The sequence below is a fragment of the Trichoplusia ni genome, chromosome 2 (genome assembly GCF_003590095.1).
Source record: "Trichoplusia ni isolate ovarian cell line Hi5 chromosome 2, tn1, whole genome shotgun sequence".
In the NCBI taxonomy this organism is placed as follows: domain Eukaryota; kingdom Metazoa; phylum Arthropoda; class Insecta; order Lepidoptera; family Noctuidae; genus Trichoplusia; species Trichoplusia ni.
The window spans coordinates 4,220,956-4,342,851 of NC_039479.1; the positions used below are offsets into that span (position 1 = coordinate 4,220,956).

Sequence of the window (121,896 nt, forward strand, 5' to 3'; positions counted from 1 at the left end):
ATCGGAGACTCAATAATCGCAGTTTCTAAGTCACTTAACGTGAACAAGTCGTTTGCGGCTACTTACAGTTTCAAACCGTTTGGCATTGCGAACAATCTCAATGTTCTACTGAGCGAAATGACGTGAATCTTCGATTTGGACTATTAACAATACTATTGTTCCAAATGTATGTAAGCCTCGCTTAGCTTTCCCATTCCTCGCTCATCTCTCTCCGTAGTATCACCCCAATCTTTCGATATAAGCAATATCAGACCGTTTACGCTCCCCTGTCGACGGAAAAACTCTTATTGTACAATAAAAATGTTATGAGGTAACTCTATTCAATGAACTCGTCTGTTATTGAAATCGGCAACGTCTCGCTTAAAGTAGCCTTTCTTATGGAGCGGGAATAATAAACAGCGGTTTTGTCTGTATCGTATCCTTTGTTGGTCTGATAGCTTTTTTGCTAAATCAGTCACAATGCGGTCGGGAAGGTTGCGTTTTTCGTCTACATTAACGGAGAAAACAAAACACGGTGGCTTTGAATTGAACAAATGTTATGTCCGAGTATTTTACCTTTTAAAGACGCCTTTTAAAGGCGTTTGATATTGTACCATATAAATGTAACTTGCAACACTTTTCTTAATACTTTTCGTTTTTCATCCCCTTTTCATTTACCATGGCATATTCATGTCAGTGCCCATTGAAAACGTTTCAATATATTATGAGTACTTGCGTTCTACGTTCGATGATACCGGAACAGCAATAAGCTAAAACCCAAAACCATTGAACATTGTATCGGCAGTATCGGTGCAATTCCCGAAAGGGGATACGAGTATGCGAACCTCTATTTTCCCGTCTACGAAGTCAATATGTCGTCGGGGATGAGTTATTTTTCCATAATTCTGCGACGGCGCGCGGCCCCGAGAATTCCCAAATAAATAATAAATACGTCAACCCATATAAGCAGACATGTGCCACACAGAGCTATGCTTCAGTTTGTTTTTGAGTTTAATATTAAAGTGAAATGAAAGTTTCGCGTTTAATTTAGAGGATTTAAATTCAATGTTTTGGTAGCGTTATTTTGAAGTCGTATTATGCAGTCAGTCGTAGTAGACCCATAAATATACAATGCTATGACATGTAATTCACAATACCCAATGGGATCGCGTTTAATAAATAATGGACGATATACAGAAACATACGTTATAATTGTCAACATTTCATAATTCAACCTACAACACAAGAATCAATATAAAACGAAAAATAATATTACTATTCCAATGGTTTATCAAATAGCTTTTAACTTTACAATTTAATGAAGAAAATAAAACAGTTCAGAATAGTTCTCAAGTGTTTATGGTATGGTATCAGGTCTAATCTTGCTGTACTCTGTGCAAACGCTGTATATTGGAGCTCGCGGATGGCACACCGCAGAATAACTTCCTACAAACTAGTTGCACCCTCCTCCAGTTCGGAACGTCCTACGGGAACTAAGCTCCGCTCAAAAACTTTTACATTTTAAGACATTATTTAGTTTCCGTGCCCCAAGAGACATTGTTGGTAAAATATTAAATTTACTAAACTTCGCCATATTAATATTAAAGTGGTCGTGCGTTGACTTTTGCTGGATTCAATTGAAACTTCTTTCCTTCCTAATTGGTTTTTGTATTTTTCATAACTTTTTGAGTTTCTAATGTGGTATGGATGTAAGGTATAAAAGCGATTGGATCGGAAAAGGACATTATTTTATAGAAAACTTAAACAAATACCTTCAGTCCTTCACCTTAGGTTTTTTTTTTAATTTAATGCGCCTTAGGTGTGATGATTAATAAAGCTCTTATGCTAAAAATCCTCAGCATTTTACTGTCTTATTACAAAATCAGTTGCTTCATTAACCAAAGTTTTCAACACAGAAATATCAAGCAAGTCATATCTTCACAAATTAATCAAGCTACAAATTCATAATCCTATGACAAAGGTGTATTCCATCGATGTGTATTGTATAGCCGCGTGCCGATGGTTCGACATTCACGTGGTATGGCAAAGCCCCATTGTGCCGGTAAGCTGGGAGATCCGGGCTACGCCTGGACTAGATCCGGGCTAATGGCCGCTGCCCTTTGTGATTCCGTTTTCATTTCTATTGCTGCATCTCGCATATGCTGCGCTAAATAATCGTACTAGCTGAGCGGCGTACGCTTCCCAGTGTTTTGGTTAGGTATTATTTAGGCAAGTTTGAATTGTAATATCGATACCGAAGTATATATTTGCATAGATGCTTAAGAAGATGCAATAATCCAACATAGATTAGTAAAAAAAACTTACCGATTCCCAAGTATTCTGCAATTCTTTTCAGCTGAACAATTTTATCCATCATCATAATTCACGAGATCAATATATCACCAATTCACAATAAGAATTTATACTCAAAACTCATCACAGTAATGACAGTTCCCTGCAGGGATTTCTAAAAATAAAGATAACATTAACTCGGACGTGTGAGTATAAATACGTGAACTAATGACCTGACATCTGACCTATATAGCACAAAGAACAATTTCTCTCCGTCGACTCTAACCGGCAATGTACAAATTACGGCATCCCATTTGGGTGTAATTCGGGTTTTGTCCGTCTACCCTCTATAGCCTACGCTACAATTTACGCCGGACGCGGCCAGTCGTGAACGAGCTGTCGACACGGCGGCACGTGTGTTTTAGTGCAGTCTGCTTTTTATTTGACATTATGAGCCTAGTTGCCGTTTAAACAGATAGTTGGGGACGTATGCTGCATGCAGATGTGGGCTGTAGAAATTGGGGTTATTTGAGTATGGCTTGTTTTGCCAAAATGAATAATTTTGAGCAGATTTTCGGCAATTTCCCAACATTATTTTAAAAGCTCAAAACTCAGTTAGCTGCATAGACATATTTTTAAATTATATGCAGAATTAGACAATTAAATGTTTCAGAATAGAAACATTGTTTTTATCCATTTTAAATTCCCCCAAAAAATTACAAAAAATCCAGCAGTCATAATTGCGTAACATTTTAATAATAAAAGTATCAACATTAAACAATACAAATGAGGGAAGCTTCTTAGAGGGAGATTTCATTTTTATGAAGAGACGTCGGTTATCTGACGAGCGCTGAGGCGAGCGAATTAAAGATTGTCAACAGATTTATTACTCGCTCCAGTGAACTCGGCCCTTCCGTGGGGGATATTACTTACCTATATTTTCTTCGTATTACTCTAGACTGGATTATTATGTTTGACGATAGCGCCAATTAGGAATCGTGGGTTAACTAGGTGGAGTGTTAGTTAATTAAAGTATGTTGGTTATCGCGATGTGTTTTTATTTTGTATTGAGGTCATGCAGTCATTTTAGGAAGGAAAATGTTACTTGATAGCACAAAACCTTCTAATTCTGTAGCTGCAAAATGTTGTGCCTTTGACCAAATCTAAGTAAACTATTCTTTTATAATGTTAAAAATAATAAGGACCTTTAATACCTGTAAGGTAACCTTTTTCGAATATTAACAAATGAACCTACTCTCATATCAGTTCAAATCAATAGCATACGCTTAAAAATTAACACAGGGGAGTAAGTCAACTAGATACAGTATGTTTGTCGGTCGTGTGCGCCACTAATAGGGTATTATGAACTTCGGCTAAGAACTCAAGGGCTGTAGGGTGCTCGGGGAGAGGGGGCGAGCGGGGAGCAGGCGGGGGTAGGGGGGGCGAGGTATTTGAGGTATCTCCGCAGTAGGCAACGGGGGCGAGATTACAGATGGCAAGATAAGCCTCGAATTAGATACAACGAATTTTGTATGATGTTGTAAAGGTATTAACCGGCGAACGTATCTTTGCTTTGAGAATAAAATATTAGGTTTATTTTACAAAAACCTTTTAAGCGGGCATTATAGTATTAATGCAGCTGTTTTCGATTTTACTGTAGTTAAATATATTGATCTAATTAATTACGGTGATGTTCGCTTGCCGATGTTGGAGTAACTGATGTTGGCGGAATGTGAACCGCCTCGGGGGATGAATGAGCCTCAAAATGGAAAAATGTTTCGTACATTTGTTATAAGGACTCCCATTAAGGTATAATAATATTGGTGTTTTATTAATATTTTATTACATGTTTGTTAATAATTGAATATTCTTACAAGGAGGCCCAAAATTGGGAAAACTGAGAGTATTTTTTACTGTAGTGAGATTATTTCGTTAATATACTCATGATAGATAGAACATGGAAATACAGGAACCGTTGAAATCGGGAAAGACAATGAATAAAGTTTAGGTGAATCCTTAAATACCGTTTTGTAAATCGGAGACAAATTCTTACGCAAACATCTAAAGCAAACCAGACCAAAAAAGGCAAGATTACAAAGAGCTTTCTCTCGAAATACGCAGTCACAATAAGTCACTTAACATTTAATTAGGCAGGCTAAAAGTGCGCCGCGCCGCGCAAACAACTGAATTATAAAAGTCAGGAGGATCCTGTACGTAGGTACGGCGGAACATTTCTTAGTTGCGAGGCTTAGGGCGGCGCCTTGCCCGGGGCGCCTGCAACGAAACAAAAACCTCCCGCAGTCTTCTTAAATCTCAATTAAGGTTAAAACCGTGTCTCGGGCCTTACGTACACTGAATTAAATTAATGGCTTCACATATTGCAGTGTGGCCGCTCCTCAATTAATTGCGTCTTTTTTCGGTCTTCTTTTGTTCAGGTTAAATGTTTTATTAGAGTTGTTTATTTACAGGTGCGGGCGGAATTGCTCTTTGTATTAATTATTGGGTTTCTTAAGTATTAAGGTTCGTTAGGTCAGACTTACATTCGTTAATGGTGATTTAATTTAAATTAGAATTTATTTTGCCAAATAAAGATTTACGCACAACTTTAATCACTAAACGGATAGATGTTACAGCTAAATGTCTCGTACGATATAAGCCCGGTAAAGACGAAACACATGTGATATTAGTGGAGGAGACTTAGTTAGCTAATGCCTTGTGTACAGGCACTAAACACCGCAAGCTTAGCAGGCATCGTCTAAATCAAGTTGGCAACTCACCGCCATTACATGAAAATGACTTTATAACGTAATATTGTGTAACAACAACGAAGCAAACTGAAACTATTTACCTAGTGAACAAGTTTCGCGTGCCGGCCGGATGCCTGGAGCGTGTTCCCAACATTAAAATTCGGGATAATCTGTATGCTGTACGTCGCATTTTCGTCAAATCTGGCGTTGTCATGACAACGGGGCCCTTGAAGAAACCCCAGTCGGAACGTAAGGCGAAATAATGACGCGACGAAATATGGCATGTGACTGTACGTGAGCACACTGTACAACGTGATATAAAAATATGTTTCAAGCATCACCCTTTGTGTTTGCTTTTGGAATCGGATCTTAGGGTTGTAAAGTTGGATCAGTGGGACCGGGATGAGTGTGATGGTTTATTTCTTGGATCTGTTCGTCCTGTTGTTTAGAGATGACAAAAGTTGGCGATTTGAGGTTCATTCAGGTTAAGGTTTATTCTTGAAGGACATGTCTTATTTAAAAATAAAAGAGACAAGTTTTTTTCGTGTTTTCGACAACAGAACGGCCCCAAAACGGTATCAAAAATTTTGTCTACACTTTCTCACATTTACATTCTCAAACTTAACAATAGTCAACAAAACCTCTTTATACTTTAACATTTCATAATATTCTGAGTTTCACAATAACATTACAGGCACAATATTAGGTATTTAATATGTCTAGAACACAATCCAACATACAACGTATTCTCCACACTGTTACTGTCCCTTTGATCTATCGCAATAAGGTCATTATGCCAAGTAAATTACATGAGATAATTACATACACATTCATATTCATATATTACGTTGTATTAAACTGTCTCATACATACATTTGAAATAGAATGCAAACTATTTGGTCATTTCGCATTCCTGATCAGATGTATGAATGTATAGGTAAAGCACTTGTACTATACTATTAATACATATATATAATATTATTATTTTTCAAAGTGGCTAGGTTAACATTTTGCTGCTTTTATTACTCTTGGGCTTGGGGTATTGAAAGTCAGTGTCATCACTAAAAGACATTGAACTGGAAGTAAAAGTTTAAATATATATAATCTTTTAAAAGAGTATTTTCAAAATTAACAAAGAATATTTACTGAATAATATTGAAATAATATGCTATAGATTGAATATATCATCACGTTTCACGTCTATTTTTAAAAACGAGAATTAACATTCCATATGTTCCTTACTGCTCTGAGAAGAAATACCAAAACAAACTCAGGGTTTGCAATCTCTTTTAAACTCCAGACAAGTATAAAAATGCGAGTATAATATACATACATACACTCATATTGATATAAAAAGAGCACGATAAAACTCTAATAACTAAATTCTTTACTTAATTAAACAACTATTCCTCAATTAAACCATCAATATCAAACGATGAGAACTAAAGTCATAAAGTACCGCCGGCACATTATCTGTCACCATAAGGAAGCGACAACTCTATATTTTTAACGGGCAAATAAATATTCGGCATTCGTTCACATTTTCATAACGAATGGGCGCATTTTAAAAGCCTTATTAAAGAGTGTCATACCTTGACGTACGACGCACGGTATCCCGATAATAACTTATTGATTTCCCAGTTTTTCGGGAAATTAATACACATTATTTCGATGATATTAATTGATAGCGTGTCTGGTTTAAGCAGAATATTCCCAGGTTTTAATAACTCCGGTATATGGTTCTGGCATTTCGGCATTACACCGTCCGTTCCGCGTTGCACCAAGCGCACAATTTTCAAGAAAATTAATTAACTCATCAGATTCATCTTCATTTATTTTCCCTGTTTAAAGTAAATACGTGACGTCAGAAAAATATCAGTTTTCCATTAACTCCGGAACGCATTCAACTCCAATAACTCGGTGCTTCGGTCGATATGCTATTTACTTTTTTAACTACTAATTGAATTCGGCCCGTACTTGTGCCGTCTCGTTCAAATTAATTAAACTCGTTTAACAATACGGCCTTATTCAGTTTTATAGATGATAAAAATGTCTTTCTGTAAATACTCCACATCGTCGACAATAATACTCCTTAAATGTTATTTGACAGAGTACATTAAAATATGTAGTGATTGTCCCGGCTTTATTAGAACGGTTTTATTACTCGTCTCTGTCGTACGTGCGAGAGGAAAGCCCTGCACAGATATTGTTGTTCGTGACAATAAATAAGACGTAAAATTTTATTTTACAGCGGTAAACGAAAGAAGCTAACGAAATTACATTCAATTACGGCAGTGTGCCCGCGGCATTCCACCGTCGCAATAAAGGCCGCAAAGTAACGTTCCTCGCGTAAATTTTTCGGACATAAAACTCTGTAAAAGTGAAGTTAGATAGATGTAGAGCGACAATAAATGTTTATAGAGGTTCAAGCGTGGCTAGGGTGCAGCGTCGCGTCGCTCGCACCGCGCGCCCCGGACTCACCGCCCGCACGGATCGCTTGTCGCGTCGCTCGCACTGTGAGCTTCGCTTGAGACCGCACCGCGACGTCCCCTCCCCACTCAATTAAGTTTACGCAGAAGAAAAATAAAAATTCGCCGTGGCAAAGGTTCCTCATTCACAGAGCAAACACGAATGAGACAAATTAAGTGAGCAAAATAACGTGCCCTTAAATTAGGTCACGCAACCAAAGTGAGACTTTGAGGGCCCTTGCATCTCGTTATAGAAATGAAGTATCACCGCCGCCGGCGCCGGCGTGTTTAATGTAATCAAATTTTTAATTTTTTAACTTTTTTCGTTTCTTTGATATTCCTGGAAAAGTTTTCTTTGTGCGTAATTTAGTTAAGCGCAGAAATGTGGCGCTTTTAGTTAGTTTTGAAATAAACTGAGTAATTTTCCTTTATGATTTTTTACTGTTTTCTGGTTGGCTGGATTTTTAATTCTCAGTTTTATCGTTGTTTGAAAAACGAAAACCGAGTATTCTATTATTACTGGAGGGTTTTATTTAGAACAGATAAGATTTCAGATGTTTTATTTGCTTAACTTTACATTATAACGTAGAAAAAAAAAACATAAAAATGTCGTGTTTGCTTTCAGCTACTTTAAAGAAATGTAGGTATGAAATATAAAAACGATTTGGAAGAAGTTTGATATATCATTTCATAACCAAAATGTTATTATCTATTTCGAAAAAAATCACTACCGCACTGTTACGTTGACGAGATAAAGGATAAAGGAAATTATCTGCATAATCAGATGAATGCTTGATGTGGTTGAACAAGAAATAAAATAAGCGCATCCTAATTCTTTTTTTCGATACATAAAATCGCAGAGTACTGCATTGCTGAGGCTATAAACACGTATAAAAATGGATTTGAAATAAAAAGTTGGTATCTCATTTAAATATATCACAAACCGATAATTATAAACCACGGTAATGTTTGAAGGCAGTCCAAAACTTTTATAATTACGTCACAACGCGGTAACATAAAATCCTCGTAGATTAATCCGTAGACACATAATTCACATTTATCTCGGTAGCCGAAATTACCCACTAACGTAACCAATTTTCTTACCTTTGACAAAATCACGGCGCCTCTTAGCTATTACGTAACATTACCCAAAGGGCGCACGCGGTGCGAATACAGCACTAAACATGTGTCGGCTCATTCATACGATTTCGAGTCATATAAATGAGTGATAGAGTTTATTTTACGATGTGCTCTTGTGCTGGGAAAAGACGAACGTCTGTCGATGTATAAGAGATTCTTGGAGGGTGACGGTAGGCCTATAATGGGTCCTTGCGAGTGTTCCGGGACCGCATGTGTTCGTGCCTGCGGTCCCCGGCTCGCGAAAACGAGAGAACAAATTACAAAATCTTCTGAAGAATTATTTAGGAAGTACCCCGGCTACGCTGGCTTGTTAATTTTGTTTGACGCCGCGACGCGTAGCTATAGGGCGATCGAATCTTTACAAGTGTTCATTTAATGTAGCAGGTATCGGACGAAAATTACCAGCTTTGTAAAGTTTTGCGAATTAACTTTCCTCGATCTTGTTTAGCTTCTGAAATCATTTTCGTGAGAAATAAATTTCGATTTATCTTACTGTTTATGTGGTTCTATTTCGTGTGTATAGGATTTTATTGAGGCACTTTCTATTTTTTTTTAATTAAAAGGAAATCTATCATTAGCACGACGTGTACGTGTAATGCTCAAGAAGCTACTGATTGTACTATGATATCACAGCTTGCCAATTTTTTGGTCTCTCACAAACAGCACCCTGTATCGAGCTCGTATTTAATTAACCCCCCTAGCTAAATGCTGCTCTTATTTCAGAATGTACCGCTACTAAATATTTCGTGAAACTCTTACATGCAGGTACGTTGTAATTGAGATGTTGAGTTATTAAGATTTTAATGAACATGTGCAAACCAAAAGGGGAAGAGAATTAAAAATATATAACAAATCCTGTTTCAACAATTTTTATGTATCCGAATATCTGATTCGTTTTGACGAATATTTTTCACAGAATTTTAAATGGTTTATCGGTTATCCAATATTAGCTCAGTTACAGTTTAGTTTTATTTTCAAAATAAGTATCGTAAAATAAACTCAACTCTTTCGTTCGGGATATTCAGCCGCATACTGAAAATTGTATTCCCATATAATATTGAAAGCGGAGGTTCAAACCCCAGCTTCTCACAGCGCAGCTACCCAAACATCGGCAAACTTTCCTCGTCAAACTTCCCCGCGATCATATTTTCGTATTTTTCTTAACTGGGACGCGAACCGTGAACGTTCAAATGTATTCCATAAATCAGGGTACACTTACGAAATTTCGAACAAGACTCCCAACAAAAATACTTACTTAAGACTTCGTGGAGAAAGTCGAACGATTAACAAATGTGTTCGTTGTTAACATTACGTCTTAAATTAATAAAGTTTTGGATTGGCGGATGTTCGTGTGATGTAACTGTGATGGGCAGACCGGATACTCAGCCTGTCCTAGTACAATATTGACACAAATCCCTTAACTTATAAAATCGTGCTTCCGTCCCCGATGTTGGCAATATGGGATTTCCGTCGTGATTTTCATGTGAGCTGGGGCTCCGGGCCCCGGGCGTCCGCGAGGGCGCAGTGTTTGCGCGGGGGACACCTGCCCACTCTGCCGCTGTTTGCTGATCGATATGAGCCCGCTTTGTGGATGACACACTGATAATATAAACACAAAATATCTTTTCGCACTTTTCACTGAAAAAAACTTATTTTTCGCGGAATGAAACCTTTTCTGTACACTAAGCCAAAATGTATACTAAGGTTAACTTACACGAACTGATAAAGATGTAAGGACCGTTTTCTAAAGTAACAAACACAAAACACGCTTAAGTACGTGTACGCTAAAGGAAGATTCCAATCGAATTTACATAAACAAGTACTCTCCAAGTTTTCCATTTCCCCTGCAGTTCAAAAAGTCCGGAACATTCATTTCAAGAGCTTGCATATTAGTAAACACTCATTGAGTTCACATTCGCCACACACGATTTCCCAATAAGTAGTATTTGCAGCAATAACCGACAAAACAAAGCATCCGGGGTTGCCCGCCTAATCCTCGATTTGGGGAGGGTCTGGAAAATGGAAAAATATTTGTCTGGCAACACTCGGCGAATGTACCGAGTGCCGATATCACGTAGCGTTTTATTTTACACGCCAAGACAACTACAGGTTGTCGACTTCACGTGTTCTCGTTTATTTTTCTACTCTGGCAACACGTTCGTAGTGCTTCAACGCGGTGAGTTCGGTTTAGCTCCTTCAAAGAATTTGGAGAGGTGAAATGAAATCTTTGATTTTTACGCCACGAGCAATTCCTTTGGAATTCTACAAGAGTTTGAATTTCATAAAAATATGAGCTTTATACCGAGTATGCGCTGAGCATGAAAATAATTTTGTAAAAAGAACTCTTTTTATGAAGTATGTTACTCAAATATTCCATACCATTTTACATTATCTACAAAACTATTTTCAAAATTATAATCGCACATTCTAAAATCAAACTTTGAAACCAACCAAACATTATCCTTTTAAAAGTAATTTAAAAACACATGCAGTCGCGAGAGGTATCTGCGAACACACTATTATAGACAAGTAAGCTCATAATATCATTTGAGTGCAACTCACTTAGCAACTTTTCAAATATCTGTTAAGCCCTCGCCCGCCCTTATGAGGACGACCGAACATGATCGTAATAATATTAGTGCATAACATCTTGGGGTTAAACCTTAACGTCGAATATTTAGAAAGCTTTTTGTGGAAGCTTGAGATAAAGGTAGTTGGGTTTTGTTACGATAGTTTTGTTTACTGTACCTTTGCATGTTTGCATGTTACGGGTAGTTTTTTAAATAATCTGAAAACCTCTGTTATCAAATTAATACCTTGGGTTTAAATATAAAGTTATTAATAGACTATTGAAGTTTATTTTCAAAATATTAACATTAGGAGGTGTGACTATTACCTACTTTTAAAACGATGTTTGGGCATTTAAAAACAGTAAAAAACGCATGAAACTGTACTACGTCGGCTTTACTTCCGCTGCCTGAATGCCTATAGCGTTATCTGTTGGTGATTCGCCTACCAATGGAATTTGAATAAAAAATTGGCGAAGCACGAATCCGACTAGCGATACTCAGAGTTCCGTATAATACTGAACAGTATTAAAAAAAAAATAGTAATAGCGGCAGTTGGAATACATCATCTATCATTTGGACTGTGTCACCTGGTCACAGAAGGGCGGATGGAAGGAAGAACAGCGGAGGGTTTCGACTTTACCCTTCTGGGTACAATATCCAAAGAAGAGACACTTTATCTATTACCACTTTGAGTTTTACTCATGGTTGCCCTAATATAAAAATATTTCCAAATAAAATGTTATATTCCCACATTTCTCAGTCACTGGTTCCCTGTTTCAAGTTTGTGTGTCCCCGCTGGCCGCAGCTCGACCGGCGGGCGGTTGCGGCAGACGTCCGTCTCGGCGGGTTAATGCCTCTTTTATGCCGTGTTCCCAGATTGCCTCCTACCCGCAATTTAAACTGGATCGCTTTACACTCTTCAGCAGAGCTTTAATAGAGCTGTTCGCTTTATACCCTAATGACCGCGTAAAAATGCTTGCCTTTCGTTCAGCCTTTATTGGCCGGTAAGTGATGTAGCTGTTTATTTGCTCCATTGTGTAAGAAATGAGGTTTCATATTTAAACGCTAAATTATGAGGAGGATAATAGATCACGTAGAGGAAAATTCACAAGTATTTTAGACATAGACTTACTTAACAAGTCTTGCTCTTTTACTAAAAAGTTTTACTGCATCTGTCAGAGATTTAGGAGCTTGCAAAACTCACCCCTTTTGTACTCAAGCTCCGAAACTTACACAATACAAAAGTTATACTATACACAAAATACACAAACTTTCCGACTTTGTTTGAGTGTTCAAAGTTAAAAAGCTCGGATTTATAGTGGTTCAATGGGAACTTATTGAAAAACAAAAGAATAAACAATACCGAAACGCAAAAGTTGGACTTGTTGCACTGAGGAGAAAACTAATAAATGTTTCCCGCGGCGAATATAAGAGCGAGCCGGTGGCAGAGCGTGACATTAAACTTGGGTATAAAGTGAGCGTGCAATATCGAGTTAGCGAGTTTCACAGACCAAACAAGACGGCATCGGACTTCCTGGCGTAAACTACTTAAATCTTGCCGCGTCTTGCCGCGCTGTCCGCTGCCGGCGAGAATAAACTTGGCTCGTCGTTTATGTACGACAGGGCTGCGGCATGTGGCGAATCACTTCACGCCACTATCATCTCTGTGTGGTCTGAATAATATCTAGAATAGCTTGTTGACACGCCTGGAAGCGGCTCTGTGCGCTGTGGTTGTGGGATTACAGAGCGATGTAGTTCGCGTACTTTCGACAGATAACGTACTGTGCGGAATGGAGGAGTGGAGTGGCTTTCTCGCTTGATTGACACTAGCTCAGTGGCTTTTAGTTGGGTCGGCAAACGTAGACATTACATGTGCTGAAGTGTTCCGGCTCACACATGTTAGTGGACCACTTTGAAACGTCATTTTCGGATGTGGATGGAGTATTTCGGGTGCACTTGATACTACGTGCGTTACCAGGGCTGGCTTGTTTGCGTAGGGTTGTTACCTGCGTTACTCTACACTTGCGTTATCATAGTTATGTTTTGAATCAACCTTTACATAAGATATGGCGAGCTTTAATTTAAAAGCTTGAGTTAATTAGCGCTGCAGGCAATTTAGTAAATTAAGGTTAAGTTGAAATTATAGAGCAGTCAAAGGACGTTTCCACAGTTACTTTTCCTCAAGCTCAAAATGAAGTGATCCCAGCGACCAAAATGCAAGCAAACGGCAATTACATTCGAATTGCTAAAAGGACCCACCTGTTGAGTTCGCCAGACGAGAGAATGTTCTCGAAAAAGATTTTATTGGTGGAAAATGTTGGCTTTCTACGACAGATGTTCTGCGGGATTTGCTTTCAACTCGGAAAACTTCTGTTTGAAAACGCTTTTCAACTTTTGAATACTGTTTAGTGTGGAGCTCTTTGGGTATTTTTTGTGAATGTTGAATTTATCACGAAACTGCTTTTATCTGTGTCTTTTATAAAGTGGAATTACGTTTAATATGCATGAGTTGTTGTACCTTTTGAACGGTGAATTCCTTTATTTACGAACGTGTATTCTCAAGCAATAAATTAGTTTTTAAGTTGTTTATTTTTTTTATAATTACAGACATGATCATTTGTTTACTATTAAACCTTTTTGTAAAGGTATATTTATATAACTCACAGCTACTTTCCATCACCGACAATATACTGAGCAAACAACCGCACAGCCGCACGCCCTAATAACAAACAATATCAAATTCATTAGCACATTATAATGAAGTTGGGAAAGTCGAAAAACCAGAAATACGGGCGAAATTGATAGGAGAAATTTCAACAAAAAGTAGCATGGCATAAGCTTTGTCGGGCAACGCCACACACGGACCAATTAACTAAAACACACACGCGTTTAACCTCAAATTCACTAATGAAAATTTCCATACTTGGTGGCAAGGGGCGCGCCTTACCTAGTGTATTGCTTTCGACCGACAGTAATTATCGTGCGGTTCCCGAGTACGACTAACTACTACGACGATTTAATGCATCTGATATTGAATTTACTTTTTGCTGGCAATTTTATTGCACGTTGTTTTGGAAATGGACAATAATTAAATTATTCGTTTGATTAAAATTATAAAACAAATAATGCTCATTTTAATTAGGTATTAATCTTTATACTGGCAGGCCGTATTATTATTTCGGGAGTTACTAAAAGGACCCCTTGACAAAATACCAAACGATTACAAGAGCGGTACAATAACTAAAATTAAACGAAGCCGCAAACAAATGTTGAGGGCCGGCGGATGCACGAGGCAATTTATGTCGCCATTCCCCACCGGCCAGGCTGTATCGATGTCGTTTGCATCTGAAATCTTTCGAGCCACGACTATATTAGAGAGGGGAATTGGCTGGGATCTTAATTTATCGAAGTTTTTATGGTTTAATTAACGGAATTCACTTAGGCGAGGGTAGAGCGAGCGCGGGCGGCGGGCGCGGGCCTGCGACGCGCCGTCGCCGCGGTTTGCGCTTTATTTTATACTAATAGATGTCCCTGGGCCGCGCTATAATTAGCGCCAGGACGCCATTGAAAGTTTTAATTGAAAAGCCTTTGTGCAGTTTTATAGTCCGTTAACAATTTTAGAGTGTATTTTCATGCAGTCGCCGGCGCGCCTTACGCTCCCGATGCTTAATCTTGACACCTCGCTTTGTTCAGCTTTAAACGCGACGCGCCTACTTTGTATTCATTATATTTTGACATATTTTACACAATACTACTTCTCGCTGTTTCTTCTTATACAGCAACTTTGCTTTTTGTGCTGTTTATTTACTGAGAATTATACCGGTTCCAATCCAATGATTAGGATGTTGTTCCGAAGATTTTGAGAAGTTTTAGAAATGTAATATGGCGCCAGTTAGAGCCGGTGAACGAAACCTATGAAACACAATGAAGTGCGGGCCGCACGCGGTGAAACTTTTCATTGTGTTATAACAACATTGTTCTTGAAATACGTACCAAATTAATTCACCCTTCCGAAATTTGGGATTCAAAACTGTAAATTTGTAGCCTCTTGCCCCAATTATTATAACATTTATTCTTTATGGGGTAAACAGATCCCTATTTATTAGGGTTCATTATTCGAATTAATTTGTTTGTGTTATGTTGCGGGCGCGGGCGGTAGATAGAGGTTGCCAAACCGCGCGTAAAGAGACTGTTTTGATATTTAAATGAGGGTAAAGGCTTGATTGTGGCCATTGAGTTGGACCGGCGGCGGTCGGGACGCGGCCGGCCCGCGCGGGCCTATCACGCACCCCGGAGCCCAGATCATACTCGGTCACCCACAAACCGACTTTACTACTTGCCGTGATCATTATTTAATAGTCGTGAATGATATTTAATAGGGGTCTGAACGGTCCCAGTTCAGACCCCAACACTAGCTTTCAGTAGCTATTACTAAACTTTACTTAAGTTAAGCCAAAAATAAAATCTGTTTTAATGAAGAGGTAATTATCGGCCGGTGGAGGTAACAATGGAATCGCTAATTTTCAATTAGGGTGCCGCAGAGTAGGCCCCAAATCGGCGGGTTCCGATTACAAAACTAATTACAAGTGTCGCTTACGTTACGCCTCGCTCAATGGACGGACTAATAAGAAGCTTATTTTCGACATTCGAAAAACAGCTTTAAGATTTATGCAGTAGGAACCTATTTCATTCAACAATCTTTTTTTGTAAGTTGTATTCTCCAAACTGACTGCCAAGTTTAAGTTTAAGGTATCAATGTCATTCGGATACATATATTATTAACGTCTCTTTTTGAAATATATTTCATCATCCAATCTTTCAAACGCACTTATAATATCAACAAGATTTCAGTCAACAATTCAGTTTCCATTTCACGGATCTTGCACCAATAAGAAGCAAAAGCACATCGGCATATTGTGTGGAAACAAATCTCCATTTGCGGGAACGAAATCACATATTCAAACAAACGTCAAGCATTCGACAAGCGGAAGAATGTATGAAAGGAAATCTTCCAAGAGTTTGCAGGCTCGGTTCACACTGAATACATCTCGGGGGACATAGCGACGACTATACTAAGTGGGTACGTTTCTAATAAATATTATTATTCAAAAATACATGTACTCGCACCTTAGAGGTAAGAAACCCCACGGCTGCTCCGAGGAGGCGCTCTCAACTCGACAACTTTTTAATAAAAGGAAGATTAGGAAATCGGCTCGTCGCCTACGTTTACAGTAGATGTGAAGAATGTCATATAAGGCGTAACGCGCTCGGATACATTTCACACCTCGCTTGACGCTTTCCCTAAATCTGTTGTCATTTCGGCGCGATCCCGTGGAAATAGGGGCAGGAATCCCTCGGATAGTCGCCAGATATTTGGAGCTATTTCTCACACGAATAACCCCCGCCCGCGCCCCCGCCCGGTGACGCCAACTTCTCTCTTTAAATATTTTAGTAAGTAAAAAGTGAAGTCATGTTGTCTTGTTAACGTACCTGATTTTTCTTCCGTGTTGAAAAAGTATATGTGACTTTTTCAATAAGTAATTCTTAATACGAAGTGTGATGAGTAAAAAGCTTTACGCGTTAATTTGGCGCACATTCCATTCTGAGTATATCGTAGCAGCTCTTTATTTTTATTCATCAGATTAATATTTTATTATCTTACTTTCGTGATTTTTTCCTGTTACGTTGAGAGCTCGTATCAAAATCTTGGCGTTATTTTCGTGAACAACAAGGGTTAGGGAATACGAGTCTCTAGCGAGTATTGTGTTTAGCTTTTATGAAGGTTTCTAACGTTTTTTTTGTGAAAACTATGAAACAGAGATTGAAATATAGTCGTTATTTTTAATTGCGGCAGGCATAATCAGTTGTCCTTCGGAAAATATTACAAATTAGAGTGGTACTGATATACGTCTAACGCCTATGTATGGTGATTCGGCATTGTGTTGAGTTGTTGACAGTGGGAGGGTAGGTACCGGTGAATGCGGACGGGCCGGCGACCGCGGCTATCGTTTACATCGCCTCTTCTATTAACAGACAGCTTAACTCGGCTCCGCGCCATTTGTGTTTTTCCGTGCAGACAAATCGGTAACAATAAAACGTGGCCCTCCTTCACAATGCCCGCACGCATGGCCTGCTTTTAATTTGCCGAACGTATATATCGGATGGTGCGCTCCACCGGGGATCGCTTAAAAACACTCCCCGGAAAATCCCGACAGTCGTATTCGAGCCCCGTTTAAGGCTCTTGTCTGTTTTTAATACGTCTATTTTTATTGCGCGTGTAAATTTCCTCATTCAACCTTTTTTATTTGTAATACAAACAAATCGGAGCGTCCGCAATTAGGGGCCGATCGATTACTCATCAAATCTCATCGGATTTTGAGATGATACGCCAAAGAGAGTAGAAAGTAATTAGAGGCGCGTACTCTCTCAGGCGTACGATGTTTTGTTGATAATTCAATAATCCGGCCCGAGGCGGATCTCTTTTCACGACGCCTCTTGTCATCCCTGCGACCCCCCCCCCCCAGCCCGGGCCCCGTACCGGTCTCACCCCGCACTCTAGTCGATTCCGATAGCATTCTTATGTAATCAGTTATCTTGTTTTTTCATTTCCTACACCATATTTAAGGCCGATAAAGAACTCGCAAAAAGTTATTTAAGTCCCGAGTATTACTCGATACAAATAAAGTTAAATTGGCAAAGTTGTTCAGCGAAAAGAGGGATCGGCGGCACAGGTGACATCTATTACAATCTTCAAAAAAATATTTTTTAGATATAAATTAGTTTGTGCGATCGTTAAATTACAGTGCCTACCTTAGCAGTGTATATCGTTGGGAATGAATATGTTTTCATGACGTAAATCGAGGTATAACTGAGCCAATTTGTTGTGTCCGTGTGTAAGTGAAAAATATGGTTGTTGGTTAGTTGCAGGCTGGTGAGGGGAGATGCGCGGGGTGCGGGGACGGGGCGGGGGTGCGTGTTTCCACCTTATATAGGGAAATGGAACAATTAATTAAATTAGCACTTAAATGTATGCTTGTGGCGAGCACGGGCGCGCCGCTGCACGGCCCGCGCCGACAACACCGTTATTAAAACTATACGTCTTTAAAATTGTGTTCAGGCTTAGATGTAATGTGTTTTATATTCTTCATCAATTACCATGTACTCAGTAACGTTGTAGCTGGGCAAAGGCGTATTACACGGAACTTATTACAATATTTAATGTCAATTAGACACTTCGGATGCCAGTGTTGACTGGTTTCCAAAAGTCAATGATTAAGAACTCACTGAAAAACTTAGCGGTTCGTGGAATACAAAATCGTGAAGTTCGTGGCTAATCCACTTACAGTATTCGATTCGCGACCGCACCCCCCATTTATCATACCGCCATCGACTGCTCCATTCATTAGCGGGGTCCATCACTCTCCAATTTACACCTTATACGGTTGACAATAAACTGATATTGCTTTAACAATGTACGAATTACAGAACACCACTTTACTAATGTGATAATGGAGGACTTCTACCAGTTTATGGTCTCCGTGTCGACACATTAGGCGATTACCGTTTTTCCCTTGAATTAATTAATGTGAGTTGACATTTTTATGTTTTAATGAATGAATTTAGGTTTTAGTTTAACAAGCGCTCTAGTTTTTTGCCCTCAAAAGTTTATAGTTAGATATAGTCTGAGTAATTAATGGTAACTGACCTATGTAGCTGTTACAAGCACTTTATTAACGCGGGAAAGCAATTGGTTTTTGTGTTGGTTTTTCATATTACTGTATTAAGCGAACGTGAACTTAATTTAATCTACTTCTTTTACAATTCACAGTGGAAGCTTCTAATTTTCTTGATAGCTAGAAACTGCTAACGCATTACAATAATCAACCTTGTAGCTTAGGCAAAAGGGTGCTAATTGTCAACTTTCCGAAATTCTTGGGCTTACTTGAACTGACAGCCATCATCAAAAAGTCTGACGGTCGTAGTAGTGCAAGTGAGACAGCGCTATACGGAGTCTAGTACTCTGTCCTGCTTCCGCATCTGTAGGCTTACTTGAAGAGGTCGCAGTAGGCCCTGTAGGTACACAGTACACATCTCGGGGACCTATTTTCCGGATCAATCATCCACTCGAGACGTTTCCGTTGTCTGCGGCCAGCTATTACTTTCGAACGTCGAATGCTATCGAGATATCGATGGGAACGTAATGTTACGTTTATTTACCTTTTTACTTTTTAAGAAAAGATTTGGGGAGTTGGAGTGATGGGCTTTTTAGCTTGGCGTTTTTTGAGTTAGTTATTGATTTATTTCTCACGTATATTTTCGTAATGGTTACGAAATATAGTTTGAATAGTAACACGAATTAAAATTTAGTTCAATATTTTGTTTGGTAACATTTTTAATGGGATGATTTCTTGGCGAAAAGCTTTGTCTTTTAATGATATTTCATATACTCAACAAAATGCACTAAACCCATACAATTATTAATTAAACTCTGTAAATACACATCTTCTAATATATAAAATTCCCGTGTCACGATGTTAGTTACCGTACTTCTCCAAAACGGCTTAACCGATTTTTACCAAATTTTATATGCGTATTTAGTAGGTCTGAGAATCGACTAACATCTATTTTTTATAACCCTAAATGTTAAGGGTGGCTCACACTAAAAAAAAAAAATTATTTTATTTTTTTATAATGTGGCACTAAAAAATACATACAGCTAGAAATAATTTATTAGGTAAAATAACGTTCGACGGGTCAGCTGGTATTAATATAACAAAGCATATGACTTATTCCGCAAAATATATCGACTATCGAAAAAACATTTCTCAGATATGAAGGAAGCGCTAAAAATATGTCAATAAGATTAAAGCTGGTCCGATTTTCGTAAAATCTAGGGAAGAGCTCTCATTCAATATAAATACCTACCTATCATTGGAATGAATATTAGATTTCACTATTGCGATAGCGACGACTATGGAGTCGCACGGATTTCAATTTAAAAATATATTTTTCGTTAATTTTTTATACCAGCATCTTATCTGATATTAACATCTAGTGCAGCGGAGTTAATATAAATATTTTGGATGCATAACATTCAATATTTAGTGTTGCAATCTGGTCAGGATTAGTTTATGTGTTACTAGGTACACGTTGTTTGAATTCATTCGTTTGGAAAATGATAGTAGAAACATGAAATATGATATTGTTAACAAATCAGGTAGATTGCACCACAATTAGAACAAAATAATAACAAAAATCATCAAGTATCAGCATCAAATAAAAAAAAACATGTAACAACGATAGTTTCCCAAAAAGTGTAGCCGTAACGCGACTCCACGGCTCTCGGGATATTCGTTTCAGTTGTTTAGGGGCGTCGAGTCTCCCCTATTGATTACCCAAAAAGCGGAAAATAAAATTGTGTACCTCCAGGCCTCGTAACACAATACTGCGGTCGATGAGCCCCTTGAATTTATCGCAAAAACATACTAAGCCTGCCCCTCGGAAACGACCACTTAAATGAATTAAATCTCACTTTTTGTTACACAATTTCATTCGCGATTTTACGACATTTTTTGTTTCATAATGAATTACATTTTTAATCTTTAGCCGGATTCTGTTAAGCCGAGTTGAAACACCGCGATGTCGAAAGTTGGAGCAATTTGTTTTGCCTACTACGGGAACTCGTTTAGTGAAACTTTTCGCTTTCTGAGTTGATAGTAATGGCATTGTATTGGCACAAGCTTGCTATTGCTATAAATGTATTAAGTGCAATAAGTCAGATTGTAACTGGTTTAACAGCAAATTAATTTTCTATGTAAAACTCAGATTTAGATACCAAAATTAACTACTACATTAAAATTTTAAAACGAATTCATTGTTAGGAATTCATATCTACTAGATAAAACTTTCAAATCAAGACGTATCATCATCGATATCAAAACGATATTGACGCACGATTTTCTAAATCTGTCAACTCATAACCTCACCTACAATTATATCTCACAATTTACAACGAACTTCGACAACCCGTGGTAGCTCCCGTACTACGCTCACGTGAAACTTCACCGTCGCTTCGCCGCAATCTTTATCAAATAAAGCAGTTTAGTAAACCGCTGCTGAACTCAGCCACCCTTTATTATCTATTTATGAACAAATTCAAATAGACCTCCCCGCGAGACTAACGTTCGTTTATTGTATACTCCTTACCTGGTTACTGCCTTTTTCATGATATTTTATGCACGATCTTGGTTTGATGTTGATTTAATTTTGCTTTTCCCAATGTGGGATGCTTTTAAATATGTTAGAAAGTGGGGTTATTAGGGAGCTTGTATGCTAAATTTTAGGAAGTACTAGGCTTTATGAGTCACATGTAGGTACACGTACAGTGTACACGTGTTCTGAAACAGACACGAGGCCGAAATCGATTTGTTATCTCTTCGCAGTGTCGCACCGACACACGCTTCTCGCATAAATATCAGCACGCCGTATATGTTTCCATGAAGCCATTAATATCGTGATAATAAAGTTAAAAAGCTGAACCGCAGCCAGATCGAGTTAACTCCAACCGGATTTTCATCAAGTTTTTATTCACCGCGTCCTGTTCAAACTCGATTATACGGAGAAGCTTCGCGCCGTCACAACTACACACTCATTATTTTTGATAAAAAATATATCCTCAAACTTACCTCGTACGGGGAAACCGTGAAGTAATATTTTGATGTTCATAATAATAGGAGCGACACAGGGGAGGGCTCGGATTTATTCGGATTTTATTACTTTTTTTACGGGTCCCGTAGTCGCTGCCTAACATCTCGTAACGTTACGACCCGCCATATTGTACCCGATATAGCACCTTTATTAGTGTTATTAGTATTTATAAGTTAAAAATGTGCTTTTATGTGGCCAGGAGAGGATTATAAAGCTTGATGGATTCTTAGGTTTTTGTGAAGGGGAGAATACTACGGACGTTGAACAGGGTGTGTACCAATTTGAATGAGATAGTATCTGACAAAAGGTCTTTAAAATATTTGTCTTTTGTAGTTCGCTAAAATCCAAACAGACCTGTTACTATAACTTGTAAGGTATGCATAAGATCGTCTACATTGCGGTACGTACTATCTATAATCCACATACTTAGCTATGTATTGTTCGATACGTTTAGTCACAATACCACATTCTCAGTACACTCGGCTAGAATGTAAATTAACCGAAAACATTTTCCAAGACACCCAACAATAATGTGAACAAAGTTCTCGCGTATCTCTCGTTCTTATTGTATTTTTATATCAAGAATTCAAGTGAAGCTCGTAACCCTTGCGTACCCTTCTCAATAAAACCTGACTATCGATGTTAGAAACCAAACGAGTGTAAACAAACGTCGATTTAATCTAAAACATTGTATCTGAGCGCCGAGGTGTGAGGAAATAAAAATAATAGCAGTCGTGTTCGCGCCCAATGGCCGGAACGAGCCGCGAGTGTTTGCATTTGATAAGACGCAATACTACCCCGCCCCGCGACGCCGCCCGCGCTGGGGTTACCGCCGCACGCCACTCAACACCCAATCATTCACACGGGTTTTGTTTTTATTTAAAATACTCTTTTCATTTCACTTCGCGATGAGATTTTCTGAACGTATTTTTCGAATGACCTTTTGATTTTCTGCTGTAAAAACATTTGCTTCAATATTCGTAGTCATTTCGACACCGACCATACGCCGAAATAAATGAAAATCTCCACTCACTCACATAGTCCCGGGCTAGTTCGTTTACACAAACAAATAAAATATGAGCCGACAAACCCGGGATTTTGTTCCGCCACCAAAGGGAGCTGATGCCGCGCACTACAAATATTAACCCGCGTTATTAATGCAGAACATCGCGACCGGCCAAAGGACAGCGCGCCACAAAAAGACCAAAACCGAAACACAATTTAAAAGAGAATTCTTAAAGAGCGAAGACGTTGCCCGGCAAAAAGATAATTTGGAGCGTCTGCCCCGGGCTCGCGTTTGTCTTTGCTATTGTGAACTTTTATTTCGCTCACTTTTATGAATTATTTTCAGTTGTTTTTATCACCGGCAAATTCAAATGGAAGCTTGGGGCGAGTTCTTTTAGTCCCAAGCGCGGTGTTTGGAATTCTGGGCTTAAACCACCCTTTTGTTTTAATATTATGTTCGGGCCGAGTACCGCGAATACCTCGGCGACACTTATTCAAATAATTTTGATACAAACAGCCGTCGGTGGAAAAATAAGCTCGCGCACATGAGGTATCGCATTCAAATGTGTCTGGATGTGTGGGAGGTGAAATACGATTGCAGGAATACTCTTACTCGTGACATTTCAAATTAGTGGAGTCTGTTTGGCGCGGCACATGTATGGCTTGTTAGCCTGCCTTGTCATGTTAATTCTGGGTGTGAGCTCGCGACTTAAATTGGCGAACACAAGGGTTATTAGTTAGTTCGGTATCATTGACACGAGCAATTAGTACGTGAACGCGAATACGCCAGTAATTGCATAATTATTCGGAAACCGTCTCGTGGCTTTGTGTGTATTGATTCCCGGAGCCTGTAATTTAGTAATACGATATTCGACTGCAGTTTGATACGGCTCCATGTTTGATAGATTGACACCGGCGTGAGTTATGTATACAGGGAGTAGGGAGGCAATTACACGATACGTGATACATATTCGTGTATATTCTGTGCAGTAAAACTAGTAATAGCAACATGAAACAAAAACGAATTGTTTAGCTACAATTTTAAAAACATCCGAGCTTAACTTTATCAAAGGGAGCGTCCGTAGCTAAGATGCACCCGCAGACAATCGCAAATAACAAATTTAAATGAAAGCAGCGTGAAAAATAAAAGAAACATCACGAAGCTTAAAAATTTACACGCATAGTGAACGTCCGCCCGCCTGTGAGGAATGCTCGTCTCGAGCAAAACAAGCGAATAACGCGGACAAACAGTACAGTTGACGAAACGAATGAAAAAGATTCTGAGCAGTCTCAAATCCAACAAACGCAAAAGAGATTACCCACGCTCCAACTGCTTTCAACTTGTATAAACAAAAAAAGCTCAATTTGCCCGCTTTAAAACAAGGCGCAATTGCCATAGACCGGCAAAGACGGTCGGGGAATATTAAAAACGCTTTTAAAAAACAACTGAATGTGAGTGCAAGTTATTTGAATTTATATTGTGACAAGTGACGGGAGAGGACGCCGGATTTGGTAAAGGGATTTGTTTGAATAAATTCTGCTAATAAGCCCTTGTTTATAATAAGTTTTTTTTTGGTTTGAGAACAGTTTCGTATGTCATATGTTTAAAAAGACATTTTTTTTAAATACTTTTTCAAAAACCATACTTCAATTAAATTTACATAAAGGTAATAAAAATAAAAAATTAGAAAAAAAAACTCCCGAACGCATATACTATCACAAGCCACTACTTTAAAATGGCTCGGCTTATTTTTATCTAACATGTCTTCTTAGACAATCGCACATAATTCATCTTTTATACAAAACAAACTAAATTGAAATCTCTCAATCCGAGACCTACGATGCCACGAACAGACAAACAGACACGTCAAACTTATAACACCCCTCTTTTTGCATCGAGATTTGAAATATACAAAGATTTAAACCTATAAAATAGCTCAAGACGATATAAGATTTTAAGTTAGCAAGCCAATATCGACAATGTGACATACCCGATACTACAGTAAAAGCAATCCGCCAATTTCATGCCCGAACAACAAACGCAGAACTATAGATCAGTAGCAAGTAATTACGCGCCCCCGTTTTGCACAACACTCATTTCCATAGCTAAGGCTAAGCGATCAAGTTACATCGCAATATAAAGCGGGCGCGTATTTTTGTGTTAACCCCCTCTGATTACACACAAATTGAAATAAATTGAATTTTAAACCTAACCGCCTTGAATCTGCGGAACAAGAGCGGCCTAGCTGTGGAAGGGTTATTTGTTAACTTCAGGGCTGTCATGTTTGGTTTCTTGTAAGATATAACAAATAAGCGTATAAAAACACTTAACATGTAATTGTTATAACTTGTGAATTTAAATTATAATTATATTCTTTTATACATACATTTTCAATAAATTTGTTTTAAATTTCTTGTAGATGACATATTATTTAGTAAAAAAAATATAAATATCGGATCAAAATCACAAATAAAAAGAAAAAAGGAAAAATTTGATGAAATTAAATGATTATGAATGAGCTAAGTTTGAGACAGCCCTGTTACATTTAAGTCAGTGTAATAGCGGCGATGATTTCTCAGCTCAAACGGTTTCATAACAACCGCGCTGTACCCTCGTCACTCAGCGCTAACTCTGTTTTCACTTATAAGCTTCGTTTTATCGCCAGCAGCCATCATTCAGATTTGAGAGCCTTTTACTTAAACACTGATTATTTGACTCGAATAATGTGATTCGTATTCACCTGGGACATGGTTTCCCACTTTGTTCTAAAACTTTTCTTAATTTTGGGTGTATTCTCCGTTGCTAACAAATAAGTTTTGTTACAAACAAACATCTAAGTTTAAAATCAATACCTGAATGTCACCAAAACCTTAGTTTCCAAATATGAACATATTACTCGATAGAAATATCAGGTACAGAGTGGTTAGCGATGGTGTAAATTAGCGGTATAGTTTGAGCGTTGGACAGCGATTCTATTGCATTACTGCGGGGAGCCAGCCTTTATTGCTCAATTTGACTTTATTTAACGCAATTCGCAGGCGGGAGGGAGCGCGGGTGTGGGCCACCCCACGTCTCGGCTGACGGCGAACAGATGAGGTCCCACTCCAATCCACTCGGCTCGCGGCAAGCCAGTAGGTGATCGCAATCTACAGACTAAGACGCCCGAACGCTTTCTAGTATATTTCTTTGCGGTGTCCTCGACGTGAATTCAATCGAGTGTTACGAAATGAGCAAATGTACTCCAATACACTGCGGAGACTGGGGCTGTCTGATAAGTAACAACCAGACTACATAAGTACTCTACGTAGCTTCTCTTTACCTCTGAGCAAGGCTACTTAGTCCAACTTTATGCTTCGTGTAAGTAATGTTCCCGACGCAGCATACTGCAACATTCATACATCGTCGGTATGAAGCCGCGTCTACATTTTGTGCACGTGCACACAAACTTGCGCTCAACTTCGCGACTATCCAAATTTAATTTAGCCGCCGCAGCCTCACAAGCTCGCCCGCGTTTATTTTGGTTAATTTGCGAACAAGTTTGTGCTCCAGAGTGATCTCCTTAACCATCATGTTTATTATCTAAGATATAGTATCGAGGCCTCAATCTGGGCGCGCGGAGGGTGTGGGGCTGTCCGTGGAGGGTGTCATTTTCACGCTGGCATATTGCTCGCCACCGAACCATAATTGAATAATAAAATTGTCGCGAATTTCGGCACTGAGTCCTTTGATTCGTTGCATTTGATGGGGACACCGCTCGTTTTATGTAAGATGGGTTTTGTGAGATCGCGATTCGTAAAATGTCGTATCGTGGTTACGATATGGGAGGCGTCATTATTAGTTAACCTTTTTTTCGGTATTCTTTGGGAAGTTTCGGTAGTAAAATCCGTTTTTATAAAAGTGTTTTTATTCTAGTTATCCCTTACTCATTATCGCGTGTAAGATATATGGCCCACGTTCCGCTCTCGCACCTGGCCTCCACATACGATATTCGCTGCACAGCCACATCACCCTGTATTCTGCACAGCGTCCTTACAAGACTACCTAATTTCCCCACACTGAATACTAAACAAAAATTTCCATTAACCATGCGGTGTTTACAGTGAAATTCTTTTTTCATCAAACGAGATTTATTCCCTCAAAAATATGTAAAGTTGGGTGTGCGAGACACCTCAGATAGCGGCCGATGGGGGCTGAAATTAAAATAATATCTCAGCATTCGAGTCACGCGAAACATTAAGTTCGCCCCGCAGTAAACCGCGCCCTTAAGAGCTTCATTCAGAATTAAAATTTGTCGCCTGATCTCTTCCCTGACGTTTGATGGATCACCGACTTGGCTATTTTGTTTAACTTCAGGACGTGGAGTTGCCACGTTTAGGCGTCAACGGTTCGCGCCGTCACTCAACACTGCCGTGTAAAATTACGGGAAAACAAATTAAAAGTTAATTCTAACACATCACTTGTCCGCCGTAATAAAATTAATTGTAAACTGAAAACTTCCTAATGTTTGTTACAACTCATCAAAATCATATTAGCTGTTTTGTTAATATATTCGTGTGTAATATTAAGTAATTAAACAAATTAATGTTTGTGCCTTACGCGTGCAACGTTGAAGTTAATGAATTTGTCTGTTCTGCTACGCAAACTCGTAGCATGCTACGACGTAGCAAATAAATCAAAGCCTTAAAGTTACATCAAAAGAAAATAAATGTCTAAATAATATTTGAACTTGGTTTAATAAACTAGTAATAGCTTTACAGTGGGTATACACGAACTACAGCGTAATATGATTGCTGAGTATTAACTGCGTCGTAAAAGCGCGCTGGTGGCGGTAAAATAATGAATATAAAATGCAGTAAACGAGTTAGAGGGCGTCGGACGGGGAAGACGTTTTTTAAAATCATTTGTAGTTAGTCGGTGTGGCCCACTTGGTATTCAAGATGGCGGCCCGAGGCGGCATTGCACATATTTTATATTTATTACCGCCAACAACGGCGCGATGTGTCGTGAAATTGCACCGTCTTCAATATGCACGCACGCACACGTCTTACTTAATACCGCTTACGAGCAGATAACATGATAATGATATTGAAAGCCGCCGTCTCCCAACTAACAATCCGCACATGTCTGCCACATATAGCCACAAGGATGTTACGCTCTCGATACGATAGTACGCCAATATGGATTATATTATTTACCATCAATAATTGTTTGTAAATATAATTAGGAGGAGATTCGCCGGTCACCGAGGCGACGTCTTAATGAATGCTGATGGAATCAATCATCCTATAATGAGATAATCAAACAATGACCCTCGATAATATCATGATACCGCCGGCGGTGTTGGCACAAGAAATTTGTCGGAACAATATCGCGGGAATCCCTCTGAGGGAACCACCAATTTTAGGGGAAATCGACGAAGATAATTATGTTTGAAGGTAGTTATTGAGTAGAGTCAACATGCGAGGAGGATTAGCCGCCCCGGACGCTGTCCGGGCTCCGTCCGGTCGCCGGCCGCGGTCCGGCCCGGATCAGTGACTCGCACGAGGGCACACACTTATGTTGAGATGAGCCTCGATCCTTAATTATCGATATGTCTTATCTTATTAGCTGACATTTCAGACACCGAAATAAACAAATGAGTAATAAGAAATATAAATAAAATAAATAAGTACACCATGAAACAACACTCAAATTAAAAAACTTATCGGGGACAAGAATTTGGATACAAATAGCATGACATTTAACCGTCGAAATTGTTGACATCCATGGTAACTTGTTCCGTAACTTTACAAATTAAACACTTTTAACAAACTCCTAATAAAATATGATTACGAGTAATCACATCAGCGATTCAGTTTCTTATTAAACGCGTTCTATGACTTCATTAATTAATAAGCAAAACATACGAATTACGGAATTGGGTTAAACATGAGTTCGGCACGCGTGGGACCGCCCTAATCACGCGGGTTTGCTAACATATAAATAATTTTCACGCGATATTACTAAGAGCGTGTAAGCCGATAGACGTCTGAGGCCGTAGCAGTGGCTTTAATTTTGTTGATAGGTAATTTGTGAGCTGTTCCCTGGGGTGTATTTCTTAGCGAATCAACACTAGTGTAATTAACGAATTCATTTAAAGTTATCGTTGGGATTATTTCGGCGTAACCCTCCATCGCGGTGCTCTTTGATGTGTGCCGGCGGTGCGGCGTGCGGCGGAATGGCGGAGAGGTGGCGTTTCGGCTTATCGGCGGCTCGGCCCGTCACCCGACTTGTTCGGAGCTTGTAGTCACATGTCACCGCATAATTTAAATCGAGTTAGTTTGATTAATGACTGAACAAAATTGTCTTGAGTTACAAGAAGAGACACTATTTATTTTAGGTTGTTATTTGTATTTATAATTGTATTATTTATTATTTCTGGTTTTTAAAACAATATTTTTTCTTCCACAGGTGGAGAGCTTCATAATCGAGTCGAAAGCAGAACCGAGACTTAAAAAGAAGAGAAAAAGAAGACTTAGAAAGAGAGACACTTGACAGCTTACCATAAATTCAACTTTGGCATAATTTTAGAGTCAAATATACATAACACGAAAATAGAATATCTAAACACAGTTATCAAAATATTCACTAAACAATTCGGTTAACTTTACTTGAGTCAAGTTATTGTCTGAACTGAAACTTTCATAATTATATCCTCTACAATAGTTTATCCAGTCTCAGCTGTTCGTCATTTATTTTGCAATAATACCATTTGCTTATTGAAATTTAATATTGTTATAAACGACGTTATAAGAAGAAACTCTTTGGGAAATTCATTTTCTTTTTCTTTTCTGGCAAATTTCTTTTTTTTATGAACATCTATTAAAAATCCGCCAAGAAGAGATATCCCACTGAGTGAAAATTAGAGATAAATCATTCATATAAATCAAAATTTAATATTACGTGACTTTAAGAGAAAATTATTTGAGAAATTAATGCAGAATTTTGCCTCTATTTTAGTTTCGTCGAAGAAGGGTATAATGTATAAAGGAGAGTCTTATAATATCTGGTGTGTTTCGGACGAGTAAATTAGATACTGAGCATCCAAAGGCTAAACGCTGGCGGTGCGTCTCTCGCTTCATTAGCATTTTAATTACCTGTCGGGCACCAGTGCTGCCACCTGAACCACTTTGCTAACTCATTTCTGTTTCACTATTAGATATGCATATTTTTTGCTGAACTTTGTGCGGCGGATTTATGAAAGATTGTAGTTAAAGAGTTTGAGATAAACAAAGCAGGATTTTGCTGAAGTTTTAATTTAATTTTTGATGTATTGTATTTATTGAAAAGAGCTTCCTTATGGTAGGAAGATTTTGAAAAAGAATTTGAATTGAAATACATTACAATTAGATAGAATGATAGAATATTGAACGCTAGTAATTGAAATAATTAAATATGATAGCGGTAAAAATATAATATAGATTACATTATACAGACTCAAAATATTCAAACTAGTTACTAACAAAAGTAATAAAATCAACCAAAGTTTTCCCTTCAAATCACAAAAAAATAACTTATAAAATTAATAAAACACCCACTTTACTTACTTAAATTAAAAAACCCAGCCAAATAAATTTTAAAGATAAATCAAGCCAACTTTCCATGTTAAACAAGTCAAATAAGGTTGCAAAACAAAGCCTTCATAAGACTGATTTATTAAAGAACGCTCGCTAATAGTTCCTGTTCCAAAGCTTCTTTGTTCCAAGCTAGGATTGGCAGTTCGATTATCCTTAGCTCGTGCAAAAAGGCATATAAAAACCGGTCAAGTGCGACTGGGACTTACAACACCGAGGGTTTCGTACCGTAACAAATTTTCAAGGAAATGGGCATAGATTAAATTTGTGATCATGCGTTGTGTAATGTATTTTTTTTTAATTGTTTTGCTGCATCTACAGAAATTGAAAAATTTCAACTTTACAGTTTTTCATGGTTCATGAGAGTAAATCTAACAGACGGACGGTGAGATAGACAGTCGGAAAGTCAATGAAGCTTTATTAATAGGTTGCCGTTTTTACCTTACGAGTGCGGGACCCTTAATATTAGTCTGTAATGTCCCAGACTACTTAAGTACGCCGCTGGGAGGGTGCTACGTTAAATGAAAACGTCTGAAATATGAGACGCTGTAGATAAAAATGGAGGCGTTATAGTAGAAATTAGTTTTGTTAATTAATATTCTTTGATGCTCTTTTCTTGAGACTAGTTAGGTGCGTTTGATTTCTGGAATTTCGGTGAATGATAAGGGCTTTGTATTGTAGGATAAGATAAGGTATTGATTTTATTTTGCTTCTGTTTTATCTGTTTCGTGTTATCTTGATATTGTTTTCTGTACTTCGGTTCTGTTTAGAATATTGATTGATTACTTTAGTATTTGCATTTTATCGATACCGATCAAATATTAATTCTGCAACAGTCATTCTTAGAAATTTCTATAGCCTTAATTATGTGATTAAAAAAAAACATTAAAAAGGTCCTTAGAGCTTATTTATAAAGAAATGTGAAGCCTCTCAAAAATCAGGTTCACAAATACCATGAAACACCAAGCTTCAATTTAAACATAGGATTGTCCCCGGCGTCGCCCGCCTTTACGTCCACTTTATTATTTTTAAGTCGTTTCAAGTATTCTCTCGTTCGGAACTTTCACCTTTTCCCCCACAACGAGCCAAAGTTAATTTCTTTTGGTGTATTTTAAAATTAATTTTGCTTTTGTGGCGACCGCACGCCCCGGGATGAATTGTAAGCGGCCAAATGTTAAAAGCTCTTGATAATAGACCAGAAAAATTGTAAACATTTTAATGCTTTTGAACGTTATGGGTGTGTTTGTGAGGGATATTAGGCTTTCTTGTCATGAATATCAGTTGTTTCAGCTGTTTTTAAACTTTTTGTATAATTTTTGTGATTGAAGAACAAATCTTGAAATAATTATGCCGTCAATTATGTTTGAATTTACACGTACATATATATACGATAAAAATACATAAATAAACCATACCATAAGTTCACGTTTAAAAAAAACGTGGATCGTATTTAAACCTAGCAAATTAATACCAAAAATTAAAAACAAAAGGATACAGTTGTTGGCAATGTGAACGTGCTGTTACTTGTCATAATATTTTAGTTCAGACAATAAAAGCGAATAAATGAACGACACTGTAATCGCCACACGGCGCGGCTGCCGTAAAATACAAAAGGATTGCGAACCTAGATTTGTAGACTGTCAAACAATAGTAAACTTTATGTCGAAGTGTTTAAACTTAAAATAGAATGACACGAAACAGGAAAAGATAGAGTAATTTGGAGACAAAATATTCTTTTAATTTCATACAGTTTTAATGTATTTTTACAAACGTTTATGTTTGTATTGCTATATATTTTGATTGCAGCGAGATGTTTGGGGTTGTAACAAGGGTGTAAAATTATGTTAATGGTATTATCTGGCCATTAATTGAATGTAGCATCTGAAACGGGGTTGTAACGTTTATGGGCCAGTTTGAGGTCTATTGCTGCTGAGTGTAATATGTAAATGGTTAAATATATTGAATTATAGAGTCAACGTTTTATGTTAACATGAAAAAAGTTCATTCTTGTTTGGAAACTTAATTACTTTAACTTACAGACAATGTATTTCTTTATGTATTAGTATAAATTTACTTTATAAAACTTAAATCTATTCAAAGTAACGAAAAAGAACCATTTAGACTTTTTCTAATTTGTCGAAAATGACAGTTTAAAGTAAAACTTGAAAATGTACGTATCTGAAAATCTTTATGAGACACTACATTAATATATTTTCTTACTGTCAACAGGTGGCAAGCAGGACTAATTGTCTTTCATATTTATGAGGCTGCACAACTTCCCGGTCTCGCCGTCTGCACTCAATTTATATAATTTTAGCTTACCGCCGCTTCTCGACGATTACACTTTAAATTTTTCACTGAAAGTAAAGCACAAGATAAATAAAACGGCTTTATTAATAAGCTTTAGGATAAAATAAAATTCATTTTATTTTTTAGAAATCGATTGGAATTCAATAAATTTATATTCTCTAAAAATAGAATTAGATATACTGATGGTCACTATACTAATCCTAGAGTATAGATTAATAGGCAATAGTTATATAAAAAAATATTTAATTGTCAAATATGAAACTACAGTTAACGATGTCATCGCATTGTATCTTAAATAACCTTAATCGTCTGAGCAGGTTACTCGGAGGCGGCGGACGGTACAAAGGGCGCGTGCAACATCAAAGCGTACCGCGCGGATCAAAGAGCCCGCCCTTAGATAACCGAGCCCAGATAAAACCTCTGTTATCGGGTAAGCGCCGTTTGATATCTGATTGTCGGATAAAGATGCTATGAAACAAACGTAGGTATGAAGTGTTAATATGTCTTAAGGTTTACATGAATTATCTTGATATGTTAATTATTGTTTAGTGATCGATGTACTTCAAGAATTTTACGGTACCTTAAAAGTTTTATGCCCATGAAGAATTACTGTAAACTTAAATTGTGAAAAAATGGGCTTGCTGGACTTGAAACGGAAATAGTCGAAAAAGGCAACTAACAAAATTTTGCAACTATAGAATATGTTTTTAAGCCCTGTCTACATTCTAATATTTTAATAATAAGAATATAAAAAACAGACAATTGGATATATCTTATTCTTAAATATTTTTGGCAAAATGGAATTGAATAGCCAGCTTGTTATAATTTACCTCCACCTAGAAATTCACGACACGTCCAACAAAACTGGATCGTTTCGATAAATCGGCGGATGTTCGCCAAACAACGGTAAATCTCTCTAAAACGCGGTGGTCTCGGCGTTTAATCTCGACAATCAGCTGTATGTCTGTTTCGTTCGGCAGTAAATCCAAATGTTCGCAGTCCGGGCCGGCCGGATTACCCGGCCGTGCGCTGTGCCGGATTACCGGCGACCCGTGCGCCGCGCCGCCGAGCGTGCGTGCCGACGCACCCCAACCCGCGATTAGTCCCACTGCCCTTCTTGTCTCGTCCCAGTCACAACCGGATCAGACACAGATAAGTATACAAATATTAATTGTGTCATTGTTTAGACATTTGACAGTCTGTTATTCTATTGTACTGCTAATATTTCAGCAAATTGTGTGACTCTTGTATGACCTTTATTTTAGTCATTGATTACATATTGTATTGGTTATACAATTCGTGTATTTGAACCCAAAAAGTTTGAATAGGTTTTTATTTATACATAACTTCAAACAATGAATTGTTTACCCGTAATATAACAGAACCTAATAATAACTTATTGTTTCGAGTTCAGAATTAAATCCACAGAAAACTTGTTCAAATCTGGACTCAAATACACATTTTGTATTAATATTGAAATTCGGTCTTTCTACATTATTGACTAAAATAAAATCATAGAACTGATTTCACAATAAACGTGACAGTCTCGTCGAAGGTTTGTGAAACAAACTTTTGACTTGATGAAGTCAATTCAAAGCATTATTTTGTTGAAGAAGAGAAAGGAGAGTCAACGTTGATACAGAAGTAAGACATAGGAACTAGACACACACGACTCCACTTATGTATCTACGATAAACAATTATGCACTATATTACTAAAATTATAAAAAACATCCTTAAGGTTTAGAACAAGCAAACGTTTAATTTTGCCAGACACTAAAGAAATTGATTCAAAGTTTTACATTTGCCTTTGCAGTTAAATTTCTTCTCCTTAAAAGGTATTAAATCGTAAAAAAAACTAATATATAATTGATTACGATATCAATAATCTGACTCTTTTATTTCCTTACAAACAAACTTATTGCAAGTTTAAGTATTGGAAGTATTTAAAGCAAGATTATGATTTTTCACTACATCTGGACTTAGGCCTAGCTATGTATGGCCCAGACCGCGTTCGAAAACTGTATGAATATAAATGCTCCTCGCATACGCTCAGAGCCAACATCGGACGAGCAACAATGCAAACAACACTTAATGCAAACAACCTGCAAGATACAAGTTAACAACTATGCATGTAGGAACATCGTGAGTACATAAGTCCAAGCTCGTGTGTCTGGTATCTTAAAGACCCCTTCCAATTGTGTACCCTAGAAATCCTTATAGTTATTTTTATTTTTGCTTTTGTCACAATTATTTTGAACGAGAACCTGGAGTAAGGGGATCTACGGAGCTGGTCGCAGAACAGACGAAGAGCCTTCTACTGTAACTTGAAGGTCACGCGTATTCTTGGGGAATTAACACACATTACGAGATGTTATTGCTTGAGAATACACGTAGCTGACAAGGAGTAAATCATCAGGGAAAGCTGGTATCGAGTGGAGAAGAAAAGAAGATACTGTTTATTTTCCTTGTGCAATCGTAGTTTAAATGTTGACCTCATGTAATACATATGTAGTGGTAATCATTGGTAGCTTGTTGCGCATACACCGATCAACTGCTAAATCGATGTCCCTATACCATGCCTCGTCAATCTAGCGGTCGACCTGTGGCCGCAAGGAGCCACGAATAATTACATTCAAGTTGTATTAGATGTTCTCTCGGAAATTGTAAGTAAAATACTGTAATTTGGTATGTGATGCTATCAGCCATGCCATTCATTTATTTTTAATTTGCTCATTTGAAGAAACGTGTTCACTTTATCAATGTTGAGAGAACAATGATCAAATGAACGTAAACTTTAATACTTGTTAATTTCTTGTCAATTTTAAAGGTATGGCAAATAGTATTGTTGCGAATGGTGATATTGTCTATGATTATGTATGAATTGAATTAATAGTTTTGCTAAAAATGTTATAGGATTTGCGAATCTTATTCTGTTTTACGCAATTCGTTTCTAAAATTTATTGAATCATGTCTTAAAATATGCGATTTCTTTGTACCTTAATAATCATGGCAATATTAACCGTTGTGGAAATCCTCATCATGTTACTAAGATTTTTGAAACGCCTGTTCGCAGTTGTGCCCTCTGCAGCCTGTTTTGATGAAGACTGGTGGCCGTCGGACGAGCGACCGACACGACGTGCATCGTGCGAGCGACGCGACAAACAACGTGCAGTCAACACACCGAGCAACGACATAATATGTCAATAGAATCGAAAAGACTTAATATCAAATTAGTAAAATTGTATCCTGTAATTTCAATATTTAAAATCTTGGTTTGTTTAATTGTTAAAGATTGGAATTGCATTATATTCCTTAATAATTTGAGGTATAAATAAACAAATATTGTTAATAGAAAATTCATTGTTTTATTAATTTGCGATAAACCTAAAATAGTTTTAGTGCGAGACCCATTTATCAGAGTAGACTGACAGGTGAAACAGTAAAGACCAACAACATACACAAATCATGAAAGAAATATATTTCTTGTTCATTGGAATACAAAAAATATAACACGTAGATAAATCACGATCATTTAATTTGTGTACCGAAGACCTTCATTGAAAACTACTTGAGCGAATCGCACTAGTCTTCACTTTAAAAGTTTTCATCACATTGTTTACATTTACACACCCTCACAGACAACAGCTAAGAATATTTAAAAATATAACCTAAAACTTGCCGAGAGAAGGAAGAAAATATCTGAATAAAACAAAAACTACGAAAGAAGGGACAAATTGTTACTTATGCCTTATACGTTGTTTAGGTTTCTCACGGAGTCTGCACGGTGACGTCAGCTCCCTGAGGAAATCAGAGTATTATTTTAAGTCCCATTCATAATCTCTTCGTACGATACTCATAAGATACAGGGGGACGAATTCTTAGCGAAAACTGTTTTGGAAGTTGTTATTATTTAGAGGGAAAAAGGTAATTATCATTCTTGAAAAACCAAGATAGATCAGATATTTCATATTGCTTTGGATAAAAAGACTTTTGTATTATATATTATAATAGCTAATTTTTATACACAATCATTATAGCTCATCATATACTTACAGCGAAGGTGATTAATACTCAAACCTTTATATACGGGAAGGGGCTTGTGCCCAGCAGTGGGATGTATACAGGCTGCTATTATATATACATACTTACAAAATCATCATCCTGATGAATTTACCGTAAATTACTGTAGAAGTGACTGTTATCTCCAAATCGCAGAACCAGCGGGCGAAGAATTAACTTAAATCTCAATGAATATTAAATAAGCAAAGACATCTACGTTTTATCGATACACGACATCCACGGGCAGAATCTGGCAAAATATGAACAGTTTAAATTTAAAAAATATACTTACCGGAATCGGGTTATACTTGATACATGTTTAGGATAACTGCTGTTATCGCCATATGCCTTAGGCGCAGATTCTAAAGATTACCAAGTACTGATGAATTCAGTCGGACTTTAAGCCCGTTTGTCTTTATCACCTATGCCTGGGGCGATGGATTAACTCCCGGTCGCACCGCACCCTACTACATTGCAGTTCGGTATTTGAAGTAAGTATTTTAACGTAAAACGTAACTATAATCTTGGTATATATAAATTACACATCACGTTGTTTGTCCGCAATGAACTCCTAAACTACTTGACCGATTTTAATAAAGTTTTCACAATGTGCATAGTTTGATTGAAATCTTTCAAGATGGGGTAGCTTGCTCATCGATTTATATTCAAATTATTTTTTCATTACAAATTATTTGATAATCAGGACGGATTTTAAAATGATGACAAATTAAGGATATAAGTTCCTACTAATATCTTCATAATACGCGGACAAAGTCGCAGGCTACAGCTAAATAAACAAAATAATTTAGCGATCCATTCCTCTTTAATTTTAAATTATACACCCATTTTTAATGCATCAATGACGTTGGACACTAACTTTGGCTTTTTTAAATGTTTATCTCTTAAAGTTCACACGTTTAATAAAAGAAGCTCTAAGATAAGTCTTTATATAAATATCACTGTGTCTCTGAACTATAAATAGTTAAAGAATTCGTTCCTTCAAATCAAATATAATGATGTATATCGGTACTTGTACTTGCACTGGTTTATTTGTCTTATAATGACTTTTGTCAAACTTTTTGGTAGTGTTTGAGTACTGTTCGGTAGAGACGCCTAGGATTAAGGAGTCAGGGATTACAAAAGTAATAAATCACATTATTTGAACAAAAATATTTAATTGCTATAAACTAAATCACTGAATAGAGTATGCCAACCTCCAACGCCAACCTCTAAGCATAATCAAAGTAACACGTTAATTCATAACACAAACTTCTAATACATCGATATTAGAACACCATAAATATTTACAGATTTGCTTTCGGTAATGGCAGAATACTTCTTACGCTACAATCACCTCGTATCATATGATAAATTAAGTTTTTTTTCTATAAAAAATAAGAACGTCGTGAACATATTTTTTGATCAATATATTTACTAAAGATTCATCCGTTGTTGTGACTTATTTCATCTTATTCGAAGATAAATTCTCTATAAGTTCATGAGACAGTATTATCTACTAGACATAGGTATTATATTAACAGTAATCTTTACAGCAACATTTTACTTGTTCACAAAAGCAGTTAAGATTAATCGGAACTAACACATAGATATTATTGTAAAACGACATCAGAATAATTTAATGGTTTAGTCTAATTCGTCAGCCTCAGGGGAAGCTCTGGGAGCCAGTCTGTCTGGAGCGTCCTCGGCGCTGGGCACGATGAGGCGCGGGTCGTCGTCGTTGAGACCGGCGGTCTTGCTTCGTCGGCGATCTAAAGTACAAATCTTGTCCTTTACGTCGGTGACGTTACCAGGCGGCTCGACGCTCGCGCCGCTCGGCTGGACTGCAGGAGCAGCCTCGCTGGTAACAGAGTTACCGTTGCCGACTTTAATCTTCTCAACCTTTTTTCTCTCGATCTCTTCTATCTTGATGCCGGCGTCGCCGCCGGGAGAGACAGAGTTCTCCTTGTCGTAGTCTCTCACTACGTCAGTAGGACGCGCAGCAAGAGAACTTTCTTGTGTATCTCCACCCGAGTTGGTGGAGTCTAGAGTATTATTGTCAGTAGGTGTAGCGACCGCCACGTCACCCGTATGAGTGGTGTTGGTCTGAGCAGTGGATACAGACGGCGAGGTCTGCGTGGTTGATTGAGCGGTATTTTGTACTGTCTGAGTGGTGGACTGAGTGGTTGGTGGTGATGCCTGTGTTCCTGTACCGGGCGCGTCGTGGTAAGCGGCGCCACTGGCCAGTGCGGCGATGCCCGCCAGTCCCATCACGCCAGCCATACCGCGGTGTGTACGCATAAGCAGCTGCTGCAGCTGTGCTTGTTGTAGTATCACTGGGAGCTCGTAGTGATGGAAGAAGTACAGCATGGAGTGCTGCAATAATAAATAAATATTAAAATTCATTCATAACAATTTAGCGAGTCAGGAGAAATTTGGTACTGGTACAAATGCACACGAGGGTGTGAGGGTGAGGTGTGAGTAGTTGGGGCGAGACAGGCGAGTGGCGCCGCGCGTTCTAAGTGTCAGCTAGATGTAGTGAGTGCAGATTATGAAGCACGTCCGTCGAACTGAGCAAAACTCCTTTAGACAAATAAATGAGCGACTCGTGACGGTGTCGTCACTCCTCCCCAGTCTTTATTTATTTATTTCTGGGTCAAAGTTCCCACCCCTCGCGTCGTCGGACGTAAGTTTTAATTAAGAAACTTGTGACCGCTCCTGACTCAACTTTTATTTGAAATTATATTTTCTGATCCCCTCATTCTCATTTTTCCAAGTGGCGGTGTAACGGGTTACCGGCGGAGACAAGTTGCGACACCTTCATGATTTATTATTCGCGCCTTGCGCCATGCTTGACAGATATAATTGAAATAATTTTACATCATTCATTTTGTTTCATCAAAATGGAGTTGTAATTGTAACAAATCTCTTATTATAAGGTGGTACGTCGATTGCCTTTTATATGCGACTATACATGAAAATAGCAACGGATTTGTAAGGGTATAAAATCGCTTTGTATTTAAACGGTCCACATTCGAGTTGAGTACGATAGGTCAGTGGAACACGGGATACATTATACTGGCTTAATTAACACGACCCGTTCGTGCTCCAATCTGTTCGCGGATCATCGCTACGGCAAATATAAAAAAGGATCAAACGTTTAAAAGGTATTTAATGGACAAGGATGACGCCCTTTTATGCGTCCATTAAAATCGGTCGCTTTGAGATTTACCGCCCACCCTGTTAGATAGATACGTGAATAAAAAACGAGGTCATTTTTATCAATTTTCAGATCGTTTGTAACAGATTACGCGGAAAAGTATAGATGTGCGTAAAGTTTTCTGGGGGCTCGCTTGTTTGGAAATTATCTGACAACGTTTGTAAAGCTTAACAACTTTATCTAATGAAAGTCTTTAAAAAGTTTGCTTATACAGGTACTGTACAATGGAACTCGGGGAAATATTATAAAAAAGATATATTTGAATAACTTGTAGGAATTTAAGTCGAAATTTAATATTTCGCGCTGTCGCGTCGGCTACAGCAGATTTGCAACTATTTAATAAACGTTCGAGTATGTAAATACTTCTCGCATGCTACTCTATAAGCCCTGTACGAATCTCGCGTCAAAGGCTTCGCCAATCGACGAAAATCCAAACAATTTAAAGCAAGCTCGACTTTTTTGTGAAGATAAATTTTTTAGCCGCAAAATTGTCATAAACACTTTACGGGCAGCACGTTGATTATGCCAAGACGGTAGAAAACTCTGAGGAAAATAAAGTTATTTTGATTTAAAATGCAAAGAAAAAACGGCGAAGGAAAGAGCGCGGTCCTTCTCGGACGAGACATTTTTTCTTAAATCCCTTTTCATTTAACAAATCCCGGGGCATGCGAACACCGTCTTTACAAATTATGATCGTGAAACATTTTATATTTAGTTGCTGTAAGTGAATAGATAAGGACAGGTCTGAAGGCACCGCACTTGCCCCAGAGGTATCGTACTATAATTATGTTCACCACAAAGTAAGCCGCTGAGAGTGTTTGACTTAAGTTTAACTATAATTTGCAAGAGATCTGGAAGATTACAACACTTTACAATGTTCCACGAAAGCGGGCCTTTTCTGTTGATTTAGGACTTGACAGAAATTAACTGAAGCACGCCTATTAAACCTTCAAAATAATAGGGGTCTCGAGTTAGTCTTTATACACCGCCTGACGGACTTTATTACTTTGACATTAAAAATTCAGAGACAATAGGAAGTTAAGTGATTATTAATGAAATGTTAAATCCTATCTGAGCCTGCTGTCAACAAGTTGTACCGATTGTTAAAATTAATGCGAGGAGGATCGCACGTCGGTGGCGGTATTATGCGCGGCGCGTCGCGCTGGCCCGACCTCATGAAATATGATTTTTAATAATAAGTTGACACGCTCGATGATTATAAGATAAGCCCCCACTTTGCATTCCGGAGGGGCTTCTTGTTTTTCGTCGCCCTCGTCGAGCTGTAATCCGGTAGAGCCTACTCTGTGCGCTGCGTGCCGCGTGCCGCCGCTGAGCTGGCTCGAGGCGAGCCGAATGTTATCAGTACATTGATTTATAATTGCGCTTTGCTCACATCGTTCGCGACCGTGTTTATCTCCGATTACGCATGTATGAGGAAGGTTAAAACATGTATGAATCAACAAAAGTAAAAAAAAAACACGATTGTATTTTGATGTAATTGCTAACGCTAAAGCTATAATTGTCAAACAGCCTCACAACATTCATAAGCTAGAAAATGGACTTATAATATGAACTGGAAAAATTACGTCATTTACTAGTCCACTTACATAAATAAATAGCAAGTAAGGTACATAACAGTTTATAAAGCATAGGTACAAACAACCTAAGGGCAAGACAGTGGTTACCATCGACCGCAAAGCTGATAGCTTGGTCACTATTAACTGACTACACAAACACAGGTGCGTCTCGTTCCAACACAGCACTACATGTACGTATGTATGTTTGTGCATGTGTGTATGTGTGTCTGTGTGTCTGTATGTGTGTGTGTGTGTGGGTGTGTCGAGGTCCGCTCGCCGTGTTATTAACTTCCGTGCAGCGTGCAGACCGGAAATCGACGCCGGAGTAGATCCGCCGAAGACACACTGTCGGAATAACCCTAGGTTACGTATTATCTATGCTTGTCAGTCAGTCCGTGTAGCTTGCGTAATGTTCCGTATTGATTCTATTGTAAAGCAATTGGCTATTACAGTTAACATTAGAGGTACAACAGGAAATGAGTTAAGGCCATTTTTAACCGAGTTCAGAAAAATTGTTGGAAAAATAATATTCAGCTTAAAAAAATATCGCATATTTTTTTTATCAATAGAACAAACCGTTAAATAATATGCAGAGTATTTTCGTCCCAAACAATATTATTTAAAACTTCATCCCAACTTTGTTCTTAGCTAAAAAGTTGAAGCGACATTTGTCAGTATTCAAAGGTCACTTTGGTCAATCAGAAGTGGCGTACGTCTATTCACAAATCACTTTAACGTAATGTGTCAGGGCGGGACGTGTCCCAGGGCGGGCGGAAAATATTACACGCACCGTCGTCATTTGAATCGCCTTGGGAAACATTTGACAAAAGTTTGACGTGAACAGCGACGGTTTTTTGAAACAAGTCTCGTAGATGTGGGACATTCAATTTGTGTTGTGGTGTAATGAAGTCGACTGTTATTATTTAATGTTGTTTAAATTACGTGTCTGATGTTCGATAAGAATGGGAGGACTTGAATAATATCGAAATAATTAGGGAATCATCATCAGGATAGTATTTTGCTAACTATGTTGGGATCGCCTCCCAGTCTTACTGGATGCAGATAAGTACCAGTGTTTTTCAATGCGCGACTGCCTATCTGATATTCTTTAACCAGTTACCTGAGCAACACGTAACTCTTCAGTAAGACTAGGTGGCAGTTTTCCAGCTTCTAACTTCTCGCTACGACTGTTAAAGATTAATAATTAACACCCGGGACCTACAATTCAACTTGCCGTCCGAAACACGAAGAAACTGTCACCCATCCACGGACCAATTGTTTCTGTCTTTTCTAATCTTTAAATACAATTAATAATTCTTATTATTTCACGTCAAAAAGTCTCCTGCCATGTATTCGTGACGTCAAGTGTATTCTCAAACACAATCACAATAACGTATGGGAGACATGATTTGTTGACAAATGCTCGCGACCCGACCCTTCAGAGCCAGCAAAGGAGGTCTCTCTCATAGTTTTTAAAATAATAAGTCAGGAGATCGCGTGCAGCTATGATAGAATACAATACAGGAGCATGTGTGCGTGATGTGTCTGTGTGGTCCCGAAGGCAATCCGACGACCCTGTGACCCGCGTATTGTAACCATGCTTATATTGTAATAACATATTATTTTTCTACAAGCCCGTCAGAACCTACATAAACATTAGTATACTCTCGTATTGATTTTTACATTTAACGAATTAACGCATCAGTTGTCAGGACGGAGTTTTTCAACAATATTAATAACAGAGTCGGGCGAGCTAATATCGCTTTAGACAAACAGTTTGTGTATAGAGCGTGGCGACGGCTCTGCGTGGCGAGTGCGTGGCGCCTGCGGGCTCTGACCGACATCAAAGTGCTCTCGACAAACACGCCAGCAGTTGGTAAATAGGCTAGTCGCACATTTTAATATCACATTTTGCTTAAACCTATTCTGTTTGGATGCTTAGATTGCTCAGTTCCGGTCTTGCGACATTGTTTTTCGTGTAATTAATAAATAATTGAAATATATTGTTGAAGAACAAGTTTGAATAACCACTGATTCGTTAATATTTTAGGCCATATTATATTTATCTAGTAATCATACGTACTGTATGACCTTAACCAGACGGACAGATATAGTGAAACAATCTTGCGGTCTTCAATCTTATTACGACTAAGAGTGGAAATTATGGTTATACTTAATGATCCTCAGTCATCACTCCTATGAGACTTCCGATCCATGAATAATTGGCGGGCAGATACATTACAAGATACGATACAGAAAAAAAAGCAAGCAAAAGTATTGTGAGAATGTTGGCCACTATGTCTAAATGCACAATGAAGTGAGTTAACGTAACTTTGTTAATCCTTGATGTAATTTTTGTGATTGCAGTGGGTCTGGTACTTGCCTGTATGAACAGCCATGAGGTGACGAGCGCCAGACTACTGTACTGTCCGTTGAAGCGGTAATGATACGCGTAGAACGAGAAGTGGTACAGGTAGAAGAATCTGAGGACAAAGAAATACATTTAGTGAAGTTAAGATTATGAAAAATAAAATCTTCTTACATCAAAATGTTAATAAGAATAGAACAATCTTTAAAACACAATATATTAAACAAAGAAAATAACTGTTTAGTATTATTTTTATGTGGTGTAGAGAGAGAGAGACGTCTTATTTCTTCGCCATCTATACGTTAGAGAAGCTCTATCTTTTTTAATTGTATTACCTAAAATTTGTTTACCTAAATTGTATTACCTGTATTATCCACAAAATGTTTCAAATACATCTGCAAACAAAGAGAGAGAGAAAACAGTTTTCTCATCCGTATTTTGTTTAATCAGAACAGTGCTCGGTGTTTACTTAATTCCCTTCTTACTTGATACGTTAAAACAAGAGATGTTGAATTGGATATCCATTACAGAGCCTGCGATGGCCCGGTAATATAAACAAGCGTGTAGTAGGAACTATCACATAAACTGTATTCTAGTGTTATCTCGTTACGGAAAATGGCGCATTGTCGCTATGGAACGAAGGATAGAAGTCCTACTCTGTATTAGATAGGATGGCAGTAGAGGTAAGAATGTAAAAAAAGTATGTTAGGAAACGGATCAGTTCACCTCAGATTTTACGCTACCAATATAACGGGGCAATTTTTGTGAGTTCCTATAGTATAAAAAGGTCACTCGCATTAAATTTAATCTTTACATGGTGGGATGTTTCATAAACTATCAAGTTATATGCACAAAGACACCGAGACTTAGAACTGGATTTCGAGAATCACACAAATGCATGTCCTACGCAGGGATATAACCGAAGATTTATACCACTCGGCTATCCGTGCGATCAAAATTAACGAAATCGATTTTGACAATTCCTTTTCCAATAGGAAGCTATATTAGTTGTGAGGCCATGCTATACGCCATATATTTATCCTAAACTAGTCAGCTAGTTACGTTATAATTCTACTCTTTTTTATTAAGGTGTTTCGATAGCAGGTCTGTCTTTATATTAATTTTAATTTCTAACCATGATGGTTTCCGGCTTTCTGTCAGCCTCTCGGTCCGTCTTTCACCAGACCATATCTCATGAACCTTTATAGCTAGCTATACAGTTGAAATTCTGGTAAATGATGTACACCTGCTACCGCTATAACGATAAAAACTAAACATCAACCTCTAAGTAAAGCAACGCTTGTTACGGTCATAAATTTTGGTAGGTGACCAATCTTGTTCGAAATTTTGTTTTTCTTCGTCCTACGGGGACCCTGAGTGTCGCGAGTCAGACTCGCACTCGTACAATATGTTTAATGTTAATGTGTAAAGGGTGTTGAATATATATTTCTCAAGAAGTGTGCCTTTTGTTTTCCTTTTACGTAGCACTGTCGGGAAAGCAACAAGTATACGTGAAGCAACGGCGTCGCAGTGGGCGGACATCATTAGGAGCTTATTGAAACACAAGACGCCATATTTGATTATAAGTTCCTACGTACGGCGCTAGTAGGAATTTTTATGGTGAGTTTTGTTTGAGAAATACTGTGTTTGTGATTTTAAATCTGGTTTTGTACAAATAAAAGTCCATTCAGTGACACGTAGTTGTCACTGCAATATTTGTAAGTTTGATAAATTATCATTACTTCTTGATAAAATGAAGACAGAAAATATGCATCTTTCTGCAAATATGCATCAAGGAGTCACGTAAATCTTCACTTTTCTAAAAGAAAAGAAAAAATATCGAACAAAAATGCCAAATCTTTATAAAATTGGAGGGTGAGCCATATTTAAAAAATGCAACACGACAAAGTGCTACACAATAGCTCACACAAGCGTCTCGAGACCGGAGCCAATCGTACACACTTGTGTATGGATACCATTAGATTCGTTATCTGCTTATTTCGGTGGATAAATTCCCAATGTTCGACAAGGGCGACAAACGGGCCCCGGAAAAGGGGAAATGTCACCTCGTTATCTCAAAAGGTTGCAATTTTATTTGAAATCGATATTCACTGAGTTATACATTATTCTTCTATTATGTTCCGAGTGTGGAAACCTTTTCGCTGCTTTGGAGTATACGATGCGTTTTGCAACGGGTTTGTAACAAACAGTATACAAACCTTATTGCTGTTGGCTTTTGTTGTGAAATGTATAGTTTCAATTTATTTGTAAAGTGGGAAAGGTTATTTTATATTGTGCATGTCTTTCAACATACTTCAACAAATGATATACAATGTTCAAACTCAAACTTAATCATAAATATTTTTTTATAAAAATATAAACTAAATTAGTGAGGTAAATAACTATCACTGACTTAAAAAAAAACAGTTACGTCATCAAATTAAAACGAGGTAACTTTTTAAACAAGTGCAAATGAATGTAAAGGTTTACGTATCTGAGCTGGCTGTAACGCAAAGGTACGATTACCATGTTAATAGGCGCACAAGGCCGCTAATTAGTTGCTTGAGGTAAATCCGAGCGCACGTGCCACCGTGGGGTGTAACGTGCTTTCCTTGTGGCTAACTTCGATACATTTTAAAGGAATCATACCGAATGTTCAAACTTTTTTGAAACATTTTTTAGTTTCTTGAAGAAAGAATTTTGTTATTATTTATTTATCCGCCTGGCGCAAATTATTATTATGATATAAGAAGAACTTTTCTACAACCGAAAGCTGTGTTTAAAATGACGGGGTTTTTTAAAATAGCTTGTAGATCTCATCATCTTTACTAGTAAAAATGAACTACGATTATGATTTGGCATTATTAAAAAAAACATAGTTTAATTAATGAAATAAATTGCTACACTTCTCTTCAACAACAGGAATATCAAACTAAAAAACCGAAAACCAAACGGTACCAATTTAAAATCAGATGTAAAAAAACACGAAGAGTAGAGACAGTAAAATTGGTTTTCAATAAAATGTTGTTTGAGAAAACATCTGGTTCACAGACAAAGAGCAACGCGTCGATTAAGTTCCTAAGTAACAATTTCACCGAAAGATCGTCCTCGGAATAATTTAAAGAGGGGCAGGGAAGTCCGGGCGTCCGGCTAAGCTCCGTAGGCGTCGGCGGCGCTTTGAGCGACATCAAACGACGCAAGATTACCAACGCATTAAACATACATGTTAGAAGAAACAAGCGGCGTTTTCTTAATGTTATTTCGTCCATAAATATTTTATCGCTTCTGTAATGGAAAATGTAAATTATGTCTTGGCTGTAAAACGTGTGACTTTTTGGATCGATTCGTTTTTAAGACTCGTCTCATTTAAATTAGGTGGAAATTATTTCTTATCATGTGCTTTTTCCATTAAATGTACAGGTATAGCCTACTTAACCACCAACACACCTATCCATTGCCAATAATTCGAAAATTAAGCACACAAATTCAGAGGAGTTTCGCATAACTGCTCATAAGTTCAAATTACTTGAAATAAGTCGTCACGCGGCGTCAACCGATAGCCTGTTAAAGTAGCAGGAGTCGAATACCCATTTACAATTTTCCTTATTACACGAAAATTATTCAGAAGCCGGATAGCAGTCGGGGCGAAACTGAATCTTGTTGAACTAACTCAGTGCGAAATCACTTTCGCCTCGGCCTTTGATCTCGACTGCGCCAAAGGAATGTTATTCAGTAAAAACATGCAAATTCGATAAGGTATAACACAATATTATGGAGAGCGGCTGTCGGCGCGACGCTCTCTTTACAATACTTGACGAGCATCGAGAAATGCTTTGAATATTATTTATCAGATCACGGAATCTTCGGGTCACGATTAATTTTCGGGTAATCCTCGCTTTAATATTGATACAATTTAATTATGTTGGGTTATCTGTCTACGATCTATTTGATTCTCAGAAACGTTCACAGTTCAAATTGATGTTTTATGAATAGAAAAGATCCTTAGGCTTAGGCAGGCCTCTTACTCTCTTACGCACTTACTTACTATGATCGTTAATATTCTTAGTTAAATTCGTTCGAAATATCAACTGCTGCCGCGTGACGAAGAATGTGTCGAAGCAAAATATTTTTGAAAGTTAAAATGCCCTTTTTGAATATTTCATCTTCGAGTTGAACATCTAATGGAGCTTTGAAAAATATGAAAGGATGCTCCCAATTAGGTTATACAGTGTTCCTTTTAACGAAAATTGCCTTATTTTAATCTTAAATCAATGTACTCTCGTGTATTATGATAATAATGTTCTTTTAGCGCCATTCAATTTGAAACGAGGTTCTTGGAAGTTTTTTATATTTTGTTTAGTCTATAAAGGAGGATGATGAGGTTGTTTCGTCAGTTGACGTATGTTGTAGTTCGTCAATATATAACAAAACGAACGAATGTGGAGGGCGCTAGGTCGGGGCGACCGGCGACCGCAGGAATCCGCAACCCCGGCCGGGCGCGGCACTAACGAAATGAAATTCCGCCGACATTCCGCGCGACGGCTGCGTTCGCGACTATGACCACTGCCTGCTGACAATACCAACAATCCAATAATTTCACTCGCTGCTGTCAGCAAAGGCCCAAGTTTATTAATATCAACGTGTGATCACCTACATACTTAACAAGTACACCACAACACATGCAACAAAACGTGTCGCTAATGCACGAAGCTCATTGAGCACGCCACTCAATCTAGTGTTCTAATAATTTACTAGAATATCATATGACAGTTGTAATTAACTTAATGAGAAACTATAATATTTAAACTGTGGACAAAAAGGAATGTCGCGTGTTATCCACTACAGCGCCCGCGCTATTAACACAATTAATTTGTGAAGTTTTTTGTCACTTTTTTATTTAATTAAATATTCCTGTTATATCGCTAGTAATAAATTGTGTATATGTCTTTCTAGCACAATCAAAGCACCGTACTAAACGGTAATAATAATATTTGTTTTATTTTCTAATAAAAAATAAAGCTGACGATCAAAAACAACGCGCTTCGAAATACCACAATGAAATTACGTTTATGTATTTTGAAGTCGCATAAAATTAAGTTATTATAAAAATGTATGTATATATGTTTATCAAGCTTGACGCGCGTCAGTAACACGTTTTACGTTGGACACGTAAAACGTGTTATCCCGGTACAAACCCGCTGACACGGGCTTGCGGCTGTTTACATCCTATAATGTTTGCATTGCATATTTTACGAAATTTTAACATGTATCGAGTCTAAAATACAGACTTTTGTTTGGCATCATGCTTCCGTGACTGTAGTCACAGTTAGGTAAATAAATTCATTTTTTTACCAGTGATGTGTGTTTTTTATTACTGTCTATTTATTTAGTTTTGGCATGAAAATATTTTATGTCAATACTAGCTTTTTGACAGAACACTTTTGTTAGTATTTATTCAGTTATTTACGAACTACATGTAATCCTGTACCAATATACCTATATGTTTTACATTTATGAAAGTCTTTTACACCACGCATTGCCTAGTAAATAATTAGTCCTCGACCTCAACCTAATGCTATGGCTAACAATAAAATACTTAAATAGGAAATATCAAAACATTAAACAAATTAACCAACCTAAATCAAATCCTAAACTCTCTCGTTCAAGTTTTAACCTAGGTATTCGTGTCGGCAATCAAAACCAAATTAGAGTGTCGATACAGTGAGCAGTTCTGATCGAGGAGCAAGTTGGTGTCGATGCTAATCGAGGGCAGAAGTTGCGATCGAGTCCGACGAATGCGGTTCAACACACAAACTTGGTCCCGACGACTCTTGCAAGTAACTTAAACGTGCCGATCTCAATATAGTTGGGGATAGACGGCTCTTTTCTTAGTCAGCAGTAGAGGTACTAGGGTATTTGAAGGGTATTCAAAGTCAGGTTTTTTCTAATGTTTTGAGTGTTACAATTCTAATTAAAGTCTATTTTACGGCATTCAAAGGTTCAACATCCAGGTCTGTAATACTTAACTAAAATGGAATTTGCGGTTAAACTTTGATACGAGATTGTGCTTTAGCCATACGATAAGAAGTCCAATCCCCGTTTTAATTTTATTTATTTAGAACTTAATTTTAGTTCGAATTTAAAGAAATCAGTGCGATACTGTTAAGTCATTATACAGTCATTTCTTTACATTTCACAATAGGCAAATAATTTCAAAATTTCAATTAAATTGTGCCTGTATGTAACCCAGTTAAAGGGTCAAAACGCACAATTCGTGACATGCCCAAACAGCTCAAGAGTTAACAAGGCAAGTAGAGGTATGAAAGCCCGTGGCGGGTCGCTCGATTTGTCAGAAGCCTACACCTTTACAAAGATGCCAACTTGGTCACAGGTATATAGGTAGGTAAGCAAGTAGGTAGAGTGGTACCCTTGCTATTTAGTCGAGTTTCGCAAGGACGAAGTTTGAGTCGCCAATTCAGAATTGCTAAGGTTTGCTAACTCCCAACGTTTTGTAAGACTTCTTGCGAGTTAAAAATATTGTAATGTAATTGTTTGTTGTAAAATTTCTCTTAACTTTTCAGAAGCATTGTAAAATAACTATACAAAAGAAAGGAAAAGGTAGAGTTGTTATAAAATTATAAGGTTTACGAAAGACGTAAAATTGAAGTGTTTATCATTGCAACAGTCCTAAAAGTATAGACTAAGATATAGTGATTCTCAATCACTGCCAGATAACCATTTGGCTTGAGATAACCAGTTATGCTCATAAATTTTAAGAAAGGAAGAAGAAATTGTATTTTTCGGTATACCGAACAACCGTAAAATAAACCTAGAAGACCTAGAAGAACCTGAAAATTAAACAAGTATTCAATAAAGGAATTTAGCTTAAGTGCTACGATTTTTGTAGAGTCATTTTAACTACGCTCTACGCAGACTTCGTAGCACCGCTACTTCGTAGAGGTTTCGTAGCGCTTGGTCACGTGCCTGGCGATCACGAAACGTTTTTACCGCATTTCCGTTTTTTGAAATGCTCACGTTGCAATCGGGACGCAAAATTTTAAAGAACCTTTTAAATCCTGAATAGTAAAATTACAAAATTTTATAAAAGCACTTTTGTACGGGGTGGAGAAAATGTTAAAGGTGAACAATTGGGAAAATCGATGAATGAAGATACGTCAATTTCGCAACTTGTTCCGCTCATGTTAGTTACTGTTGACGAAGACAGAGTGCATCAAAGTATATTAGGGTTACTCCGTCGCGCATGGTCGCGTCTCCGGCCTGTTAGTCCGCCGAGAGACGTGTGTCGGTGGTGTTATTAAATTCCCGTCGTTTTTTTCGTAATTTCGTTGTCGACACGGCCCGCGGGCCCTCATCGGAAATGGCATTATTTCCCGGGCCCAAGCAGCCCGGAGCGTCACTACGGACACCGGATACTCCCCGCTACCAGTACGCACGTCGGCCCCCAAAAACTCCACGTTTGAGAGAATTTCAGCTATTTCCTACGACATCCGTTTGCACATTACTTTGTCTTCCATGTTCGAGTTTTAAATAAACGGTGATGGAAACGAGTGATATATTCTTATGAATTTAAATTTAATTAATACTTTACATTAAAAGATCAAAGCCAACATTTTTTCTACAGAAAATTAGCTTAAAACAAAGGGGAAATCACACAGCACGACGAATAAATTGAACATAATACTCACATTGTACAAACGTTAAAACGAATTATTTATACGTACGTGTATGAAATAATTTAATCTTATTAGAAGCTTCATTAGTGTTCCCACATAAATCGTCGGGTCGTTAATGAAACCAAAAACAATCCTTGTTTGCTGCTCGTATTACAGAAGCTCGTATTGTTGAGCGTTCGTTTATACTGGCCGGTTATCATAATATTTTGTATTACCCTCGGTATTTCTGTTACACCAACATTCGATATTGCTAGGAATAAAAACAAATCGAAAGTAAATCTATATTAATCATGTAAACATACCACGTTTAGAATCGAATACCCGCATGTGGGTTGGTGGTAGCAATAACAATGGTGGCTCTTGGACTGGTTTCGATTTCACTATTTTCCCTAGAGATACACGAATATTCTTTTACTAATTTCGGCCATGGTAACAAAAATCTAAACAAGGTTCATTCTTAGAAACAACTTACTGAAAATTACAAAACGTTATACGAAGTCTGAAAACAGGATCCTTTTATAAGTCTCAAACAAAATTCTTACAAAGGAACAAAAAGCTGTGAGTTGTTTTAAAAGACCGTACCTATTCAGGCAGGTTGTTCCCACGTCCTGTATACTTGTCGCCAGGCGACCACGCGTATTGTATGGAAAGGAGGCGACACCTGCGGAGGCTTATGAACACTGATCTGCCATTGTATCACAACACAACATATAAGTTCTTCGGTCCGGTATTGTTCGACCCACTCTTACCTGTTTTAAATTTTGTAAGAACCTGCTTTGAAGTTGTTCAAGTAAAAAGGTTATTTTTGTTCGATATTTATGTTATTTTTCTAAATTTTCCTTGGCTGTAGATTTTGTAAGTGTATTAATACTGTACACGAAATATGTCTTAATGTTAATATTTTATAGTAATAAAAGTAAAGATGATTTATAATTATAATGCATATATTTTGACACTGAATCGAAAATCCAAAATATATTTCTCAATGTATAAAGGGAATGTATATTGGTTCAAAGCACAACTCCCAGCAAAATAAAATCGAGGGAAATATTCGTAACAATTTTAAATCCAAAAAATCGCAGCAATTCTGTTCTTACTTAGGTTTTTTCTACAAACTGCTGTGCAAATATACACATAGAAGTATTAAATCCCAAAAGCATCGTTTGAAAAAGCAATTTGTAAGCGCACGGCGGTTATGTTTTATTTTCAAGAATGTACTGAGTCTTCTTACGATGATGATGAAGCATTGCTTACGTTGTTCTATTCCACAACTATAGTGCTTCCGCCGCTCGAGCACCGCATTGTTATTTCTTAGTAAAGTGCTGAAATATTGCCGTGCCTCCGTTTGGAAACAGAACAATGGCGCCACGAAAATGATCTTTACCGCAACCACTTTAAGGAAACCGAGAAACTTTCGTTTAGGCTAAAGTTTTTGGCTGGATGGGTGCTGTTGCTATAAAATAAACCTTAAGTACTGTAGAATAGAAGTACATTTGTCGTGCTGGAGAGTTGAGCCGCAGGTGCTGGCAATCCCGCAACAACGGTTTGAATCACGCCTGTTGCACAGCGCCGCATACATCTTAGCTCACTCAGCGCGTCACACCTTGTTGCTCTTTTTATACACTTAGTACTTCATACAATGTTACTTTAAAAATATTACTTGGAGTGTGCTTATATTTCTTGGCCGCGACGCGAACAAAGGAATGTATCAATAGTGGTTATTTAGGGATTTTCTTAGTTTTACAAGGATATTATGTGTGGAAAACAATGGCGCTGTCGAGACTACATGTACGACAGTCCATTAAGTTCTCAGTGTCACATACTGGGGGACAATGGGCGTCGAAAGGCTTGACGCTCTGTTTTCTGGTAACCCGATACTAATTAACTGAACAAAGGATGAACAGACAATGGTAAGCTCGTGGTAAACACCTTGTTTTTCTCAAAAAAATCTTTTCTTTGTAGTGCCATTTGTGTAGGTGTTACTGGATAGTGACATATTTCTTTTAAAATGATGTCATACACATTTGATACATATAGGCGGTATTTTCATTTAAAAGTCAGTTTACAGATTCAGTCATCTTATGCTAAAATTGCATCCGAAACACAAAAATTTTGATTCGAAAATGAACAGTTTATTCTAGCGCACAGTGTACACTGTAGAAAGCGTTTATAAGAAGAGCAAACGGCGTGTAACCGAAGCGGCGCATGTATCTGAAAAGAGCTTTCAGAAGGATCTTAGGTGAAACACAGCATCTCAAAGTAACTGCACTCAATTCGATTTGGCTGCGTCTTGTTTAAACATCTCGACGGAAAGCACCAAACATATCAGTTACCGAGACTAGGCAGCGCACCTCCGCGTCGTCTTATTTGTGCTGCAAATAAGAGGGTGGAAGGGTAAAGTAAAAAATGGAGAAACGCGTCCCGAATAAACACAAGAGAAATAACGACATCAAACAATAATTGAAATCATAGGTCGGTCGCAGACGGGGAGCAGTCTTATGCCGCGGAGTGGCGTGCGTGCTGCCACACATACATAACTACGTCCTGAGTAGTTGCACGTGCCGACGTCTTAATATCATGTCTCTATATTATGACATAGTTATATATTCACAATTTTTAACTGACATTTAGTGGACTTATTTTCATTTGCGATCTATCTGTCCGTTATTTATAAAAGTACAGATGAAAAGATGATGCAAAAGTTTTTGTGACGAAACATGATGAATGTTTTCAAAAAATAACCTACATTTCGCCGCGCAGACACATCGTGGCTATTAATCTCACCAAATCGAATAAAAGGTTAATAGAGGCTCGCAGGGGAGAGGAGGAAAGATTGCCTCTGTCCTCAATAGGAGAGCCCTCTGCAGTCGCGATACCATTATTAGTGAGTTAACTCAATTTGCGGCATATTGTTTGAGAGGAGCTTAATAACAGAGGCGAGAGGACCAGGGGTATCGTCATGACTACCCTTGATCCGCCGGCCTTTGGCCCGGCGTGAGCCTGTGAGGAAAAGTTTGTTCCGATTCCGTCTCACACACGGTATAAGTTAAATTAATACTTTACACTTGGTATTTTAATAATAAACATTAATGAACTGACTAGTACTGGAAGTAAATTATCGTCTCACTTTCAAGGCATAACTGAAACATCTAATAGAAAATAATTACGCTATGAAATCTTTGCCTTATAATTGACACTACCTAAAATTACTTGAAAGTTCAGTTGAGAAATAATGTAATTACAAGCCAAATTAATAGCTGTTAAATAAAGTCAAATGTTAAATAAAGTGTTAAATGCCGCCGAGAAACGAAAATAATTTGTCCATTGAGGGTTATTTAACAGTTGTACCGTTGTTTATTTGCGATACGGCGCGGCGCTGCTACAAAAACTACCACAGTAAACCCGGTCACTAAATGAGAGGCACTTCACTACGAACTGAACTCTATAGCAGGATCGTAAAGTTGATAATTACAATTTTACACTTGGCAATTAAGAGCCAAAGTCGATGCTTGTCGTAGTAAATTATTAAAACGAGCTGTCGAACAAGCTAAATTAATCGAAAGTATTCAGTTTGAATTTGAAACGAAGCCTGTGGGGTACTAGATGTTTATTGGATAGTGAGCAACTTGCGTGAAATAGTGTGCACTCAAAGAACCTCACTTAAAACCTTTACCTATATTTTACTGCCAAGTTTCTAGAGTTGGATATGATCCCGTCGACAAAATATTATTAAAGAAGGGCGAAGCGTAAATTTTATAATAACAAATAAGATTCTGTCTACAAGACCTAATAAAATCTATTGCACTTAACTTGGACTGACATCACAAGAACGGATATGATGAACGAATTTATGACGTAAACGTAGTTGTGAATTATAATAACCGCGTCGGAATAATTCATCCGTAAAATTGATACCGAGATGGGATCCTTATTAAGACCAATAAACGCGATAAAAACCGTGTCGACAAGTCATTTAGGAAGCGTTCGAGTATATCGTTGAATAGCATTTGCGGAACAATATTTTATGCAGTGTTGGGCGCGGGAGGGTGGCGAGGGGCGCGTGGCGGGGACAGCGCAGCGGGGCGCCGGATGTCATGGAAAAATTGCTACTTCCGAGCCGGAGCCCGCACAAAAGGGCCCGTCTGCTATTTTATTATCAAGTGTAGTGACCTCCACGGTGCTCTGTTACAAGCAGTCTATCAAAAATTATGACAGTTCTTTTAGTGTAGCAGTACAAGTTGTATCTTAGCTGAACAATATTGTTTTCTGAAGATTTTTCAAGATTCTTTTCATTTGATCCTTACTGAAACTGTTGGCTTATTTGTCAGTTTTTTTTTTCTTCTTGCAGGAAGGTAGTTTACCAATGTGACAGTAATGTAATTCAAGACCACACAACATTAGCTAGATGCACTGAAACGGAGTCTCCCAAAACAGCGATTGTTTACTAGTTGATACGTATTCAATAGCAGACGGCTGTCAGTGTGCCAATTTCGCGGTATTCACAACAAATTACGTATTAAAGCGAGTGGAAGCGCAAACAAAAACGGTCGGTGTTCGTGACGTGAATTGAGCGCGTTGAACGTGCAACCAGAGGCGGACACAGTGTGTCGGCCCGCGTACACCGCGTACAGCGAGCACTACAACGTACAATTAAGACAATATTAATTTTGTATGCGTGAAGCGAACGCTGTTAATCATCATATTGTTTGGTGAAACTGTGGAGTTTAAAAATATTTTTAAAATAAACTATTCTGGTATCAGGCAAATTCACATTCTATAAAAAATCTGTAAATTTTCTTATTTGCCTATTTTAAAACATTGTTAGTCCTGAAAGCGCATACAAGTTACTCAAAACCAAAACCAAAACCATACATCTTTTTACGTCTATAACACAAAAACACACTCTACGCAAGATTGTTTAATTTTGTAAAATGACAAAAATAAAAGCATAATATTGTGTATTTATGTGAAAGCATTGTAACATAAAATAAACCACGCTAGTGTGATTACAATGGCTTGTCCTAAAGTGGTACACGTTTAATTTAATTACTCATGTGCCAGACACGGAACCGGCTCGCCTTAGAAACACGTGACAATGTTTAGGGCCTCGAATGTACGACAGACTGTAAATGGGACCTACGAGTATACTATTGTATTATCTTAATAATAGTGTGGGCAGTAATTTAATGACTAAAAGGCGGTGTACATACGATTGTAACATAATTTCAGATCTATCATTGAGTATAGCCAATTAAATAAGACGAAGATACTATATTCACTAACGATACACGATACAATAAATTTCAGGCAAACAGTAGGGAAAAAGCACCAAAAGCTATATTTATATAAAAAAAAAAATACGATGGACCATGAGCCTGGAGCCTATAAACAATCAACATCAATATTTATGGAAATACACTATCAATACGCCTTAGCAACATCTCAAATGACATATTGTTATAATTAAGACTCATTAGCTTCTCACTCGCAAGGGCTTTCTTTTCTCTTTCCACCCACATAAGACCTTAGCTATTTGTGGCCAGTTAGACGGAAAGGAGTCGATTTCTACATAATAAATAACACATAAGATATTGAAAAAACAACTAGTTGCCCGAAAAATAATTTTGTAATTTCATACATTGTTTGTCTTTCCTTTATTGTACAGTCTCATCATATTTCATGCTACACGTGTATGGGATAAAAAAACGAGGTCGATCATCTATTTTCGCAAAACATATTATTTGCTAATTAGCAACGAACAAATAGAGATAAGGTAAACAACTTGGAATAAAAATGAAACTCAATAAGATAAACAAGCTTAAGATTGTTTACGTCATTATTTTCTCGGAGGTAATTTAGAAATAATATCACCACACTAATCATGTACATGAAAACCCGATATGATCTGAACGGTTTAGCGTGAGATTATCTATTGTAACGTTGTATATTTTTCTTTGATCATTCATCATGAGTATACCTATAATAATACTATCTACATCAATATTGCACAAAATACATTTATCGCTTCTGAATTTGAACTTCATCATCAGTGTTTCACGAATTCCCTTCATTTCAGTAGTCTATAATTAGGGATGCAATTAATAGGCCTATTCATGTTACTACATCGCCTGTACATGAGTCTCGCTAAGTCGCAACTGTAAACTATACAAACGTTGACATACTTCGTATTAAATAGTCGGGTTTATTCTAGCAGACACAATTAGAGGATCCGTTGCAGGCTGGCTCGATATCGGCAAGAGATGTTGTTATCTAGAACACGAGCACTCTCGCGTAATCCCTTTAATTAGCAAAAGCGAGACGAAATGACACCATCCATAGAACGACGACTGTCTAGAACTGGGAATTTAAAAGGTAACAGATAATCTTTAACTTACGATAGAAAATACTTTTGTACTTTTTTATATTCTTTGTAGGCTACGCCCAATGGTGGAGCTAATAGATAAAATTGAGTGACTCAACAACAGCAGACAAGAGAATAGTCACTTGAGACTCATCTGTTAAACTTAACGTAAGTGGATACGAGATCGCGATGAATACCAATTTGCGTGTTAGACTTAAATGACGTTGGTGATGTGTATAAGGAAATAAAAGGCATTTGAACGAAATTAACGGAACGCATTCAAAGCAGACAACCGGTCTAGTCGGCGACAAAGCCGCGCAGACAGCCCGCAGCGCGCAGCGACTCGTCGTGAATGCCTAATTACGACGCTGAGTAAATAACTTTTCTATTTGCCTCGGGTCGGGTCGCGTTCGGTAAAACATTAATCATGATTGAGCTAAGTGGCTTAATACGGGAGGGATAATGGCGAGCAATGATCGCCGGCAGGGGGTGGCGCCGTACGGTCGCGCTGTAGGACGTCGTCGGTGCGTCACCCACGAGGCCGCCGCGGCACACACGTTACTTTGATGGACTCGCAGTATCGAATCATAAAGATGGGATACTGATAAGAAAACTTAATATTATAAACTTGGGTGCACTATTTTGATAACTTGCAACAAAGTTATATCTACTTGGTAACCAAAAGCGAAAACTATCGGGTCTTTAAGTACAGAAATAGAGCCGCGATGGCTCCTAAATGGAAAACACAAACATGAGGGTGGTACGCCGCGGGCGCCCCGCACTGTTATTGTTTGTACACCGAAACTAAAGCCAGCGCAGAGGAAGCCCTACACGGGAACAAACGAGAAACTTTAAAAGAAACCATCAAGATAAATGCAAAGCGAAATAGTGTGCCGCAGACGTTACCCTATTACACTGCATCTATTAATAACGCTTTGGAATATGTCCTCCACTATACATGTAAATTAGACTAAAAGAAATGAAGAGATGAAATTCGGTAAATTAACAATGAGCTTGAGCAAAAAAAAACAAACTTTAAGGACGTTACGATGTAAGGTCGGATTGATTGCAATATAATCAGGTACTGAGCGCGCAAACTGTAAAATAAAGAGGTGCAATATCGACACGGAGTCTCGAGAGTGGGTACCAGGGCGCACCGCAGGCGACGTCAGGGGGCGCGCCTCGCCCAGAGAGCTTTTCCTTGTCACCGGGCATAACACTAAACGATAATATTGCGATCGACTTCCGATCCTTAAACGGCAACAATTGTCGTATGTAACCTTAATGGAACCGCTGCTCCGGCATCCGAACCGCAGCCGTTTTATGCATATCGCCGTCTATCGAGATTTAACGCCGATAGGAAACCATTAGTGGACTAGAATGACGCAGAATAAAGATATGGACATTATGTTTTCTTTGTGGAAAGAAAATTCACATGTGTTCGCTTGCGTTGTGGAACCATCCACATGACATAGAGATAGTGCCACTAAGGTAATCCTTTATTATTCTAATTTATTATAATATTAAAGTACATAGCGCTTTTGCAAAGCGTGATATAACAAGCATAGATTGACGAAAAAGCAATATTTACGTATGTAAAGGCCGCGTATAAAGCATTGCAAGGATTCTTTCCAATTGCGTCCCGATAAGGATTCATCGGTTAGCGTGGCCGAGACGGCGACGTAACAATATCAAACATTTCTCACTTCCCTGCTCTCGGCTTCTTTTCGATACAAACGTTTAAAATGAACGACGCAAAATGTTATAAATTCAATTTAGATTTCTGTACAAACATTTACGGTATACGGCACTTTTAAAGTTATGATTTAAGTAAAATAGTTGTATAAAACCTTCAAATTAGGAATTTATGCAAAATGAGTTCGTATAAAATAGGTTACTTTCTTGTTATAGTCTTGACTACACATTCCTATTGGTCTAGTGGTTAATATCCCTGACTGCTATACCGGAGATTGATTCCCACCCAGGACAAATGTTTGCGTAATGAGGACGATCATCTGTTCTTTGTCTGGGTATAGTTGTGTATGTATTAAGAGATATAATAAGTATGTTTATAAGTTACTAGCTTTTCGCCCGCGGCTTCGCCCGCGTCGAGGTCAGTTATATCGCGTTTAAAAGAGAACTCTTCAAAAGTCCGGGATAAAACTATCCTATGTTCTTTCTCAAGGTCAACTCTATATCTGTACCAAATTTTATTAAAATCAGTTCAGTGGTTTAGACGTGAAAGCGTAACAGACAGACAGACAGACAGACCGACAGAGTTACTTTCACATTTATAATATTAGTAGGGATCTAGTACCTACTCATACGCAAGTGAAAGAGGTAAAATATAATATTATTAGAGTTCAACATTCATTAGTAGTACTTCAAATATCAATCAACTTATTTCAATGTATTATTAACAACCTCCTACAGTCGACCGAATTATTAAAAATCATTTTATATTTGTAAAAATTCGTCACCCTAGTCACTACACAAAGCTTGTAGTTCACAAAAATAATATTGCAAAGGCGTTAATGGCTAATTAGAGGAAAATTTCTACGCACGAGAGTTCACAAAATAATTGACTAGTAATACAATAACACAATACAACACACAACAAAATGGCTACAACAAAATTTAGTATAGTGTATATTTGGTATTTATTTTTTTGCCCCTTAACGATTTTCAGGATATCAGTCATCTTTTCTGCTTTAATTATGAAGTTTTAAGTATTAAGAATCACTGCTGCAATTCCATGGTATACAATAAAGAATATTTCAATCTAATCTAATGTACATAAAACACGTACTTACTGTTTAAGAAAAATATTAAGATAACACGGTGACACAACGACATTACGCCTCAATTCATTAATTAGCAGTAGAGGTTGAGTATTAATATCTCATAAAGGATGTGGAAGTTCGCCAGACGACTCCAGGTGCGATCATAGACAACAGATTAATTGGAAGTTTACGGAAACTATCGAGCACGGTTCATTGGTGCGATCATCCTGTCCATGACAACGCACCAATAATTATTGAAGCAATTATTTTCTCTTTTCTTGAAGACACTGCACCTGTATTTCTTGAGCGTTATTTTTGTATCATAATTGTATTGTTGCAAAGTATTGAATAATGGATATAATTTTTTTATATTTGTTTATTATTTTTATGGGAAATTAAATATTAAAAGCATATCTAACACTTGCTTAAATTGGAATTTTATTGCCATTTGCATTGTTATGATTTCGTACTGTTTTTCAAGAATCGAAATTACAGTGACCACCGCCATCTTTTCTACATAATTCTTTCAAAAAATCAGCAGAAATATCTGAAGAATAACATTGGGACCAAAAACATTTTTAAAACGAAAAGCATCACGAGTTTAATAGCACAAAAATCTTCGTAACTCAACAATAAACAGCATCCGAAAACGAAACCAAACAAAATTCGCTTTAGACGGTAGTGCGGGAGAGAGCGGGGGGCGGCGGGGCGGGGAGGGGAGGGGGCGCCGCGGTGTTGCCGGCTCACAATGCTGATTGAAAGCAAATAATGAAATCATAGGGAATGGAACCCCGGCCGCACCCGCAAATACTGTGAAAAATTGCACTAGCGCTCTCACAACAATGAATGCACAAAATACAATACGGAAACCTGGTCAAATACCGACGCCGTACGTATTGTATGGTGCGAAACCTCACCGATATTCGGTTGCTCTACATCAAATCTATATGCAGTATACAGGTTTCAGTCGGATAAAAATCTAGCCGGCCTATAGTGACGAGCATACCAGGACGCACTTTCATCATTAGTATATGAGTTGTACATTATATTATTAATCACCTAGTAACAAAACATAATAACAATATTCTTTTCTTTTGTTTTATTATTTTAAGTCTACTTGAGGGGGATTACATTTTTGAAATTACGAAAAACATTTCTGTGGGTTAATACCTCTTAACTATTCTCAGATATCATTAAAAAAGAACAATTTAATTTATTCCCAATATCTTTTATCAGAAAAAATGTATAACATTTTATTCTTTAATGACTCGCACGTGTAAGAGATTTACGTTAAAATATTTTCCAAATATTTTCAGACATAATCGAGGCAAATATACAATACTATCGGCGTTGGTCGAATTGCTTTACTGGAAACATTTTATACAATAGGCATTTTCGCAGGTAGAATATTTCCGTAACAACAGAATGTTTAACGGAATATTACCACATCATATGTTACGAATGCACAAAAGAATTTACCGAACCGAACGCTAATTGGCATAATCTGCGAATACATGTGTAACATTAATAATAATGTTGAATTTGGAATTCTAAATTCATATAATACTGGCTGGTTTTGCTGGTGTTTTCGTTCCTTAGTATTTTATTTTGGAATCCAATAATACCTCCAACCCTCCCATGTTAGAGGCCTGGTTCAAAGAAAGAAATGATCGCTTAAGGACTAGCCCTAATATTTACATCATAATTCAACAAAATGCTATAGTAAAAGGTGTGTTCTATCAATTTGGAAATACGCTAGACGTGGTAGTATTGGCAGACGATGGAGGCCATAAAGAAGGCGGTCAAACACTGGCGACAAACAGAGGAGCGTCTAGCCGCGCCCGCGATCAAACAACACTTGACCGATCATCCGACATCCTTGCCTCGAACATATTTTACCAAGCCCATGATGTATTGGCAGGTTCTATATTGATTGAATTGTTCCGATGGTTTATTTAATTGGAATATGGGCATAGGATGTTAGTGCTATTGGAGTTAGTTGGGCTCAATTTTCTGTTATTGGAATAAGGATCTTTTTTATTTCATTTCTGCTTTTGAACTATTTTATAATAAGGAGACATATAGATTTTTAACCAATACATTTTTTCTTCTGATTCTCACAAAAATCTAGAGGTCAATTATTGTAGTCCTTTTATAATCTTACTAGCTGTTGCCCGCTACTTCGTCCGCGTGGTTAGAAGATATAAGTTATAATTTATACCTGCCTTCTATCTATCTATCTGCCTTCTATCTATCTATCTGCCTTCTATCTATCTATCTGCCTTCTATCTATCTTGTAGGATTCAGTCAGCGTTTGCAATGTGAGCGCAAAAAATGTGTTTTTTACGACCTCACATTAGAAACCTCAAAAATTGTAGCCTATGTGTTATTCTGATGTATAAGCTATATTGTGGTAAAGTTTCATTCAAATCCATTCAGTAGTTTTTACGTGAAAGAGTAACAAACATCCATACATTCATACTTACAAACTTTCGCCTTTATAACAGTAGTAGGATTTCCAGAAATCCCAAAATAGGAGCCTATTTTCATCCTTTCAAGGTCAAACAAGCTTAAAAAACTTCTTATATCTATACAATAAGATAATCATAAAATAAAAACAATTGCAAATAACCCATCCCTAAAACACACCGAGTCAATATTGTGTTCATGTTTACGCGCGACTGTTAAGACCGTCAATAGCGTCGATTATGAAAATGACATGTCACTGCACCACGAGCTTAGACTAGCTCGTAATGATATACAAATGAAGGGAGACAGCCGCCGCACTCGATCAAAATAAAAAGCTCTAAAACACGCGCGTGCTTGTGAAAATGGACAGTTTGAAGTGTTGAGTATAATATGTTATAGTCATGTGCATTGATTGTTTATAGTTTAGACTAGCTGTACCTGGGACTACGTCCCGTGGTCCCTACGATGCGTGGAATTTCACGACTAAATATTTTCTTCTAAAATTCAAGTAGCCTTAGTTACTTCAGCCACCTGTCAATAATGAATAGATGAATGAAGGTTCTAAATGGTAAAAATAAACGATTTTTTCTTTCGGTTTTCTGTTTTCGTTTTACAATAACGTGACCAAGTCGTGAACAATTTGTGTTTCATCTACTGTTGGAAATCTAGTTACTAAAGCTTAATCAAAATGAATGGAGTCCGAGAAATTAAATAAAAACAACAGAATTCGTAGTTCAGCGTTTTTGACTAAGAAAGTAAATAATTCAATTTTTCATTGCTACATCCCAATCCACATTGTAAAACAACTCTTTTAACTTTCAGGCAAATTAAAGCAACATTCTTCAGCAAAAACAACTGCTATAATGACAACAGCAATTTGTCATTACAGAATGCAAAATCGTGAGTCGTTCAGTCATTGTACTTAACAAGTTTTGCCGCATCCCTCTAATAGTAAACTCCATTGCGTATTAACCATAATGAGATTTTAATTGAGGGTGTCGCTGTGATCTGTTGTCAGATACGGTTAACTTCATTACGATGGTCCGGAATTAAGTTACCTAATGTAATTGCGCCGTTAAACAATTTACTGGCACATATATTTTGACGCAACCTATGGGATAATACTAGGTACTCGCATTCCCTAATTAAAATTATCTGGAATTACAAATAAAAACATGGTAAAGACAGTTTGAAGCAGAAGATAAATAGGGCGGTGATGATTTTTAATTATATATTTTTGTCTTCTTTATTTGCTTTTTACCAATTACAAACCACGATTTTTGTATCTTTAATATCGTATTTTTCTGAAACTTCTTTAGTAAATTGTCGAAAAGCTGCATTTACATACGAGACGGTTTTGGTAACGTTTAAAGTCTATTTGTCTAGTTCCCACTTCATTTTCGACACTTAAAGACGATAATTAACTGAGACATCTGTGAATACGGTAATACTATTAGGGACCTAAAATTAAATGGAATATTTGAGACATATTTAGCCTTAATCATAGCCTAAGATATGTTAGTTAATATGTACTTCATGAATTAGGTGTACTTCATAGCACGTCCTGGTATACAAACCTCCTTATTTAAATAATTAACATGAATGTGTTCTATTTAAATTAGAACTAGATATATATAGTTACAGAAGTCACAAGATTGGAGATGAATGGTAGATGTAATTGAGTTATAATTAGATTACTATTCTCGTGTAACCGACGTGACACAGCATCATCTTCTACATGAAGGACATTTATAACAAGATGCTGTGTAATAAAAACATAAATGTGTTTCATAAAATCAATCAATAAAATACTAATGAAGATTGATAAAATTTCCTGTAAATCTCTAAGAAGGAGTGCCATGGACTGGATAAAAAAAATGTGTTTTACTGGAAGACATTAAACCATTCCAAGTTAGTTTCAAAACAATTTCTAGTTAAAAATAATCATATTATGGCCGCAAGTGGATAAATACGTTATATCCTATTTCAGTTAGTTTAGTAAAAAAGCACACGGTGACATAAATGTTTCATCCACATATTCGTAATAATTTTGAGGCAGCCACCAGTGTTCAAGTTGTCATCTATGTGGAGATGCAAATGAGAGAGCGGCGTCAAGCGTGGCGCCGCCCTGTGCGACGCTCATAGTACAAAGCTGGGCAAAAAGTTATTTAAACATATTTATCTTACTAATATTATAAGCGGCAAAGTTTGTAAGTATGGATCAATGTTTTTGTTGCTGTTGCATGCAAAAATCACTACAGATTTGGACAAAATTTTCTACACTGATAGTTTATATCCTAAATAACAAATGGTGTTAGCCTGATTTTATATTCCCTTGAGGATCATTTTCGATTTGTAGCGTGCGGAACCGGTGGCAACAGCTAGTAGTCATATAAATATTCACGATTTGTATTTCATATCAATGTTGACAAAAGCTTTTGTCAGTGATAAGTGAAATTTAAGGAATTTAAGGAACTTATATTAAAACGACAAATTGCTACAGTAATATACATAGATTGAACTCATGCAAACATTTGAGACTAAGGGCTTATGAAATTAACGAAAGTGTAGTAAATAGAATACACGTTTACTTCAAACCACTGTGCATCGCCCGCGGCGCCTCACTGACGGCCGCGACTAATCGCCGGCACGACATACGCCGATCGCACTCATTTGCGATTTAATTGCGGATTATTTTGATTTATGTACGTGTTAACAACTTAGAAAGTGTTGGTTGTAATCGTTTTGCAAGTATAAAAAACTTACGATTGCATATTCATGTTTGCTTTTCTTCGGTAAACGATCTCTTTTCGCTTTGATACAAAGCGTATAAACAGCGATTTAAGGTACTGTATCTTTTAACGTTTGGTTAGTATCAGCAGACGTCAAACAGTATTTTACGAAGGAGAAAATGTTATTTTATTAGACGTTAAATCGTAAAGAGATGTGACCAGGAAGTATTTCCGGCAGTTTACAAGGATCTATTAGGGATGGTTTGGAGTGTTTTCGGCATACGTTCGTTGTTCAGCGGAGCGTCATTAACGCTAGCTGCCAGCCGTCATCACGCATTCGGCGCACGGTCGGCTGGGCACGACCGACGACCCCGTGGCGACAACAGCCTAGTGTCAAAGTACCACGAAAACATTGACGATAAACCGCACTAAAGACGCAACAAGGGTGAGGACGTGTAATGGACTTGTGCGACCGTAAGAATTGGGTCGAATTGAAGAAAAACATACGTTTTGTACACAACTTACGACTCCTTATTGTTTTTACAACATAACATTCTACCTTATGTAGAAATGATGAATGAATTTCTTTATCTTTTAGCCGAAAAATGTCCAATATATGCAATAAAAACAGAAAACATGAAAAGAAAACAAAAATTATACTCAATAGCTCAAACAACTCCAAATAAAAATTATCGCAATTAAACATACATAAAAATTTAAATTGCCATATAAAAATGAGTACAATTTCCGAGTGAACATTTCCAATTAAGACAATTGTCGCATCCGAGTGTCCCGTGGCGTGTGGCGGACATAAAACTATAACAGCGGCAACGTAGCGGAACGTTAAACCGCAGCAAACTTGAGACAAGCAGGTTTACTGCCGCACCAGACACGCTGCGTTTATTGCGTGTTACTGACAATGACATTTATTTGGCACCTGCTCTCATATATGTGAGCACCAGTCTTTATTTCAGTTTTGGGTTACTGGAAACGTCTTATTTGAACATTCATGCGATGTTGGTTAGAGGCGTGAACCTCTTGAAGCACATTTTTAGGTTTTTCATGTCTGACTTAAAATACTTTTAAATTGTTAAAGCACTGTAAAGTATATATGACTTGTTAATGTTTATACTTATTCAAAATTTACGTGTTTTAGTAGTGAGAGATTACAATTCTCCGGACAGTCTATTATAATCAATCTTAGACTTGACTAGCTTACAACTTATCGTTACTGAATTACAATAATGCTACGAAATGTTTCTACTTTAGGAAATTTTCCGTTGTCCTTATAAAATTCCTTTTAGGCAAAATAAGGCGTAAGAAAAAAGAACTAACAAAAAGTTATACAATAGCATAGCTTCATATAATTCTCATCTACTTTAGTAAGCAGTTCCTTATTAAAATAACTACTTTGATCTCGAAACGGTAATCCCAAAATGACCTCATATTGCAGCGAACGCATCAAAGCTTTGACATTTCCAAGTATATTATTAACGTGTTATTTTTGTAGCCCTCATAATAAAGGCTATATTACGGCGTCGTTCGTATAAGAAAACTGACCTCGGCCGAGTGAATAAACCTCTAATCGAAGGCGCGGGGGCGCGCCACGGCTCGGGGCATAAATCAGACTCCCCTCGCGATAACGCTGGAGCCTTCAATTTGGCACATCCTTAAAATGACACACGAGAAGCACACCCCTAACGACACCCGCGTCAACTCTCACACCACGCTTATAAATAAAATCGCACACATATTACAGCATTATATGTCATTGGACCAGTCGTAACGAGCTATGCATTGCTGCTACTTCATGAGAAAATATAGGGTTCACACTTTTCATAAACAAAAAAAATACTCCGCTTTTAAGTAACTAGATCAGTAACGATGATTATATGATCCACTTATGTTTTATTTCAAGTATTCATGACTGCCATTTGACAAACGCATGATACTCAAACTTAATAATATAATTATAGACACGATTGCTATACTTTCCGGAAAATATTTGAAAAGAAACGTCACAAAACCAATAGCTTTTATGTATCGTTGGATGTACAAACAAAGGGTTATCGATTTCGACAAGGGCACGGGGCTGTTATAAATGGGAACAGGGGTGCACCCAATGTCAGAAGTCACATTCGTAATTGAATGCAAGAAGAGAAAAGATAGATGTAAATCTGTAGATCAGAAAGCAATACAAGCGTTTGCGTTTGTTTAGTGATATGAAAAGAAGCTTCTTTGAGCTCATGAAAATGTTGGAAGACATAGGTGTACAATTTCAGTAGGTATACATACATATATCTTATTTCGAATATGTTTTATTATGAAAAAGTGAACTGCCCCACCGCTATATTTCTAAATATAAAGTTAACAAATCAGGAAATAAAACATGCAAAAAAACAGCACCTCCGAGAATATCTTAAGGGCATTTCGTATTTTATTGGCACCGTATATTCGTCAATTTAAGAGTTGTCTCAGCATGGATGTAGAGAGGCTGTGTCGCAGTGAAAGCAATCAGGGCGGCGTCGTAGACAAACTGTCGGGGCGGGCCTTAATTGGCGGTCGCGGAGATTTATGCGGGGAGCCGCTCGTCACTCGGTCGCCGATTCTGCCCGGCCGCAGGGTCCCGAGTGAACCGCCGAACGGCGTAACATGACCGCGTCCGCAACCAAGCTGAGGGTTAGCCCTCCGCAAACACTGGCCACGCACTTATTAACACATTGCACTTAATTGACACGGAAACGTTTTGTAGACCGCAATTGTGACCCTAATTATGTAACATGGATGGCCGGGATAAGATTGTTTCATAACCAAATTTAACCAGATGCCGTAAATCCGATCCGAACCGATAATCATCAAAATGGTACCTTTCGATTTGTGTAAGAGTTTTTATTATATCATCAGTATTGGACCTAAAAAACAATTTTACAAAAATGAACAAAATCATAGTTCATTAACTATCTATTCATTGAAGAAGAATTCCAATATTAAGCAAAGCTTAAATCAGGAATACTTTCTAAAATTACTAACTGAAATGCAGAGTTTCGCAGCATGAAAACAATGCATGCACAAAAATATGCATGTTGGTAAAGTCTGGTCAGAAACGAATAGTTAATTAAAATTCCCCGTAGTTAATTAAATTACGCATTGTTATTAACATCCCTGTCAAACTTCTCTTGCTTCTGTTTTTTCGATATTGTGCCTGGATAAATTACATTCTGCCTCAGAAATGGTTGGTTTTTGTATTGTATTATGTAAAAGGGAATATTATTTACTGATACAATTATTGAATGTGTCTGTGGTTTCGTGTAAGATTCTTTTATATCCATTTTGTATTCATATGTCGATTCGATTAATTAAGTTCTTAGATTTTTTTGTATTAACTTGTATACACAACTTAGATCGTTTCATTACGTATTCTTTTACTTAAGTTCTGTGAGTAGCAACCCACTTTTATTGTCACATAATATAATATTCAACATTTTGTCAAGATAAGACGATCTTAAACGCCAATAAAGTAAGAGCTAAAAGCTTCTACGTATTTTATAAAACTTGCATTAACCAGATATCATTAAATAAACTCTTTCAACGTCGACTAAAGGCTCTGTCGCAGCTTGTAAGAGGAAGATTGCAATATTTTTTAATATTTTTATTACGTCACAGTTAATATAATGGAATAGACAGAGGCAAAGAGCACTTTCGAATATGAAGTTAGGCGAACACACGAGAAATTAAATTGACAAAGAACTTGTTTGAAACAAGCAGTATCGTATTTGCTTTATTTTAAAAAAGGTTACATTTTTAATTTTGCGCTTTAATATCTCTTTATTAACTAGTTTTTATTCTTATTTTCAATTTTAATTCTGTTTGATAGCCGTTTGTTCTTTTTATAAGAGAGCTTTTGCGCTGTTAAATACGTTCCAAGAAAAATAGTTTTTCAAATAGAGAAATTATTTTCAGTAAATGTTTCAAGCATTAAGAGTAGAAACTGGACATTATATGTCGGTGTCGTGTAACGGTACACGTATCGATAGTTTGGAGACAAGCGTGGCAGTTGGATGGAGCAAAAGGTTTCTCCAGACGACAGTCCGTTGTTTTTGCGGGGAGCGCGAGGTCGCGGGGCCGGGCTGGCCCTCTCGAAGGGGGAAGCGGTGCCGTTTTCAATTTGCTTTATTTGCGCTTGTTTTAATAGCGCTCACTCCTTATTGCCCGCGCGGACGGCCAGCCAAATTGCTTCGTGCCCGGACGCCTTTTGATTAAGGAGAAACACGCGCGACAGAAGTAGGCGTAAAAACAAAGTGCCCCGACAAATAATACTGTGGGTAGACAGATCACGCCCTACTACAAACCAATACTAATGATTTTTATCGAATTGAACGCACTTCTGACGAGCGACGTGATAAAGATGTTTCATCATCATCATCAGCCTATCGCAGTCCACTGTTGGACATAGGCCTCTCCAAGATGTTTATCAAGTCATATTCAAATAATGTGGTTTGGTCGAAAAAGGTGTTACTGTTGTAATTGTTTTTATGACTACCAAATACCAAATCATTGTTGTGGAATACTAAAATGTAAAAAACACGAATGGCAGGGGCTAAATAAATGGACAAAGAAATACAAGAAAAAAAAAGAAGGTACCTTTCATGAAAATGAGGTAGGCATTTCACAGCTTTAAAGATTCAACGTATATTTACAAAATCAAAATATTCTTTACAGCAGCATGAAAAACCGCTCGTTAAACATCAATCGTACGTTAAATAAATACTTAACCGCGAGACACTCGTCACTTTGCGAGCGATATGTCGATATTTACACAAACGTACCGAACGTCACATAAAATAATGAGCCGCGAACAAATATCGACAGAATATATAAACAAACAATTACAGTCGGCTCCATACCTTCCTGGATACATATATGTATGTATACACTATACGTGTATGTAAAATTATACATCGGTTTATATAATATTGAATGCACACATAAGGGCGCTTCTGCATACAAGATTTTTTTGTTGCTTTTTTATTCATAAAATATTTGTCGTTTATATTATCAACTAAAACGAGCTTTAATGAATGAAAGGACTTGTATAAGAGATCATAGATCACATCTTACAGTATAAATCATTTCTTTTTCATTTCATATGCCATTAAAGTCAGTTTAACTCCTCATTAATTTACAAACGAGATCAAAATATAACTATGTTTGATTAACGATTTGTACTCAATAATACTATCTACACTCAACGACAGTGGGATTCGAACGGTATAGAAATGTATGGTGTAAATGTGCCCTAAAAGCTCAGTGAATACAGTTGGTTGAATGTGACCGAGCGTGTCAATAGGTGAGGCCCGCAACAATGTGGAATGTCGACACTCAGCGGACGCGATAACAAGTGGATTAATTAAATTATCACGCCATCGTCCACGCGACTGTACTGTATACGAGTTTGTTACAATATTTTATTGTTTCGATTGAACTGAGTTTACAATTTCTGTTATTAATAAACGAAAAATGTTTTTTATGTATTATTTGTTGGTATAGAAAAACAAACAGATAGACGATTTCGAAACTGTTAGAAGAGGATGAAAAAAAACTATCACAGTATCTGTTCGAAAGCTTGGTAAGGTATACTCCTTTAGGCAAAACTTATGGAACAAAAATCTTAAGCTGTGGTACTAGACGTGGATACATACCTAATGGCTAAATTGACAACAAACTTTTGCTTTGGTCTTAAAATATAAGTTTTGCATGATCCAGGCTAAGGCTTGTCCTATTCCTGGATGTATTTTTGCGTGTGATTGTAATGTTTATTGAAACGCCAACAACACAATAATTAAATTACTTGGTACAGGAGTCGTTTAATAAAAAGAAAGTATTTTTTTTCAGAATCCGGGAGTTCATTATCAAACGTCCACTAACCTGAGCCAATGTCTTTTGGCGATGGCGGTATGACAGCAAATCGCGTCGTACTGGTCTGCTATCCACACAATGAGGATGATGTAGAAAGCTGTCGTCGTGTCATTGAAGAACTCAGACATGATCGCCTCCATACCTAGAAAGAAAGGGCTATGTTACAAAAGAATAAAAACTTGGCTGGTGGAACTACTTCAAAACATGGGAAGCATTAATTTTAGAAAACATTAAGGGATTTTGACAACAGTATCCTAATGATCGTTTCATAGAAATTACTCCACATATTAATAAATACAATGGTGAAACTTAAAGCAAAATAAATGGACGTCATATTGCTTTACTTAGAATGAATTCCAAGTGTCATCATGACAGTGTTTTCTTATAGTAGGTATTATCAAAATTTCCTCAATAACATCAAATCCAGAAAAAATATGCAAGTCCTCATTGCACTGTAGGTACTGTATCAACATTTCAGACATTAACAAAAATATGCTAGTCCTCAACGCTTTTCATAGTTTTCAACATACAACGTTTATTCAAAAGCAACCACGCTTTATCATCTAGTACAAGAACTCAGTTAATAAAGTCTCTTCTGAACCGCAGCGAGTAAACGCCGGTCGAGATGACTGCGACGTCGCGCCGCGTTAAATATCGCGGGTCATGTGTGATAGCGACACCGGAGACCGGCGCTCGAGTGTCGACGACTAATTAGGTGTCGACAATTACGCGCTAACGACCGAAATCCGAGCAGCAAGCCAGGAGCTTATTAAACGCCTGCATACAGCTACACCCCGAACGATTCATTCATGTGTCTTTGAGACGAAGACGTTATGTTGAGTTTATAAGCTGCTTTGCATACGAACTTCGAATGTGTTCGAATTTAGTGCGCTGTTTTAAGCGTTCTGAGCTGGTTAATGGGGAGTTGTGGTTGGGTTATGTACTTAGGTATAGCAAATTATCATATCTACATTTTTGAAAATAATAAACGAGAAAATGTTATGATTTCATTGAACTGACAAAAATAATAAGTACTATTGTCCTAAAAACATAATAAAGAATCGCAAATCCCATCATGAAAAACATCGAGTCCTCATTCAAATATCTAACGAGGCAGACACAATACGGTCGAAACAAGGGTACATAGGAAACTCGAATGTAGTGAGAATTATAACTCAATAGAGCGCCGACAACTGTCCGGCGCCGCGGCCTGGGCGTGCCTTATTTGCATTTTGATGAGCCTCGACACTGATACAATAAACACGCTGGGGTGCGATCGGAAGTCCGCCGGCAACCGCCCGACACTCGACCCGGCTCCGGCGACGTTTAGCCGTATCATTCATAACCATGTTCGGTCAATTAACTCGCGCTTTGAATTATATACGTGCCACGTCTGCGCTCCAAACTTATTGCGATATGGTTAATGAAATTTCATGTACCGTACTTTGTTCGAATTTCAGAAGCTTTGTCGGCGAGTGCACGCTGTGAGTGGTGACAGGCGCTGAAAGGCGCGCTTTGACAATAGATTGGTAAACGCATTTTACTACAAATTCTATGACAATGCACGCGACATTTTTGTCGGCTTTCCAGCTACTGACAGCGCTTTACTGGTAAAGATAGCGAGGACTGTTAAACATTTTATACAGTCACGATTGGGCCGTAATAAGTTTTGAAGCGCTCGCAAATTAAATATAAATTCCGACAACAGCTTACGTTAAAATGTATGCACGCAGTAAAGTAATTAAAACAATAAAAAATCATTAAGACAGCAAGTGGAGGTTGACTGATACTTATGAAAAGTCACCGGGAGTTACCTATTCAGCGGAGCATGCGACGTAATCCTGAGCGAGACGAGTAAACAAATTACTGGGGTCGGGTCGGACCTACCACGACGTGCCTTCGCCCGTCTGCTATTAATTTTAATTCCGGCGCTACGCGAAGATCGCCTGAGATGGGTGTGAGGCACGCGCGACAGACGGCACCTAGCGGAATCGCTGTAAAATGATCGAAAGATTGATCAAACATCACTGGATCTCAACGGCCAGTACCAATAAACAACGTTGTCGTAGGACGCCAGTGATATACAATCAAGGGTCTCTCAACAAACTAAAATAGTAAAGTCTTTATATTGAAGGGTTTAAATTTGGTTATATTAATTTAAAATGACGTGTAAATATTGTGAAGCAGGTAGGGACCGGTCATCGGTATCGGACAGGTATCGATACGTTTACGTAGGCTCGTGTCAGCGCCAGCCGCTGGACTGCAGGCGGTCGCGTCGCCCCCGTCAACGTACACGTGCACACAGCTTATTAGGATGTGAACGCTATCAATTACATCACTCGCGTGCATATATTTAGGGGTTTATCTTTTTAACAAATCGGAATATATTGAAATTTTATTACTAGTAACGGACATACTTGTGACATTAATCTAAATACTTAGTCCATAGATTGTTCTCTTATGATTGTAAAGTAACAAATTTTGGTATAACTTTCAAAGAACTAAGTTTAATCTTATAAAAGTTTTGAAATTCTAAAACTGAATGTAGTAAGGTGGATCTGCAATCCAGGAGCCAGTGTATACTGGCGGAGTCTGTCGGAATGCACACAAATTGTTACTTCTTAGTTCTTGGTGGGGTTTAATCAAGGGGGACACCCGCCGCGTCTGCCGTCCGCGCTTCCTTCACTTGCCGCAAATTGAGAATAATGGACCTAGCGTGCCGTTTTAGGGTTCTTTCAACTAAAAATCTGTTACATCTGATTGTTCTTTTCTTAGACTTTTGTTGGATTCGTCATTGATTGTTGGAATTTAGGTTTAAAAGACGTTTAAAAGGATTCAGACGTTTAAAAGTCGCAGATTAATTAATGAAATGAATTTACTGGCAAATAAGATTACGTTGAAACATCGTGAATATGTGTATGTAGGTGTCGCCTACCCGCGGTGCTTATGTTTCGGCTAAGCCGTGCACTGGAGATCCGTCTTTACGATCTCGTTAGTGCCGGTAATCGCGACGTTGCACGATCCGGATTACGTCTGTGCATTATTAGTGTTTTTATTGATTCACTCGGCTGCCGTCGTAAACTGAGATTATTATTCGCGACGTATCCCGCGCCCCGCGCCGCTCCCCGCTCCGCCCTCAGCCAAGTTGTTTTGTTACTTAATCGCGACGATAACAACATTTAACGACGGCTAGGTGACTGGCGAAATTCCGCTTCGATGTTTAGTGCTCATTCTATTTTCATTAACCATTTACCCACTTAATGATCCAGATCCTAAGGGAGTGATTCAATGACTTGGACCCATAAAATTAAACCTTAGCGTGACCTGTAAGGTGTAATTAATAGTTCTTACAAGGAATGCTTTATTACCCGCGGAACTCTTGAAAATCTTAAGTTTTTAGAACATTCGCCTTGTGAGCTAATATTTTAAAAGAATGCACGTATATTGTTTCATATTCTGTGTTAAATATATTGGCAAAATTAGTTTAAAATGAAATTTCGAGTTTACCCATATTTTCACCTACGGCCCTACTTTCGGCTACGGCCTCAGCAAACATATCAGCCGGGGTCAACATTAACAACCCACTTTAATCAAATTAACAGAGCAAACGCGGCCAACACTTTCAGTCGTTTTAATAAATTTAATAATGTATGTGCTGTTAATACTTCGCAAATGATGAACCAATAAGATTTATGAAACCAATTATGATAAATATATTAAAAAATAATATAAAACCTTAGTGTGCAAAACAGTTCAAGCTGTAAGTTTAACATAAATAATGAATCTAAAACCATATTAAAGTGAAGATAATTTGACGCAGTAAACTAGAACATGATATTTTTTAATTATTTGGTCATACACAGAACCAAGACCAAAGGAGTCGGTTACAAACATACAAGTGAAGTTAAAAATAAGTTGAAACGTGTGGATAATATGATATTTTTCTGGAGAAATTCTTTTTTTTATTGGTTTAATTATAGCAAATACCGATCATGAACTAAACCAAGTATTACAACAATAAGGCTTTTATGAATTAAACATGGGATATATTCTAAATCAACTTCCCTAAAATTTAAATTAATATTTGGTTTACACAAATAGTGTTACCGGATACAAAATCAAATTAAAAGCGAACATGCCGAATTTCCGAACAAATACGGAGCTAGAAATATTCAATCAATTTGTTTAATATCTAAAAGTTATTGAATATAAGTGAAGTAACTCGTATTAAAGGCATATTATACTGTAAAGGAGTTTCTGGATGATAAAACAATCGTAAATTTAAATCATCCTGCCTAAACAAACCAACAACTATTGAGATATAGAGTAACAACTATTATTAATATTATACAATTATTCAGCCCTCTTCCTCTCTCCTAAATTTTTTGCGTGCCCAACAGGGTCCATATTGAACTGCTATTTATTTTCTACCATCTCTGTAACATATGGAATGCAATAAATGATTGAGTATTGAGTATTGAACCCATTTCATAATTCCGTAGCCAATTTCAATTCATAGTTTATTTTTTTTAAATCATTGCAGTTTTATATTACTTTTATTAAGGTAGGTAGGTACTTTTATTAAAACTAGTTTTTTTTTTTAATTAAGAGAAAAGCCTTTTATTGGGCATACACTGTTGCCTGTTTCCCAAAATACAGTCTTTTGATTGAGTATTTCTTTGAAAATGAAATAATATTAAGGCCACGTGTCAGAAATCTGATCCTACGATAGTCTGAAAAAAATATTCGTCGATAGTTTCAGGTATTTTGTCTACCCCTTAAATACACTTATTACGGAGAATCCCAAGTTGTCATGGTTGTTAATCATAGAATTTGCTCGACAGTACGTCAAATATAGTTTAGTTTTGAGGAAATAAATAGAATGAATTTATTGTTTTGCCCAAGACAAAGAATAACAGAGAATAGCAGAAATTTTCCACTTCGTTGAGCTAGTTTTTTCGGATGTGTAATGTTCTACAGGTAAAAGACTTTCAAAACTGCTTTGTACATACACAGAAATCACCAACAACGTTACAGACTTTACATCCTCTTGATTGTATCGACGTCAAAAGAATTAATGTACCTCCTAAGAATCTTGTACAAAACGTCCTAAAATATATTTAAATCAATCTTTTGTCAGCACACATGATCTAGGTCCCAGTCTCGTTCAGAGGAGGACATTATTACACGGTAGAGTCGGCTCGCCGCACAGCTCCGCATGGCTCCGCCGGCGACTCATCGCCAATTTGTATCGAACGGGACGCATGCATGTTAATAAAGCCTATTGTAGTCCTGCGCCCGTACGAGATTAGTCCCCGACTGATGCAACAATCTAATATAGAGCTTTATAGACCTTTATCCCCTAACGTATTATTATAAGTTAACAATGGAAATATTTCACGAATAAAGATTTTACAGTGCTTCATGGAACTTGGATATTGGAGAGCGAATTACGCATTTTTTATATAAACTGTAGAGGACATGAAAAGGAACATGAATTGACAAAAAGGTGCTGCGATATACGGACAGAGAGACAAAAATTGCGGATTACTAAGCGTTCAGTTTTGTTTCTCATGGACAACAGATCTCTTATTTAAAACTTTGCCAGTTTTGTATTTTAGCTGTTTTTGCAAACATTAAGTAGTTTATAAGATAATGTACTAATTCTTTTTTTCAAAGAGTAACTTATAGTTTCTTCTTCTCCACTGGGAATGACATTTCGAACCGTGCCTGGATAACCACCTACTTTCGATAATAACTTTTTGTTTTGTCCAATTATCTTCTAATTTAATTTTGTAAAATTTTTGCGAAGAAATTATAAATGTTGCCTATATAAAATAAGGTATTTTACTAAGTAAGTGGGTATTATTAACGATTGTACCGGTCGAGAGAGAACCCCTGATGCTCGAGTGGAAGACTCGATCATTAGAGCCGTTGAAGAGGTTAATTTCGATAATCCGCTTTGGCACTCGCCTAAAATCTGCCGGCTCGCCCTACGCCCAACATTCACCAGATTATTATTATGCCTACACGTTATTCACTGTTTCGATGTGATGGCGAGGGATCTCTTAATGGTAACTAGAATTTAGGTTTGTTTGATATTCGGTTACGTAACTAGGTAATTAGTGATTAGTTTGGTTGAATTCATTGTGCTTCTGAAAATATTTATGTTTTTATTCTAGTGATTTTAAATACTTATCTATAAAGGAGGAGGCGTTTGCCCAGAAAAGGGAAATACAAAATGGCACTATCGAGTATGGTCTAACTAAAGTAACGTCGATATTCATTTGGCATGTATAAGTTACTTAACGTATTGCGAGTATTGCAAATACGCACGTAAAGTTCGTAAACCTTTTGTCCAAGCAATATGGTTTACATAATTAAATAAAATTGCACAATTTTAATCTTTAAAGTTAGCTCCTTTTTGCAGTATCAAAAATGAAAAAGAGCAGTGAAATGGATAAAAGTTGTTCGCATAATTAAACCCGTTAAAATATTATTTTTCACAATTAAAATGCGACCTTTAGACTGGTGTCTTATATCTGAAATTCTCTTCATTATCGTTACAAAATTAGGATCGCTTAAAATAATGAATTCCATTCCTTTGAATCAGAATAGAAAGTCATCATCATTCACAGCATTTTTTTTCCTATTGGACCTATTTTGATGTTTAACAATCTCCGCTAATATCGTCAATAAAAAAAAGCCAGCGTATTCAGAAACGTTATTATGAAAAGTACATGACATAAAAAAGCTGTTGTTAGATTATCTACATACGACCAATTCATCTCTCTATTACGGTTCGGAATATCCTGTTAATTGGCGTTAACATTTGGATGAAAGTAGATCAGTAAGTCGTGTGCATGAAGGCGCAGGTTTGCAGCCTTCATCGGACATGCCCCGCGGTCGAAACAACATTTGCCGACGGATCGAATTACCGCACCGCCCGCGTCAACGTAACGTAATTGATTCAGCGTCCGACGGGCGCCGCCACGCCTTTTTGTCTCACAGTCAGGAAAAAATGCAAAATCCGCAACTAATTCAATATCCTTACACTTTCCAACATTTTTCAGCAGTTGAGTGAAAATTTTTAAGTCTGTTGGTATTTTTAAAATGTTGTTAAAAACATGGTTAATTATTGGAGAGCCGTTTGGTTCACAGGTTCCGTGCTATGGCACTATTATCAAATGATGTATTCAACATCTGCTACTACTACATTAAAGCGAAGATGATCGTAGTGTTCTAAGTGGCGTAAATTATGTTTTATTTAAGCGCCGCAAAAAATATTTACGGTATATCATATCACATAACAATACAACATACAACATGGCATGCTCAAATTCAAATACACCAAGAACGTTAAAAAAATTGCAAAATTTAAAAAGCAAACGCACTCTCCATTTGCCTACGGAATCCTGAAAACAAGTAGCACCGTGTAGTTTAAAAGTAGATAAATTAATTAAATACTGTATGAGCGAGTGGGTCCCGTAATGTAACCCATTTATAGTCATGAGATTACTGGTGCAGTAATCTTATCTCATGTAGAGCAAGCGTAAACTTCTTGCAGAATTTTAGTTTTAGCTTTATTACTGTAGGAGAGGTTCTTAGATAAACTTATTTAAGTTTTAACGAAATTATTGAGTAAAACAGAGGATATTTTTTAAGGTTATCGCTTATTTAATCGCTACGTTTGATGGCAGAGCGCGTTACCAAACATCAAAAATAAAAGATCTCCAAAAAAAGACATTCACTGCTAACTTTTAAGTAGAAAATCGATATTTAATTTGCAATGTGGCAAATTGAGCTAAAATTAAACAGGAAATTTTCATGTTTCATTTTTGCTGTTGTCTAGTTTTTGTGATAGTCTCTGCGCTGAATTCAATAAATTCTTTTAATTTTCTTATACCAACATTTAAAAATCGCAATCTAACAAAACATACCGTGCAAACTGTATGAAAACAACAACCTAGCGAGTAACATTACCAAACACCCTTAGGACTCAATGGCTTGAAACCTTAAAAGTCTGAGAATATCGAAAAACATTTTCTCGGAAACTCGTATCAGTCACGGGGGCACATAACAGTAGTGATACACGTATTTCTCGGAAAATATTGGAAAGCGTCGGCGCTCGTCCATTCCTATGCGAGTGCAATCCGACATCGTGCAATTGAACACCATGCGAGTCGGAAACTGATATGCAACGAATGCAGGGTATCTATGGGAGACGGGTTCATGCACGACAATCGTAGAGAAAAGTTATGTTGTATATTGTAAGACGTTCCTTACTTATCTTTCGGTGTAGTCGAGTAAGTGAATCATGAGAGGTATTTTTTCGAGACTTGTTGTGGTGTTTATTCAGAAAGCTTTATAGATTGGTTACAAGTAATTTAGTAATCACACTTAACATTAAAAACTTTAATGTTATTTTGACAATTTAATTCAATTTTAACCACCGAAACATCATTATGTAAATATAATTATACAAAACAGAACAACCTTTAAAATATAATAATCTACGTAATCATAAATTAAATACTAAGCTATAATAACATTTACCATATAAGCAACATATTATTTTATACACACAAAGCCCCGCTAGGTATTAATTTAATACGTGGGTGCATCATATTCAACCTCTCTTTCAGAAAATACAAAACGAAACAGAATATTGCGCGCCACCGCAAGCATAATGCATATTGGATTTCATAAAGTAATCCAATGACAATACAACAATAGCAATAACGTGAAAGCTGATATATCGATGTCACAATAATAAAGTTCATATTAGTTTTATGAAAGAATCACAGTACGTAGTGTATGCATTGCGAAATGAAAAACGACTAGGCGAACTCACCTGGGAGTGGCGACCAAGCAATATTGCGGAATTCGATTTAAAACTACGTTAGGTATCAACACAGTCCTATGAAACTATGCGAATGAAAAACAAAACACTGACCATGTTTATTTCATACAAAGAGCAACAATGTAACAACTAATAACGGAGTTTGTTACTCTAGGAATAAATGTTAACTTGATATGCTGATTTGTTGATTGAGTGTGGGTTTTATATAAAACATTTCTCAACAGTGTTATAACTAGGGAAAAATTGTCCATCAATGTCCCTGTTAGGCAATATGAATTTAGGGCCGATACGTATCACGAGGCACGAATGCGACGCTGTACAATCAAAAGTTGCACGGTAAAGGTGGCCTCCCTATAGCTTCCGGTAGACGCCGGATGCTACCAATTTACACAAACTGACTTAATTCTTCAACAGAGGCACCAACTTACCTGCAGGCTTTGAACCGTAAGTGGGGCACTTCAGTGCAGCGCTGTTATTTCCCGGCCAATATTAAAGCCATCGCTAAAATACAGCGATGTAAAATACTGAAACAGAATTTCGCGTAAACTAATTGAAGTGCCATTTTGATTCGGTTTCTGCCGAACGTAATATTTTCGAAGGTATTATGTTTCAGGCTTATAATAGCAATGTTTTTAATCGAAAAGCTTTTGTGGATGATTTTTAATGCACTTTTTTTAATAATGCCTGGGAATTTTTAAATCATTTGATCCTATGGCGAAAGAATAAAAGGCTCGTACAATCAAACAACGGGCTTAAAACGAGTACATCTAAAATGTTACTTATATGACAATAGCAAATATCTGAAATCTTATTCTTATTAATTACAATAATCGTAATTGCTACATTTTGCTTAGGAACAGTAATATCAATAGTCCTCTGAAATAAAAATCAACATTACGAACTTTCTGAAAAGCAAATTTCAGCGGGCACAATTCGTTACTGATAATGAAATCGTTTTGGGCAGTGCAGGACGTACGGCCGGCGTGGCCGTGCAGTCGCATATGCGTCGATATCCGTGTTTTGTTTGACTTTTCCGCCGGGTCCGGGCCGGGCCGCGCCCGCCGGCCGATCACGAAACTAATTATACCTCGAGGCGAGCACGGCGTCGCGTCCGTTCTTCGCAAACTTCGAAATGAATCACTAAACTTATGTGTGGGCCGTTGTGCGGTGAAAGCGTCGCGATTTATAGCAAACACGATTTTCCACGAAATGAGGATCAACTATTTTTAATTAAAAGGCAAAGTTTAAAAATCCCTTGCTTCAAGTTCTGACTTTTTTCAATAAGATAGAACCTGGCTTAAATTCACCTGCAGCAATGCAAAAATGTGCAAAAGAATGTAATAATTCAAAACTCATCTTTCGTTTCAGACAATTAGGTCCACCGGAGCGTCAAAAGGCGGAAGTAAGTCTGTTGATTTTCGTTACCATTTTCTTGGCATTTTACAAGAGACGGCCCGTTGGCATCGTCTCATCTGTATACTTGCTCGGGGGAACGAATGTTCTATCTAATTAACTTTATCATAAAGCGTAGGTTATTGCCTTGTCGGCCGTCCGCCGGTTTAATCGAAAACTTGCTGCAGTATTACTTGGGATTTTTTATCCAAGAAATAAAGTTACGGCGATATTTGATAACAAGGAAAGTCATACTTACAGATATAAATTAAAACATAAAATAATTTTCAGGAATTTTTGATGTCCCCAAAACCGACCAAATGTACCCTTAGATATCCGCTATCATACTGAAGCACCTATTTCAAGTTAAGAAAAAGGATTAAAAAAAAAACATTTTCCCAAAAGATGTTGAACACCGATCCAATACATATCATCATAATGATCCAACATAAGCACGTATAACATGGAGTGCGGCAAAGTGGCAGTTTTCACGAGATTACGTCGGATTTCGTCGGGGTAATTCACTTGGCAGATTGGTGGCGAGTCCGGGCTCGTTCGGCTCACTTTACGTCCCGTGTCCTGTTACGAGCACTCGGAACGATACGATTGTTCCATCATCGATTTCTATACCGATACTACATGAGATGCGTGTGGCAACGCTAGTGATTTTGTAAGCAAAATGTACATGTTTGATGACTGAGTGCCGTGTCCATCGACATGAGCCTTTGAGAGCAAATGAATTTCTACGAAAATGGTAAATTGATCTCCTGACCTCCCCTTGACTCCTCATTATATAAATTTGCTTTTTATTTGGAGTTATTTCTTCTCTCCACTTTTACGAACAGCTAAATGCAAACTTTAAAATATTAGTCATTAACAGGAAAGTAAATATTCCATTTTACCGAGAATGCAAGTACATGTTTTACCTTTGTCTCCTTACAGTCGAGCAGTTTTCATTACGCAATAAGCAACACATGTCAAATGAACTGATTTTATTTAACGAGGCTCGTATCAAAGTGACGTCCGTTGCCAGTCGAATGAGTAATACGTGTTCGTAATTAAATTTTATTTTGACGTGCGATATGTTCTCTTTGTTAAAATTACAAAGAGTTGTTTGTCAGTTTTGTAATTAAACGAAAATACGAAGTGGAAATATTGTGTTTGTAGCGTTGGAGCGTGAAGGCGAGTGAAAAAATTCGGTTATTTCATTCCATCAGCGCAAGGAACATAGTGGAGGTACCGACAGAGTAATTCACTTAGTAAGATTAAGCCCGACGCTATCGGGGTTTACACCTCGGAACGTGAGTCCACTAAGCATTACCAACACTTTAATGTGTTGTGCGAAGCTTTGTTTTTTGTATACCTGTTTTGTGGTAATACTTGGGTTGCAATCAGCTCTCTACCGATAATTCAATTGCAACTAAGTTGATTTGTAACTTCAAAGCTAGACAAAAATAAAAACATGGTGACTACGTTTGGTATAAAGTATGCTACATGCATGCTACGGTGTTACGGCGTAGCAGAATTCATTACACTTTAGGTAATTTTATACCTACATTGATATATAAGAAATAAGTTTACCTTTTATGTTTTGTTGATATTTTAAAATAGCAATAAGTCTGAGATATTTATTATGTAGTTGTTTAATTAAATTATAATACAATCATATTTTTTATTTATCGTAAAACTATATCCAAGCATCTTACATAAAAACAAACGAAGAAACCGTTACATTAAGATACCAAAAACATTCTCACACTTAAAACAACAGTGATTATCAGGTCGAAGACAAAAACTATCCTCTTAAATTTTTCCTGAATGAAAACAAAGTTTTCTCAATTAAATGCTAAGGATAGAACTTACGGGCAAAGTTTCAGTTTTCATCTGAGATAAAACGAGCGTCTGGCCGCGATCATATCGAATGTGGATTAATAAACGAGAAAACCATTCGTACCAATTCCAAAGCTCATATTGAACTTATTATATTCGCAACTAGGTGTTCAATTTTCGATAGATTTCCTGCAAATCAAATATCGCACTAGTATCATTATCGGAATATCCACTGGGACTGTTGGATTTCAGGCTAATATAATGAACATGTCGTCGAAAATAAACCAATACGGAATGAGTCGACTGCCCAACTCCCTAATTTACGTGATGACCCGTTGGGTTCAATGACATGATTAGATGTGTACCTGTGGGTATATTTCATGTGGCAGATATCATTTCAAATTGCATCCTGTGTTAACCAGATTAGGTACGACAGTGCTTCACAAAATCAATAAACGTTTTTGCATTACGTCATCAAATTTCTAATAGCCTCTAATTTATTATGCACATACATACTCTCTCCTAAATTAATAACGTTTTTATTTCTACGGCTCAATTTTTTTTATCTTTACGTTTTCATCTAGTTGTGAATCGACGAAGTATTAGCAATGATTGCAAACAACTATTATCTGAAACTAACAACTAATGCAAAGAATAAGATTGTCGTGTCGCTAAGTCGCATTTACTCTCATAACAAGTAACCTTATTTAAAAGACAAACTTAGCATAAAATTCAAGAGCTCAAGTATTACACGCGCTAAATAACAACGACAACATCTTGCATCGAGAACCTATCAATTATACTAATTCGGTTCAGTGAACAGTGCTAGATATTTTACAGCCGGCAATGCAGATAATGTTGTATTACGTATGCAACGGGAATATGTAGGCGGAGATAACTAGGTGCTAAGAATTATCGCGCGGGTGAACATTTAATTTATTTGTACATGAACGATATGTTATGTAAGTAATGCATAAAGTCTATGTAAAAATGTGAATCTAAGACTGGAATTGTTGGTCTAGTGGTTAGCCACCGTGACTGCTATGTCGGAGGTCGTTGGTTCGAATCCCATCCAAGTAAATGAAAATGCGTGATGAGCACGATCTTGTTCTGTTTCTTGAAGTAATTTATCTATAACATATCAGTGGTCTAGTACTCATATTACAAAGGTTTTTTGAGAATAGATATCGCTGTGTAAAAGTTGTAGAATACTACACATTTTTTAATAAATATATCTGTAATCGGTCGTGAACCCATTTCCTTTACCAATTTTCTCTCTGTAAAAGGTTTAGGTACGCCAACCACAATATTTTCTCAGCAAAAATATTCCCAAGAACGAGAAATATCGAACAACAGAAATAAACAATAAATTCCATTATCGTGAACAAGTTGGAAACTTGATTGCACTAAGTCCATAAGGAAATAATAAAAGTATCAGTGGCACTCGTTGCTCGGGTCGAAGTATCGGCTCACGACGATAGAAGAATCAAACAAACGGGGCGAAACTTCTTAAAACTCCAACTGGCGAGTTGTTTCCACCAGACACTAACTCTTATTACAAACTTACGCCCACCTCGTCTCGCCGATAGACAACTTATAAGTAGCGAAAAGATATCGTATTACAAATTACTTAAGACGTGAAAACATTGTAGGGAAACGACGTCACGGAAACTTTTACGCGGATCCGGCTCTGCTTTTGATAGGTTTGTGTTGATCGTCACTAATTAGCTGAAAACTTACCATATTAATTACATTGCACAACGTATACTGAAAATTTTCTTTTATATAAAAGTGTATTATCTTTATTCAAAGCAATTTTTATCGACATTGTCGTCCCACGCAATAATCCACGGGGCATTTTAACGTAAGCAGGTTTAAATGTAATAAAAAAGCACTCCAGCTAATTTTCCAGTTCTGTTGAACAAACAAGCCGGACTGAACCCGCCATAAAGACAGTGCTCGCGGCCAAACGCGGCTCTGCCGGGAACAACGAGACAAATTATTGAGATAATCACATCGCCAGCAATTGCGGTAAGAAATAAAATTTCTCAGAACCGGTGTTTATTAGAGCAACAAGCCACTGTAAAAATATTAGCTGTCAAGAAATGAACAAAGTTTATTCTTCAATGTTACTTTGAATTGTATTTAAATATAAAATGTTTTTATTGATGAAGTTTTAATTGGCATTGTGGCTGTGGTCTGAAGAGAAACAATATTGCGAGAGGCTTTGTTTTGTAACGAGAAGTTCTAGGCAATCATGTCAGTCTGTCATTGATTAGTGGAGGGTGTCTCGATACAACCTGAAAATGCAACTATGGTCAAACTTATGGACAGATGCTTTGGTGTCAGATAGCCAGCAACGTATTAATCTAGGTACGTGGCGCTGACGTGAGCCTATTATTCTGGCAACGAAACGAGAGCTTCCCTTTGTGTGTTACGAAAGGAAGATCTCAAATCTAAATTTAGCCATAGGTTAGGTGTTTACATGTCCCTAAGGTGGTACCTACATATTTATCAATTTTTTAGGAAGAAAATTTCCTTTACGTGGGCCTGCAGTAGCAGCATACTCAGTTATCGGGCAGTCACAAAAAATCGAAAAGCTTCATAATAAAACTGCACTCTATACGATGTGATGACAGTAAATTGAATGAGTCGGGCGCGGCGTAGTATGTTTGCGGCGCTCATCAATCATACCCGTATGGATTTCATTTTAATGCGACGTCATCGGCGTCTCGTGTGGCCGCCCCGTCATGCCACCCGAGCTCACGTTTATTGTTTTACGCGACCGACACCCAAAGCCTGACTAAATATTTAGCCGTATAATTAGCTACGACATTACTAAACAAAGCGCAAAACAAAGTAGGTAACGGTGACATAAAGTACAGATAACAATTAATTAAAACGTCACAAACTTAAAAGCATTCGCATGCATTTCATTAGTATCTTCGTTGCACTAGACACGACTACGAGTGAGACGATGGGGAGGCAAACAAATTTCCGGCTATTGTATTTACGGATACGGCAAATTAAATCCCCATTTGTAGGAGCAGGACACCTAAGGGGGGGTAGTAATCCAATACCGTGGTCGCCTCCATTGTCGTCCGGCCTGCGCTAGTAACGGGCTTAAGAGCTTCGGCACGAATCGAAAATCTACGAACATTTTGCAAATTAATAACCGGTCTCAGCGATACTCGACGATATTTCATACACCAGGGAATTAAACGATGCGAAGCGTGCGATAGCTTACTTCATTTTCAAGTGAAGCAAAATTCATTTTGAGATCAGAATACTGACATACAAGTTTTCAATAACTATTATTTGGTTAGCAGAATGTTTATTTTTTAGGTCTATATTGGTGCACAACAAAATTCGAGAGGACTACCGGCCGGCCAAACAATCTGGAAATAAAACAACAATCAAATTCAGTGAGCTGCTCTGTACCGGGTAACCGTGCGGTGCAACGTACAAACAACGTTGATTCATGCTTCACGCCGATGCGCTGGGATTACGGCTTCGAAACAGATTATAATTCGTCACGCGCGTTCCATAAGCCTTATTATGCAATAAAGCCAAAACCATCGCCAGATCTCGAATAAAACCTGGAATTAAAGTGGTGTGCGGTCTATTGTTTTACATCCATTAAATCATAAAAACTAACATCACTTACATTCGGCTTCGGAATCGCATGTGGATTGAAAAACATTTGTTCATCAAATAGTTTTGACTAGGATCTAGCAACCAATACAATAACTAGATAGGATTGCAGAAGGAGGGTAGGCGCACTCCATTTGATTGGGCATTGTTTCGGACGGCCGGGTGTTAATACTATGTGCAGTGTATGCGATGCGAATCCAATTTTCGGACGCGCGACCTGAGCGGCGTCTATCCGCTGCTATCCATTAGTATTCAGCGTCCGCGTCGGTACGTGCTCGCGGAAAACGTGATGTGATGCGCGAGCAAACAAAACATGAGCACAACTGAAATAGGCCTGCCTACGTCGCCTCACCTTTGCTTTCACGGTATTGTTTTCAGCGGTCGACGAATATATTGACGAACTTCAAATATCCTTTTTTTAGGCGGTTTATTTTAGTGCAAGCGTTCATCGAGCAAGTCTATGAAGTACACAATCTGACCGGAGTATAATTGAAATGTCTACTCGCCCGGACAAAAGTGATGTAGATAATAGAACTTATTAAATATGCCGAACCTCTTGAATGCCGAGAACGGATTGAAAATAATCTTTTAGGTATTCATTTTTCAGAGTTCACGAGTGGCGACCTGGAGACGAGAGCGCACGATAGCATCGTCGGGGACAGATTGAAATTTAAAATGCGTAAGCTCCCCGAAATTACTACTAAAGGAAATTTTCAACAGATGCGAAAAGATAAAGATACCATATTCTTCAGAAGTTTCCTTGAATGAAGACTTATGATGTAATTTAAAGAGATTTGGTGTATTTATATTTAACCAGAAAATGTAGATTACGTGAATTTTATGAAAAATAATGTAGTAATAATAATATACGATGGTGTTCAGTAAGTACAATTTATTAAACACAATAAAATAATAAAAATAAAACTTGGGAATAGTGGCTTGTATATTTTTTAAATATGATTGAAAAATACTATATCAAACAGGACCAAATATTCAACGAAAATAAACTAGAATTCGATCTCGATACACGTTCGGTCACAATATGTTGTAGAATTTGAAAGTTGTCTGAATCCATACGACAGCGTCTCGTCGGACGATATTAATCAGACGATATGCAGCGCTGCATACGTGTTCAAATTCAAGATTAGAAATTCTATACAAACTTGTAACAATATAATTGTGTCTGACTTACTACTGATATTCGTTGGTAGTCAGAGTTTATTAACTTACATTTACACGGCGAAAATTATGTTTTTGAAAGCATTAATTACATTATGTACATTAAGGGTTTACTTTAAAAGTGTAGCCCGATTGACACGTTCCCCACAACATTCTTTATAATATTATACAGTGTGTGAATTATGTTATATTCTTCCAAAAATAGAATCGACAAATACCTATTGAGTGCAAGGTATTTTTTATATTTGTCTTTATAACAGTAAAGATATACAATTAAGAGCGACCTTTCACGAGCATTCTGTGAACATTTTATTTAACTACAAACTAGAAGAAAACAAAAGAGATTCCAACAATTCTATTGTAGCCCATAGATTTGTTTTATATTGTATTATCTTATTCGTAGAACTCATCAACTGAAATTATTTTTCCTTAGAAACAGCAATGCGATTCAAAAGGAAACTCGCTTATGCACAAACATTGTTTGAGAACTAAGTGGATGCGTATATGCGAGATATAATTTGAAAACTTCAACTTTAATACATTTTAAAATCGTATTACACTTGCCTTGTTTATGCATAATTTTGTTTGTAGTAATGTAAGTAGCGTAAAGACTATTTTAGTTTTCCTTTGTATGTTTCTACTAATTGTTCATACGACAACGCCTTTTTTCTTTATTTTAGTTTCCCGTTGGGATAGTTAACATTTGCTTTTGTAATATTAAATTACCGTAAGACAATTAAAATATGTATTATTAAAAGTGCTTATTTTATTTTAGTTTTAAGTTTGGATAGATAACATTTAATTTCGTTTTATTGCAGTGAGAAAGTGGAGACAATTTTAATATATATAATTAAAAGACTTTAATTTTAAAAAGAGATATTAAACAATTTAACTGGATTTAGACTATAAGTATAAAAACAAGCTTTTGAAATAGTTTTTTGCTTTGGTATGAAAATACTCGAAAATGCCATTAAACGAATCTGAAGTTGATGGTGGTTTTAACTGAGCTCCTATGGCCATCTTTCAGCTCCATCACCAGATCTCTGTCATATCATCCTTTGCATTGCCACACAATAAACATAAAGAACAATCGGAAACCGGAAGGTTTATCGAACTTGCAAGATTTGATTCCAGACAGACAAAGGGACAGGTAAAATGGTCCATATTATGATCTCATTAAAAGGTTTACCACCTAAGAATGTATGTGGAATTCAATAAAAGTATTCAGTATTAAAACTAAATAGCTAGCAAAAAGGTAGAATTACAACGGTTTCAACCGTTTTGGCTCAGACCCAACACAAGTGTGAGAGTTTAATCCGGCGAATAACTTGATATTAATAAGATTAAATTGCCCATTTTACTACGGCTCATTATTCGTTTCATAACCAGTTTACTTCAAAAGCCCGTGTACGTATAATGAGTACAAGATGGACTAAGATTTAATTTGTATTGGTTTTGATAAAGGAATTATACCATACTTATATCATTTATTATAATTATAAATGAATGTATAAATCTAAATATTTAGATATGAATATAGGTTTTTATAAAGATCGAGTTTTGAGCATGATCTAGAAATGCGGCGTTTGCTTTTCTAAGTTTTTAACCGTCTTTAAAAAATAGACGTCATACATACCGACAGTGGTATTCTTCAAAGCTATACTTGAAATTAGACACTTAATCTGGGCCCTCCAATGGGCACACCAATTACACTTACACCGAACATCGAAGACTCAATTAAACCGCCTCAAAAATGCAGAACTAAGACGGTTTACCTATTTTTCACTTTTTGGTGTTGGATTTTTGAGTGGAGTGCGATAATCGTATATTTTTGGTGCGTTAATCAATACTGACACCCTATAATTGAATTAACATAAGAATAAATTGTTATTCAAAATTGTATGTCATCTCATATATCAGTGTAATGCAAACCGGACTGCGGATATACAGATTACGTTTTTATAGGCGAATAAAGACTTCGCAAACCTAAGACCCCGCTGACGGGACAGCCGCTCATAATTTCGTTACGGTTACCGCATGCGGGCCTTACCTCATGCTTGAAATTACAACTCTCGTACTCTGTAACCAGGATCTGAAGAACAATACAAATGAGTTCTAGAAATAATGATTAGGCTTACTACAGACTTTTTTTTTCAAGCGAATTCAGAACGAGTCAGTTCTCTGGAACTCGTTGTCAGCGCCAATTAGTACAAAGGCACGAATTTCAGCTATGTTCGATCGGCTGCTAGAGATGCTGATTTCAGGACCGAATCGAAATCAAAATTAGAACCAGGTTAAGTCATTGTACGTAAGCCTTATTCATATTAATCTTACATTCCGTCGCACTATAAGAGTTCACTTAGTACATTATACATTTTGCTTTAAGACTCATTTCATTTTAGGTTAGCCAATGGCTGCTGATTTTGGTCAGCAGAGTTATGGTGAAGTAGGACCTGGATTTAATTTATGACTTTAGGCTAAGACATTGTCTGGTTTCGTAACCAATGGTTAAAAACAGAACCCTATTTATCACTGTGACTTGGCTGTCCGTCCGTCCGCCACCGGAGTTTATCTCATGTACCGTGACAGCTAGACAGTTAAAATTAGCACAGATGACCTATTGCTGTTGCCGCTATAACAATAACTTAAAATAAAGGTCGACATTAAAGAACGGTTGTTACAGGAGGCACAAATTTATTTGTACCATTTGATTATCATTTAGCCTATTGGTACTTGAGCCTTAGGGTCCGAAACCGGCTCGTACATGACCGGTTTATTTTCTAAGACACAGAAAACAGAGAAAGGACGAATTGATGACTTTGTTTCGTCATGCTTTTTATCAGCGATTTATTTTTATTATGTGTTATCAGAAAATGTGTTAAAATGAGCTTTCCAGTATACAGCGTAATCCGATTTCCCTACGGCTTACGATGTCCTTTTTCTTACATTTCTATGGCCCAGTGACCACGACTATTGTTCTACATTCACGAGACTTGACAGATACTTAAGACACTCGACGTTTAATAATATAATAGAGCGTCGACAGGTTGGTGGAAAAATGTATTTTTCTTTCCAAGAGGCAATAATTGTGGAACAGTCCGATGGTACTGCGTTTCTCTTAATTACTAGTGTAATAATCTTACATCTACTAACGTAAACCTGAGTCCCTCATAACACAGGGTGAAAGCCCATGGGAAATATGAAACTATTCAAATTTCGCAATAATCCCACGCCATGGTGGTTATCACAGCCACTTAAGTACCTAATTCCTTAAATAATGGGGCTTAGATTATCTAAGAAGTACATATGACATAAAATAAGTCATATTGGTACTTGCCTGGATCTGAACCCGCAACAACTGTGTGCATATAAATCCAAGACGAATACTTCAGGCGCACCACGGCAATCAAAAATCGAACGAATCCTAGAAAATTGTATTCGGTTAAAATGTTACACTTCCTGGTTATCGCAAGGTAATAAACAAAAGACTGCCATTCAACATTGACAACATGAAGCAAAGTGGTGTCGCCCAATACAATCATGACGATTGAAGTAACAGTTCATAGCAGGAGTAGGAAGAAAGGTACTACCGAGGGTAAGCTACGTAATACAGATGAAATATGCGACATATACGTGGGTAGTATCATGCCACTGAAGATGGTAATGTTGAACCATATGATCATGATGAAACAAACAACGAAATATAACGTTCCGAAATGAGGTCTGATGATTTACAAGGTACTCAAAACATGGGCCTAACAAATTACATAATAAGGCGAATCAATCGTTCGTTAGCAGCAACTCTCAGAAGCTTTTAGCTTTGTTTTTGTTATTGTTTACCAAGTACGTTCCGAAGCCTTTGCTTGTTTATTATTAAATGAAATTCGGCCCTGGAACTGCTTATAAGAACAAACCGAATAATAATAATTAATTTCAACTTTAACTACAATTCCGCAGCTGAATGTTCTTCAGGGTTCTGAATTTCCTTTGATGTTTATTGCATTACGTGTTGTAAATGTGTGATGATGTCATTCTGTTTTTATGAAACTTTGCTAGTTATTCTAAGAATTGATGAACTGTGCAAACATAAGTACTTGTAAAAATATTCTGAAATATCGTAATTAGGCAGCAGCATATACTTTAGGGCACTAAAGACGTGGTGTCGTATGTCATAATGTTTTTAACATGGTTACAAAGATTTCTAAAATAGGCTATAAAGAGGAATCATAAAATGAGAAGAGCGCTCAGGCACTAACTAAAGAGGACGAAAAAGTCTTCGAATCGGTTCAATCAAATATAAAAGTGGCATGTAGTCATAAAATTAAGTAGTTGTCAAATGATCCTACAAATGTCCAATGAGATGAATGGTTTTACGGCCAATAGGTTTGAGATTTAAAGAGTATAAAAAGACACGTAGTGTAATCAGAGAAGTTCGATGACTAAATATCCGAGAACCATTATCTGATACGTGTTCATGTCTGTCTTGACATCCTTAAATTAGGTCAGCTCCAAGATAAACTTTTACAGCATGACCCGATTAACAAAATCTGAGTTTTTTACCCTATGCTGCAAATTAGCTAATCTCATACAATCTAATCGTTTACATGAACGACGATCAAGGCATTAGTATAACGCAATACTCCAATGTTTTCCACTTGACGCAAAAATTTTGGAAGGCATACGGATTCTCTCTATTTCATTTAAGGCAATCGAATTGACACATTTCAGAGGATGAGGAACGATACTACTACGTAGATGGATTATGAACCTGCAAGTCAACCTGCAGGAACAAAGGAAGCGAACGGCTGTTATGTGTAGCGTTGCTCGAGTTATGCGGCGTCCCTTTAGGATTGTGTTCCCTCAAGCGGAACCGAAGTCTTTAGCCGGCTGACACGAACCTATTGAAGTAGGTCAAAAGTATCTCCATTATGGGCAAAGCACAGGCGTTACGTGGTGGGCGGTTGAGGCGTCTGTGAGGCGCAACAGGCGCCCCGCCCCCGCCCGCCGCGCGCAACAGGCGCCGTGCCCGACTTACTTGTTGAATCGACCGACCTACTAACGTTCCAAGACACTCGACACACCAAAGTCTCGTACATGAGGAAAAAGGTAAGGCTACGACACGAGAACTTGGTAAGGGCGAGTAGCGCCCGACGTGCGAACAACACGTCTGTCCCGCACCCACGCAACGGCTCCCCCCTATCACCTAGACTGATCTATCATTTCTGATGTAATATGCAAAATGTGCGTTCAGGGGATAATTACTCGACTGACCCCTTACTAAACCTGACTTAAAGGACCCTCAACATGTCGCTGAATGTAACTTTAATACTATTTCGATCTCAAGACTTGTAATCTTTTCGAACAGCATGTGTGCTCATTTTCGTTTAACCATCTCCGGAGTATTGGAATCGAACCTTGTGGTCTGAACAGACCTTCCATCTCAAGCAGATAACTCTCCAGACAGTTTAATCCCTCACGATTCTCGTTGCATGCATAGAGCTTACAAAACCACAATTAGTCCTCTCTCTGCATAGATTCCTACCAGCGTATTCCAAGCAGCATATTGACGGGAGCTTACTACGATCGCGCGACGCTCATCAAAAGGATAGTTCCACCAAGTTCACAAAAGCAACACACGTCAAAGAGCAAACGGCAGCTTTGCACCGAACGTGTGCATTTCAACTGACGTTACTGCGAGAGCTGCTTATGTGCTAAGTATCAAAGGCTACAATAATATATGAATGCTGAATACAGGATGTCTGAAAATCGAACTGATGTTGTAGATGTTACAGAAAAATTGAACCTGCAAGATAAAATGTATTTTTTTTTGGTTATTTTCAAACTTTTATGCCTTTGATTTTAATATGTTAAATGCGAAGGAATTGATTTAATGCACGTCGGTCACCGGTGACCGAAACCAAAATATAAAGCAGGTATTACAAATCAGAATTATTAAGATTTCTTATTAAAGTTACCAGTATAATTATGAAGTTAGGTACGAAAAATTAGATACAAAATAAGCAAATGCAATCTGAACACAACGGACACTTTTGCAGTCGAAATTTTGGGCACGACACAATTCTAATAATTCCTTTAACTCCCGCTTTGCAACAGAACGCATTCTCATATGCGAGGAGTTTCGAGACTTACTGCTAGTAAATAACAACATTTAGACTTTGCTACCGAAAATTGAGCTTAGAAATTTGAAGCCACCCTGTACATGCACCGTATGTTTGCACGCCACGCCTTGCCACAGGTACCAAACTTCCCCAGAGCCTCTACGATGTCGCAACTATTAATTTGTTGGCTCGAAAACCATCTTAAGTTATTCGCGTGTTTGGTGCAGCACTAATTTGTCTGAACATAATAGTGAGCAAAGTTGCCTCATATCAACACCCCTCTTATGTGCATAATGTATTTTCGGGAGCATTCGTGGCACTTCACACTTCAGTCTAATAGATACTTTATGAAGTTTAGACTGGGACTTTAAACTCGATTAGTTAGTTGGTGTCACGTTGTTCGGTATTAGATAGTTATGGTAGAAGAGTTTTCAGCTGTTATGATTTTGTACAAACATTCGCTTCGCCACGCAGTTCTTTAATATATTTTATAGTATCCAAAACTAAGCAGACTAATGCGTCTTGGGAATGATTAAGTCAGGACAGTGTCAAATCGCTTTAGCGTAGTCACGAGTATAACTTTAAATATATGGGTAAGGCATGCATTTTCAACGAACAACGTGATTTGAGTTCGACACATTTGAGCAACCCATCAGCGTTATGACTCGGAGAATCTTGTCTGCTATACAGGCCTTTATTTACAAAATGAAAATCGAAGCTAGTCGTTTGCGCTCTACTTTTATCATTTTTAATTTTTCAATGATTAATTAAACCTTTTCGCAGCAGTCAAACCGCTCAGATCACACGACGACGAAGTACATCCTTCGCCATTATTTTGTAATTTGTTTATAAAAACAAAATAATTTCTATGGGTCAAATTATAAAATCATAAGTTGATTGTGTGACGTATGATCAGGGTTTGTAACGAGTGTCGTTTGTCCATGTCATAGTGTGCGCATGATAGCTTTCGTAAAGCCATTTGGTACTATGAGAAGCTGAAGCGCATGCAGCTTATTATTAAATGATTAATCAAATATTTAAGAACTGGTATAGTATTTTGAAATACCGAATACTCAAGCAAAACTTAATTTTAAGTCGCCATTATCAAAATTTACATTTCAGGTAAACTAGGCATAATTTTAAGAGTCTAGTGGGTAAAATCTAAAACGTAAAAAATCAAGTACAAGTGCAAAAAGTACAAAGACTTTAGATAAAACCATTTTAAAAACAAAATTCAGTCAACAAGCAATGTGCCACATGGACTTACATTTTAGTCGACAATTCCAAAATAAAAAACTCAAACGCATCATAAAATTAAGTTTCTGTCTGAGTATTCAGAAGATAAACCATGTAAAATAACTCACCAACTAGAGCTAAGATGACGGTGAGTAGCGGCGCGGCGGGGAACGACACCGTCACGTTGAACTCCAACATCTGAAGCAGGTCCACTGGAACAAAGTTAATGACATGAGTACGAGATAAAGCAAATCTACATTACATTTACATTCATTTGAATATGTATTAAATTAAGGTAGGTACCGTGTTTAAAATAAATAAAATGAAAATAGTTAAACTTATTTTGACTCTCTGTACGAGAGGGTATTGCTCTGCTGTTGGGCAGCATATCGCTTAAATAATGAGAGTTTACATAATTCTATAGATAATAACTACACAATATTAAGGTTGTTCACTTAACTCATTGCTGTGATAATAATATGTGTCGCATTTTTCAACTATTGTTATATAACATATTTATTTTCACTGCAACTGAAGCCAATACAGTGGTTGTCATTTATAAAAACGTTCGGAAGGAAATCGTTGACATTTTAATTAAAATGTTGAATTATTTTGTTCCGCACAACATTCGTATACAGTACTTCACACAACAACCGCATAAACACAAGAACCGCTATGTAATATCGATATTCCATAACAAAAATGATAATTTTAAAAGCGAAATTATGAATAAGTGTTATAGTGCACATTTAAAACAAGTATAGGAGAGCGCATCGTGCCATAAGCCGTGCTTAGAGCCCCCAGGAGGCGTGCGCGCGCGACGACGCCGCACGTTAACGCGATCAAACGACAGCTATATGAATTTTTCATGTGCCACGAGAAGTAATGGTGTCGCCCGAGACGTCGGATCATTCTTTACGAGCCGACAACGGAAACCTTTAAAAATATACGATTTATCTATCGCCGTACTGTATACGTATATCGTGCAACCGCAGACCAGACTGTGCACTCAGACAACTGCAAATCAGATTTAAAAAGTCGCGAAAAATGTGCACTAAATACATTAACCGCTTTGGAAAAATGTCCCTAAAAATACAAGTAAACCGGATCGGGTTCAGGCGGCGCACTATGTCACGGGTTCGGGGAGAGGAGATCCCTAATAAGATAAAGGTTTTATCGTCTTTTCGTTAGCATAGTTCTCGTGTGCTCTCAGTTTGTCGGAGCTTTGTGGACGGTTGTTTGCTTAAGGTGGGATAATCCCGGTACAGTTTCTGTATCGAATACATGCGCCTTTGTTCCCTCTGTCACATCTTTGATGTTGTCTGGCTGAATAAAGGGTTTGATATGACGAATCATATGAGATATACTGAAAAAGGTCACTCTATTTACATCTCTCTTGAGTTAAAGTTCCCCATTATAAAAAGATTACGATAGAAGATTTTCTAAAATCGTCAGGGAGGTTAGGAATTTCAAAAAGTAAGTATCCTTTTGATATTATACCTCAAATGCTTAATATTTCTGCACTATTTATAACTTAACATTATCTTAGACATCAGGTGTTGAACGAAATTTGTTCAATAGAAGACACTTTTTGAGCTTTCAATAAAAAAGAAATGTAAATTGCATCGTCATCGTTCATCATTCATCATATGAAATTAATTTCGCCGTCGCTTCCCCCGTTCCCGTTTCGTTGCGTACTTTCTACGATTTACTGCGTGGATTAATATTACCGTAAAGTATTGGTACCAAAGGAGAACGCCGATATTAAATATTGTGCAATATGCTAGTCTGCCAGCTATTTCGAATTCCATTTAAGATATAAATTTTGATATTTTAAAATGAAATGTTTTCTGATAAAGACTGCTTCATGTTTAATGTAGGTTTCGCAGAGCAGAGCAATCTTGAAGTCGCGGAATGGTAGGTCGGGGCGGCGATACTTGACGCTCGGAACAATGGAGCGAGCAGGTAATTGGCATTAAACTGTGCTTGAAACGGTTGTTAGTGCAAGCGGGAGCGAGGAGGGCGGCCGGCGCCTCTCCGATACCGCTGCCCTAATTAGGTAGAAATACGAGAAATAAGAGGTAAAATGATATTGTCCCAGAGCTATCGTTAACGCGGAGCGATTACTTTTCACGACGACTTCTTCAAATATTTTTTAGGTTACTTTGGCGTTCATTCAAATAATTCTAAACTCAATAACGTACAAAGATTTTGTATAGCCAGTGTTTATTTTACTGCCGTTTGAAAGGTAACAGACAAGAAATGCAAAACACAAAACAAAATTAGCTCCTCTGGAGCACGGACGGAGCGGAGAAAATAAGGAACATTTTATTGACGTCGGCACATCATTATTATCTGCTTATTTTGTTTTCGCCGATATCTTCTAATACCTTATTGCTATGGAAAATTACGTTCAATTTGAGAGCTAAATAATTGGGCAAATTACATCCCAAATCGGCTTATACAAGGAAAAATTTGCAAATTAGATACTTAAAGGATTTTCAAACCTACACCGGCGTAAAATTTCTTTTTGGGTTCTTTATCTGGTAACCGTTCAAAACACAAGTGATTCTATAGGTATTCGTCGATGAATAATAACAGTTTATAGGTACCATATGTCCCAATCTCGTTGATTTTTATAGAAACTAAGTGTTGCGAGAGATGACAGGATTAAACAAACAAGATTCAATAAGAATAAGTGAGTGGCACAGTCACATGTTTCGAATAAATTAATATACGGAACGCCACTTACACAAACAATAAAAACACGTGTCAAGTATGTTGTATTCCTTTCATAAATGATAATATTTTATAGAAAAATATTACTTTCAAAGCCGAGTGTCCAATTAGTGATATTTTCTCAGAAATTCTATTCTAGTGACGAGTAATCTCTCGCTCTTTGTAGAATATTTATTTTCTCAATTTTCTTATAATAATATTATATAATGATACTCAATGAAGAAATACCAGAGCTGATAAAGGCACTCAATCAAAGCTACTAAACGTAAGAGAGAATGCTCATTTTCAGACTAATTTATATAAAACATTCTTTAAGCTGACTACTCGTAGCACGAAACCCTACTTGAAAGTATTAATTTTTTGAAGTAAATTTGTTTTCTTTGCTTTCCACGTGGAAGTAATTATAAAATATATCAGGTATTTCGATGCCTAAATTATAGCTGTGAGGTTTCAGTTAATTAGTCCATTTTAATATTTTTACATTCTCTATAGAAAGTAGCTTACCTTATTAAATTAAGATTGGGTATATTAAAACCTTTCCGTACTTTAGCTTTTTTTTAAAGTCTTGTTTTGGTTTTATATCGCCGAACTATTATTATAACGATTTAAAAATGGCTAAAAAAGGCAAAGGCTACTTGAGGACAAAGAGTCCTACTTAAATAAGAGATATTAACGAATATGAAACCATTTTGTGCATTGTGATTTTCAATAACACGGTGGACGATTCATGACATGTTCATAAGCATAATAATATGCCCTGAAAAGTTGATAAATGAAAAACCATCAAGAGTTAGCGATTACATAACAAAATCATCATCAATTATCTCAAGCGTAAACAAAATGTTCTATAAATATTTCAGTCTGAAAAGCCACCCGACTTTTTCGATCCTCGGAACTGCGAAACCCTACTTAATAGTCAAGAAATTAGTTCCAAGAAGAAAATTGCAGTATTTTTACTCTTAAAAAATATAATATTACTTGAAAACAACTTGAGGCAGCAGTTACACGTCTTCTTTGCGTAAAGTCCACTTAAGTTTTAGAGAAAATTGCAAATTCACTTTACTGGAAAATTATTTTAACATGACCTATTTTGAAAATTGTAGGTACTTTCCAACGTGACTGACTTTACGAGGTTGCAATAAGAAGAGAGAAAGGGAATAGTGGTCTAAATTAAATTTAAGGGTCAAAATTTATTGAAAATCATTAGAAAACAGTCCTTATCAGTAAAAGCGGTTGAAGGTTTAGAACACTTAAATACATTTTCTTCCAATAATTTCGACAAAACGCTGCATACGTACACTTTACATCTCTTAAGTATCGGGTAATGCAAATAAAGAATACGATTCAAACGAAAAAATATAAATAAACATGGCGCAATTAAGACAACACCCATCTTTATTTACTTCAGTAATTTACCAGCAAGTTTATTCGAGGAAATATATATTTGTTTACGGCAGAGATTGCAGGTAGCAATAGCAAGTTTATCGGGTAAAGCAAGTGAAGCAATTTGCTATGTGAAGCGAAGCGAGCAGATGAAGCCGTGCAAACGAGAACGTCTCGAAAACGGCGATAGGAAAATTACTAGTACTCAGTTTACTAGAAATACTAATGTTTATATACATTTGTGGAAGGAATATTCAATGGTTATATCAACATATTATAGCAAAAACTAAAATTTGACTTAAATGTCTTTATGTGACTTGGAAGACGTTTCAGTATTCGTGCTTAAAGTACTTGTCAGTTAGTTAAACGTGATCTTAAAGTTTTTTTTTTAATATAATCAAGGATTACGATATTATCAAAAGAGTTGACATAACAGTAATTATGTCAAAATTTTAAACGATATGCCGCTTGTCGCTTTTAATGAGCACACAAATAACCCCAACTTCCTATAAAATCTCTTTCCCTTCAAACTGCTCACATGGCTTATAGCTGTAATCTCGTATACATTCTAATTAATTAACCATCCAGCAACAAACATTAAATTTCATCGCAAAAAAATACTTTTGTTCATTAAAATCAGACTACAAAATCATTTGTTGTAAAATCCTTAAATACGGTTGTTTTTCCTAGCATCCATTAGCGAGAGAACAGTTAAGGAAAATGTTTAAGCTTTAGAAAATTACAAACATCTTAAATACCTGAAAATGTCGGAGGAAAGATTGATAAAAATATCCCGAGACTTATTAGCGGCACACTTAATTATCTCGTCGGATCGCCGGCTTAATTCCGATATTTAATTATGCAAATTACGAAGCCGCTCTTTTTTGTTTTAATCTTTTGCTCGAGATCCAGGTGAATCAATCTGATTAGGAGGAAGGGTACATAAATAATTATAATTAGTAGAGTTCTGTATGCTCGAACTTTTGTAAAAAAAAATTAAGACTATTCCTTTTTTAACAGATGTATATGCAGTTAGAGACTGGACTTTTGTTTTTTAATCAATTTCAAACTATATTCAAAAGGCAGAGCTCTAAGTTAGAGGCTAAGCTAAAACAGGACAAGTTGATGGGTCTTTCGACGCTTAATACGCTTAGTCCGTGGATGGGTGACTATTTACGTCATAACGAATTCGGCTGTTTTTAAGTATATCTTTGGCAGTCGTTACGGGCAATAAGAAGTAAGAAATTCCGACAACTAGTCTTAGTAAGGGGTATCGGTGTTGCTCAGGTAACTTGATTGAGGAGGAGGCTGTCGCTCCTTGTTAAACACTGGTGTTTAGCTTCTTCCGGTTAAATTAAAAGCCAACCCCAAACACAGTTGGTAAAAGGCTAGGCTGACTATTCCATATTCTCTATACACTTATGTAAGATGCACATAACATAAAATACCAACAGTCATGTATACCAATCCCAATAATTACCAGCTTCATTAACGAATACCGACAACAATTAAATTAGGTGCGGCAAACAGTATACGTCCACCGCACAGTGTGGTTCTTTGTGCGATACATTATCGATATCGACGTGGAAATATTTCGTCGCTACTAATTATTATAATACTGCTCTAGTGAACCGACGTCACCACATTGCATGGTATTAGCGTCAATTTAATAACGAGCCTTTGTTGCGAATACGTAATGCTCGTCAACTGTTGTGCTGAACCGCACTGTTTGCGATATTGTATCTGATTTATATATTGGTAGAATGTTGTTTGTAAATTTTATATTTGGTGAGTGAATGATGGTGTAATTCGGACATCGTCGTCATAACTTGGGTTGTTTTTGCTTTGATTACTTTGAGAATGCCTTTTTTAAAAAAAATATGGAATATCGGTCATTTACTCCGCTTTTTTTAATTTTTTTATGGTATTCCGGCCGGAAAATGTACCAAAAGCTACAAATTACATAAAAAAAATCCGATAAAGCGCATGAAGACTAGAAATAGAAGATCAAGTTAAGATAAGAGTGCAATATTGCATGGCTTGAAATCAACAAAGAGTATATTTGAAATCCATGCATAATCTCCACAAAGGCAATATCTTTTAGAAATAACCTATCCGGACTACGATTGAAAAGGAAAAATAAAATGTTATTCAACGTCATAAGTCGCAGAACATTTCAATTGTAAAATACAATAACATGGTTTCATGTTATTACGATTGATAGAAAATATCGTATACAAAATTGAATTTGATTGAGCGGCAAATAATTGACAATGGATTGCAAAAATATATTGAGGGAGTTCAAATAAAAGAAAATCATAGTCGATAGTTGTGATCTGTGACTAAAACTTACATAGAAACATGCAAATAAATACTCATTATATTTTATTGATAGATTCATGAAGTTCAAATTTCTTTGGAGCGTTGTTACTTAAACATTGACATTTTACATGGATTAAAATAATAGACGTCCGATCCGTCGCCTCAAAACTATTCCATCACTATCTTTTAGCTTTTATTAACATTCTAACAACTTTAGTATAATTATTTTACTTAATACTAGAAGATACACCTAATAATACTATTTTCACACAAGAAAGAATACGATTGTTTGGTGTCGTGTGTAATTATGTAACGCAGTGGTTTACATAGACGCAATAGGTTGCCTATCTAACCGTGACACGGCATTCGGCGTGACGTGTCATATGGCGAACATGGTTTACAGCGAGACGCCAATGTCGCCTAAGACCTTAGTCCGAGACTCTCTGTGGTATCACACAACGGATATACGACCTAAAATACCCTTGGATTCGTCGATAAGCTGCTTGTACAATGCCAGTTTGTGTTCTGTGTTAAAACCTTCTTTGTGACCTGTATACACTGATAGTCTAAGACTTAATATAAGGGTGCGTCTTCACAGAAGCGAAGCTGTGCGGATCGTTAATTGACCATCCCATTGATTTACCATCCGCTTCAGTGGAAATTGTGTGAAAATATTTTGAGCAGGATTCCGTTCTGGCTAGCTTTGCGCCGGTTTGTAAGCACCCTAACGTGATTCTATTGTGATAATGTTAAAAATATAGCTCTTTTTATCAATGAGTTATATTGTCGTTTATGGTCTTTTAATCCTTTGTTATGTCCATGATACTTCGTGTCGTGTTCATCTTTCGTTGTTTTTATTTCTAATTCTTCGTCTTCTTTCATTTCTTTTCAAAATGTGTAACGAAAAATCAATATGACTACTCAGAAAGTGAACTCAACTAAACAGATATTATCTATATAATAAAATAATTATCGTGGCACAGCAATGTACAGGAAATTTAAAATAAGCATATACTTAGAAAAGCGCTTAAAATAGCAGATTATAAATTTTATTACAAAATAAATGTAGCCAGCGTAAAAAACAAAACGGAGAACGCGCACCCACTTTATAATTTAAAAAACAGAGCAATACTCTTTGCTTCAATAAAATAAACGGCACCTTTTTAGAAAGCTTTTATAAAACGCGGAACTAAAAAATGCGGGACCGTCAAAGCGGTATTTTACCCGTTCACGAGTACATACCGCCTATAGTACCAGGGATGAGTCGTCATAGAAACCAACTGGATCCCATTGAACAGATTTACCCTTATCTGATATTGTGAGTTGAATAGTTTATTCTACAAACTGGAGCTAAGAGCTCCTTTAGATATAAATCTTATTTTACTGTTAAGGTTCTATACAAAAATGATAAAAGGTGCTCCTTGGAGACGGTGGTAGTATCGTTTCACGCTTTAATGCGTTGCATGTGATATTATATTTGGAATTATATTTAAATCGGATTTATTTCTTATACTGTAACTATCCCTCTTTTCTAGCCTTTTTCCTGGGATTGGGATTGGTTTCATTCTTTATCGCTTTCTCGCTACATTTCACTTTACAATGACCGAATAAGGGTGAACGTAACGTGACGTGACGTATTTGAATCGGTGGTTCGACGTGCGCTCCTTTCTACTCAGTATACCAAATAAACAAAATAAATCATTTACGTCAATTATTTAATATTTTTAGGAACACAATACCGTAGCAAAAGCAAATAATTATATCACTAAAATAATAAGATAAAACCATCAAAGCATAAATCCCGGATATCATTACCAGCGTTATACGTTCATCATTAGTAAACCTAATATAACAGTGACCAATTCTCTGTATTTCACTAATAAAACCTCATTTGCTGTTATTACGCTTCATAAAACAGATACGAAAAAAATAAAGTAATCCGAGTTCATCTTAAATCCTCCACAAATAAATATAATAAGAAGCAGAGCAATGGCTGATGAAAATTGAGATATTTCATATTCGAAAAAAGGAACTGAAAACAATCATCGCAGATGCCGAGGCAAGTGGCGGTGCGAGGCAAATACGAAAAGAAACAAATTATCTCTATCTGGCTAATTGTCGGCAGATCAAAGTGTGGGGGGGCCTGGCTAGGTAAATCCGACTCGGGTATTTTTTACACGGGAATGGCGGAGGGGTGGGTCGCGGCCGCGGGCGCTATTCGCAATTATTGTTATTACAAAGAGTTCGCCTGAGCCAGCTCACGACTTGAGAATTTTTACAGTATTCATCCTCACAACATCTGATTGCAGAACTTGTTTGTTTTAAAATACATCTACTTTTTTACGAATACGATAAACATACTTTTTTAATATTCCCACATTTTCTTTTACGAATGAAAATATTAATTAATTAAGGCTTACCGATGAACACGAAGATCTGATGATGCGCGTAACGCAACAGCATAGATATGGAGACCGTCTGAAACAAGTAAAAAACGTTAAATTATTTGATTAAGTCCAAGGAAGACCGCTCTTTGAGTTTGCAAATGATTAGTATTTATCTGTATAAATGAGTCCTGTGTTTTTTTACCTCTCACATGTTCGGATTTGATTTAAAAGCATAAATATGTACTTATCGGTTCTGGCTCGTAAAAGAAACTAATTAAAGGGAATATTTCAAAGAGGTTCGTATCTACACAGGTTTGTTTTCATGTCGTTTTACAGATTTAGTTTTTACTCAAAAAAATAATAATGTTAGTCCTGAACGTCATCTTAATATGTATCTTAAAAAGGTTGCATATTAAAGACTCGTTTCTACCAGAACAAATGAAAAAGTTCTCATGTTTCCTAATCATCGCATTGGTAACAACATCCCGCTATCATATAAATGTGTTCTTCTTACATAAAATTGTCACTACACGTACCCAAACCAAAGTGCTACGGAAAGTTCGTAAAATGTTCTCTCAAAGGTCCGGTCAACAAAGTACCGTGTCCAAGCCACAAAGTGAAGGCTGTTAATAAAATGTAACATAAAATTGAAAATTCCAGTAGCTTTCAATCGTATACAATGTTACTGCATAAGAGAACATTTAGGAGGGCCGATCCCACTGTTACTTAAATGGATTCAATCTGCACTAAGCGTTTCGTTAATGAAATTCAATCGCGGCGAGGCGGTGCGGGGAGCAAATGATGTGGCGAAAAGATTGATAGCGGCCTCAGGGACGCTTCCAACTACCTTTAGGTACATGTTATACAAGCTACCCGGTAGTTTGCCCATCAAATCACTGGCTTTTGCCAAACGATTGCTATTGTAGTGTGAAAATGATTACTGATTCGTAAGAGTCTGTTAAGATCATCTGGAATCATACTTAGGCCTCGATTTTAATGCAGTTTGTCGTGTCATGCATTTAGCTAGACGTAACGCAGGTTTAGTTCCGAGTTATAGTACGCTCGGAGGGGTAAATTTCTATCTCGGCAGGTTAATGAAAGGCGCCGAACTATTTTCGTCTATGTCCGGGCGGTGCAGCGCGACGCGGCGCGACGGACCGTGCGTTTGCCGCGAGGCAATGGGCCGCACGTAATCCGCCCACCGGCTAGCTGTTAGTTTTTACGGTCGCCGTAAAGTAAAGAGCGGCTCACATCGATCGTCCGCCACAGTTAATATTAAAAGGCATAGTGGTTAATGTTCCGGCTTCTGCTTTTATTATAGGTCCCAACAGTGATCGATCAAACGAGAGTTCCGACAAACGCTTTTGTTACTCCACGGTTGCCAAATTCGAATATGGTAGTCGAATATTATTACTATTCGGTTCTACCTTGATGAAGCACTATGAACGACACAACTTCGGCTGGCGTATTAAGGGGAACGTGTAACCGCGTTACATAGAAGTACCGCTTGATTATTTCGTAAGAGAACTTTAGTTTCGAAATGACATTTAGCAGCCAACTCTTATTCGAACAAGAGAATATCAAGTTTAGCGAATTGGAAAGACAATCTTTTGTATTGTTTCTTTGCATATTTTTTTGTACAGACAAGCTAGTGGCAATATATTCTGAAGGTTTTTAGCGACTTTGGCATGAAAAACATAATACTTTAAAGGTGAGTGCAAGAGCGTTAAAGGGTTCAATCCCTAAACCCTTCCCTCCCCATTTCCCCCTGAATTTTAGTGGAAAACAACTAACGATTATCACCATCAACCTTCTACCTCAGACGTTATCCTTCATTGTACAAAAATCTACGACCAGCGGCGTCACGCCCCAAATCTATATACTAATATATAAAGCTGAAGGGTTTGTTTGTTTGTTTGAACGCGCTAATCTCAGGAACTACTGGTTCGATTTGAAAAATTCTTTTTGTGTTGAATAGACCATTTATCACGGAAGGCTATAGGCTATATAACATCACGCTGCGACTAATAGGAGCGAAGATACAATGGAAAATGTGGAAAAAACGGGGAAATCATAACCACGTGGACGAAGTCGCGGGCAACAGCTAGTGACTAACTATATCACCACTCTTATACAAAACGACCTATACCTTAAGCAGACGGTTACGTAGGTATGTAGCTTAAATTGTTTAATAAGTAACTTATTATGTAACATTTGAACCTTTTACACAACCTACAAAATCAAGTAAGTAAAATAATTATAATAACATTTCTTTAAATTCCAATTACCTTTACAAAACTTTCGACATTTTGTACAAAGTAAAACTTTTTGCCTACTCAATCTGGTATTTCGCAAAACCCTTTCATAGTGCGAATCCGTAGCCGTGCGGACGGTTATTAATAGATATCTCGCATGCATCCCAATCCACTTTGAGGTTTGACAACGCGTAGCGCGTGATACCGAATATATGTTAGGCAATACGTGTGCCGTTTGACAATTGATTAATGCAATTTCTCCGACCAGTGGCGTAGGACTGCGGAATTAGTCGCTGTAACGTATATTGCATGTAGCCTGTCAAATACAATGCCAGTATTAATACGATACACATTACGCACACATCGACAAATAATGAAAATCAATAATAATATGATATTGTTCCTGATTAACATGTACGATGGATTTGCTAACAGATCGGTTGCTAACATTAATTTGATGATACAATGCCTGGTTTTAGGTATGTGTAATGATAATTGAATATGTTTTGGTAGTTCTATTGTAATTTGGAATTTAGCTTTTCGTTGCCAAACTGTTTAATCAGATATTTTTCTCAATTATCTTCCAGTATTGCTTACCCTTTTACGCTGTTACACCAGCAACATTCTTTTCATCTGTTTTTTTTTAGATTCTGAATCTATTTGTTGGCCGATAGACTAACAAACAATTCGAGCCGAAGACATGAATTTAATCAGGTCATAAACTAATGTCTGTGTTAATGATACCCAAAGGACTGGGAATCAGTCGCCTAAACGACGAATAATTTCACATTTCTCTTTCTCTATTCATAGACAAACTAGCTAAAGCCAGAGGCTCCGCCTGCTACGAAAATAATCCCACGGGACCATAAAATCGGATTAAAAATCCTGCGTGATAATCCAGGTTACAAACTACACCAAATTTTGTCCAAATCCGTTCATTGATTTTTGCTTGAAAGAGTAACAAACATCATAGATATATACATATATCGTACATACGTATATCATACATATACCTACTAACAAACTTTTATAATATTAATAGGGTATCCTATATTTCTCTAGATAACAATACACGAGAGCGTGCCTCTGAAACACAAAACCCAGACTTTAACCTGCTTCCTTCACATCAAGAACTCGAGAACAATTCATAGTTTTTATCTTTTTCTCTTTGCAATATGAAATGCGCGTTTAGTTGTCGGAGTTGTAAAAGTAATCTGAGAAAAATGTATTACTACGGCTTGCGGGTAGCGTTACCAACTACCGGCGTTATAAAAATACTGGCTTTTAGTTGTTTTAATATGGGAAAACGGGGTTGTGTAAGCAGAAACCATTTTATATTTTAAAATATATGGTAAGAGCGGTTCGTTGTTGTTTTTACCGTTTTGAAAATGACAAAATTTATTAAGAGAGATTTCAATTTGCATTTTTTTTAGTGTAGAGTCGTTATATTCAGCTGATTGGAAGGTTTTTTCTGTTTGTGTGTGGAGTCATGAAGATCTAGCGGCTGTTCTAAAGATTGAAACGAACTTGTTTGCTCAGAATTTGTCCCAACAGTCATATTCAGAAACAGTTCGGTTCCTGGTTGGTTTTAATAAACAATCATTTTATACTTATTAAAAGTATGAAACGAAAAAATTCTTCGTGGAAACCCGACAGAACTGGCTACAAGTAAATCTTAATTGAGTAAAATCTTGCGATAAACATAACACCCCCAAAACCACTAAAATAAACAATAACTACGAAATAATTGAACGCAATTACTCAAATTATTCTTGAATATCATTCCGTCACTATTCTACACCTTAAAATGACAGAGCCAGCAATACAACTTAAAACTGACATTTCAGTATTAACATCAACCATTACTCCAGAATCGCACACAAAAACTTATCAAGGAACTAAGTTCAGTCGAATGCAAGACAACTTCGTACATAAGACGAGTCCGAGGAAGTGGTTATCACGTAAGTTTTGTAAAACAAACATAAGGCAGGTTGGAAGGCATCAGAATTTGGAACCGTAATAAACTTTGAAAGGGCTGTAAAAGAGCAATAACTGTAAGTTGTCGAGTGAGCCTGATTTTAGTAGCGTCGGTGGGGCCGCGCCTCGCGATAACCTATTAATTGATCTGTTATGCCGCAGTGATGGGAAGGCGTAAGTTTCGGTATTTTTTCAGTTGGTAGCTTATTATGCTGTTAAAGTTGTTTGGTTTTATAATTATAATAAAACTATTTTTGAGAATTTCCTTGTTCCAAATTTTTGGAACATTGGTATAATAAATGTCATTTTATGAAAAAAAAAAAATCTTCTTTTTTTTATTAAAAATTTGATGTTATTATTGGATACTTTTTATAAACTTAAATCTAAGCTGCAAAACTTAAAATCGATATCAACTCAATTTTACTATAATCAATTAATTAATGTTAATTAGAGCCCTAATCGCTTCGATTTACTGTATTTTTACAGTATAGTTGTACAAAACATTTAACCGGTCTCAATATTGTACCATAATGTCATATGTATGAAAAACAACCAGATAAAATCATTGCATATAAAAAAAAAACTCTGAGAGTAATACCAATAGATACAAGATTCAAAGGTAGGTTGTAGTTGCTTGGACATATAAACGCCATCTATTGGTTTGTGAGAACATTTCAAAGACTATTATACCCAGGACTAACCATCAGTAGCTTTCGCTACTCGCCACCAGACGCACAAGGCATCCTTCCTAATTTAATACTGAAGGTTCCCTGCTAATACCAAGGTTGTCGCTACCCGATACTAGATGGCGTCACCATAAAAGTACTTTTTTTTTCATCGCTTTGCACGCTTTTGTAACATGCATGGCAACATTGCCTAGTATGTAGTCTCATTTTAAGCATTTGCGAATATCAAAATAAATAGAAATAGCGAGAGTAGTCGCTCGAAACATTTTCGAATTGTGCTATTTTAATGGGGTTTGTATTAAATGTGGTGTACTTACGAAAACCAGCATGATAAAGAAGGCGGCTATGTATGAGCTGCGCGCCGTCAACATTGACACGAAGCGGTAATGCTCGCCAGTGATCACATTCCTAAAATAAAAGATTAGTTAAGCATTAGGTCTATTACTAGAACAGACAAATTCCTACATTTCTTGAAACAGTATTTATACTGACTGAAAAAGGTTAAAATTTGAAGGATAGCGATGTATTTTTTTTTTGTACTACGATTTCGATCAACTTTTTTTCCATTATGTGTTTAGATTATTAATGAATATACTTGAAACATTTCCCCTTGTATCATTTTGTCTTATGTCTATAAATATACAACTTAATTGAATCTGTCAAGGGGCTGGTATTACGATATATTTTTTTCATCGCTCGTCACTATATAATTATCAAAATAAAAACCCAAATCTCACCTCAAATACCCCTTATTATCTTCCTGCTCTGCCAATGTTTTGATAGAGGCCATGAGTAGATCATCATATCCTAGGAACTCATCAAGCACGAAACGTGAAAACCGATCCCCGAAGCAGGCGTCACGCTGGGGGTCTAACGTGACAATCTTAACGGGGATCTTGAGGCGAAGGCGAGCGCTCGGAGAGAGGCGCAGGAAGCCATACTCCAGGGAATACTCGAGGATGTAGTCTTCATCTGAGGATGGATAAATGAAGGATAAATAATTAATTTTGTATCGTAATTTTAGATTTCAATTTTAAGAATTATCTAAAGAAGCTGATAACATATCGTTGGACTTTCGGGTCATTCCGAAAATGTGGAGGACATGACGTCGGCCATGATGTAAATGATACTTTTTTTATATTTTTGGAACATTGTTAACAAATATCAAGTAGAACATATCTGTATTGCTGCTTGAAACTAAAACTAAATATATAAATATTATAGGACTTTCAAATATATATTTTAAATGAAAGTAGAAAAATGCATTTCACATTCGTTAAAATATATTTATACAACGAGGCACATAACAGAAACATAATCTACAAAAGCCTAAATGTCAAACAATTGGAATTATAATAAGCTTATTAGTTTTTACGTCAAGAGAAACCTTTCCAACGTTGCTTGGAACATGAAATAATCGCTGCTATATTTAGGAGCACGTTCATGATTTCAAAGGCATCGTTCATTCAGTTGTTTTCATTGACGATTTGTCGTAACCATGGTAACAATAATAAGTAAACAAACAAAAAAAATATGATTAAAACGTTTAGGTGTTTGTTGGAATCTCAGGAATAGCATTTTCTCAGGTTTGAATTGCATTTCTTGTGTGTTGATTAGTCTATTTATTGAGGAACGCTATATGCAAAAAATAACATCACAATATGGCCACGAGCGATATAGCAGGTGCTAATGTTGACCAAAAACCGTTGAGCTCAATTGCTTAGATGGTGTAAAAAATAAACAAAAGAATTCGCCGTAAATAAATACTGTACCTAAAAGCAAATAGTACCTAATTATCAGTACTTTATTATTCAGCAGAATAAATTAAAGAACATTAATGAAAAACAATGCCTTTTTAACAGATAAATCGTTATTATTTATTCCATGAGACTGGTCTTATCGCTAATTGCCAACGAAAACTGGATGAACGACAAGTCGAATGATATGGGAGTTTTCCAAAATGCGAAATATTGATAAAGTGAAATGAACATTAAACTTGTAAATGTAAAGGTTGTGAACTGTATTATTATCGTCTTAGCTGAACTCTATCTGGGTAATGTCCTCCATCGATTATGAATCTGTGCAATTTTGTTCCAATAAGCAAGAAAGGCGGAGGATCGGGTGGCCTATTTTCAGAAGTGGAACGCGATACGATGAGTTGATTGACGAAAGGAAGATATCCAACAGGTTCTACTGCCATCTCCGTGATAGATGTAGATATTTCAGATTGTTCCCAAAAAATAAAACTAAATTTCTCACCTTTTGAAGAGTCGTTAGCCGCTGCTTCATCAAGAGAATTCTGTAATGAAGAAAAAGAAACATTTAATTAACACACATAATAAAAAGTTTTAAGTTCAAAGTTAGTCAGATTATGGCAGACCTGGTACTAGTTGGTTGGTAGGATGTGGACGTTTTTTTGTTTATTCGACTATTATTAGAGACACTCATAATTATGTGTGAGGTCTTAAAACCGAATTAGTCCAGGGAAAAAATACAAGAATGTTTTCTAGCATTTAGGGTAGGACCACTAATCAACTAAGCCTAATAAGTATTAAATTGTCAGTAGCCATGCCCTTCTAGACCAAACTAAGGAATAACAAACAAATATAAATAATCGAAGAAGGATCAGAGGTAAAGGTCCCTAGACTAATACATGACCTAGGCTGACTAAAATCCCTGCCAAACGTAACACTACACAATTTGCTTTTAGAAATACAACGTGTTAACAGCATTACATAACGTGTAATGGTAATTTATACAACGCTTGCTTATGTTTATGCATCGAGGTAATCAAATACGTCAATAAAAAAATCTGCTCATTCATCAAGGTAGGTCTTCACAAAATTTATATTTATTCATCTTTATGTCATTTTGAAGACGTGTAGTTCGATCCTAGGCAAACTACCAATGTGACTGTTTTAAAGCCAAGTGTACTTCTTAATTATGTCGAGAAACCTCTGTCAAAACGGTAAAGGAAAATATCGTGAGGATACCTGGATTAAAATAGTGGAATCTGATATCGTCAACCCACAGTGAGCTAGCATGGTGATCAATACTCAAATATTTTCTATACGGGAAAAGGCCTGTGCCCAGCAGTGGGACGTACATATATAGGTTGGCATTGTATTATGTCATTTAATAGTTTATACATTGTATATAATCATGACAATCAAGTGTACAAGTCCTAGTCGCCTCCTAAGGTAATAAGTAGCAAGGGGGAGGGAGACAAGAGACAATGTAAGACGCCGTGTGTTCTGTCTCTCTCTATCTCCATCGTTCACATGTCTCTGAATTCAACAAGCACTCGTACTATACAAATTAAATATTAATTCCATGCTATGTTAATTAGACAATTGAGTAAAACGGTATTATGTGTAATACGAATGCGTGTAGATAATTGTTATCTGTGCTTATTATTAACACGCTAAACTTGCAAAACGTTCATCTAATTTATGTGAAACCTCCTTCATAGTTTCAGTTATATCATGCAACTACTATTACATAAGTTTCAAAATCATGTTATAACAACTTTCTTAATTGCTAATATATCTAGCAACGAAACTTATTGAATTAGATCCTTATATCTTAAACACAAGTTTAATATTAGCATGGATATCAGTGTTTTAAAATAAACTGTGTAAAATACCTACTTTAACCTTTTTTGATGAAACTAAATGTACTGGCTTAGTGAAATAAACGTTATTATATTGTCTTGAAGTAAAATCTTATGTTTTTTTTTGTATTCTACTTTAATAGTGCTCGAAAGTCTTCTACCCACCCCCTCCCCCTCATGCATTGTTTCAAATATTGGAAAAAAAAATTGCTTACGTATACCACTCGTAATTCCAATATGATAAACTCTTCTTTGTCATATCAACTTTCAAACGGCCCATACATCTCTTTTCGCTACTAATTCTTCGACATCGACATATCAATGATACTTATAACTCCCTGACAGGTACTCAGATTTATAAAATTAATAATTTATTTGACATAGTTATACTTTAGACCTTGAATGACAAATACCTACACCTATTATTGAGTACTTACGAGTGCAATAAAATAAGTGACAATGACTTTTCGTGACAATAGCCAACAAAATTGATGAACGCAACTAATTAATCGTGAGGTGTTTTCAACGTGTAGCAAAATAGGCCAATTACTGACTTAGTAATTAGTTACACGAAAAAGATTGGGCACAAATCTTATAAACGTACATAAGGTTCAAAGCTTAGATGGATGGAAATTAACAAAAGAAATTCGTCACACTATAAATAACCTATTTAATTGTTTGTTTTTCGAAATAATATTTTTTGGTGGATAATACTTTAGCATTATTTTTGGGGGCATTAAGTCAGGGAGAAATATATTTCGTCAACACTTAACATGAAGAGTATGTCTCATCCCTGAGTATATGGCCATATTACCACCAGGTTGCTCATATATTGGACGAAACTCGCACCAAAGAATTTAATCCTTTTTTCGCGGGGGATAGCACAAACATTCAAGCACGTGTTACTAATAGGTCACACAAACGGTTGCCCTACGCGGGGATCGAACCTTCGACACGTCGCGCACAGCGAGCTTAGCGTGGTGATGTCAACCACTCAGCTATCCATGCAGTCAAAATAACAACACACACAAATAAATAAACCAAAAACCAGTACTCACATCCCCAAATTTGGTATCAATATCTTCAACTAGACCCAATATTCCTTCCCATATAGACGAAGTGGACTCCACTTCCTCATTAGTCACTATAGTGGCATTAAGATCTTTGTCGTCCTCCGTCCCATCTTTAGTGGCATCTTTCGTATCATCTGCAGTCTCTTCTTTAGTCCCCGTATCCATATAAGTGGTTTCTATAATTTTCTCAGTATTCTCCTCAGCGTCATCGTGAACGCGTGTGATGTTACCGTAGTCCGTACCGTCGCGGATATAATCATCATCATCTATGTCATCATCTGTTGATGATTCTATTGTTATGAAGCTGGAAGGATAAATGATTTATTAGAAACAGAACTATGTTATTGGGAATGGTTGAGTGTATTGCTTGCTTAGTCTTTTGGGTGAGCTGCTAATAAATGTCCAAATTGAACTTGAGAACAAAATAAACCAATCTCTGCAGCAAGACTGAGGACAAGGCGTAGATTGTGCTATTCGACTATTTTTATATTGTTACTGGATTTTTGAATCCACAAAAAAATGAGAGGGACAGAAAATAGTTAATATTAACACAAGAAAAAGGTGAAAATAAATTTACTAAAGAATAAACAGAGAATACAGTAGTATTCCACATTTATATTTATGATATATTATACAAATATTATGGATAATTATCTAATCTCATTAGAATTTGGACCAAATTATCATAATAAAGCCATTGCACCATATATTATGATCTCATTATGTTTATAAAATTTCACTGTTATCATTTTTTTTTATATACAAGCAAAGACAATACCCACAAATGATTAATTCTAATTATATTTATCTTGATTAGAAAAAGTAAATAATATATGTCAAAATATTATCAAGCACGAAGTATCATCAACGGCCTAGCCTTTTCCAACTATGTTGGGATCAGCTTCCAGCCTATCTGGTTTCAGATAAGTATTTTACAAGGAGCGACAAGCAAGAAGTATAAATAACAAAACAAATAGATCTTTGAAGAATTTTACATAACATATTAAGGCACAGACTGAAATATAGGTTAATATGCAAACAGACAGGTCTGATGAACCCAAATTGCAATGATGCATCTTTAAAACTCTTCACTCAAAAACTCATCTTAAATTATCAGGTACAGTGAACTTGACTCAAACTTATCAGTTTTCTTATCTATTCATTTTAATTTGTCACTTAGCTACAGGTAAAATAAAGTTCACAAAAGTGGAATGATAGATTTTGGCCAGGGTACTGGAATTTTTGAGTCAGCAATCAAGTACAAGAAAGGTTTTGGAAATGTTTTCATTCTATTTCAGCTAAGTAAGCTATTGAAATTATTTCTGCTATTAAATGTAACAAGGATTTTTAATTTGATACCATGATTAGTTGAAGTTTTTTCATAATATCGAATATTTATAATAAATTTATGCTATGTTCATATGATAAGAATATTTTTAAGTAAATAATCTTAGAACTACATAATTTGCTTGTCACTATGAAAAGCAGGAAAAAATATATTATACAATTATTTATCTCTAAATATTAACATGTGATACAAAAATGTGTCTTACCCTTCTGTTGCTAACATTCCAAGCATAGAATTTAGCTCTTCTTTGTCTTTCTTCAACTTCTTTTCTTTAGCATAGCTCTGTTCAATAGTGTAGTCTTGAGCTGGGTTCCTTAAAATCTCTACTCGCAATATCCCATCTCTGGGCCAAGAATCCTTCACATGGTTCAGGCATGTTGTAGGAGTTCTTGAAAATGCTATATGTATATACGCTAGCACAAAGAAAGCAACAAGGGCTTTCAATAGCACAAGGAACTCAAAGAACCTCCGCACTGGTCTTGGGAATGTCCGGGCATAGGCCAGGGCAAATTTAAAAAATAGTGCATGAAACAGCCTCTCCCTCACATTGAACAAGGGATTTTGGTTATTATTCCTATTTCTATTCATGTTTGGATTGATTACTGGTCCTCCAGGTAATAAGTTGTTGTCTGCATTGACTCCAGGTGGCAAGTTATTCATTATCTGTGGCCCACCAGCACTCATACTTTGTTATTGTTACTCTGTTTTCACGATTTTTTTTCCGTAACTGTTATAGTAACCACATTCTAAATATCTGTAAGTGAAAGTTTTGAGTATAAATTAAGATGATGATTTAACCTTTAGTAAAATGTCACAGTTAGAGGACACAGGTACAAATGTTGCCAAATACAGTAACTAGTTTAGACTTACTGCAATAACAAATACCCTAGTACGTAATTGCATCAATTATAAAGTCATCTTTGATTTCTCACTCAGAGATGATACACTATCGACATATGGGACGACACAATGATAAAAATAAACATTCAAACAAAATAGTGGAGAAAAACAATCGCTGCAATATGGGCGATTAGCAACAAACAAGTATTACTGAAGTTTCTTCAAGACGTCGAAGTGAATGAGTTTACTATCGAATAATTTTAGGCCAATGAGTAAAAGTAAGTGGGTAACAAATTAACATACATACCCTGAACTACGTCAAAAATAATGTAGTCCTTCAATAATCCGTGTGGTTTATATAATTCGTGCATTCATCCACTATATATAATTCTTTAAATTATTACTTAAATTCGCAATTCACTTTCTATTTGTTAAATATGAGATAAATAAAAAGGAAAACTGTCAAAATTTTGACATTACTAAACTTGCTTGACGTTGGAAGCAATCATTCATTGATCGTTCTTTGAAGTTCTTATTTGGTTTTGGTTCGTTCTTGATTTTGTTTATTTACTAGATCAAATAACATTGCTGCCAAGCCAGTAGCAATATTGCCACAGCAGCAATAATGACTGATACATTTGTTTATGATTTACAAAACAAACAACCTTCTTTAATATTAAGTTTATTAAAAATAATGATTTGAACAGTTATGTGAGGTGATAACATTTTGTGATATCGGTTAAGCATATACAGAAATACTTCTATTACTTTATTTATTGCATTTAAAGTCCATTTATATTCTTTACTTCATTTTAAAATACTCTTTGTATTATACTGTGTTGAGAGAGTGTGTGAAAAAGAAGTTTCTCTATCCGGCATGTAGTTGTTACTACTAATGCATAGATGGCACTGTTATCGCTTGTGATTATCGTGCCTCGTTTCATCAAGACCAACTCGCCTACGACTATAGCGGGGACTGGGAATTTAAGAACTTTTATTGGTGTTATATCCACATCCTCGATGTCTATTAAAGTTTCGATGCGAGATTCGAATATTTGAAGGTTTTTTTTATATATATTTGGGCCTGAGGGAGACTATCGGTCGCTCATCGTATTTAGTTTGCGAAAGTTTTAAATGCTTCTTTTAGTATTATTTCATATGTAATAGTAGCGAGACAGCAATAATTTTGTGAAAATGTTTCCGAAATAATTATAAAATCAATTTAAGTGCAAAATTTTGATATGAAATGATAATTATTTAAATATTTGGTTCGGCATATAATAATATAGAATGACTTAAAACGCGAATCATGACCATGAATTTCACCACGCTTTTGAAGATGTACATTTTAAATGCCTTCCACCTTACGGCTACCGTTTCATTGCAAACAAAATAAGCAAACTTCACAGCAATTAACTAACTAATAATCAACACCATTATCTAAAGGTGTCACATATAAAGTGTTTGAATGCTTTCATATTAAGAAGCAGCAATAATTTAACGGATCATTTGCAATACAAACGGGAGATTTACAACTGGGAGACATGCCGAGAAGCAAAGAAAGACTCCACAGCGTACGCGGGAACAAAAGTGTGGAATTACAAAGCTTACACTGCCTTTTAGTACAGTGTGATTGACAGCTAAATTGTGCACGAGTCTAGTAAAGGGTTTTTTATGTACGTCGTCTATTCAAGGGGACTGAATGATAGAAGAAAAAATGTATTGAAATGTCGATCGGTTTGAGCGCTTACCTGAGCACGTCACGTGTTGTGTGAAAGGGATTAATGTCGAGGAAATAATTTTGCATGTCTTAATTATGGTAACGATGATGTTTTAGATTTAAACTGGGTTCAGGGATTTTTGGTTTATCTTGTCAGCTTCAAAGACTTGCAGTTAATCTGGTATTCGGCGCTTTTTACCCGCCAAGTTAACCATTTCGTGGAGAAACATAAGGTGACTTAACAATATTTTTTATACCTCGTATATCTGAGCATACTTCTTATCGTGTGAGATCTTAACTGCAAGACTAATTGCGTCGCCGCATCTCTCTCCATTTTGACGCTTATTTCTTGTTAATTTTAAGGCATCTGCGAAGAGAAACTGAAAATTAAAACCTGCCTATAAAATTTTAAACCAGTATTTTTTGACATTCAAAAAGAAAAAAAACGAATACAAAAATAGGTAGGATCAACCAGCCAGAAACTGGTTAACATTTCACCTAGAGAATTACTCCCATTATAGAGTCTACTTAATACGCACGTAACTACAACTTGAAATGGACTGAGTTAGATAGAGCCTTTGAGATAACGAGAGGTAAACTTAAATTACGGTCCGCTCACGTTATAAATATTCAAAAAGCGGTCTGGTCCGGTCTGTGCTTAGAAAAAATTGACGTCTCAATTATCGAAGACTCGGCCCGCTCGGGACAAAGCTGTACCACTTAATTTATATTATTCTCACGACTTTTATTTCCTGTTGGCATCTTACTATACTTAAGATCGCACTGCGTGATTCAATCCCATCTTGATTGTGGATATAAATTGTGATTTTTTAAGCAGCTGTGTTTCTACTACAGTCATTTGTTATGTTAGAAGGTTTTAATAATATCTAGGCAGGTTAGGCGCAAGTTAAGCTTCGGCCAATCCTAGTTTTTTTTTATGAATCTTAAAAACAAAGGTGGTATTAAAAAAAGTAAGGATGCATAGACTTATTAAGAACTTCTCTTGTTATCTCTTATTATGTCACATCAAATTCAAGCTTGTTTTAAACTTTAAAAATGATAACATTATGCAAATCAACTTCAAAATTATTAAATAACTGTCTAATAATTCTCGTTTTTCACGGTCATTATTTAATGTCAATTAGAATAATCTACCTACAAATGTGTAAAAGTTTTAACAAACACGGATCGAAATAAAAACGTGAAAAAATATAGATTGATTGCTTACCCTAAGATAAATATCTGAGAACATAAACAAACTTGATTAAAATAAAACAAACATTATTTTATAGCTTGTATTTTTTTATAACCACCTTTTAACATTTTAGTAAAGCAAAGATTCTTGCATTGATATGTCTAGAAAACGTCTGTAATAGTACAATCGAAAAAATTGCGTGAAGTGCATGCCCTCTTAACTGAATTACATTTAAACCTCTTTTATAGCGGTTCCTATTGACGTTAACCATTGCAGGAATTTTACATGGCTAGAAAGACTGAGACATAGATTGAAATAACTGGTTAAAAATAAACTCCAAATGGAATATAATATATTATTTTACATAATACATTATTAATCACAGGTATAGCGTCAATAAATTAGTGCCATTCGAACGTCAACGGCTGAGCTCGTGCTTACTAAATTATACTTCTCTGAATTACACACTCCTTATTGGAACTGTCTTCGTTTATAATATTAATTACCAAGCGTTTTACGACACACTTAATCTTATTGTACAACTCTATAGGTAACTTGCTAACATTTATAATGATGATTAAATTAGCTTGAATAATTGCAAATGCAAAGCAAAGCATGCACCATAATGGTTCTGTATTATTAGATTTTAAGACCTTAATGTACATTATGGAACGCAATAAATAATTGAGTATTGAGTATTCTTATGAAATAATTGTGAAGATGTAACAAGAAATATGGATACGAGAATTTTAAAAAATCTACAAAATATATATTGAGATCTGAGGGCTTTCTACTGCCTTCGAAAGTGAGACTGTACACTTTTGAAGAGGGATAACTGCTATATGTTATGCGGCTTCTTTCTTCTTAAACTGCAAAAAGATCTGCTTTAAAATGATCTGTACAAATATGTCATTTCATTGATTGACCAAAATAAATCAACTTGTTCCTTCTAAATATGGATTTACATACATAACCAACTTGAATGAAGGGAAACTGCAAGAAGCATACCAGCTTTACAAGTTATTGCGGAACACGCCCAAAAACGTCCACAAACTGTCTTAGCGACGCCGAAGTTATCTGAAACAACTTACTTTAAAGGATAAAGTCGTAAGTGAAACATAAAACTCCGTAGCTAGGTACATACATACACACATACATACAAACGTGGAATGGAAGTTGATATCTCGTGCGTTTTACACCGAGTCGGAGAAACAACAAGCCCAATTTCCCGGGTGCCATACAAGCCAGTTATGGCAACACGACACGCCACTACTTTTTGTTCGTTTTACACCGTTTCTCAGAAAGATTTTTATCACCTTATGAATATTTTATTGGTTCGAAAATCGTATGCCCCATAAATTATTGTGTTAGATAAGAGAATGTTAAGAACACAATTTATTTATTTGGTTTAACGAAAGCTGTCAAGGTCGTAAAGTATTCTGATTTAGTTTACGACTGGATTTGTGACTAGTTAAAATAGGTTGGTTACTAAAACAAGTCAAGGTACTTACTTGTTGTTGAAGGAAAGGAACATAGGGGTTTGACTTGATTGTGGATGCAAAAGGTTTCAGAATTTCTACTTCCGGATTTTTTTCTATTGAAACCTTTTTTGTTCTTCATACTTTTTACTTATAACCAAACTTATGCTATTGTTACTATAAATAAATCTGAGCAACTTAATATGCCATAGAATTGTTTTTCCACTTAAATGTTAGACGATCAACATGCTACTTATTTAACCACAGCATACCACCACGCCACCAGCCTTTATTCGCCAAATTATAGGCAGAGATACCTCTGGAATTACAATTTTATGTTTTTATTCTTAATTAGAATCTAAAAAGCAGTAGCTAAATACAAGTCCACGAAGCTGAAATAAAACTTCCTTAATCGAAACTATGTTATTAAGCCTGATGCAACTTTTACGAAGATATGAGGAAAATTACCATCAACATTTTACCTTAAGTATCGTTTACGTAGTAACTATTTAGTAATCTGTGTTATCGTCCACTCTACAGTGAGCTAATGCTGAATGCTGATTACGGGAGTGACTAAGATTTTGAGCGTCGTCGATA

General features: G+C 36.8%; 1 protein-coding gene across 3 annotated transcripts; it reads right to left on the reverse strand.

Moving 5' to 3' along the window:
• Positions 1-38,048: 38,048 nt before the first annotated feature.
• On the reverse strand, positions 38,049-117,370 carry LOC113504270. Of its 3 annotated transcripts, none has more exons than XM_026886495.1 (12): positions 117,214-117,370; positions 116,272-116,820; positions 114,704-115,022; positions 112,292-112,331; positions 110,770-111,004; positions 110,350-110,440; positions 105,148-105,205; positions 96,412-96,495; positions 92,266-92,352; positions 72,020-72,152; positions 44,071-44,170; positions 38,049-39,266 (listed from the first exon to the last, which is right to left on the reverse strand). In XM_026886495.1, the coding sequence occupies exons 2-12, from the start codon at positions 116,748-116,750 to the stop codon at positions 38,538-38,540; spliced, it is 2,355 nt and encodes a 784-aa protein (XP_026742296.1). In that variant the 5' UTR covers positions 116,751-116,820; positions 117,214-117,370; the 3' UTR covers positions 38,049-38,537. The 3 variants fall into 3 exon arrangements, with proteins under 3 accessions (XP_026742296.1, XP_026742307.1, XP_026742315.1); XM_026886506.1 differs by lacking the exon at positions 117,214-117,370 and adding an exon at positions 116,937-117,145; XM_026886514.1 differs by lacking the exon at positions 92,266-92,352.
• Positions 117,371-121,896: the final 4,526 nt, after the last annotated feature.

Coding starts and splice junctions, on each gene's coding strand:
- LOC113504270 (XM_026886495.1), bottom strand. CDS start 116,750: ATGAGTGCTGGTGGGCCACAGATAATGAATAACTTGCCACCTGGAGTC. Junction 111,005..112,291: donor GGCTAACGACTCTTCAAAAG/GTGAGAAATTTA, acceptor ATCCATCCTCAG/ATGAAGACTACATCCTCGAG. Junction 92,353..96,411: donor CGTCATCTTAGCTCTAGTTG/GTGAGTTATTTT, acceptor ACAATTTTCTAG/GATTCGTTCGATTTTTGATT.